The sequence below is a fragment of the Taudactylus pleione genome, unplaced genomic scaffold (assembly GCF_031769625.1).
Source record: "Taudactylus pleione unplaced genomic scaffold, aTauple2 ptg000290l, whole genome shotgun sequence".
Taxonomy (NCBI): Eukaryota; Metazoa; Chordata; class Amphibia; order Anura; family Myobatrachidae; genus Taudactylus; species Taudactylus pleione.
Window position 1 is genome coordinate 11,987,194 of NW_028284692.1, and position 123,510 is coordinate 12,110,703.

General features: G+C 42.8%; 1 protein-coding gene across 1 annotated transcript; it reads left to right on the forward strand.

Moving 5' to 3' along the window:
* Positions 1-59,769: 59,769 nt before the first annotated feature.
* LOC148511903 (myosin-4-like) lies at positions 59,770-120,385 on the forward strand. Its single transcript, XM_088482739.1, has 39 exons — positions 59,770-59,973; positions 61,295-61,438; positions 62,443-62,599; positions 63,217-63,244; positions 64,490-64,610; positions 64,831-64,923; positions 66,925-66,988; positions 67,715-67,813; positions 70,497-70,600; positions 71,828-71,966; positions 72,522-72,628; positions 72,710-72,859; positions 72,951-73,121; positions 74,544-74,853; positions 75,129-75,184; positions 75,269-75,356; positions 76,353-76,470; positions 76,630-76,753; positions 77,029-77,165; positions 79,241-79,496; positions 87,315-87,557; positions 90,709-90,885; positions 91,077-91,222; positions 92,167-92,257; positions 93,063-93,452; positions 93,857-93,983; positions 94,345-94,463; positions 95,781-95,977; positions 96,336-96,519; positions 100,117-100,282; positions 100,374-100,498; positions 101,414-101,722; positions 103,265-103,468; positions 103,848-103,973; positions 113,908-114,078; positions 114,407-114,511; positions 119,055-119,150; positions 119,261-119,395; positions 120,315-120,385. Exons 1-39 carry the CDS (start codon positions 59,770-59,772, stop codon positions 120,333-120,335), a joined length of 5,802 nt encoding a protein of 1,933 aa, XP_088338865.1. The 3' UTR covers positions 120,336-120,385.
* The last annotated feature ends 3,125 nt before the right edge of the window (positions 120,386-123,510 follow it).

The window sequence follows — 123,510 nt, forward strand, 5'->3', positions numbered from 1 at the left end:
TGTATCACCTTACGCAGCAACAGCAGCAGCGTCACCAGTAGCAGCATCTCAGAAACGCCAGCTCGTTACAAGGCAGGCTACGCTGTGTATCACCGGTTTCAGTAAGAGGCACACCGCCGACAACCTCTTAGAGAAACTGAGGGAAATCATCGCCCAGTGGCTTACTCCACTTAGACTCTCCTGGGGATTTGTGATATCTGACAACGCCACCAATATTGTGCGGGCATTACATCTGGGCAAATTCCAGCACGTCCCATGTTTTGCTCACACAATAAACTTGGTGGTGCAGAATTTTCTGAAAAGCGACAGGGGCGTGCAGGAGACGCTTTGGGTGGCCCGAAAAATTTCTGGCCACTTTCGCCATTCAGCGACTGCGTGCCGAAGACTGGAGCGCCAGCAAACACTCTTGAACCTGCCCCGCCATCACCTGAAGCAAGAGGTTGTGACGCGGTGGAACTCAACCCTCTATATGCTTCAGAGGATGGAGGAGCAGCAAAAGGCCATACAAGCCTATACATCCACCTATGACATAGGCAAAGGAGGGGGTATGCACCTGACTCAAGCGCAGTGGAGAATGATTTCCGTGTTGTGCAAGGTTCTCCAGCCCTTCGAACTTGCCACACGTGAAGTCAGTTCAGACACAGCCAGCTTGAGTCAGGTCATTCCCCTCATCAGGCTTTTGCAGAAGCAGCTGGAGAAAGTGAAGGAGGAGCTAAGACGGAGCGATTCCGCTCGGCATGTGGGACTTGTGGATGAAGCCCTTCATTCGCTTTGCCAGGATTCCAGGGTGGTCAATCTGTTGAAATCAGACCACTACATTTTGGCCACCGTGCTTGATCCTAGGTTTAAAGCCTATGTGGTGTCTCTCTTTCCGGCCGACACAAGCCTGCAGAGGTGCAAAGACCTGCTGGTGAACACACTGTCAGCTGAAGCGGAACGTGACACGTCAACGGCTCCTTCTTCATTTTCTCCCGCAACTGGGGCTGCCAGGAAAAAACTTAGGTATCCTAAGCAACCCGCTGGCGGTGATGCAGGGCAGGCAGGACCAAGTTTGGACATCTGGTCCGGACTGAAGGACCTGGCAACAATTTCTGACATGTCTACTGTCACTGCATATGATACTGTCACCATTGACAGAATGGTGGAGGATTACATCGGTGACAGCATCCAAGTAGGCATGTCAGACAGTCCATACCTGTACTGGCAGGAAAAAGAGGCAATTTGGAGGCCCCTGTACAAGCTGGCTCTATTTTACCTGAGTTGCCCCCCCTCCAGTGTGTACTCCGAAAGAGTGTTTAGTGCAGCCGGGAACCTTGTCAGCGAAAGGCGTAGGAGGTTGCTTCCACAGAATGTGGAGAAGATGATGTTCATCAAAATGAATTATCAGCTCTTCCAGGGAGACCAGCCTCCAGAAGGTACAGAGGGACCTGTGGTGGTGGATTCAAGTGGGGACGAGTTAATACTTTGTGAGGATGAGGATGTACACACTGAAGAGGGTGAGGAATCGGTGGATGAGGAGGATGAGGATGACATCTTGCCTCCGTAGAGCCAGTTTGTGCAGGGACACATTAATTGCCAGCTTGTTTTGTGGGGGCCCAAACGAACCAATCATTTCAGCCACAGTTGTGTGGCAGACCCTGGCGCTGAAATGATTGATTTGTTAAAGTGTGCATGTCCTGTTTATACAACATAAGGGTGGGTGGGAGGGCCCAAGGACAATTCCATCTTGCACTTCTTTTTTTTCTTTGCATTATGTACAGTTTGGGGCCTAGTTTTTCTAACTGCCATCCTGTCTGCCACTGCAGTGTCACTCCTAGATGGGTCACGTGTTTGTGCCGCCCACTCGTGTCGCTTAGCATAGTCATCCAGCTACCTCGGTGCAACCTTTTGGACATGAAAACACTATTGTGAGGTGTGAGGTGTTCAGAATAGACTGGAAATGAGTGGAAATTAAGGTTATTGAGGTTAATAATAGCATAGGAGCAGAGAAACCAACAAATTCTGTGATTTTAGCTGTTTTTATGCTTTTTAAAAAAAAAATACAGATCCAAAACACAAAACCCAGAACCCAAAACACGGAAGGGTGGTTTTGGCAAAACCAATCCAGATCCAAAACACGAAGAAAGATCCAGATCCAAAACCAAAACACAAAACACGAAAAGTGGCCGGTGCACACCCCTAATATATATATATATATATATATATATACAGAGAGATACACCCCCATTTTTAGTTGTTTATATATATATATATATATATATATATATGTGAGATACACTCCCATTTTTAGTTATGTGTATCTGTCTGTATTGTTACTCTTATGCAGTGCCCCCAGTAGTTTTGTCCCATATGCATGGCCCCCTAAAGTGGCCCCCTTAAGTAGTGTCCCTTATGCAGTGCCCCTAATGCTGTGCCCCCAGTAGTTTTGTCCCATATGCATGGCCCCCTAAAGTGGCCCCCTTAAGTAGTGTCCCTTATGCATGGCCCCCTAAACTAGTGCCCATTATACATGCCCCCCCCCTCCGCCCAGTACTTACCTCACCACCATGCTGTCTCCCGCTTCGCCACTGCTTTGGCTGGATCAGGCTCTTCTCGTCATGAAGTCACCCGCGCAGTGCATCACTGGGAACGCTGGCCTCTGAAGCTATCAGAGGCCTCTTTAGCCTCCGGTCTCTTCAGAGGCCAGTGTTCACAGTGCAGGGAGCCACAGAGGTCGGAGATGGAGCGCTGTCTCCGTCTCTGAAAAAAAGAATTTTGGATCATCAGGGGGGGTTTCTGGGTACTCAGAAACCCCCCCTGCGTGCGCGGGTGGGGGGGCCTTTTAGCTTACAAGAAAACAGATGAGAAGACGACATACTGTATATTGTTATCAGACATTTGAAAAGCAAGCCACAGATAGGTGAGGACAGAGGGGGCGATAAGTCAAACAGATATACAGCAACATTAAATTACTGGCCTGAAGCAATTTCCCTGCTCAGGAAGGCTCAGATTTTGTTATAAAGTGTATAATGGATGGGTCTTGCCAGGCCAATGTAATTAGGCTGGTTGTTTTTATGAAATAATTTAGCGAAACAGAATGGTGGGGAGTTGCACCTACTTCCTATTAAATGCAGCAGAGGGGGCTCACAGTTGCTTGGGGAAATGGCCTGACAAACTGGGACAGTGAAACAAGAGAGCACAAGGCAGTCGGGGGATGCGGCATTTATGGTAAGGGCTGTTAAAGGGAACCGAATCTGACCCATAGTTTTACTATGATATACAGCGATTCTCAATCATATGTGCACCGATTGTTGTTGCACAATGCAAACCTTAGTTTAACAATTCAAATTCTAATGCACAGCATTTATAAAACAATACATGCAGCGATTTATGTACCAAATGCAAAACCTAACCTAACAACTTAAACTATAATACTCACCCATTATATAACAGCACTTGATGTTACAACATGCAAATGATTCTGATAAGATAAGACTAAATGTAATATCTATTACTGAAGAGAGGGGCTAGGGGGCATAAAGTTGCTTGAGAAAATGGCCTAACCAACTGGGACTGTGTAACTAGGGAGAATCTGACCCTTAGTTAAAAATTTACTACAGTACACAGCCATTCTCAGACATACTTGCAGCCATTGCTGTTACACAATGCCAACCTCAGTTTAACAATTTAAATTACGATATACAGCGATTATATAACAAACATGCAGCAATTGATGTTACCAAATGCAAACTCTAACTTATAACAATTTAAAATACAATCCCCAGCAATTATGAAACAACAGCAATTGATGTTACAAGATGCAAATAACCCAGATAAGGTATGACAGTATGCGATAGGTATGAAGAAAGAGACTGGGCTTAAGGGATGAAAAGTAGAAGGAAAGACTAAATATTTTTAAAGGTTTTTTTTGTTTTTGTTTTTTGGAAAGGGGTGAGAGCTGGAAGGTACGGAAATGAAAGCTGAGAAATGTGGTAGGGCAGCTTAGAATGCAGATGCGCAGACGTAAGGATTAAACCCCTAGAGGAACAGTGTAAGCCCACAGGGGATATTTAAACAGTCAGCCCAAACTAGGCCCCAGCGATTGGTACTTATCCTGTCCCACGTGATCCTGTTTCCGGAAAGATTTCTTGCAAAAGAGGATGCTGGATCCGTGCATCAGCCTTTTGTCCTTCCAAGTCGCCTCCCCTTCCATGCCCCTTGGACCTCCCTTGTCTTGAAATTCCACCTTTAACCCTGCGTTTTCCTGCAGTCACTGTCCCCTGACACACTAATCGTTATTTCCTTTCATGTGTACTACAGATAGCCTAACAACTCTTACACACTATCCCCTCAATCCTACAGCGCTTATCTGCATCGGAATCATTTGCAGATCCCTGCTTACGTAATCTTTTAGAGGTCTAGTCGTCTGTCCTTTATAGCACTTGTTACATTTACACTCTATAGTGTATATGATATGACATTCTTAGCATTGCACGTCATTAATTCCCGAATACTATGTTTACTATAGTTAATAATAACCTCATTGATTGTTTGATCCAGGTTTTTTCCCATTTTTTTCCCATTTTTAAACCACATGATCCAAATCTGTAAAACCCAGTGAATTTGATTTGGCCTGAATTTGTAGTAGCATTCAAATGAGTACCATAGACCAACAAGTTTTTAGGATTCATGTCTTTCTATAAATATAGGTAGGTTTGTTTGGAATAAGTGACCCAATGATCAGATCCCTTAAAAGAAGTGACCAGTGCTTCTTTAAAATGTGTTCTACTTCCTTATGTTGCGAATTACAGTTAGTTACTAAAGTCCATTGAAGTGCTTTATTCTTTTCAGTAGATTTAACGTGGTAAAAGGAGATTTTTTCTTTCTATCTCTTTTGCTTCTATAAAAAATGTTTTCATCTAATGATAATACTGATGACATCTGCATGTATGATTAACACAGTTGAGACCAGTGGCCTCAATATCAAAATGTCACATGTCTAACACTTACTGTATTTATATAATTATCTATATGTGCCGAACTATGTAACCGCTTTGGGGATCATTTACCTTTGGACATAATTACATTTTATGTCGGAGCAGTACACATCCTCTTCATCACTGTGCATGCTACATTGAATGCGCATTTTGCATAAAGATACTTTAAATTTATCATGTGCTTTAAACATATAATTTATTTATTTTATTTATTTATTAACAATTTCTTATATAGCGCAGCATATTCCGTTGCACTTTACAATTTGAAACAACATTAATAGAACAAAACTGGGTTGTAAGAGACAGACATAAAGGTAAGAGGGCCCTGCTCGCAAGCTTACAATCGATAAGGAAATAGGTGTTGATACGCAAGGATAGGTGCTACATATTGCAAATTGGTCCAGCCCGATTGCAGATGTTCTTGGTGAGGTGTATGATCCAGTCACACAGGAATTTTGACCTAGGGTTAGGAGGATGTGAAATTGAAGAAAGAGAAATCTGATATGTGTATACTATAAGAAGGGAGTTAGATATGGAAGCTATGAAGGTTATATGGGTAGTTCATGCAGTAAATAATGCAGTTGCCATTATCATCAATTTGCTGGATTAAAACAAAAAGGACAGGTGGCTGCAAAATTTAGTGAGAAAAGGGCTCTTGAATCTGGTCCAAAAACTACTGCCCCAGACAAGAAGAAGTTATTCTAGGACCTGTCCCAGTGATTATGTAGTAGCCCCCGGCTTACACTAAAGAGAAGCCAAGGTCTGATATGCATCCTGTTTCTCTAATCTTTGCTCTCTTTCTCTCTCCAGGGAGTAAATTTACTAAAATTGGTGTCCTGCCTGTGTCTGTCCATTTTTAAACACAGGTGGGAACAATCATAATCGAGAGGTTTTTTTAAAATAAGTTTGGGAATTTACCAAGCTCCCGTGTTTGTCGGGATTGTATTTCCTGTGTGATCGTTCCCACCCGTGTTTCATCCCTCTCCCACAGCATAACCAGCCCCTGGCTCTAAAGCCAGTCCTGTGTCGAAGCTGGTTTAGTGGCTGAGACAGAATCAGTGTCAAATTAGCTTGGAGCGACGCCATCTTGCGAATGGAAACCAGACTCCATCTTAAAAATAAGAATCTGCACGATGCCATTTTAAGTTACAACTCACGGGCTAAGGACAGATGGCAATGTTTTTGGTAATCCCTTTAGAAGCCATGACAGGCCCATTCTGGGGACAACCTTGCATAGAAATATACCAAAACAAACACAGTATCAGTTAGCAACTAGAAAAACAGCTTCCTGAGAAAAGGAATTAGAAAAAAACAATACACCAGGAACTGTGGGAGTTTTTGCATGTAAAAGGGAGAGACCCCACATGTGGACAGGTGTAGCTGTGGCAATTGCAATATTGCCCAGACACTTGAATTTGACTGAATGAACAATGGTAAGAAATCTGCTCTTTTAAACTCACTGTCAGACAGGCTGGCACCAGCACGGTTGGGGTCTCCACCCTGTTTGAGAGTGAAGCTCACTGCCCATAACACATTTGCATTGCAGTTTAAAAAAATGTTAGTAAGTAATTATATATATATATATATTAAATCCATCATAAATAGAATTTCATGCATAAGCACCGCACATTATGCCCAGTTGCGCTGTTAACATGACGCACATTAGCGAATGCACAATATTCTGCATGCGAACGCTGTTTATAAGCTGCATGCGTGCACATTTGCCCCAAATCAGATAAACCTAACTAGCGTCTTTTCCCAAACCCCTAATACTTACATAATGCACACTCACATAAAAGGTTCCATAGCTTTAAAGTATAAGATCCAAGTTTTATTCATTTATTACAAATGCTGTGAAATAAAGTCTATTTTGGTATCTAAGGTTTAATACGTGATAAGTAAGCCGTGTTTGGTGTTATACTGATCTGCACTTTCTCAACAGCTTTCCGGTATCATCGGTGTGAAGATCGCAACATGCATTCTCAACTTATGGATCGTAGAGATATAAAGCACCAAAATGTATTTTGTGAAACCAACAGCCTAGATTTGCATGCAGGGGGAATAAAGAAGACAATAGGCTGTCGGAGGCTGACCTGTGTCCATTTGAATCAACCTGTTAAATGTCCTGGGGAACCAATGGGATCAGCAACAAACCTCTCTATTGTGTTGTCTGTTTCTGTAAGGGTATAAATGTGTGTGTTGTGACCCCAGTCTGGTGTCTTCTTGCTGATTGCTGATTGATGGAGGTTTCTTGCTGATGCCGGTATCTGGTCCAGAGCGCATGCATATGTATAACTGTATCTTGGGTCTGTATAATTCTTTGCGCTAAATTGTACTTAGATCACAGCATGTAACTGACTGTACTTTACTTGAATAATACTTTCTGCTTTGGAAACACATGTTCAAGGTCTAAAGTCTTTATTTTACAGTATGACTGCGTACGCAAATAGCGTAAATTTTAGAGGTTTATAGGCAGGTTTTAGAAGGTATAGGTAGGAGCGTATAGAGGTTAAAATTCACTGACTCCCAGAGTCAGTCCTGGTTTTAAAAATAGGGGAAAAAAATGGAGTGAGGTTCCCCCTATTTTTAAAATCCGCACTGGACTCAAACCTAGCCGGATCACCCCGACCATGTTCATGTTGACCTTTTGACCATGTCAACCATTAGTACCTGTCGACCTTATTACATGTTGACCTTTAGTGTGTCAACCTTTTGTTCCAGTCGACCTATTGACTGTCTAATATCTGGTGTCTATCTAGACACTGTCGACCTTTTTACTGTCTATCTGTTAATCCACACCCACTTAGGTTACCCCTGGAACCTCTGTGTTGCTAAGTTGGTGATAACCGATACTGGACTCCCAACTGCAGTCCTCTGGGAAGTAATGTCTTCATTTACCATCAGGAGCTGACTCATGTACACCAGTCAGACACAGTATATGTACTTAAGCAGTAAGGACACATGGTGCGTGACATTTAGGGACAATATTAGCAGAATGGCTTGTGAGAAAATATAACATTACTCATTATTTGAACTTAGAAGATGTATTACTATGGCAGACCAGCAGTACAATCTCTGAACGCACTTCAAAATATGACAACACTCAAAATCATTATGCAAGAAATTAGACTACAGAGTTTTCCAATGGTTAGTATCCCGACAGGGCTCGGGTAAGTATACTTAGCCTCCCTAATTCTTCCCTTAACCCTCCCTTCTTGTAGATTAACTCTAACCCTCACCACCCTGCACCCTAACCCTCCCTGTTAGGTTTAGGAACTAAGTCACTCCCCTTCATGCCTAACCCTCCCCCCTTAGTGCCTAAACCTAACCCCCCCAGTGGTGCCTGACCATAACCCTCCCCCCTAGTGGTGCCTAACCATAACCTCTCCCCCCTAGGGGTGCCTAACCCCAGGGGCGGATTGGGATGGAAAACCAGCCCGGGAAGTTTATGGAAGCAGCCCTAATGGGGGGTGGGGTCTATCAAGAGGGGTGGGATACTCCCTCCTCATAGGGCCTGATTCTTAGTTGGAGGCAGTCGCGGCCTTACTTGCTTCTTTTGATGCAGTTGCGTCTGCGACTTTATGCTAATGCAGCTACAGTGCTGAGACGCTCACTGACAGTGTCTACAGATACTGTAATCATGTTATGTGTGCCACCAGCAGTCGCACCATTGAAACTTTAACCAGCCCTATGATAGGTGCAGATCATCCGTCTGTGTATGGCCTCCAATGTGAGCAAATCAGTGTCTCTGTACGCAACCACTTTCAGCAACACGCCCATGTCCCTCCAATAACACGCACATACTAAGTTACATCTGTGTCTAATTAGCCAACCTCCTATGAATGCTCAACACATTTCTAATACAGTACACTACTTGGTGTGTGCATCTGAAGAAGTACTGCAACTCTGTACAAACACCATTGGGATGCATGCACGTGCAACTCAGTCGCATGCGCATACGAAACTAAAAACTTTAGCTCTCACAGAAAAAAACAAATACATTGGGCTCGATTCAATTTAACGCGATGCTGAACAGCCCCAGGAGGGAGCTCCTGAAGCTATTAAATCCACTGCGCTGTTTGGACCGAATAAAGGATTTCTTCTCGCACCCTCATGATGGTGCGAGGAGAAATACGACAAAAGTGCCATCCATGAGGCTGTTTTCCCGCTTAGTGTGGTGCTAACAGCCTCGCGGCCATAACTTTAGTCAGAGAATTCGGTTCTCGCGACTAAACACCCAAATTAAGTCACGGGAAACGGCATTCTCTGACAACTGGCAACTGTCGGACCAAACAACGTAGTGAATTTGATAGCTCCGGGAGCTCCCTGCTGGGCCTATTCAGCATTGCGCTGAATTGAATTGAGCCCACTGGCCCCTACAGGAAAACAAACACACACACATTGGCCTCAATAGGAAAACAAACACAATGGCCCCCACAGAAAAAAAAAACACACAACAGCCCCCACAGCGAAAATGCACACACTTTGGCTTACACATGAAAAAAATAAAACACATTAATTCAATGATTGCTCCCACAGGGAAAATAATAAATAACACAAACAGCACCTTATCACCGCCCTCAGCCCTTGTCACCTCATCACAATCTTCTGCTCCTCAGCCCCTCACCCCCACCCTTAGCCCCTCACCCCCATTCTTAGTCCCTTGCCATTCCCCAGCCCGTCTCTCACCATCAACATTCCCCAGATTCCCCAGCCCTGTATCTTCAGCTCCAAATTCCTTCTCCCCCTTGACACTACGCAGACAGATTTATTAGATCAAGTTCACTTACTGAATATTGACTGTCACACTACTGTGACACAGTCAGAACTGGCGGGACGGCGCTGGCTCTTTGTCCTCCTTCACTTCTATTACGGTGTGCACTGACTGAGCAGGGCTGCAGGCTGCTGTTGTGCAGTGAAGGCTGGAGGGTGACGGAGGCGGGCCATGGACGGGCTGGAGGAGGAGCCGTCAGTGGTGAATGACGGCTCTGCAAAGGCTTATGGGAGGAGCTGCTGCGGGTGGGCATGCGCAGCAGCTCCCCCGTCGGCCATTTTTATTTAACTACACCTAGTAAACACTGCCTGATCAGAGCCGATCGGGCAGCAGCCAGCACAGCAGAGCAGGAAACTGAAGAGTGACCACACACACAGGGACCGGCCCAGCGGGAAACGGCCCGGTGTCCAGGCGGCCCAATCCACCCCTGTCTAACCACAACCTCTCCCCCAAAACCTAATGCTAACCCCGCTAACTGACCTAAACCTAACCCTCCCCCCTGTGGCTAACACTACGGGTGCCTCGGCTTACCTGGTCTCTTCTTAACTACATCCCGTTTAGAATAGACTCAATAAAGACACCGGTATGCAAGTTCTAGAGTGAGGGAAGCTCCTCTATAAGGTTTATTATATACTCCCACATGTAGTATATACGAACACAGTCTATACTCAGCACAGTGGCGTAAGTTCATCCCAGACGTCCGGGAGCAAGTTGTAATTTTGTGCCCCCCCCGTCACAGTCGCTGACACTGTAATGTAGCATTTTGCATGCAGATACACCCACAGTTGCACACAGAATATAGGCAGGCCACAGATCATTTGAATCAGCAGAAGCTGCTTGTGCATTCTATTCACATTGCTGTGCAAATAAAATGCATTTGAAGGGAAAAATTAGCACAAAAAGATGCTCGGTGCTACAGAGTCACTCTGCGCTCACGCGTTATGTGTAGCACGGAGGATAGATGTATGTGGACACATCTGTATACATTAGTCACAGATAAGTTAGTGACTTGTATGGTGCAGTTAGCATGAGACTCAGAGTCCTCCTGATGGAAGCGAAAGCCACCTGATGTGGGATGGAGAGCCTTCCTGATACCCTGCTAGAGGGGAAAGCCACCTGATGTGGAATGGGGAGCCTTCCTGATACCCCTGATAGAGGGGAAAGCCACCTGATGTGGGATGGAGAGCCTTCCTGATACTCCTGATGGAGGGGAAAACCACCTGATATGGTGGCTTTGAGGACTAAGTTTAAGTCACACTTGCCGACATTCAGCTCCCCCCTTCTGGGAGGGAGCTGAATGCCTGTATGCAGCGGGGGACGTGGCCCGACAATGACACTGTATTGGAGGCGGGGGCATGCGATCACGTCATCATAGTCCCACCCCCTCTTCACAATGGCGAAATTAAAGGCAGGGGAATGGACGAGTCGGTGGTCGCTGGGAGGCTTGCCTGCCTTTCCGAAGGGGGCCGGAAGTCGCATCCGATATTCAGGAGGCTCCTGGCCAAACCGAGAGGGTAGGCATGCCTGGTTTAAGTAGAAATACTGTAAGACTGCCACTTTGGTGGGACTGCAAATCACAAAATGCCCAGTCTACTGCTGACTGCATCACATGCTGGGAAGTTGTTCTACCAAAGATCTGCCCCCAGGGAGGAGTGAGACAGAGAATTGTGGGTGAGGGGGGCGCCGGACATGTCACACTGACATAAGAAGCTGCGACACCAATGAGTAGTGGCAGGCTATAGATATATGGAGGTGGCAGCTGATGGTCTGACACGGAGCTCTCCACTAGTGTATGGTGGCTTCTCAGGTGCCGGGAAGAGGTGCCATGTATTGGGTGGCCATGACGGTACACTCTGGGCACATAGTTACAGCCACAAGTGGGGTGAATATATTGTGGGCACTGAAGGAGGTGCCCCTTCAGTGCTGGAGCCCAGCGGCAGGCACCTCCATTGTCTCCCATAGTTCTGCCCCTGCCACACACATAATTCATTCTAAAGCTTGCCATAGAGGCATTGTGGAACACTCAATGGGCGTTTCGACAACACGATTATTGGCAGGTCCAGATGGCCTCTATACACTGCATGATGTTTGGAGGCATTTAACACCATGGAATCAGCTGAATGATTGTCCGGATGATTGGATAGGTTTGAACAGTTGTTTCATTGGCTGATCTGAATGATTATGGTTCCGAGTATGGCCATCTTAAGACCATCTAAGCAAGCATGGGTAACTGTAATTTTACAGACTGTGTTTAAAAAATGGCTGTTAGGAGCTGATTGGTTGGTACTTTATCTCCGTCCACTTTATCTCTCTCCAAGGCTTAGTACATAGACCCCTGTATGCAATACCCTCACCACAAGATGGGAGAGTAAAGTAGATACTTGGGGCCTGATTCAGCAAGGATCACAACTGCTAAAGCATACACAGATGGCCGATTGTCACTCTGCATGCATCGCAGTGCACGTGTGTGAAGGCACCACTGCTATCGGGTCTGCGATTGCAGTGACTAGGCAGACCCATCGCAGAGTGTTTGACAGGAAGTACCGTTTGGGGGATGGTGATGCGGGGGGTGGTCGGAGAGACATTTGAACGCCGTTGCAGGGGCGTGCATAAATTTGCCACTGTGATGGCATACGCAACTTGAGCTCTTACTGCATGCAGGAAAGTTAGAAATTTAGTCGTAGGGTCAGACCCGCCTTAAATGTGCGAGTGGCTCCAATGTACTTCGATGTTAGCGATGTTTTGGCTAGATTGCAAGGTATTACGGATGTGCGAGAGGGGTAGTGGGCGTCTTCATGTCGTCCATGCGAGTGCTTTGTGATTTCAATTATTACCACACTTTTGCAGAAGAACTGCGTGCACGATTGCTACCGCGACAGCAGTATTGATCCTTGCTGAATCAGGCCCTTGGTTCCTGAGTTATACTAACCCTGGTAACAGTGGCGTAAGTTCATTTCAGACGCCCGGAGGCAAGTTATAATTTGTTGCCATCCCCCCCCCCCCCCTGTCTCAGCCGCTGACACTGTAATGTAGCAATTTGTATGCAGATAGGCCATACGGTAGATAGACGAAGGCAGCAGCTGATGGTCTGTCATGGAGCTCTCCACTAGTGTATGGTGGTTTCTAAGGTGCCAGGAAGGGGTGCCATGCATTGGGCGCACGAGAAGGTACACTCTGGGTATATAATTACAGCCCTAAGTGGGGTGAATATATTGTGGACAATGTAGAATGTGCCCCTTCAGAGCTTCAGAGCTGGAGCCCGGCAGCAGATGCCTCCATTGTCTCCCATAGTTCTGTCCCTGCCTGGTTAAAATATTTAAAAGATGTTACACAGTCTGTGTAGAGCAGGGGAGGGGAATAAGCAGCCATACAGCTCCTGTTGAACTACATTACTCAGCATGCCCTGCCAAAGTTTTAGCATGTCCTGATAGCAAAACTGTGGCAGGGCATGCTGGGATGTGTAGTTCAAGTTGAGACCAAAGACCAGGAAATCCAACAGAGCAAAACAGAACAGGAACAACTAGATTATGAGTAGACCTTAATAATCAGGCCATATTTGAGCCTCATTTCCTGCATATATCCCCACAGCCTGCAGGGGATTGGCTGAGACCAGGAAGTAGGTTGATGCTAAACTTACTCAAGATGGTCAGCCACAATATATCCAATCAGGAGCCTAGATTAATAAGAGACAATGGCCCTCATTCAGAGCCACTCGCTAGCGGCAGTACGCTCGTTCCGAGCGATGTTCGCACATCTGCGCATGCGTACGGATCGTTATACGCATGCGCGAACCAGTCAGTGCGGCCGAAATTCATGTGCTCGCAAAATAGCGAATGCCTGATAATTTGAGTGACAGGATGAGGCGTATGTGGGTGGTAACAGGGGAAGGTGCTTGAAAACGGGGAGTGGAAATCAGAACGCAGGCGTGCTTAAAGGTCAAAACGGGCGTTTTATGGGTGTGCATATTTAAAACAGCAGCGTCATTGACCACGTCACTGGGTTTTTTTTAAGCCAGAACTGTTCGCAAAATTGTGGTAGCAAAAACCAACCACAAGATTAGCGAGCAGTTCATACGCTGGTCGATGTACTCGATTAATCTAATAAATAGCGGACATGACGTATGGTGCGAGCGGCCAGGGGGCGTTTTTAACAAATAAACGAGCGTATGTTTTGCTCGCTCGTTCAGACTTAGAGGTGTGAACAGACTGCAATTTGCGAACGGATCATTTGAATAGCCACCCCTTGTTTTTGAACGAACGACCGCAAATAGCGAACGGCTCTGAATCAGGCCCAATGTCGTTCACCAGGCAAGAACAACGGTCACAACACAAAAGCTCACTAGTTTGAGCCCCGTGTTGTACATCAGTGCTTTTTCTTATAGGAATGTGACACTGCAGCTTTTTCGTCATAAAACATTTTACATGTGAAAAGCAAAAAGTAAAACTACATAAAAACTGTTTTCATGCTACAGTATGTAGTAGATGAGGGTAATCTGGATTGCTGTACATTTCCTTTCATGTCCAAACAGCTTTCCTTAATCGGAAAGTTAGCCAGAATAATAATAATATATAACTGGGATGTAGTTAGTATGCAGGTGGACGGGATGCTGGCTATTGAAATCCCGACGCCATTTTAAATCCCGACGCTGGAATCTCGACAGCTGCCATCCCCATTGAAGGTACCCTGGGGCATCTTAGCTGTTAGCCACGAAGGGGGTGGGAGGGGGGGGGGGTGAGGGTTAGGCTTAGGCACCATGGGGGAGTTAGGGTTAGGCACCACTGGGGGGTTAGGTACTAAGGGGGGAGGGTTAGGTTTGGGCACCAAGGGGGGGAGGGTTAGGTTTAGGCACTTAGGTTAGGGTATAGGGAGGAGAGGATTAGGGAGCAGGGAGGGATTGGTTTGGGTTAGGGGAAGAAGGGTAAGTATACTTATCAGACCCCTGTCGGGATACCGAGTATCAGGATGCCGCTGTCCGTATTTTGATAGCAGGCACCCAGTATTTCCTACCCAACCCATATAACTATGTGCAAAATTATCCTGTATACAGTCACTGTATTCTGTGTGCACATACACCCACTTTTACCAGTGAAAGCTTTGACTTGTGGGCCAAGATGGCAGAGGCACAAAGGGTTGCATTATCCAAAAGGAGTTGGGTTGATAGAGGATGGTCCTTTTTGAGTGCCGGTTAGGTGCACAAATGTGCCTTATTGTCCACAAAAGTGGCAAATGGCATATGCGTACCTATAGTGGTTGCAGAGTGTGCGATTCACACAGGCCCCTGATCACAGCTGGACCCTGCATTACAGACTCTGTTCCCAGGGCATACCTACAGTACCTGGTTTCGGCAAACAGGTACACCCCCCTTCATGTTATGTCCCGCCAGTACCATTTTTCAAGTAATATCTTTAGAAAGTGAATGCAAAGACTCTGGCACTGTGCCTGAGCCTATGCACTATCTTTCCGAATATCACTGGAAAGATGGTATTGGTCAGAAAGTAAGGTGGTGGATGCTGCACATTGGACCCCAGGAATTAATACACCCCTGTAAATGAAATTTTCATTTGTGATATTGTATTTAAATGTGCTGGTACACGGTATTCACTACTTTAAGAGCAAGTCACAGATTTTTCTCTCTGCAAAGGCTTTTGATTCCCCATGTTGTTATTTACTTGAAACTAGGGATGTGCGCCGGACCATTTTTGCCGGATTTGGATTTGGTTCTAATTCGTCGTCCGGCTTTGGATTTGGATTTGGATTTGCCAAACTGCGGTGACTGGTTTAGGATTTGGATTTGGATTTTTTTACAAAAATTGACAAAAAAGCGAAAATCACATAAATTGGTCTTTTTTTTCTTCCTAGAGTATTATTAACCTCAATAACATTAATTTCCAGTCAATTTAGACTACCTCACAGCTTATAATATTGTTTTCAGCAGTATTGGCCAAAGGTTGCAGTGAGCTGACTGGTTACTAAGCGACAAAGCAGCGGCACAACGACACAGACACCACAGTATAAAGCACATCTATGACACATTAGTGGCACACAGCAGTGGCAGAAATGAAAAGTAGTGCACCCATCCAGTGGGGTACGGCCAGCAGAGTCACAGTACTTGTTTACATAGTGGGCTACGGCCCAAGGAGTCACAGTGCACAATCTTATTCACATAGGGCCTGATTCACATTACACCATAAAGTAGTGTCTCTTATTTGTTACGACACACAGTAGTGCCCCTTTTACACAATGCCCACAGTAGTGACCCTTTTACACAATGCCCCCAGCAGTGGTGCCCCCTATGCAGTCCCCTTAGTAGTAGGGTCCCCTATGCAGTGCCCCCAGTAGTAGTATGCCCCACAGTAGTATGCCCCCCATTAGCAGGCCCCCGAGTAGTATGCCCTCCCAGTAGTATGCCCCCCAGTAGTATGCCACCCATTAGCAGCCCCCCCAGTAGTAGACCCCCCAGTAGTATGGCCCCCCCAGTAGTAGGCCCCCCCAGTATAGCAGGCCGCCCCAGTAGTAGGCTGCCCCAGTAGCAGGCCCCTCAAGTAGCAGGCCCCCCCAGTAGTATGGCCCCCCCAGTAGTAGGCTGCCCCAGTAGCAGGCCCCCCCAGTAGTATGGCCCCCCCAGTAGTATGGTCCCCAGTAGTAGGCTGCCCCACAGTAGTATGCCCCCCATTAGCAGGCCCCCGAGTAGTATGCCCTCCCAGTAGTATGCCCCCCAGTAGTATGCCACCCATTAGCAGCCCCCCCCCAGTAGTGCCCCCGGCCCTTACACATGTAAAAAAAAAAACTTACCTGAATCCTCACTCTCACGCCGTCCGCTCTGCTGCCACGCGCTGAGGAGGGAGCCGGAAGACGGAGCTCATGTGTGAGCTCCAGCCGGCTCCCTCCGTGCAGCAGCCAATGAGAGTCTGTGTGACTCTTATTGGCTGCTGTAACAAACACACAGCTGCCGCTGGCGGCTGTGTGTTTGTATCTGTGTAGGGCAGACTGCTATCACAGCGGTCTGCCCTACACAATAGGAGCCCTGATGTCGGATTCTCTAGTGAGAATCCGACATCAGGCGGCCACCGTTCGGCCCCAAACGGGGATCCGAGTCAGGCGGTGAACACCCGAACAGCGTTCGGGTGGACTCGGATCCCCTATGTTCGAAGCGGTTCGGATTCCACAGAATCCGAACCGCTCATCTCTACTTAAAACCCAACATTAATTTAGTACTTATATTGGGGTACAATGCAATTCTCTCTCTATTTTTCTCTCTCCCTAGCTCTCCTAATCCAATTTTAGGAATGTCAAAGATTCCTCTTTTCCTTTTGTCTATATATGGGTGACTATGGAGGCTGTATGGGACAACACAAAGGAAGCTTGTAAGGCAACAATGAAAACTCTATGTAACACTGGAATTCTAGAAAGCATTGGTTTTACATATGCTGGGATGCAATGGTGTTCTTATACATGCTGGGAAACAATTGTGTTCTTATACATGCTGGGAAACAATGGTGTTCTTATACATGTTGGTAAGCAATGGTGTTCTTATACATGCTGGGAAACAATTGTGTTCTTATACATGCTGGGAAGCAATTGTGTTCTTATATATGCTGGGAAACAATGGTTTTCTTATACATGCTGGGATGGGAAACAATGGTGTTCTTATACATGCTGGGAAACAATGGTGTTCTTATACATGCTGGGAAACAATGGTGTTCTTATACATACTGGGAAACAATGGTGTTCTTATTCATGCTGAGAAGCAATGGTGTTCTTACACATGCTGGGAAACAATGGTGTTCTTATACTGCAATGTGAATGCACAACTGGAATGCCATGCATGTGCAGAAGCCGCGAGGGGTTCTGTAGATAGAATTGAAGTGATTGCAGATGTGATAACTTTACTTCTTCCTGATTGCTGGCAATTAAAATTGATACATCTGAGCAGAACAAGAATCCAAAATGCTGCGATTTGCGGCAATGAGAATTCTTACATTTTAAGGGCAGTCCGCATTTTTTTTATAAATATGTCCCTAAGGACTGTGAAAGTGTCATTCAATCTTCCAGTAATAAGGGGTTAACCTACTCTATAAATAGCTAAGACATTAACAGCCTCAATCGCACCTGCCCTGTTGTTCACTGATTTTGGATGAACAGATGGTGACACCACTTAATGTTTTCTTTTCCTTAGGAATGGAACAAGAGCTCTTAATTTAGCACAAGCTAAGTGTTTATGGGTCAGATGTCTTCTGGATTAACCAAAACACTTGAATGTTGGATGGGTGCAAGAAAAGAGAAAAGTAAAAATTGCCGTTCATGCTAAAAATATTTTCACTTTAATCCACTTGATGCTGACAAACCTGGATGTCGATGCTGCTGCTAAGTCTGCTTCTGTATGAAAGTATCTGTGCACATTATCCCGCTCTCCTTGTATTACCAGTATACTAACACTGAGCAATCATGGCATCCCATATTACTGTCAGTATGGGATTAGGAGTAGCTTTTTCCAATCATATTTGGAATAACATAGGAGGATTTTGTATCATCTCTTCAGGCAAATATTGAAACTTAGGTAATATGTGATTAGATAATATGTAACGTAATGAACAAATGAGAATTTTATATAAATATTGACAGTTTTTATTTCAGTGCAGGTTTGTAGAATTGTCTGGCTTTACAACTATTTATCTGGGTATGAAGTGAATAATATGATAACTATGAAAACTATTTAGTATCTAATTTCTTGGCTAAGCAATGTACACGGCAAACATCTGTCAAAAAATATTAGACTCAAAGTAATAAGCATAGTATTGGAAGGGGAAGGTGAGTCCCACACAGGGTATACTGTACCACTCTGAAGTTAATTATGTAGTCCAGTGTTTCCAAAACTGTGCGCCGTGACCCCCTGTGTTGCTGCGGCAGCCGGTGGCCTAAAGAAGCCAGCCAGTCTATTTTTTTTCTGTAAAATATGTTTCTTTGCAGGGATTGGTGGCGTGGAGTACAGCGGATCTGCGGGCGAGGGTGGGGTGGATTTGCGATGAGCGGGGGAAGAACTTTCACTATAAAGCAACAGGCAGTGAATCCTGAGACTGACTGTTGCTAAATGGTGTCCTACAACGCAGTGCATGCTGGGGGATCAGACAGGAGAAGTGTTTGATCTGAGCTGAGGAGTGATGCTGCAGAACAGCACTGACAATCACAACTACAGGTAAGTAATGGAGAGACATTGAGATGGGCAAATGGAGAGACATAGAGGTGGTAAAGGAAAAGACATAGAGGGGGAAAATGGAAAGACATGGAGGTGGCAAATGGAGAGACATGGAGGTGGTAAAGGAAAAGACATAGAGGGGGAAAATGGAAAGACATGGAGGTGGCAAATGGAGAGACATGGAGGGGGGCAAATGGAGAGACATGGAGGGGGCAAATGGAGGGACATTGAGGAAACAAATGGAGAGACATGGAGGGGCAAATGTAAAGATATGGAGGGGCAAATGGAGAGACATGAAGGGTGCAAATGGAGGGACACTGAGGAGGCAAAGGGAGAGACATGGAGGGGGTAAAGAGAGAGTCATGGAGGGGGCAAATGGAGAGTCATGGAGGGGGCAACTGTAGAGTCATGGAGGGGGCAAATGGAAAGACATGGAGGTGGCAAATGGAGAGACATGGAGGGGCAAATGGAGAGACATGGAGGGGGCAATTGGTGAGACATGGAGGGGGCAAATGGAGAGATATGGAGGGGCAAATGAAAAGACATTATGGAGGCAAATGGAGAGACATGGAAGGTCACATGGAAAGATATGGAGGGAGCAAATGGAGAGACATGGAGGGGGCAAAGGGAAAGAGATGGAGGTGGCAAATGGAGAGACATGGAGGGGCAAATGGAGAGACATGGAGGGGGCAAATGGAGAGACATGGAGGGGGCAAATGGAGAGATAGGGAGGGGCAAATGAAAAGACATTATGGAGGCAAATGGAGAGACATGGAAGGTCACATGGAAAGATATGGAGGGAGCAAATGGAGAGACATGGAGGGGGCAAATGGAGAGACATGGAGGGGGCAAATGGAGAGATATGGAGGGGCAAATGAAAAGACATTATGGAGGCAAATGGAGAGACATGGAAGGTCACATGGAAAGATATGGAGGGGGCAAATGGAGAGACATGGAGGGGGCAAAGGGAAAGAGATGGAATGGGCAATGGGAGAAAGATGGAGGGGCAATGTGAGTAAGATGGAGGGGGCAGTAGGAGAGAGGCGGAGGGGGCAATGAGTAAGATTACCAGTTTCACTCTTTATATTTTCACTTTCTTTTTTAAATACTTAGGCCGTGATTCAGACCCACTCGCGAGCGGCTGTCTGCTCGCAAGTGGGTCGATGGTCTGCACTGCGCATGCACACGACGGAGGGAGCTCCGTCGTGCGCATGCGCGAGACGCGACGAGCGAAGGACTTTCCTTCGCTCGTAGTGTCTGATCAAAGGGGGCGTGCTGTCGATGTTGATTGACAGCACGCCCCCTTTGGTGGGCGTTCCGGGGGCGTGCCTGCCAGACGGAGGCGTTCCCAAGGGAACGCCTACCGTCAGAAGCCAGCCCCACTGACATCACTAGTGATGTCAGTGGGAGTGATTTTGGCTCTGATAGAGCCCAAATCACTCCTGGCCTTGCGGTTGAGAAACTCAACCGCAGGCTTCTGCTCGCAGTGGCGATGGTCGCGATGGTCAATACCATTGCCACCATCATCCTGCACGCTCGTATATGCTGTGGGTGGTGACCCACAGCTATACGAGCGTCCAGGAGGACGCTCCATATTTATGGAGGTGGGCCCTGATTCAGAGCGAGCGCTCTGGTCAGAGCGTCCGGCTCTGAATCAGGGCCTTATTACATTATTTTGACCAAACTACTTAAAAAACAGTACTGATTGGTAAGCATTTTGGATTAGGGGCATCTTGAAAAAAATGATGGATACCCTAAGTTGCTTTGAACTGTGAAAGTTTAGGAACCACTGATGTAGTCAGTGTATTTCTTAGCCAACAATAAGAAGGATTATTGTAAATGTGACCAGCCTCAGATAACTAGGCAAAATGTATGTAATTCCAACTGACTCCCTTCTGTCACATTTAGGGTTTTCAGATCCAAGTCAAGACCCTTATACTGGGCTGACGAGTTAGTGGAATTGTGGTGGTTGTATTAGGAGTCTACTCATGGGTATGAACCATATATAAATACCAGGTACCTTCAGAGAGGTCAGTAAAACTTGGAAGGCTCCCAGTCCGCCCCTGGAACCAATTGGAACTGAACCCCGCACCCTGAATAGAGAAGTAAGGGGATGGAGCCAGTGTTTGAGAACTCAGGGGACAGAACAGCGAGTAATACAGGTAATCAGTGCCCAGTCTGGAAACTGCTAACAGGTTCTGCAAACCGATTACCAAACCTGGGTAACTGGAGCCTACACTCTCAAAGAGCAATCTAGATCCAGCACCCAGTACTCAGTAACCAGAATGAACACTGAAGCAGAAACTCAGCATGAACCAAAACACTCAAAGATAGTGGTACCGATGGTATAGTGAGTAGAGAGTCCAAAACTAGGCTGTGAGCTGCAATGCTAAGAATGAGCTGAGCTGCAGTGGGAGACTGCTCGTGGCTACTGAGCAGTATCCACAGCAGTCTCCTATGTCTGTAGGGGGGGCGCGATCACACTGATCGCACCCACCCTGGCTTTGTGCTGGGCTTAGGGGCTCACAGCTCCAGTACTGCAAAAGTGTGTCATTTTTTTTTGCTCAAGGGGGCATGGCCACGCCTCCAGCGATTAGGCCACCCATCTTTACCTGGGCCCGGCAGAACTCTCTACGCCCCTGGACACAGCACAGGACTGCAGAGTGGATGAGGCAGCAGTGACTTGCTGAAATCCAGCAGACAGTAGCACAGGTTCAGGCAGCGGGTCAGAAGCAGCACATACACACTTGTGAGTGAGCACGCAGAAAAGTGTTGAACCACTTTGTTCTGACAATGTGCTAGTTGCAGGTGTAGCCTTAAATAGGGCGCTCTTGCAAGGGATACTAGGAGGCAGTCATGTAAGCACAGCAGACAGGTAGAGACTGGATACTAGTGCTCACCTGATCAGAAACTCAGCATGAACCAAAACACTCAAAGATAGTGGTACCAATGGTATAGTGAGTAGAGAGTCCAAAAACTAGATTGCAACCTGCGATGCTAAGAATGAGCAATACACCTGCTGAACAGCAAAGTAATCTACAGTGCACTCAGAGGATGATGCACCTAGGAGGTTTCAGACTACTGCACAGGCTGGAAACAAAATGTAACACATGCTTGGGCAGGACTGGAGCAGGAGATACTAGTACTAGAATCAGAGGCTTGAACCGGACAGGGACCAGAGATAACAGCAACAGAACCGGAGTGGAACCAAAGGCTTGAACCAGACTGGATCCGTAGATAGCGACAGAACCAGAGTGAAAATGGAGGCTTGAACTGGACTGGGGCTGGAGGCAATGGCAACAGACCCGGACTGGAACCAGAGGCTTGAACTCGGCTGGGAGCGGTGATAGCAACAGTAGAATCGGAATGGGACCAGATGAGAGCACCAGGTTGAACATAAGCTGGTACAGGTGCAGATTGGAGTCGGGAAACATCATAGGACTGCAGGATGAGGCAGCAGGTGCAGCCTTAAATAGGGCGCTCTTGCAAGGGATAGGAGGAGGCAGTCATAAGCACAGCAGACAAGTAGAGACTGGATACTAGGGCTCCCCTGATCAGAGTCAACATGGCTGCGTCCATGACCCTCAGGAGAATAATGACAGCGCTCTGGAACAGAATGGCCCACCAGAATGGGTAGGGAGAGGGGAAGGGTTAGGATAGTGACCGACAAGAGCTGGCATCCTGTACCCAACCCTACCTGAGGGTTAGCCCTGTTTTCTGTTAACAAGCCTTGTGATTTAATAATCAAGTGTTACATTGTAAAATATTGTTCTGCTTCGACAACACTTCATTTGAATGTGAATGTACTATTTTAAAATAGATTGACATCTCAATATATCTTTTAAATAAACAGTATGTAATACCGGCGGTTCAAATCCCAACACGAGAAGCCCGACAGCAGGAGATCCCGACGGCGGATGGTAAGTATCCTAACCCCCCCTGTCCTCCCACTAACCCTAAAACTCCTGGGGTGATTCCTAACCCTAAGTCCCCCCGGGGTGCCTAAGCCTAACCCCCCCTTCCTGCATCCTAAACCTAACCCTCCCGGGGGGTTTGCCTAACCCTAACCTACCCACAGGGGTGCCTAACCATAACCCTCCCCGCTAGGGGTGCCTAACCCTAACCTTCCCCCCCAAACCTAACCCTGCTACACTCCCTAAACCTAACCCTCCCCCCGCGACTAACGCTAAGGACGCCCCGGACTCACCTTGTTCGGGCTGTCGTCCTTCGGGGTTCCGGCATTGGGATTCAGATAGGCATCTGTATTTCGACGCCCATCTGAAGTCACCCGTCGGGCTTCTTGTGTCAGGATATAGACCCGGCGACATTTAGTCCGCCGGTCTATAAACTGCATCCCCTTTTGATCACTAATTAGAGCAGGGATGAGGAACCTCAGGCCCTGAAGATGCTCCGAGCATTGCTGTAATCACCGGCGATTGTGGCCCCACCCTGTGTGATGTCACACAGAGGAGGTGTGGCCTGCACCATTCCCGCAAATAATGTTATATATATCAAAATGGCCCTCGGCAGAAAAAAGATTCCCCACCCCTGAATTAGAAGAACACTAATTGATGCGTTTCACTCTATTCATGCATACTCATTGAGCTTTCTTGTAGCAATGATGGTAATAAGGTTGATATATGAACATTGACCTTATTGAATGTGAATGTATGCTAAATTGCTGCCCTTCGTGGTGATTGACATACCAGGGGAATGGGATTCAGTTAGGTGACCGGCAGCCGCAAGGCCGCTGGTCACAATCCCGACGGCAGAATGCCGGCTAGGGATGTATGATAGGCATTGAGAAACCGACGCCTATCAAACAAACAATGAAACAAACAAACTTCTTATTATATACTGTATATAGATGGTTGTGCACAGTCACATATGTTGAAGAGAGGAGTGAGGTCGGTGCACTTAGAGTGTAGGTAGTGGCAAGAGCCAGAGGGGAGTGAAAGAGCAAGGGATAGGGAACAGGTACATGACAAAGTCACATGAAACTGATAATCAGAATGGGATGAAGAGGGAGGAGTAAAGGTTAACGGCAGGAATGGAGTAGAGGAAAAGAGCAGGAACAGAACCAGCTGGATCATTTGGAAGAGGAATAGACTAGGAATAGACACCTGCCCTAACTGACATTGGACCTGATTCAGAGTTGTACACTTTGCACAGAGTCTTTGGACTCAACTGCTGTGCATAAATATGCTAATGCCTGGATGAGGTGACTAAAGCAAAAAGACATCCTGCCGGCATCTCAGATCCGATGCCTGTGTCTGAAGATGCAGGATCGGATCGGCCATCTGATGGAGGCGTCATTGTACACGTCACTTGGTTGTATTTTAGACAGCACTGATTGCTGATTGATACTGGTGTAGGGCCTACCTCAAGCGCTGTGTGCAGCTCCGATGGCTCTCGATGTCACCGATTAATCACACACTTCCTGGAGATGATATGTGCTAAGAGAGAAAGGTGGGCGTCTTTATACTGGCGTGTGTTCACTCTGCCATCGCTCTCTAAGGCATACCCGGTCCCTTTTGGCTGCATTTGTTCGCGGCTTAGCATCCGGGTCTGAATCAGGCCTCTTATACAATTTTTCAATGTGAATATAGCATCCTGTAAGTATAACTCCAGTGATTCTATGGACAATTTTATCTCCAAGGAGAAAAAATTTCAACCATCATCTCACACAAAGGTGCTGTTGCTATTAATGCACACACTTTACAAAACAAATTGGAGTTGGGATTTCCAGCATCCCACACACATCTCCAGAATGACCTCTAGCAAGATGCCATCGAATAGAACTAGTACGAGAAAATCTGGGCTTGACGCCCTATCAGGATTAGGGGAATTGTTGCTTCTCAGCATCTTTTCAGGAAAACTTTACTTCAATGTGACTTTCACACATACTGATATAACCTGTAATGTTTGAATCAGCAAGAATATAAGAACTAGAGAAGAGCGGTTCGGTTTTGCTGAAAATCGAACACACCAGAACTTTGGGGTTCCAAGTAGAACTGAGGGCCTGATTCAGAGCCGGACTCTCTGAACGAGCGCCCGCTCTGAATCAGGGCATTTCTTTTTTTGTCACTCGCCATCGACAGCACGCCCCCTTTGGTGCGAGACCCCGAGCGACGGCTTCCCCGTCGCTCGCCGGGTCTCGCGCATGCGCACGACGGAGCAGCCTCCATCGTGCGCATGCGCATTTGGGTACCATCGACCCGCTTGCGAGGGTCCTGCGCTCGCGAGCGGGTCTGAATGAGACCTTGAGTTCTGTCTCGGGTCTTCTCGCCAAGTTCGGTTGTCATATCTCAAAAATGGATCTTGTGTGTTTTGGATTGCATTTAAGACTCTCCCTTGTTATTTCAGGTGCCATTTCACACAGGAGAGTGTATTGAGGGGGTGTGGGCTGTGGGTCTGATTCAGGGCCGGACGCTCTTGAAGAGTGCTCACTCGGAATCAGGGCGTTTTTTGTTGTTGTTGTTGCGGCCTCCCGGCCGCTCGCTAAGTTGTGGGTGACCACCCACAGCTTTTGCGAGTGGCCAGGTGATGGTCGCGACCATTGGGGCTTGCGACAAGACCCTTGTGGTAGGGTCTCATCCGTCGCAAGCCCCAGAGAGCTTCCTGCTCTAACAGAGCAGGAAGCTCTCCACTGACATCACTGGTGATGTCAGTAGTGCCTCCCACAAACGGCAGGCGTTCCTTCGGGAACGCCTCCGTTTGTGTAAAGCCTACAAAACGGGGCGAGCTGTCGATTAACATTGACAGCCGCCCCTTTTGTAGTGAGCCCCGGAGCGAGAGAAATTCTCTCTCGCTCCGGGGCTTGCGCATGCGAGCGGCATGAGGCGCGTGCGTAGTACCCCCACCATCGACCCATTTGCGAGCGCTATGTGCTCGCGAGTGGGTCTGAATCAGGCCCTGTATTTCTTGCTGCAATACTTCATACTAGTCGCCATTAGGGAGACTTGTAGGTGGATGGAGTGCAGTGGCGTAACTATAAATTTAGCTCCCCCCTGTCACAAAAAGTTTCAGACCCCCCCCCACCACGGCCATAAAACAAACACACCCAAAGATGACGTTAAAGGTGTGTAGTTCCATGATACAGTAATGTCCCTTATGACACAATAAGTAATGCCCGTTATAACGCATTATGCCACACCGTAATGCACTAACACATTATGCTACAAAATAATGCCGCGTATGACACATAATGACACACAGTAATGCCCTTATAACAAATATGCAATGCCCCCTGTAATAGTACCCATTATGCAATGCCCCCTGTAGTAGTCCCCATTATGCAGGCCCCCCTGTAGCAGTGCACATTGTGCAGGCCTCCTGTAGCAGTGCCCCTTATGCAATGCCCCCTGTAGTAGTGCCCCTTATGCAAGACCCCCGTAGTTGTGCCCATATACCGTGTCCCCTGTAGTTGTGCCCATATGCTGTGCCCCCTGTAAATGAGCCCATGCCATGCCCACTGTAGTAGAGCCCGTATGCCATGCCCCCTGTAATTGAGCCCATATGCTGTGTCCCCTGTAGTTGAGCCCACACCCACACCCGTGTACCTCAGTCAGGTGATTCGGCCGCGGCGTCCGCCTGCTCCTGTGTAAGCATGCTGCTCCTCTTTGGCTGAGTGCTTCTTCTCCTCACAGGCAGCCAAGCACACAGATAGCGTGCATAATGGGTGGAGCATGGGTAATGGGTGGTCCGATGCGGCGGCGGAGCTGGCCTAACAGACACTAGAGGTCCAGTAGGACCTCTAGCATCTGTCTCCTCCTAGGCGGCGGAGATTTTTGGAGGGACGTTTTCAGCAGATTTCATGCGGACGGCAAGTCCGCATGAAATCTGCAGCCCCTAAGCCACCAAGCCCCACAAGCCTCCGCGCCCCCAAGCCACCGCGGGGTCTGTGGGGGCTGTAGTTATGCCACTGATGGAGTGAGTGGGAAGTATGTAAAGGACTACAGGTTCCTGTATATGTTTGTTAGAAGTGAACTTGAAGTGAGCATTCTGTCACGGATCGCAGTGGCTAAAATATGCTAATGCCTTCCGAAGTACAGCTGAGCATAGGGACGGCCCCTGCTGCCTTCTCAAATCAGTCCGGTAACGTGCAACAGTATAAACAGGCAGTCACGTAGCATGTAAGTCAGGTCTGATCTGCCTCAAACACTGCTGCTCTCTTGACATGCAGAGACCTCTTACTGTGCAGGAGAATGCAATGGTTAATTTATGCAAGCCAATTAAAATGCATTTAAATGGTCAGACACACCTTTGTTCAGTGGCGTAACTATAGAGGGTGCATGGGGTGCATTTGCTATTGGGCCAGGTGGCTCAGGGGGCCCACCGGCCCAGCAATCAACCCCCTGCACCCAGCCAAATACAGCACCGAACATGTCATTTTTAATCAGGCGCCGGCCGTGAGTCAATAGGAACTTGCGGACCAGCAACCAATCAGCAGTGGCTGCTGGTTCTCGAGTTCCGATTGGCTCGCGACCAGAGCCTGATTAAAAATGACATCGGCTCTTTTCTGATACGTCTCTGACTAGAATCTGGGAGGAGGCATGGCTATGATGACATCCCCGGACCACAGGACCAGTGAGAAGAGATGGAGCAGCGCACCAAACTCATGAGGAGGTAAGTAGACGGGGCTGGAGGGTGGTGGTGGTGGGGCGACGGGGGCATAGGTAGACCTATTGGGGCCACAAGGAAATTTTGCTATGGGGCCCCCATACCTCTGGTTATGCCCCTGCCTGTGCTCTTTTAACCACCTTCCATTGCCAGCCCCCAAATGCTGACTTCCTGTCACTCCACTTGCGAATGGTTCCTCTGTATGACCGTAATTACATTGCATTCCCTGCGCTTTTGCAGTGTGGCGTTCGCGCATGTGCAATAGCAAACAATCACTCGTTCTGCGAATATATTGGCATTGCATCCATCTCTGAATCAGACCCTAAGTTTGCGAGCAGTGCCCTCTTACCTCCTTATTTGTATGTTATTGCCCAGTCTTGTTTTATTGCTGTTCTATTACTGTTTTGGTTGGAATATGCTGGTGCTTTATAGTGTAAGCAAATGTTAATAAATAAATAATGAGAATGACTAAATTATTCTGCCTTAGCTCTATGTCATTGTAACACAGGATTGATTGTGGATGTGTTCAATGCATTCAGCATGATATACCGCCGCCGCACGGTTCAAATCCCGGCAGCGGCAGCCCGACAGAGGAGGAAATCCCGATCGTCTTAAAGGTAACTATAAACTAACCTAATTCTACACCCTAACTTTCCTTTCGGGTGCCTAACCCTAACATCCCCCCACCGTGCCTATCCCTAATCTCCTCTCTAAGTGCCTAAACCTAACCCTCCCTTTCCCGCCGCCTAAACCTAAGTCCCCCGGGTGGTGCCCTAACCTCCTCAACGGGGTTGCCTAACCCTAATCCCCCCTTCGCCTAGCCTGTCCTTAACCTCCCGGAGGGGTGCTTAACCCTAAGTCCCCCCCCCGGGAGCCCTAAACCTAACCCTCCCCCGCGGCTGTCTGCGCCCGGTGCCCGGCATCCCTTAGATCGGGATGCCAAGCGCCGGTCTCCCAGCGTGGGTAAAGTGACAGGCGTCTAGATTTAGACTAATGTCATTTAACCCTCGCCGGGATTAAGCAGTCGGGAAGCCGACGGTCTGCATTGTGTCCGCCGGCTTCCAGAATGTATACCGTGTTTAATGTATACAGTAGCTGTCAATGAAGATGAAGCACAATATTAGGATTGCCTCATAAAGGAAAGTCTTTTGTTTATAAACTGAAAACTTAGGCTAGGAACAAATTAGACAATGTATAAACAACACATTGTTAGTCCCGACTTCCCTACATCCACAGAACAAACGATATACATAGGGCCTGAATCAGAGATGTATACAATGGTGATTTTTACGCAGATCGAGCGATTGTTTGTCATAGTGCTTGTATATAAGCCACACTGCGCACGTGTAGTGATTGGTTTGCGATTACACAGAGAACCCATTTGCAAAGTGAGTGACAGGTAGGGGAGGTAACGGGGGGTGGTTAGAAAAACGCAGGTGTTGTCTGTTTAAATGCTCTGGTAAGCTTTGGAACTATTACCATATTTTCGCAGCTGCTGTCTGCTAAATCACAGCTGCGATCACATTGGCGTCCATCTCTAAATCAGGCCCATAGTGGGTACACACTGTGCAATCCTTCAAATGACTGAATAATATATCTTGCATTGTTTGGTCGTTCATCACCAACAATATATGGGCGTACACACTGTGTTGGTCGTACATACACACTACACGATTTGCACAAAATCGCTAAAGATATCTTCTGTTATGCTGTGCCTGTACAGTAGATCAGAAAATGCAATGAACAACTCACAGGAGCGCGCAATAGTGTGTACACATTAGACGATGTGGATGATTTGACGTTCCAATTCATCTAAAATCGTCAAATCATTCAATTTATCGTCTACTGTGTACCCAGCCTTATGTATAAGGAATAATATTTTGTGCTGTACTGAAAACAAATAAGGAAAGTTAAAGTCAGCTTGGAGTTCTGTAACCTGTATAAGAACGCTTGCTTCCCTTGTGGTCATGTAACTGTTAGGCACAAGTAAAAGCAACATTAACATATGAGAGCACGAAAGGTATCTACACACTTACCAATCTGCACACGATCCGACATCGTGTACGATTTCCCTTGAAACTCCTCCCTGGCAGCTCTACACACGATTTGGGGTTTAAAGTGTCCAATTTACAAACGATCTATCACACATCCATACTTTTTCCAGTGCAGTTGTGTCCTAGATTGGCAGATCTGACGATGTGATGTGCAACCAGCAGGGACGCGCATCGCATTGTGATCGTGAGTGGGGACTCACGATTTGGGCACCTTTCACACGATCTGTCGTTCCAATGCGTCGGAATCGGCCAGATCATGTAAAAAATCGGTAAGTGTGTGGGCACCTTTAGAGATTGTAGATTTTAACTTTGGAATGGACCCTCATATTGGAGAACTTAACAGAAATGACATTTAGCACTCTTATGAATATGAACTATTATTAGAGAATTGTTTATTGAACATTTATGCAAACCAAAAAATATGGCTTTTGTTGTGAACTTGTAGTGGTTATTGGCTGTCCCCTGTGATAAACAGTTGTTGGGACTTTCAATACAATGCAGTGTGACCAGTGTTCTTGTTCAGACTAAGCAGTGTCATTCCATACTACAGTATCTGCCCATTGTTGCCCAAATATAGAACGTGTCTTGTGTGTGAGAGGCTTTCTCTATAAATACAAGACAGCAGGGAGCTTTAGGGAGTCACACATCCTGCTGCATAAGGTAAGAGAATCTCACACTCCTATCTTCATTAAAATGTGACATTCTAGATGCAGTCATTTGTGATTTTTAATCTAATGCAACTTTCTCTCATTTCACACCGTCGTTTCACTGTTCCTTTGTTACCCAGAAATGGAGATGTGAGATGAATGTAGTAACCTGGAAGTTAGCAGTCTGGCTGTTATATCAGCTTTATGTGTAAAAAAAACAAGACAGAATGTTTACAACAACAGCCAAATTTAGGCACCAAAGTTAATATGATTAGTGTGTACTTGTTACAGATACAGCACCAGATGAATGCATACCAGTACAGTACTCATACTAGTTGCTAGTATTTAAAATATGTTCCAGGGACATTGGTACCTACAATAAGCACATCATGCACAATACTGTATTAAGGACTTTAAAGTTCCATAATGGAATATTTTCTAAATTTGATAATAAAATTCTCGGTCATTCTAATTTTCCTACTCAATAAAAATATTAGCTTTTAAAGCAAATGTGTGCTAAAAGCATGCAAAGAAAGGCAAACATTTTGGTCTTGTTGGTCATTATTGAAAGACAGGGACAATTTCAGAGAGGAGAAATTCCAGGGACAAATCTTTAAATGTTGGCCTGTCCCTGGAAATTATATACAGCTGGCAAACATATTGTGAAATCCTGCACTGTATCACTGCCTATCATTTATTCATAATTCACAAGTATCTGTTTTATTATGGTTTATAAATTAATTGACAAAAGAAACTTTTATTAGTCGTAATTAGGTTTTAATATTAGTGTATACTAAATGCCTACATGAAATTATCCATTGTGGGCTTGGTTTTATTTAAATTTTTTTAAATGTTTTGCTATGAAATTGTCAGTATTTTAATGTTATGTAGCATATGGTGTTAGTGCAACTAGTTTTGATTAGATCTAGTACTTTTAGTACTTTGTCATGTATTCTTCCTTAGGGCAAGATCCCAAGAACTTTTCTAAAGCCAGAATAATCGGCAACATTAGTGACATTAATTTTGAAAGATGCAAAATTTGTAAATTCTAGTTTAACACTGTTTGTAAATCAAGTAATAAATAATTACAGTAAATCTATTTGTCTTTTAAAGTGTAAAGTTCTTTTACACAAGTGTTTATAGAGATGTATGTAGTGGATGAGAAGGAGCCACATGACTAGCTGCCTCATGTAGCAGGCTGGTTAGGCACACATCTGGATGAGAATAATATGAGACATAAGTGATATATAGATAAAGTCATTGTGCATCAGAGATGGGTATTAATCTGCAGTAAAGGGTGGAACACAGCATTGCTGAGCCCCAATTTATTTATTGATGCTGATATACCCTCCCGAGTCCCTGACTCTAAACTTGACACCACACACAGGGGCATCATTGGACATGCGCAGACCACTGTTTAATTTCACAAGACGTGAATAGGGGCATCAGGAAGGTTGCCAGGAATTCAAACCCTATCAACTGCACAACATGCTTTGGTGCTAGTTCCTCCGACGCTTGCAGGTATCTGAAGCCACTACAATTCACAATATATTCTTCATCCTTCTGCTGTTGAAATTGGTGTAGCTGACTTCCACTAAGCAGTGCAATGCCTCATGGTACAAGGTAACCACTGAGATGACATGGTAAAGCCTCCTACCCATGCTATTAATTAGATGGGCAGGACATAAAGTACAGTATGTGTGGGCAGGGGTCCAATAAAGAACAAGTTCGAGCTGAGCAATGTTCTGCAGAACTCTAGAGAGGTCAATTAATTATCCACAAATGACATATACTGTAAACAGTAACAAGTGCACATTGAGAAATAGAATAAACTATTATTATGCTATATAAAATAAATATGTAAATATGTATCTAGTAATAAGGCAACATAGTAGTCCAGATAAATTAGTAATATTGACTATAATAATACTGTACTTCACATGAATACAAAACAAATGTTACTCAATAATTCCTCTATAATGTTAATTTGCTACCGACAGTACAATAGTTGTACATATTTGTGGAGGCATGAGGAGATGATGCATGGTATAAATGTGTACCCAATACTAATTCTAAGTGCACATTTGTACTTGTAATGAGGCCTTATCCGTTCTGTCTTTCTCTTACATTTTGACACAGGAAAGATAAAATAGAGAAAGAATCTTGCAGGTATAGTTGATCCTCATGAATAAATGGATTCACATTTTGAGTTTTTAACTAAATGGATCATGAACGTGGAAAGAGATATTAGAACTCTAACGCTACATAGTCCATCCATGGTAATGATCAGTTTTGGTTAAAAAAATACAATAAAAAAATGTTAATTCTTGCTTACAACACAAGTAGATAGAATGTATCACAGTCAGATCAAAACCACGCACATAACCTTCATAAGCTATCCTACCCAATTACATCTCCATTATACAGTCCACTCATAACTTTACATATTCTCTATTTGTTCACTTTCACATCCTCTGTTTGACTGGATCAAGAGCCATTGCACTCTGGCTGGACCAAAATGCCATAGGTAGCACATGTCCTTGTGCATCAATGCCTAACACCGGGGCCCCAACAGGACTGATCGTCCAGCACCGGAGGTAAGTAGCGATGTGGCTGGGGGGGTTAAGTTTAGGGACCCCCTTGGGGGAATTATGGTAAGGCCCCCCGGGAAGGGTTAGGCTAGGGGAAGGGGGGGTTAGGAACCCCCCCGGGAGGGTTAAGTTTAGGGTACGGGGAGGGGGGGTTAGGTTTTGGCACTAACGGGGGGAGGTTAGGGTTAGGCACTAGGGGGAGGAGGGTTAGGATATATCAACCAGCAAAAGCTAGTGGCACTTGTTGGTCTTGCAATAAATGTATTGCTCGGTGCAAACCACCAAGTTACAGGAACATATCCTTAGGTAGTCTACCTAAGGATATGTTCCTGTAACTTGGTGGTTTGCACCGAGTAATACACTTTTTGCCAGACCAATGAGTGGCAATAGCTTTTGCTGGTCGTTATTGATGTTTTATCTAGCGGTACCATGGCATGGTAGAACTACATGGAGGAGTGCCGGCCTTCTATACTGTTCATATATATTTATATATATATGTGTGTGTGTATATATATATGTATATATATATATACATATAATTACATTAGAAGAATAGGTAACAAGAATTTTGAAGACAAGTTGGGTGCAACAACTTGGTCTTGCAATTCTGATCATCAAGTGAATGTAGCAATCTGCATTATAAAGGCACCTCTCTGTCTGCCATACAGGCAGGTAGATCACTGTCCATATAGTACAGCTTTCACTGTAATAGAAGTTTCCCCAAAGGCTATTGCATCTATAGAATAGCGGGAAAACAAATGTGATGGTGAGGAAACATTAGACCCTTACCATTGCAGTAGGGATGGATATCAGTGATTAACATTGATGGTATGGAACCATCAATGGATAGCCATCCCTGCTGAACATGGTGAACCATAGATGAATCAGGTTTGGGGGTAGGTGGGGTAAAACTCTGTGCCCCTTACATTGTAAAAAAAACAAAAACAAAACCATTGCAACCAGACAGCCATCGGTGATGAAGAACCATTGCATCTCCGTTACATGTGGCAAAACCATCCATGGTTGTTACTCTTCAATGGCCATCCCTAAATTGCAGGGTAAAATGTATTATTGGTCCATCAGGGGGGAGGGGGGAGTTTGCATAATTAGAAAGCTCCCTTACTTGCACCACTTATATACACACACTTTGACAAAGTGAGTAACTTACTACATATGTCTAGCAGGTTGTGATGAGGCAGACAAAACAGCATACCTGTCCTATTCTGCTCTAGTGCAGGTGTTTGGTGTCAAAATGAAGGAGAGAAAGACATGGTTTAACGCCCGCCTATAAGGATAGAGCTGGGAAGGAGCTTGTGTTTACAATAGAGATTATTTTTAGAGATAGCAAAGGGGAAATTGCCAATTTTAGTTATGTTTTGACATCCTGACAATAAAACATAAGGCATCTATACCGGAACTACTTTCTGAGCATAATTTTAGAGTTCCCCGTATCACAACATAAACATACACACAAACATAACATAATCTTTGAAAAGTGCAAATTTAGTATCTATATAGACATATGTTAAGGTAGAAGAATCACAAAACAAGGGTTGTTTTGTTAAAAATATTATTACTTCATAGAATAATAATAAATGTAAAGATATTTACTGAGCTAGGGTATGAAAGCGGGTACTAATTAACCAGACCTGGGCTTGTTGAAGGGGCGCGGCCGTGCGGTGGGGGCTCGGGTTCGCCACCGCCTCCCTCTAACCTGTCAGCAGCGGCCTCTCTCCCCAGCCCAGCACACGCTATGTGCTGTGCTGCACTGGGCCTGGGAGGCTGCTGCCACTGAGCAGCAGTAGCAGTCTCCTCTGCCTGTGTGGAGGGGGAGTAGGGACGGCCATTAGCTTCTGATGTTTCACAAAATCTATGTTTTCCTTTTGATGGTAGTGTTTTGACCATTCGATAGTGATAGTGGTTCCAATGGTAGCTGCCATCAAATGATGTGGAAGCGATGGTCATCCCATGTTAAAACACAGCTGAATTCAGCTGTATAACATCTGGAACAGCCACAGGGTGCTATCGCACATGAGCAAACAGGGTTTTTGCGCATATGTAAATCAGATCAATATATATTTCCATTGAATTCTTATGATGTGATGGTTTGTTACCATCACATCAAAAGTTTCAATGTTACAAACCAAGCCATCATTTGATGGTGGGGTTCCGATGTCCATCCCTAGGGGAAAAATTATCACACTGAATGCCCCCTTCCCCCCACCTGGATTTGCTCCTTGCTGAGGGTAAAAAGTTAATGAAAGTAACTCTTACATGTCCAGGGTCTAAGGGTGAACCTTTCACTAGGTTTTAGGAGATTTAAGGAGGGTTTTCAATTGGGGGTCATCTACTCCAAGTGCTGTTTGATCGCTGTTGGGATCAGTGGCGTAACTTCATACCAGTCACCCGGAGGCAAGATACAGTAGATGTTGCCCCCCATGCCGACTCTTCGACTTCATAAAACAAATGACCTGTCCTGTGAAAATGGGTTTTACTGTGTGACTAAGTACTCCCCGCCCAGTTACAGATCATACGCAGAGTGTAATCCCAGACAATGATGCATGATGATGCGCAGTAGTGTAATCTCAGACAATGATTAATGCACAGTGTCATCTCAGACAATGATGCATGCACAGTACTGTAATCTCAGACAATGATGCATGATGATGCACAGTAGTGTAATCTCAGACAATGATTAATGCGCAGTGTCATCTCAGACAATGATGCATGCACAGTACTGTAATCTCAGACAATGATTAATGCGCAGTGTCATCTCAGACAATGATGCATGCACAGTACTGTAATCTCAGACAATGATGCATGCACAGTACTGTAATCTCAGACAATGATGCATGCACGATACTGTAATCTCAGACAATGATGCATGATGCATGCACAGTACTGTAATCTCAGACAATGATTAATGCGCAGTGTCATCTCAGACAATGATGCATGCACAGTACTGTAATCTCAGACAATGATGCATGAGGATGCACAGTAGTGTAATCTCAGACAATGATTAATGTGCAGTGTCATCTCAGACAATGATGCATGCACAGTAGTGTAATCTCAGACAATGATTAATGCGCAGTGTCATCTCAGACAATGATGCATGCACAGTACTGTAATCTCAGACAATGATTAATGCGCAGTGTCATCTCAGACAATGATGCATGCACAGAGGGCCTGATTCAGACCCGCTCGCTAAGATGTATACTCTCGCTGCTACCGATGGTATGCAGTGTGTATGCATTGTGCGCATGCGTATACCTTAGCGAAAGTTCACAATGCATTTGCTCGCTGCACATAGACAGCCCAGCAGAGTGAGTGACAGGGGAAGCCGTTTGTAGGTGGTAACAGGGGATGGCCATTAAAAACAGGGGAGAGGAGGTGCAAACGCAGGCGTGCCTGAACATCTCAACGGTGTTTTAGAGGTGTGCATAATTAAAAGACAGCATCATAGTAAACGTCACCAGGCTTGTGTTTACACTGAAGTGCTCGCAGCAGGGTATGGTCAACCTCAAGCGCTGCGATAGCATCCGATGTACCGATGGTTGCATACACTTCCTGACATGACGTGCAGAAGTGGGCGTCTTAAAACAGGCTGGTGGGTGTCTGCATCCACTATGTGATCGATGTCTAAGAAATACTGGGCGTGCTAATGCATTGCTTTGCGATAGCACTGCCCACACAATTTGCATACACATCGTGTGAGCGATCGCATCTAGCGTGCGGCTCTGAATCAGGCCCAGAGTGTAATTTCAGACAATGATGCATTCGCAGTAGTGTAAATGTAGCTTATTCCATCTGTGATCACGGCTGTGTCCAGCTCAGAATGACCTCACTAATGCAGAGGTTGTTTATTGCTTACTGAAATGTTCCATACATAATTAATGTAGGTTTTACTAATTAGTTGAAACTAGTTTTTAACATCATTGTACTGGTGTGTGCATTAACATTTTTAATTGTGTATAATAATAATTTTTTACATTTTATATTAGTTTTCTAAAGTAATTGTATGCTCTCCTTCGTGTTGAATCAAGTATAAACACTATTTTCATGTACCCCTATTTTCCTTAAATAATCATTTACAGTTTGTGCAGCACCTGGCATGAAAAGCCACACCACGGCAGCTCACCTGTCACTGGACATCTTATTCTGCAATCAGCAGCTGCGTGTTGTCTAAAATAAAAGACAGCAGCAGGGCCTGGACAGAGCTTCTCCTCACATGCTGAAAATGATCAGCATCATTGCACTTGGCAACTCTGTCTATTTTGCAGACTAACGTTACTTCACGTCCGTGACCAGAAGCACCAATACGGGACAAGGGAGCAGATGTATGAAGCTTTGCAAAGTGATAAAGTGCAGAGTGATAAACGACCAACCACTCAGCTCCTAACTGCCATGTTGCAGGCGGTGTTTGAAAAATGATCGGTTGGTCGTTTATCATTCTGTATTTGATCACTTCCCAGAGCTTCATACATCTGTCCCAAGGAACGTTGCTGATGCTGATCAGTTCTCGACTCCTCTGTCATCCTCCATGACAAGGCACAGTAAGTCCAGAACATGGAGCAGCGGCTTTGGGTGCTTATTGCTTGGCAGATGGTGGAAGCAGGGACAATGGAGGAGAGGTGTCCCCTCTAGGGCTGCTGCATAGAGGCAGGTCTGCCCCTGGTTGGGACAATTACACAGGAGAATTGGTGGACTCATAGTCATCATGTAGCCACTAAATAAGAATATAATGAATATGCTGCAATTGTGTATAGTTTATCAATAAACTATATTATTTACTGTAAATTTCTGCAACTTAACAATTAAATTTACTGTTCTCTCTACACAGCTCCAGTGTCTCATTACCTCATCACCTCAGGAATCAGCTTTATCTGGAGGCTGTGCCATTCTCTCCATCTAGCACTGGTTGGCAGGTATGATGGTCTCTGTTAGTTACTGTTAGTGGCGCTGACATTGAGGGGGATGGGGTGGTTTGAGTACCTAGAAACTTCCCCTGACGGACTGGTTTTTTTTTTTTCTGATAAGGAAAAAGGCTCCTTGTGTATGATGTTCTGATGTATTGGGAGGTGGGGGCAGGCATAATTGTATGATTGGCTGCCGTACCGACACCTTCAGTCAATTATCCCTGTATTTAAAACACTATACAGATCTGCTTAGGTCAGATGATTGACACTTAAAACTAGCTTATAATTAAAATTATAAGGCTTCCTATGCAGGAGCAAGTAGCTACATGTCTAAGTTGTCTCACTGCGGAGTATGAGGTTGTGGGCTTGATTCTGAGTCGCACACAAAAGCGCATGCAGCAGTATCTATAGGCAGTCTACTGTCTGCGACTTTATGCAATGGCCTACAAACAGTTTCCCTTATCTACATTCGTGTGGCCAAATATGCACGGACTGATATACCCACTTTTAGTGACCATGCACGCTGTAATACTGATTAGTAATTCCTTATACGCCACCATCAGTTGCACCATCAAAAAATGTCCCAGCTCCACGGCAGATGCAGTGTCTGATCATGGCCTTCTATGCTTGCGGCTGTGAACATAGCCGCTTCATTGACATGCCCGTGACATCCTGCTAATTTGTCCACTGAAAGGACCATTTGTGTGCGCAGTACTAGTCACCTCCCAGTCACCACCCAGGAACGCCCATCAGTTTTCTGACACCTTTCTATTACCATCTGTCCCAATCACAACAGCACCTTGAATGCCTCCTGAAGGCATTAGCATAGTAGCTGTACGGTATTGCACAACCGCAGTCCTGCGGCTGTACAATACCATACATTACTAAATCAGGTCCTTAGTTTGCACTTGTCAGTGGGAAGGACAGGCAGCCAAAAGCAGCGACTTTTTTGGGGGATTCTCAAATCAATTTGCAAGCGAGCTCTAAAGATTTCTAAAAAAAAATGCTCTAAAAATGTGCTAAAAGTCACACGCAATGTTCACGTAAATTGGTGATTTCTTGAAGCTGTGCGAGCATTTAAATCTCTAAAAATCACATGATGTAATTGGATAAATTATAGCTTTTATTTTTATTATTGATTTCTGAAATCCGAACCCCCCCGAGCCCCCCCGATCCGAGGCAGATCCGAGTCAGGCTCGACTTTTCCCGCCTGACTCGGATCTGAAATCGAGGCAAAACGTCATCATCCCGCCTTCCGAGTCTCGCAGGCTTTGGAACCTATATAAGGTACCCGCGTCGGCGCCATTTTCTCACTCGGCTGTGGACAGTGAAGAGGGAGGGTGGGAGTTAGGGCTGGCTGGGCTGTGTAGTGTAGTGTAGTGTAGTGCAGAGTAGTGTTGTGCTGTGCTGTGCTGCGCTGTGCTGCTGTTGTCCACTACTTCAAAGTCCATAGGGGCTGGCTGTGTTGTGCTGTGCTGCTGTTGTTAATAGGGGCTGTGTCCACTACTTCAAAGTCCATAGGGGCTGGCAGGACTGTGTTGTGCAGTCAGTTCTCCATAGGGGCTGTGTCCACTCCAAAGTCCTGTGCAGTGTCCCAGTCCTAAAGGGGTGCTGTAGTGTTGTCCAGGGGGTGCTCTGTCCATCAGGGGTGCTCCCCCCAAGTGCTAAAAAAATAATATTTTTTGTGTGTTTGTGAATTGTGTGCGCAGTAGCCGCACGTGCATCAACAAAGTAGTGCCAAGCGTGCGCCTGTGTCATAAGTAAAGGGCCGGCTGGCTTGACCGTTAAAGGGTGCTGTAACCCCCAAAGTACACTCCAGTCCAAACCAAAAAAATATTATTTTCTGTGTTTGTGAATTGTGTGCGCAGTAGCCGCACGTGCATCAATAAAGTAGTGCCAAGCGTGCGCCTGTGTCATAAGTAAAGGGCTGGCTGGCTTGACCGTCAAAGGGTGCTGTAACCCCCAAAGTACACTCCAGTCCAAACCAAAAAAAAAATTATTTTCTGTGTTTGTGAACTGTGTGCGCAGTAGCCGCACGTGCATCAACAAAGTAGTGCCAAGCGTGTGCCTGTGTCATAAGTAAAGGGCCGGCTGGCTTGACCGTTAAAGGGTGCTGTAACCCCCAAAGTACACTCTAGTCCAAACCAAAAAAATATATATTTTCTGTGTTTGTGAATTGTGTGCGCAGTAGCCGCATGTGCATCAACAAAGTAGTGTCAAGCGTGTGCCTGTGTCATAAGTAAAGGGCCGGCTGGCTTGACCGTTAAAGGGTGCTGTAACCCCCAAAGTACACTCCAGTCCAAACCAAAAAAATATATATTTTCTGTGTTTGTGAATTGTGTGCGCAGTAGCCGCATGTGCATCAACAAAGTAGTGTCAAGCGTGCGCCTGTGTTATAAGTAAAGGGCCGGCTGGCTTGACCATTAAAGGGTGCTGTAACCCCCAAAGTACACTCCAGTCCAAACCAAAAAAAAAATGATTTTCTGTGTTTGTGAATTGTGTGCGCAGTAACCGCACGTGCATCAACAAAGCAGTGCCAAGCGTGCGACTGTGTCATAAGTAAAGGGCCGGCTGGCTTGACCGTTAAAGGGTGCTGTAACCCCCAAAGTACACTCCAGTCCAAACCAAAAAAAAAATTATTTTCTGTGTTTGTGAATTGTGTGCGCAGTAGCCGCATGTGCATCAACAAAGTAGTGCCAAGCGTGCGCCTGTGTCATAAGTAAAGGGCCGGCTGGCTTGACCGTTAAAGGGTGCTGTAACCCCCAAAGTACACTCCAAACCAAAAAAAAAAATATTTTCTGTGTTTGTGACTTGTGTGCACTGTGGCTGCACGTGCATCAACAAAGGAGCAGCGCCAAGCGTGCGCCTGTGTCCCATAAGTAAAGAGCCGGCTGGCTCATTTCTTAAAGGGGGGTGTAACCCACAAAGTGCACTACTCTCCAGCAAAAATAAAAAAATATTTTCTGTGTTTGTGTGCGCTTTAGCCGCACGTATATATCAATATAACATAAATGGAGGACCAAACTTTGGGCCTGATTCAGACCAACTCGCGAGCGGCTGTCCGCTCGCAAGTGGGTCGATGTTATGGACTGAGCATGCGCACGACGGAGGGAGCTCCGTCGTGCGCATGCGCCAGACGCGACGAGCGAAGGAAAGTCCTTCGCTCGTTGTGTCCGATCAAAGGGGGCGTGCTGTCAATGTTGATTGACAGCACGCCCCCTTTGGTGGGCGTGCCGGGGGCGTGCCTCCCTGATGGGGGCGTTCCCACGGGAACGCCTCCCGTCAGAAGCCGGCCCACTGACATCACTAGTGATGTCAGTGGGAGTGATTTTGGCTCTGATAGAGCCAAAATCACTCCGGAGCTTGCGGTTGAAAACCTCAGCCGCAGGCTCCGGCTCGCAAATTCAATGGTCGCGATGGTCTCGACCATCGCGACCATCACAATGCACGCTCGTATAGCCTGTGGGTGGTGACCCACAGCTATACGAGCGTCCAGGAGGACGCTCCATGAAAATGGAGGCCGGCCCTCATTCAGAGCGTGCGCTCTGCTCAGAGCGTACGGCTCTGAATGAGGGCCTTTCTCCGATAAAAATAAAATAGGGAAAGATCAAGAACCACTTCCTCCTAGTGCTATTGCTGCTGCTGGGAGTTGTTCATCATCCCAGAGAGGAAGTTTGGAACATCACTACTTTTACTAAACAAATGACCCTCCAACAGTCCCTAGCGATGAGGATGAAGTACGACAGCAGTCATCCTGAAGCAAAACGTATAACTGAGGCCTTGACTGCTATGTTGGTGTTAGACGTGCGTCCAGTATCCGCCATTAGTGCAGTGGGATTTAGACAATTGATGGAGGTAGTGTGTCCCCGGTTCCAAATCCCGTCTAGATTCCACCTGCATCCTCAAAGCAGCAGCGACAAGCGTGCGTCTGTCTGTTAAAGGATGGTGTAACCCTCAAAGTGCGCTCCACAAACAATAAAAATATTCTTCTTCTTTTTTCTGTCTTTGTGAATTGTGTGGGCTGTAGCTGCACTTGCATCCTCAAAGCAGCAGCGACAAGCGTGCGTCTGTCTGTTAAAGGGTGGTGACACCCTCAAAGTGTGCTACACAAACAATAAAAATATTCTTCTTCTTTTTTCTGTCTTTGTGAATTGTGTGGGCTGTAGCCGCACTTGCATCCTCAAAGCAGCAGCGACAAGCGTGCGTCTGTCTGTTAAAGGGTGGTATAACCCTCAAAGTGCGCTCCACAAACAATAAAAATATTCTTCTTTTTTTTTCTGTCTTTGTGAATTGTGTGGGCTGTAGCCGCACTTGCATCCTCAAAGCAGCAGCGACAAGCGTGCGTCTGTCTGTTAAAGGATTACATCAGTGACAGCATCCAAGTAGGCATGTCAGACAGTCCGTACCTGTACTGGCAGGAAAAAGAAGCAATTTGGAGGTCCCTGTACAAACTGGCTCTATTTTACCTGAGTTGCCCCCCCTCCAGTGTGTACCCCGAAAGAGTGTTTAGTGCAGCCGGGAACCTTGTCAGCGAAAGGCGTAGGAGGTTGCTTCCACAAAATGTGGAGAAGATGATGTTCATAAAATGAATTATCAACTCTTCCAGGGAGACCAACCTCCAGAACGTACAGAGGGACCTGTGGTTGTGGATTCCAGCGGGGACGAATTAATACTCTGTGAGGATGAGGATGTACACAACACTGAAGAGGGTGAGGAATCGGTGGATGAGGAGGATGAGGACGACATCTTGCCTCCGTAGATTCAGTTTGTGCAGGGACAGATTAATTGCCAGCTTGTTTTGTGGGGGCCCAAACGAACCAATCATTTCAGCCACAGTCGTGTGGCAGACCCTGGCGCTGAAATGTTTGGTTTGTTAAAGTGTGCATGTCCTGTTTATACAACATAAGGGTGGGTGGGAGGGCCCAAGGACAATTCCATCTTGCACCTCTTTTTTTTCTTTGCATTATGTATAGTTTGGGGCCTAGTTTTTCAAACTGCCATCCTGTCTGCCACTGCAGTGCCACTCCTAGATGGACCACGTGTTTGTGCCGCCCACTCGTATCTCTTAGCATAGTCATCCAGCTACCTCGGTGCAACCTTTTGGACATAAAAACACTAACACTATTGTGAGGTGTGAGGTGTTCAGAATAGACTGGAAATGAGTGGAAATTAAGGTTATTGAGGTTAATAATAGCATAGGAGCAGAAAAACCCACAAATTCTGTGATTTTAGCTGTTTTTATGCTTTTTTTCAAAAAAATACAGATCCAAAACACAAAACCCAGAACCCAAAACACGGAAGGGTGGTTTTGGCAATACCAATCCAGATCCAAAACACGAAGAAAGATCCAGATCCAAAACCAAAACACAAAACACGAAAAGTGGCCGGTGCACACCCCTAATATTATGTATATTATATTATGTTTATATTATGTATATCTATTATGTTCTGCAATATTGGGGGGAAATGGTGGAAATTGACATAACATTTCGAAAAGAATGCAATGTGCTATACAAATGTTATGGGGAAAAACACACAACACAACCCTAAGCAAACACTCCTACAGCACTGTGCAACTTCTACGCTACCTGGGGAGCAGTCAGGAATTTTATGCCAGGGGTTTATGCTAGTACAGTTAATACAGTGCATTCATTGACAGTTTATACCACTTTTTTTACACTAATGATGTGATTCGCATCATCAATCATTTGGGAAGTGGGATATCATTCATATGGGAGATCGTCATGCTCTGAGTTGGTAAGGTAAGTAGGATTTGAATATTTTTGCAGGCAATAAGAATTTGCCTTATATATCAAGAGGTGTTACAGCCAGCAATAACATTACTATCAACAGCAGCAAAATTTGCCCAGCGATAACCTGGTACAGATAACTTTTCCACATTTGTTCCAATGGTACACCAAGGCATCTATCCCGACATAGACGAAATCAGCATCAAGCGCCTGAAGCCAGGAGATAAAGACTTGCTGAACTTCACCATCGGTTGTCAATCGCCTTCCACCCAAGTGCTTCTTCAGTGGTCCAAAGAGATGGAAAAAACTTGGCGCCAGATCAGGGCTGTAGGGAAGATGGTCCAGTAGTTCTCTATGGTAGTACCATAACAACTCACACATGTGGTTGGCTGAGTGTGGCCTGGGGTTATTGTGCAGCAATACGACGCCTGTTCGAAGCAGCCCAGGTCATTTTTTATTAAATGCTTTCCGCAACAGGTTCAATGTATCACAGTAGCGGACAGCATTCACAGTATCTCCCTTATAGAGAAAATCAACAAGCTCACCCTTGTGGTCCCAAAACACGGTCACCATGACCTTCTACTGATGGAGTTGCTTTGAATTTCTTTGAAGGTGGGAATGATGCGTGTTTCCGTGTCATGAATGCTTACTTCAACTCTGGTGTCACATGGTGCACCCATGTTTCATCGCCTGCAACAATACGCTACAGGAACTGCACTCCCTCCTCATGGTACTGTATCAAGTGCATGAGACACAATCCCATCCTATTGGTTTTTTGAACTTCTGTGAGCTGTTTCAGTACTCAGTGTGGACTTTTTTTTCCTGTACCCCAGTTGTTCATGAACAATGTGGTGTACAGTACCCACTGAGAGGTTCAGTGCATCAGAAATATCACTAAATCGAATCGTCTGTCCTTCTGAATCAGACCTTCAATGCGGCACATATTGTCATCTGTGGTGGACGTTCTTGGCTGGCCGGATTGCTGCTAATCTTGAATGTCTGTCCTGCTGTTATCAAAGGCAGTGCACCAAATCAAAAACTGTTTCTGTAACATGACGTTATCACCGTAACCCTTGGCAAGTTTGCGATGAATTTCAGTTGATGATGTGCCCTTTAGATGCAGAAATCTGGTCACACTATGCACCGCAATGTCTGACCATGTTACCGCCAGTCCGGCCATCTTACAGCTGATGTTGGGACAGTATGACTGACATAAGGCACAGTCTAATGACTGTGACGGGAAGCAGTGGTCTACCTGCTCTGGCCTGATGGGAAATTAGAATAAAATAGAGAACATTACACATGTGACAGGTCTTGTTACCTTACTTATTGAACTACCATTGTGTATGTATATATCTATATACATATATATATATATATATATATATATATATATATCCAGTGTCAGACTGGGGCATAGAGGGCCCACAAGGGAATGCAATAGTAGGGGCCCAAGCTTAAGGGGTGTGCCCAGCCACCAGAGGGAACAAAAAAAGGGGCTAAAAAAAGGGGACAGAGGTGTGTCAGCACCACCCACTTTAATTGGCAGGAGGGCTAATCTTAGTGTAGTATCCAAAGAAACAAATAAAGCACCCAAGTTCATCCATGAGCCTGCTCGACTCCTAGCGGTGAGGCCCTCAGACAGAGGGGCCCACCGGGGATTTCCCCTGTACCCCTGTGGGCCAGTCCAACCCCGTAAATATCTCTCTCTCTTTCTCTCTCTCTCTCTCTCTCTCTCTCTCTCTCTCTCTCTCTCTATATATATATATATATAGGAATCCAATCAGACCGGCACTCTGTCTCCAATTATAAATCAGCAGGCCAGGTGCCCTCCTCCGTAATTGTTATACACAGCCAAGAAATTATAGGCATGTCACATCGACCAACGTTTCAGAGCATGGCCCTCTTTTTTCAAGGTAACATGAGCTCTGGTACATTGGTCTCTGTAACATGCTTTAATACAGCTTAATTTATATACTAAATCCCGGAGTGCCGCCTACAATTTCTTGGGTGTATATGTATGTATATATATATATATATATATATATATATATATATAGTAGCGACCCTCCCCGCCTTCACACAGGAGCAATTTTCAATTCATGGCGATAGTTTTTTTTAACCAAGGTCTTATCAGATTGTTTTGTAGACAACGTATTAGTCATTTTTCCTCCTGACGTCAACACGGAATTATTTAGTTTTGACATGAAATTCAAAAGGGCTACGTAAGTTGTCCATGAGCAAAACAGTCTCCACCAAAGTCAACTCCAGCTACTTTGAGTGTCTGTCCCTGTGCTTTATTTATTGTCAGACTCTTACAGGAAATTGGACTCGTTTGAAATCAAAGACACATTTATCACACAAATTAAATAGGAATTAAATAGGAACGATAACAAAAGGGAACAAGTGAAATTTTTTTATCAGTAAACATTAAATTTTCTGGAGAAACATACGTATCAATCCCTACATGGTATAAAATAAAGTACATCGTTGTGATATATCTTTAACGGTTTAGGCAGCATAAGTCAAGAAAGCTCTTGGACATCCGTTTTTTCATTGACTTGATTCATTAAAATCGTCACTGCTCGGCTCCCTTTTGTCATACATTAATGTTTCATACACCTAAACCTTCCTCGACAAATGCTCTATAGAAAAGTGGAAACTGCATCAAAGTCCATCAAGTGTTTCTTGAGATTAGCCCGAACAGACAGAGAGAAGCCTACTAGGGACTTTATTTTATACTATGTATAGATATATATATTAGCCGGCTCGTGCATGCATATATCTCTAGAAGCCAAGCCACCAAAGTGCTAAATAAACACACAAGTGCCTCTGATGATTTAATTGATGATTTGCATTAATTAAAGATTTCTTATAGCAACAATAAGTGGTGATAAATAAAATGTTTTAAATATTAGGACCCTTGGTTGTAATCCCAATATGGAGATAAAGATACATAGTAGATCAACATAGAAATTTAAAAGTGATGATACAGGTAAAGGGGGGTATCCACTAGACGATTAAGTTGAACGATTGAACGATAACGATCATTTGATCGTTCAATCGTTTACAAATCATTTGCAAAAGTGTCTAAAACGACCAGCGATGTGCGTGCCCGCTGGTCGTTTAGACATCTATCATCTTTCCAACATGCTGGTCAACCTGACGATATCGTCAGGTTCAGCATGTTTCCAGATGATTGATGACCCTGCACTGAACGACTGCTCGTTCAGTGCAGGCTCATCACACGACTGACAAACGACTGAACGATTACAATGTCGTAATCGTGCAGTCGTTTTCAGATCTTGTAGTGGATACCCGCCTTTAGTATACAAAGTATTTAGGAAACCAATTATAAAACTTTATAAGATATTTAAATAATCTTCTGGTGCAGACTGTCCTGTGGCCTGAAGATCATGTCTAAAGGGGCGCATACACTAGCGACGGATCGCCGCGTTCCTATGATCCTACAACCCGGCGTCTCAGGATCAGTGAAATCCAACATGTTGATCGTGATTTGCAAATCGGTGAAATTTAACATGGAGAATTTCACAGATAATCCGACAGATCGCGGAACATCGATGGCTGCCGGTCGGCATTTCCGATCCCATCGCAGGATCCAGCAATCCACCAGATAGTGTATTGGGGTCTCCTAACACATATTTTTCTGATTACTCAGGGGAGCATAATGTCTTTCCTCTGACATAAGATGATATAAGAACATTACATAAGTAATTATTATCACTATACTGGAAATTTCTAACTGCAATCATGTATTGAAGCAGTAATAATAGAGTGAGGGTATTATGCTCTGCTACAGTACACTTTGCACATTGGTTCTTGATTTGTGGAGCCTTGATCTTATCCATGGTCCCACTGACCCACTTACTGCTTTGTAGTAGAATTAATATGTTTTATACCCATTTTAAATAGATGATTCATTTGCATTATTGTAAATATCCACTAGATGGCCCCCACATGTAAGCAATACAGTATTTAGCTGCCTGGATAGGGTGCAACTAAATTATTAACATAATGATATTATGTTTTAATCAACAATTGTTTTGCAGCATCAAAACACAAATTATATATACTTAGAAATTAAATCAGTTCAGATTATGAAATGATTGTGTACCTGACCTGTTGGTGGTACTTGCTGTAAATATATATCTACGACTACAACATATAACATGTCATATAGCATAATGCTAGTTAATTAAGCAATTTTACAAATAATTTACTATTGTACAAGTATATACTGTATATACAGTATATATATATATATATATATATATACATCCCTAATATATATATGTTTGTGTTCATATAACTTATTGGTATATGGGACAAATAAATAGTTTTTATATTAGGTATGTGCTTCGAGCCCCGTGTTTTGGTTTTGGGGTTTTGGATCTGGATTTGATTTTAGTTTTGCCAAAACCGACCCTTGCGTGTTTTGGATTTGGTTTTGCATCTGTATTTTTTTCTTAAAAAATAAAGAAAACAGCTAAAATCACATAATATGGGCCTGTTTTGTTCCTATAGTATTATTAAGCTCAATAACATTTATTTCCAGTCATTTCTGGTCAATTTTGACCACCTCACAGCTCACAATATGGATTTCATCTAGTTTAGGCCAAAAGGTTGCATCCAGCTAGCTGGATGACTAAGCTAAGCGACAGCAGTGGGTGGCACTAACATGTGGCAGTTCAGCTTCCAACATGGCACAGAGTGGCATTGCAGTGGTAGACAGGATGGTAGTCAGGGCCGTTTCTAGAGAGGAGGGGGCCCGTGTTCAGTCTCTGACACGGGCCCCCTCCTCTCTGTCCGGAGGCCGGCAGCGCACTGAGCTGTGCACGGCCAGCTACGGAGTTATAGTCTCTGAGCACTAGAGTGCGCCCAGAGTCTATAGAGTATGCGCAGGTCACCGGGAAAATGACCGCGGCAGCCATTTTCCCTGTACTACGCATGCGCAAACGATGGGAAAATGGCCGCAGTGGTATTTTTACAGCACCGGACCCCTCGCCGACGTGGGACTCCAGAGAGGTATGTGCGGTGCGGGGCCCCCCTGGACCCAGGGACCCGTGTACCTCGCACACCCTGCACCCATTATAGATACGCCCCTGATGACAGCTTAATAAACTATATGGCCCCTAAGAAGCTTAAAAACCAAAAAGGCTTTCCTTAACTAGGTCAGAGGCCCGACGGAGTTGGAATATGCTTATGGACTGAAGACAGGGAAAGGACGGAAGGATTGATTAGTTTTTAATTTCAATGTTTTGATTATTAAAAAAAATTATGAGGGAAGATCAATCTAGGATCAAGTTCTTCAGTACTGAACGAGGCAGCAGCCCCTTGATGAACAACACAGTACCCCTGCCAAGTGCGGACAGACCGCCTGCAGTGCAGAGTCACAAATACGTGGACGATAAACTGTGTTCTGGCCATCAGTGTCACCAAACAATAATAGCGCAGCTAAGTTGCTAACGCACACACACAAAAAAAAATTACACTGGGGAAGAGCACCACTGAATGAGGCAGCAGCCCCTTGATGAACAACACAGGCACCACCCCTTTTTGATGGACATCAAAGCACCCCTGCCGAGTGCGGACCTGCAGAGTCACATATACGTGGACGATAAACTGCAGCAGTGTCACCGTACAATAATAGCGCAACTAAGTTGCTAACAAACACACACAAAAAAACACTTTTTTTTTTAAACTGGGGAAGAGCACCCCTAATTGACAGATAACCCCCCCTGGACAACACAGCACCCCTTTATGGACTGCAGTCCTAGCCTGATGGTCAGGACAAAAACACAGCAGCAGCCACAGTTAATTGACAGGACAAGTGACACAGCAGCTGCAGCACTGAAGGAAGCCCCCCTTTATATACTGCAGCCTAAGCCCCTTTATGGACAACACAGCAGCAGCCTTCAGGCCAAGACCCCGACTGGACACACACACTGAGTGACCGACAGTGACTGACTATGTCTGCTAGATTTGCTCTCTACAGCCATAGTGAAAATGGTGCAGATCGCGGGGACCTTTATATAATCCAAAACCCACGAGAATCCGACAGTGGGTGGATGATGTTTTGCCTTGTTTTGAGATCCGAGTCACGCAGGAAAACCCGAGCCTAGCTCGGTTCTCGTCTCGGATCTGGAAGTTCGGGTGGGTCCGGTTCTCAGAGAACCGGACCCGCTCATCTCTAATATATATACATATATATATATATACAGTGGGTAAAATAAGAATTGAACACATCAACATTTTTCTCAGTAAATATATTTGTAATGGGGCTACTGTAATGAAATGTTCACCAAATGTCAGCAACAACCCATGTTCCAGTGAGCACTGTTGGGGCCATAATCCGGAAGTGGAAAGAACATAATTTCACCATAAACTGGCCACGACCAGGTGCTCCTCGCAATATTTCTGACAGAGGAGTGGAAAGAATCATCAGAAGAGTTGTCAAAGAGCCAAGGAACACTTGTGGAGAGCTTCAGAAAGACCTGGAATTAGAAAACAATAAGTAATGCACCCAACCGCCATGGCCTGTACTATGCACGCTCACCACACAAGACTCCATTGCTTGAAGCTCGTTTAAAGTTTGCTGCACAACAACAACAATAGCCCCATCCATTACAAATTATTTACTGAGAAAAATGTTGATGTAATCTCTAATGTATATATATATATATATATATATATATATATATATACACACAAACACACTTATTAGCATTAATAGAAAATATAACTTCTGAATTAAGTTAAATGTCATATATGATAATTTATCGGTAAACACATAGAATCTGGCAAAAGTTCCTGGACCTAGGTGTTAATAACCCACTGTTGTCCAATAACAGGCTAATTATTGCGCATATCGTTTCGGGCTGCTCAGACCTGAAAAAAAATATGCATTAAGTGCAGTGCTGTGAACTGACTTCGGGGCTAATGGGATAAGGTCCGCGGTTAATTACAGTGGCTAATTGAATTCCCCCCTCTTTAGATTTTAACATTTCAAATAAAAAAAAAAACTGATGTGAGACAAATGGCCCATGCACTGAACTTTCACTGTACACCCCACTTAGATCACCCCCATCACCATATAAGCCACTTCTGCTCCAGTACAGTTCTGTATTTGAGTAATATAAATACTTAGCTATGATTTACTGTATGTATTATGTGATTATCAGACATAGAGCCTCTCCACTGAAAAGGTTTAAGCATAATACCAGACAATCATCTACAAAATAGCTTACAAGTTGCTAAATGCCGAAATGCTATTAAATGGGATGCCGCAGACCCTGAATAACTGGGCTGCAGTTTTAGTTCCACTTTGGCAAGCACATCACTGACGTTTATCGGGGGAGCAATCCAGCCACCTGCTCCTGTCAGTCAGGCAGAACGTCCTATATTTAATTCAACTTCTAAATGAAATGCATCCTTTACGGCTGCTAGTTTTATATTATAAAGTTAGTGAATTTTACCATGATCTTAAATAAACTTTATTCTAGAATATAAATTGAAACTCTATCTGAAAAATTTAGGGTAGACACATTAAAAAGAATGTAGTTTTGCCTTAGTCCATGTAGATTATCTCCTTAAAGTAAAACTCATTTAATCCATATCCTCCATCGATAATATGATTGTAAACATTAAACATTTTTTCTGCTGCTTTATGAGAGTTAAATGTAAAAGGGATGTAGTTGGGATCCTGGTGCACAGAATGCCGGCGCTCCACATCCCGGCACCAGAATACCGACAGGGGTGAGAATGCCGGCACCAGCATCCCGGCGCTTGCTATCCTGGCAGATAAGTATGGGGGTTAGGGTTTGGCACTAGAGGGAGGGTTAGGGTTAGGCTGCAGGAGGGGAGGGTTAGGGACAGGCTGCGGGGAGGAAGGGTTAGGCTGCATGAGGGGAGGGTTAGGGTTAGGCTGCTGGGAGAGAGGGTTAGGGTTAGGCTGCTGTGGTGAGCTTTCACACTAATAGCCATTAAAGGGGACCAATTTAAAGACCCATGGAGTATAAACATAAGAGACGTTTTATTTTCTTTTTGTCTTAATGTTTTTTTATGCCATTTTATTGTGATTTTTTTATAGGAATATACACTGATATAATAGCAACCGGTTGCAACCTTTTTACTGTTACATTGTGCAATAAATAAGTTTATATAAGTATTCTAGAGTATTTAATTCACATGACAGACCTCTTTTGAATTAGCGCAAAAACTAATATATATTTAGAATTTGCTATGTGTATGCAAAATAGGTCGATTCACTTTAAATTTTAGCTTAAAAATTCAATAGATGTCATATTTCTATGATGTTTAATTTATGTGACAATTATATGTAATATCAGGGCCGTGGTAACAAGCAAATGACCAAATAATTTATTATTACTTTTAAATGTCGAGTGTACAGTATGTGTATTTTTTTTTCATTTAAACTTTCCGCTTATACATTCATGTGAAAACCCCCAAAATGAGCACATTACAACTAATTCCTAAACACACTGAAGCATTTTGCATAAGTTAAAATTTTTTACTTTGCTTTTCAAACTTAACCAACTGCAAATCAACATTGTCTTTTATTTTTTTGGTAGATGTAATACAGTTGTTCTGTAAATATGTTAATTCATATTTATCAAATGTAGGCATTTAAAATACAATAACATAGCTAAAGCCCAATAGGCTTTAGACCAGTGGCATTTATAAGTCTTTGCACCAAACGCTCCATGCCTCAGTTATAAATGTATTTATCATTGGTAGGAAGACAGGCTTAACAATGAATGACACAGTTGAAGATTTGAAAAACTAACTTTCACTCACACTGCTTATCATCTGAGCGAAGCTTTCTCCATTTGTACCTCTCTAACAGGCACTAAGTCAGGTTATCATGACTCACAGCAAGTCCAGCCACCCAGAATGAAGCATTCAGTATTACAGATTATGGGCCTCATTCAGACCCACTCGCAAGCGGCTGTCCACTCGCAAGTGGGTCGATGGTGTGCACTGCGCATACGCACGACGGAGGGAGCTCCGTCGTGCGCATGCGCCAGACGCGACGAGCGAAGGACTTTCCTTCACTCGTTGTGTCTGATCAAAGGGGGCCTGCTGTTGATGTTGATTGACAGCACGCCCCCTTTGGTGGGCGTGCCGGGGGCGTGCCTGCCAGACGGAGGCGTTCCCAAGGGAACGCCTACCGTCAGAAGCCGGCCCCACTGACATCACTAGTGATATCAGTGGGAGTGATTTTGGCTCTGATAGAGCCAAAATCACTCCAGGGCTTGTGGTCGAAAAACCCGACCACAGGCTTCTGGTCGCACTGGCGATGGTCGCGATGGTCAAGACCATCGCGACCATCATCCTGCACGCTCGTATGTGCTCTGGGTGGTGACCCACAGCTATACGAGCGTCCAGGAGGACGCTCCATTTTTATGGAGGACGGCCCTCATTCAGAGAGAGCGCTCTGCTCAGAGCGTCCGGCTCTGAATGAGGGCCTATATTTCAAATATCACCTATATCTCTGCCAGCCATAAAAGTACTCCTTTACACGATCCCATGGTTCTTCTAGTTAGGGAGAGAGGTGTATTACATAGTAATTCTTTAATTGTCCGCCTATGAATTATGTTGAAGGGAATGTTAAATTATGGTTTCTTTTATATTGACAAGCATTTATAGCACAAAAACATGTTTTAATTAAACTTAAATTATTCCCAAATGCCCTGTAGAACATATAAGTAGAAGGTATTAAAGTGGAAGCTGCCATTTTGCGTAAATAATCCTTTGCCCCAAATAGAACAATGACCCTTAGTGGCCAAGTTATCATAGACAAGCATCAAGGTGCCTATCCGCTAGATGATTAAAATGAGCGATTGAACGATATCGATCATTCTATAATCGTTTGAAAATCGTTTGCAGATTGTTTAAAAAATTGGTCTTTTAGACATCTATCATCGTGCAAACATGCTGGTTAACCTGACGATAACATCAGGTCCAGCATGTTTGTAGATGATTGATTGTGCCTACACTGAACGGCTGCTCGTTCAATGTAGGTACTGTACATCACAGACTGACAAACGACTGCACGATTACAATGTCGTAATTGTGCAGTCTTTTGCCTGTCTTCTAGTGGATAGACACCTCAGTCTTGTGTGTAGCCTTTATTTTATCCAACATTATGGTGTTCTAGCAAATACATTTCTTGTAAGCATTTGCTTATGGTAGCAAGGGGTTTCGCCGGGGTCATTTAAGGCAGTGTGATAATATTAAAAAAGTGCTCATCTAGTACACTGACATTTACAAATTTACAAAAAATTGATTTTGTAAGCCTTTTCTAAATCAAATTTGATGTGGTTCGATTTTAACTAGTGATTTCTTGTCCAAAGCAAACACAAAATTGAACTTAAAATTAATTTTAGCATGAGCAGGTGTCAGTTACACAGAAACATGCACAGATTTGTGAATACTTCTGTGTGAAAAAACCCAAATGTGTAAAATAAAAAAAACAACGTGGAGTGCCCCCCTAAATGTACTACTAGCACCGGGCGTTTTTTGAGCCGTTCCTGGTTTTGGAAATATTGGGGACAAATGAGTAGGGGTCCCCAATATTTTGTAAAACCGGCCCCAGACTCTTTCTAGGGGGGTGTAATGCCGCAGTTGGGGTACCCTTTCACCGGGTGCCCCAGCCAAAGCATTCACACCTGACTACTTGTCAACCCAGGCTGGGGATCCCTGGGAAAATGGGGACCCTCCCAATAAAGGGGTTCCCCCTCTCCCTAGGCCTGTGGCTGTTAGCCCGGGGCTATCCCAGGCACCCTTGGATGGTGGGTGCCGGGTTGATTGTGTCAAAAAGTAGATGAAGTAATATTGTCTTTTACAGTAGAACAAGAGGTCCCAGCAAGCCTCCCCTGCATGCTGGTATTTGGAGAACCACAAGTACCAGCATACTGGACATTAAGGGCCCACTGGCAGGGGCGCCAAGAGGGGGAGGAAGCGGGTACTAATTACTCGGGCCCTGGCTTGCTAGAGGGGTTCGGCATCACCCACCCTAGCTCTTATCTCACAGCAGTGTGCTGGGCTGCAGTGGGAAACTGCTCGCGGCTTCTGCTGAGCAGCAGCCGCAGCAGTCCCTTATGCCTGTGGGGGGGGGCAATCACACTGATCGCGCATCCCTGTCTTTGCAAAAATTAGTATTATTTTTTTCTCTATGGGGGCATGGCCATGCCTCCCGCAATTAGGCCACTCCCCTTTCCCCTGCCCAGCTCTCAGTGCCCCTGCCCACTGGTACCTATAGTTCACCTACAAAAGAAATATTAAAAAAATACATGACTCACACAACATGAAAGTACAACTTTATTACACTCAGATATACCTACATATAGCCATTCATGTCCTCTTCTCCATGTAGGCATCCAAGTTTTCACATAACAAAAAACCTGGAGCCAGGGACTTAAGTACTGTCCTCTAAGGATGGTACTTCCCGAATGATGGCTCAGCCTTGGCATTTCACATGTAATTTCACTGTGTGTGAGTCTTGTCTTTTTATTTAGAGACAATGGTACCCCGGCTGTGGCATTACACCCCCGCTAGAAAGAGTCCGGGGTTGGTTTCGGAAAATACGGGGGGACCCCTACTTATTTTGTTCCCAGTATTTCCAAAACCAGGATGGCTCACTGAGCTTGGTGCTGGTTGTTGAAAATACGAGGAAACCCTGTGTTTTATTCCCCCAGTATTTTCACAACCAGGACCGGCTCAGAAAAGCCCTGCGCTGGTTGTGCATTTAGGGAGGGACCCCACGTTGTCTTTTTTTTATTTTACATTTTTTACTTTTTTTTTCACGCAGAAGCATGCATGGATCTCACTGATCTGTGCATGTTTATGTGTAATTGGCACCTGCTCAAGCTAAAATCGCCAGCATGAAGCAAGTCTATTATTTTGGGGATTTTAAGTTTGATTTTGTGTTCGATTTCAAACTGAATATTAGTAAATCAGGGGATCCTACAATTTGTTGGTCTATGTAAAATACCTATGTTAAGACGATATTCGATTTTGAAGGGGATTTGGTTTTATATTCGATTTCACATTCGGTTTTGACTTTAGTAAATCTCTAATGCTCAAAATCAAACGCAAATCGAATGCTAAATTACCCAAAACACAAAATCAACCAAGATCGAACTTTCCTAAATATACCCCTAAGAGTCTATTGTTGCACACATGTGCAGTCATGTTGAAGAGCAGATTTGTGGATGGAGCCTCACTGTGCAGTGACAGGCAAAGCCACTATCCATATCGGTCAGCAAGCCATTTGGAAAAGATTGCCCTAATGGAATATCTATAGCAGTGACTGGTGCATGGTCGCAAAACTAAACATAACGATGTTTGTGATATTGAGTATATCAGTATATAGAGTAACAGTTGTGCAGCTCATACATACCAACTCTTCCAGAATGTCCTGGAGAGTCCCGGATTTCTGGGGGCTCTCCTGGAATCCCGGGAGAGTTAACCAACATTTTCCAGCATGTACCTCACCTTCCAGTTAAAGTGGGTGGCTCAGGGGTTTCAAAATGTGATTTGCATTAAATCAAGTAATCGTAGCTCCGCCCTACTGTAAAAATGCTGCTAAACATGGCTTTGAATGGCAGGGGGTGGGGCAAAATTACCCCTCCCTCTCATACATAGTTGCCCTTATCAGGACTCTCATGGAAGTGACTGTTTAAAAGTCGGCAAGTATGGTGCATTTTCTGCAAAAAGTAGCTAGTCATTGTCCTTTATTGAGATTAGAGACAGGAACTCTGCTGTGTGTAGGACTATATCTTCCACCACAATCACAAGTTTATGTTAGAGATCTTTAGTATTGATAAGTTCTTGTAACTTTTATGTACGTACGTGTGTTATTATTAGCTCTTTAACATATGTAGACTTGTATATAGCATAGCTGACAACTTTATGGCTGCCCCTTCAGGGGGGCTTGTGGGATGCATGGCGTGGCATAGGGGGGGCGCGATGGCGTGAACACATCATCATGGCCTCATCCCCAGCTTTATAATGAAGAGGTTAATAGCATTGTAAAGCAGGGGGCGTGGCTACAATGATGCAATTTAGCACGAATCAGGGCATCGGTCGTCTGGACTGCCCACTTTAGATGGAAAGAAGTAGCGGTACACACTATAGCCTCCCGGAAGACTTGAATGCTTTTCTGGGCAGCCGGGAGCAATACCCAAGATTCGGGAGCCTCCCATCCATTCCGGGAGAGTATGCAGGTATGGGATATAGGCTTAGTGGTGTCTCATAGACTATGTAATTATTCAGTCATTAGTATCTGATTTCACAAAGGAATTGTGGGCTGACACCATAGCACTTGTTCCATTAAAAACTAATTCATCTTAACAGGGCTCAAACAAAGATGGCAAATCTTTATTCTAAACCATTTTGAAAGTTCACACCATGAAATATGCTTTTCTTATATTGCTGACACGTCCCTGTCCCCAATCCTGTAACTAGAGATGCTTATTAGAATTTTTAGTGTAAGACTTTTAGGCTGTAGGCTGGCACTCTATGTGCCAGCCGTATAAACAAAGAGATTAGCACCATTCTGAGCATCTTATTGGCCACTGAGGCAGCATAGCAAGCCAGCTTAGTAATGTAGGAAATGTATTTATATATTTTCATGTGGGATTCTGTATGAGCAGTTCTGAAGAACATGCATTGTGTGTTATACTTTATATAAGAATAATTGAATATTGGTAAAAAAAAATCCAAAACAACTGAAAATGGTTAAAACAGCACTGATAAAATATATCACAAAGGATTCTAGGTCATAATAACCCGACTTGTGCACAACTCTGAATGGGTTCCTCTGGTAGCCCAATGTCACAATTGGCTTCACAGGTAATTGCTGATGCCATTGAGTATTTGTTATTTGAATGCTGAGCCTAACAGCTAGTCAGTAAAGAAGACAATGCTATTTCAATGGTGCTGGTTACCAGGACCTTGGATTATGACAGCAATATATCAAGTTGAGACATGGATGCTGATTATTATTTTTTTTTGCTAATCTATACAGTACAGTACTTTAAACTAGGGATGTGCAGGCTCGGATAGGTTCGAGTTTGCACGTGGAGTTCGGACTTTTCCCTCCAAAAAAACGGAACTCAGAAAGAGGCAAAACGTCATCTTACATGGACGAACATCATCATTCCTGGACTGTCCAGGAATGATGATGCTCGTCCATGTAAGATGACGTTTTGCCTCTTTCTGAGTTCCGTTTTTTTGGAGGGAAAAATCCGAACTCCACGTGCAAACTCGAACCTATCCGAGCCTGCACATCCCTACTTTAAACCTCTAAAAACAGGTTAACAACCATTTTAATACAGTATTATTATTTTTATTTTTTATTAAAACATCATGTACGACCTAGAGTGAAATTTAGTTCTTTGAAATCTGTAGCTCACGTTAGCGCAAATTAAAAACATATTAAATAAAAAAATCTGCAAATTACTGTATTCAGGGGAATTAAGTTAAGAGCAACGAGCACAAAATTACTTTGGAACGGTTGGGCCAAGGCACTTCAGTAGCTTCGCTAATTTTGCCTAGTACCCCATAGAGCAGGGGTGGCCAAAGCATAGATTGCTATTGATCAGTCGACACATGACTGGTGGATCGCGGTGGATGTCCAACAGCAGCCAACAAGGCTGATTCTTATTTGCTACCTGCACTGAAGCCGCTGCTGGTTGAAGCCACGGCTAGCTGAAGCTTCGATTGTCTCTGTCAGCTGTCACGTGTGACTGCAATAGTCACTAAGAATCAGTGTGATTCTTATTGGCTGAGGCTGTCACTTGTAACAGTCACCATTGCACCGGTGCCAGGTACACTCCCATGGGGCTAACCGGCCAGAACAAGGAACTTACTGTCACCTGCAGTCACAGATAATACGAGGCAGACATTTCCTGAGCAGCTATTCAGATAATTGTAATGGCCATTGTGAGGCACGCTAATGGACAGGAGGTGGTATTTGAGAGGAAAACTAGTGGGCAGAGGGGCATGTACAGTAAGTGACAGTTTAGTGGACAGGGGTGGCATGCGAGTGACAGGTTGGTGGGCAGAAGCAGCATGTTTGTTATAGGTTGGGAGACAGGGCTGCCATGTAAGTGACAGGTTGGTGGGCAGGGGGTGAAAGATTGTTGGACAGGGATGATATGTGAATGAAGAGCAGTTGTAGAGTATCTGGAGTTGTTTAGTACATTATCCAGCTACAAAACACCCTTTAATTATATACAAATTTGTTTGTTTTGTGAGCTTATGTTTCATTGGCTCAGAGCTCTAAATAGCATACTTTCCAACCGTCCCAATTTTGGCGGGATGGTCCCCACACCCTTTGCTGTGAGGCCGCGTCCCCTTTTCTGGACGGCGTAGACACATGCAAATGTCCTTACTTGGTAGGTTGAACAAGATTTATTTAGAGTAAATCGCCATGTCCAAAAGTCTGTCCATCCCTGCCATAGAGGTTCGCAGGAATATTAATGATGTTTGGCTACCATACAAAGGGCTAATGTAACCATCAAACGTTGTGAAGGCACATTGTGCTGAACTGAACTCCCCTCAAAAATATTGTTTATAGGCAAAATAAGTGGTATAAAAGGTCTGTGATCCTGGTCACTAAGAGACCTCTCTTTGGGCCTTGCAACATATTAAACCTGTGCTACTGAAGTTTTCAGTCTACTTTTCAAATTTCTAAAAAAAGGCTTTCTCTACTTATATTAAACATTTAAATAGCTGTATTGAAAGCATGTATTTTACCTGTGTATTACCGGGTGACATAGCTGTAAAGAATGTTTCAGTCATATTTTTTTATTATTATTGTTAAAGAAAATAAAAAAATGGAAACCACAGTTACTTCTCTTCCGAGTATGGTATTTTCATTCAACTTGATTAGAGGGAATTGGTTACACCAATACTAAAGTGAAAGATGTATGTACAGTACAGTATATCTTTAGAACTGTGTAATGCTAATAAATTTAATGTAGAATCTGTAGCACAAGCCAGGATAACACTTCAGAATAAATTTGTTGCCATTGTCTGAGGCTAAAACTTGACAAAATGTGAATAGAATTCTCTTGGATGTGACATATTGTCATAATGGTGTATCAGAATGCTCTCAGAAATATGAGTTTATTCTCCTACCTTTTCAGCAATTCCATACTGTTTTGTAGAAAATTGTTTAATTTTCCAGGAAACCATGAGTGGAGACCATGAAATGTTAGCCTTTGGGGAGGCCGCACAGTATCTGCGCAAGTCGGAGAAAGAGCGTATAGAGGACCAAAATCAGCCTTTTGATGCCAAAACCTTTGTGTACGTTACGGATAGTAAACAGCTGTATGTGAAGGGAGTTATTCAGAGCAGAGACGGGAAAAATGTGACGGTGAAACCCGACAGTGGAAGTGTAAGTTTTATTTGTCTTCCATTCTTCTTAGACCTAGGACAGATGGTCATCTTGTAGATAGTTTGGAGCACAGAGCATAAAATGTATTCTACTTTCATGATTATTAGGGCTCACATAAATTTTAACAGGACTAATGTGACCCAAGGCTTGCAGAAGCTCTACAATGCCACTATAAGATTCCAAATAGGGTACAGCATTTATCCCATTATCTTGTAGCATCAGGAGTCTGAATTATTAGAAAATTTACATTATGAGTGGAAAAAAGGGACTTGTCCTGGGAAAACTGAGATCTACTGTATGGCAGAATAAGTAATTATCTGAAATGTTTTGTGTATGTACTCCCTGCTTGTATGTGCATCTCCTTTCCTGATACCATACTTATACCTTTACATTATCAACACATTCTATTGTATTTTGTTTTGTCTACATCCACCAAAGCTTTGTCCTTGGACACTTCTCCTCTCCCACACTGGATCTCTTCCCTCTTATCAGCTCCTTCAGTCTCCAATATCACTTGCACGCCGATGAAACACAAGTTTGCTACTATTTTCCCAACCTCTTCTTTTTTGCCCTCTCCTGTGTCACTTGCTGCCTGCTGGCTATTTCCACTTGGAAACAACCTCAACCTCTAAAAACCAGAATTAGTGTCTTTCCCCCTGCCACGGCACCCTTCAACCCTTTTCAAACACCCATCCCTCGACAATGCCTCCCTCTCTTCTGTTTGCTGAGTGTTATTTATTATTGTTATTTTTCTCCTATATTGAGTCCCTCTACCAATCCTGCCATTTCCACCTCCTTAATATTTCTATGGTCAGGCCATTCCTCAACCTGAAAGTTACTAAAACACTCTTTCATTCTCTTATCAATTATCTCCTGTACAACCTTAATATGTGGGTCACTGGCCTACCAATCTCCTGTTTCACTCCCATTCAATCTACCCTCAACTCTGCTGCCTGCTCCATTTTTCTCTTTCACCACACCAGCTCTTTGCAAGGAAGATCAGTCTTGCTGTAGCACTAGGAAGGACTGAAACAGATGGGTGAGAGGAACGCTAGTTGAAGTGATAGATGATGAGAGAATGGATGAGTCTTTGCCGTATCTATAGTAAGAAAGGACATAATCTAGCAATACTTCGAAGATGGAGGTGACATGACAGGAAAAGATACTGGATGTGGGAAGTAAAGCACAGGGAAGCACCTGAATGGATGAATATTACTTGATGTTTTCCTAAACATAAATGAAAGTATTTTACAGTACAGAAAAAATCAAGTATTTTCCACTCCATCTTTATAACCTAAATATTTCTCAATATTTTTTCCAGGTCGTAACTGTGAAAGAAGATGATATTTTTCCAAGAAACCCACCCAAGTTTGATAAGATTGAAGACATGGTTTTACTTACTCACCTTAATGAGCCATCTGTTCTCTTCAACCTCAAAGAGCGTTATGCAGCTTGGATGATCTATGTAAGGCGTCAATCTGATACACTCTGATCAAAATATTTATTAGAATTGGTAAAAGAAATAGAAACATTGATTAGATTAGAAATATGTATCCATCCTTCTGCATATTTCTGTGTCTCTAAGTGGTCTACATGTCCTCAGCTCCACCCCTTCCTTAAGGCTCATACACACTACTAGAGGATGTGCTGAGCAATATTGGTGGAAGATATTGGTGAAAGATATTGGGTGTACACACTGAACGATATCGTTAATGATATCGTTCAGTGACGTCATCCTGCCACATCCCTGAACAGGCACTTTCTGACGATATTGTAAGATTGGCCTACATGTTTGCACGACAGCAAACATCGTTAACGACCCACGAGAGTGTGCATCTTTGGTTGTTTGGTGCATACACACTGAACGATATGAACGATATATCGTTGAACGATATCATTATCGTTCACTTTTATCGTCTAGTGTGTATGCCCCATTACTGTCTGTAACAGCCAAGTACAGTAAAGGAGGGGGTTGGCACTGACTACAGCATCATGGAGATTGTGTTAAGGGACATTTTATCTAAAGCTAACAAAAGCTACAGCTGGAGTGACATGCCTTCAATTTAAACTTTTAACTAATTAAAATATATTTGACTTTTTCTGTTACTTTTCTTAATTCCACTTTCTCATTCAGTTCCACCAACAATACTGTTTGCTGTTCTCTGTAATGTCAAAGATGACTCTTTTTACAGACTTTCACTTATACGGCTGTTTTCATGCACCTTCCCTGCTTACCACAAAAACAAACACTGTCCCTGATATACAGTAGCGATCAATTTTTCTTTATCTGCCCCATGATATTGGAAGATTAGTGAATCAGGTAAAAGTATTTGTATTTAGGCAAAGGTCAAAACCCGAGCAATAAGGACAACTAGGTGAATTCATAATGACACAGAAACCTCAGACTATGTTTAACATGGAGAGACAGCTTAAATCCTGACTTTATATCTGACATATGTTTTCTTGTAGACATACTCAGGTTTATTCTGTGTTACTGTGAATCCGTACAAGTGGCTGCCTGTGTACAACCCCGAGGTGGTCAATGCCTACAGAGGCAAGAAGCGTATGGAGGCCCCACCACACATCTTCTCAATCTCTGACAATGCCTATCAGTTCATGCTGACTGGTAAGATTACAATGCTGTCAATATGGTTTATTACAACAGTATGGTTAGTTTACAGTAGGGGTGGGCAATAAGTGGTCCCCCAGATGTTGTAGAACTACACATCCCAGCATGCCCTGCAACAGTTTTGCTATTTGGCCATGCTAAAACTTTTGCAAGGCATGCTGGGATTTGTAGTTCAAAACAGCTGGAGGGTCGCTTATTACCCACCCCTGGTTTACAGCTTTCTAAGATCAAGCTAAAATTGAACGTTAAAAGAAATAAATAGTGGTATTAGAAAGTTGATCAAGTTATCCTTTCTTTCCCAGCTCCCTAATAATGACATTACTGTAAGCTACAAGTATAAGGCACTACATGAATACAGAATGTATGGGATAGACCACAGGTTCTCAAACTTGGTCCTCTGGACCCCAAACAGTGCATGTTTTCCAGGTCTCCTCACAGAAACACAAGTGAAATAATTAGCTCCACCTGTGGATCTTTTAAATTGTGACAGTGAGTAATGAATACACCTGTGCACCTGCTTAGTGATCTGGAAAACATGAACTGTGTGGGGTCCTGAAGGCCGAGTTTGAGAACCTCTGGGATAGACTATGTAAAACATGTTGTTTTTTTTTCAGATCGAGAGAACCAATCTATACTCATTACGTAAGTAAAATATTATCGTCTTAACATATGTAGCTGAATATTCTTTTCTTCCTGTAAAAGATTTTCTCCTGGGCCTCCATCAAGCAAGTAAATATTAATAAACCTTTATATTATAAAGCATGAATAGCCTAAATCACCATACAAATCATACAGCATATGAGTTGAGCATATGACCTGGTTCTGTGTCTCGGCATCCGGTCATTAGGTCTACAGTGAAATGGTAGTCAATGTTTCGGTAGATAATGGAAGTTAGACAGGCAATAGGTCGACAGGGTCTGAAGGTCGACAGGGTCTGAAGGTCGACACACTAAATATCTACTAGTAAGAAGGTTGACAGGGTCATTAGGTTGACACACAAATGGTCGACAAAGACATGGTCGACACATGTTTTTTAGGGTTAGGGTTAAGCACTTACCGGAGGGCTAGGGTTAGGCACTTACCCCGACGGTTAGGGTTAGGCACCTACCGTAGAGTTAGGCACTACAAGGGACGGTTATGGTCAGGCACCTACCACGACAGTTAGGGTTAGACACCAGGAGGGAGAGTTAGGGTTAAGCACCAAGGGGAGGGTTAGGGTGAAGATTTGGGCTAGAAAACAAAGCAAAAAAATGTAAACCATGTCAGTGTCGACCATTTGTGCGTCGACCTAATGACCCTGTTGACCTTCTTACCAGTCGACCTTTAATGTGTCGACCTTCAGACCCTGTCGGCCTATTGCCTGTCTAACTTCCATTGTCTACCCAAACATGGTCTACCTTTTTATTGTAGACCCCTGTATCACAGATTTGGTAAAAAATAGAGGGGAAACCTTGATTTATAGCCACCACAAATATCTTAAAACAATTGCAGGCCAGGAGGTGACTGTAGACCTCAATTAAAAGGCCAAGTGGAGCTTTATGTTTGAAGAGATCAGTTCACTAACCCAGAATCCCAATAATGAAAAGCAAAGACAGATAGTAGCAATACTCTGCCATGAAAGCCTAAGGAGGTCATTTCTGAATCATAACATACTGTAGGCACAATGTTATACTCCCTTTGGCAATGCTTTATGCCTCAATTTGTGTGTATGCACCTTGATTTCCCCCCAGCAATTGGGTTTGTGGAATAAAAGGGCATCGTTTGCAGTGGAGAATTATGTTTATTGGAGTGATGTTTTTTATTTAAATTTTTGGTATTGATTATCGGTTTAATAAGGCTCACTATAATAAGATTTTTCAAATAATTAAGTTTGATCTTTCATTTTAGTGGGGAATCTGGTGCTGGAAAAACTGTGAACACGAAACGTGTAATTCAGTATTTTGCAACAATTGCAGCTACTGGAGAATCTGGAAAGAAAAAAGAAACTGTGTCAGTGAGCAAGATGCAGGTGAGATGGAGGTATAGAGGGCAACGATCAGGCTCAAGTAGATTAACATATTACAGTAATAGGATATTTCTAATGGTTTGCAATAGCTTAGGAGGGAGAAGAAAGGGAGCATGAGAGGTGTTTCGATAATATAAGGAACATTCTGTTAAAAATGTATTACACCTACTTTTCTAAGAAAGTTTAGCAAGGATATAGCAATAAATGTGTTGCTTTATTTCAGGGAAATCTGGAAGATCAGATTATCCAGGCTAATCCTCTTCTGGAGGCCTTCGGTAATGCCAAAACTGTGAGGAATGACAACTCTTCCCGTTTTGTAAGTTTATATTTTGAATAATTTAAAACTGATCACATCTGCCTAGGCAATGATTTTAACAATAGGAACTCAGCGTGCTAAAAGGTGGTCCTGAATAGAAGAAGCTGTAACATTTGCAGATCTAAGTTCCTTCATTAAATGAGATCTACACACAAAATGTTATACTCCAGGATGTGTGCACAAAACAATGTGTTCTCTGATAAAGAAAACGTTACAGGGAGGGGACCACACAGGAAAGGAAGATTCCAATGGCTGGGTACTGTGCAGTAAGACAAAGATGTAGACAGGAAAGAAAGCGATTAAAGGTGGTAGTCAGCCAAGCCAAAATCGTAACATGAGTGGTAGAACAGACACAAATATCTGTATTATAGGCAATTGGAGTTCCATAATCTGGCAAGAAAACATTCTACTGGACCCCCTTCTACAGAAGTAGAGATGAGCCATGCAATGAAATCTGACATGCCAATTCAGACTTGAGAGACATTGCTGGTTTGCTAGCATTCCATTGCTTTAAGCAGGCACATGACTGTTTGTGTTCCACAAATGGATGCATGCGCCTCTGCTGTTTGTGGTCTTGCCTGGAATGGAGGCAAATTGCTATGTGACACCTGATTACCTACTGTAAATCTCAAGTTGCCAAAATTTTGAATCTTAATGACCTTGCAACATTGTATACCTTAAGGCGTGTAAGCCATATGAAGGGGAGGTCTAATGTGGAGGTAACCTGTTGCCCAGGACTGTCACGCCTCCTGTATTTTAAAATAGGAAGAAAGATAAGTATGTGTTCATCTAGCAGTGAAAGTAAACACTGGTGCAAGAACAATGGGATAATTAAAATCAGTAATGGACAGGTATATTTTCTCTCTACTTCTGGTAAGCTGTATTTCAAAATTAAAACAAATTTTAACTGGCTGTTAATCTTCAAGATCTTTGTTTGAAATTATATAAGAAGTGGTACTGGAGAGACAACACCTCACAAATGGAAAGAGAACATTCATATATGTATGCATGTTACAATTTTGTACTTACTGTCATCTGTTTTAAAAATGACAGTTGGGAGCTGATTGGCTGGAGCACCATTATCGCACACAACTAGTTTTATCACTCGTTGTGAATGATAAAACTCGTTGATAAATGAGGCCCATATGGTTGTTATCAGAGGGCAAAAAGCCCTATTGCCAGCAAAAATGGGAGTTCTCACCTGCAGAAGGGCTTTTTTTTCCCTCTCACCCTAGGGGGCCTATTTATCAAGTAATATTTGCAAGATATTCTCTGAAAACAGATATTTTCGGGGGATACCCACAAATATTAAGAATCCCCTGAATTTATGAAGGAGATATTTGTAGTGGACCCTCCATTTCCGACAGCGAACATCCCAGAGCTTGACCTCAAGTTTCAAACAACACAACGAACGGTAATTAACAAATACTGCTCGTTGATAAATAAAGGCAGCCTACTGATTTGAATGTATGAACGAAAAAAAAAATGCTGCATTACAGAAGCAAAATAAAAACTTTAATAAATAACAGCAGCACTAGTTTTAATTCACGACAAGTTTAAAACACCTTAAACTCGTTAGTAAATGGAGCCCTTAATTATTACCTCAGTCAATTTGATTTAATCACCTGTGCTCAACCATGGATATCGCTAAAATGTGAACTGTTGGGGTGCCTTGAGGACCACGTTTGGGAACATCTGGTCTTAGATGTTTCAATATACAGTATTTTAACTTTTAAAAAAAAAAATCTTTATCTAACTGAATGACCAGATATACAGTAGGCCAGCTCATATACTGTACATACTTTCAAAGTAATGACTTTGAAGAATTTTGTTGGCGATAAGGGATTTTATTGCCACAATAAGTGTTATAAAATAAATAAATATAAAAATAAATCAGCCTTATTGCCGGATAAAGGTGCCTGATCATAAAATATACAATTTTTCTTCAATGATTTGTAAATATTGGAATAATTGTACTAATTTATAATTTACTCGACGCAGGGTAAATTCATCCGTATCCACTTTGGAGCTACAGGAAAACTGTCATCAGCAGATATTGAAACATGTAAGTGATATAGAATATTCTGTTTATATTATAGATTATTATATTACCTGTATATTATGTGCTAAAACCTAAAACATCAACAAACAATATTTGATTTTTCTGGTATGTAAATATATATATATATATATATATGTATATATATATATATATATATATATATATATATATATATATATATATATACTGTATATGTATATATTTTTGTATTTCTTAAGATACTATTACATTTATATCTGTCCAAATCAAATTTTAGAGTTGGAAGCTAAGCTCGTTTCGTATATTATTTCAAAGATGATAATGATAGCTTTACTGTTCTTTGGGCTCGATTTAATTCAACGTAAATTGAATAGCACTAGAAATGAGCTCCCGGAGTTATTCAATTCAGCACGCTGTCAAGCCTGACTAAGGATTTCTTCTCGCACCCTTCCTGTGAGCAGAAATCTGACAAAACTCCTGGCGTGATGCTGTTTTCTGCCCTTAGCGCAGCGGAAACAGCATCGCACCAGGCAGTTAAGTCGGAGAATGCTCGTTCTCACGACTAAACACCATGTTTAAGGCACGAGAATGAGTATTCTCCGACATAACAGCGCGCTCAATTGAATAGCTCAGTGAGCTCCTTCCTGGCGCTATTCAATTTGAGTTGAATTGAATCAAGCCCTTTGAGGAGTTAATTGTTATGATTTTGTACTTTAAAATTAACCAAACTATATATGCATATTTTTACAGATTTGCTGGAAAAGTCCAGAGTGACCTTTCAACTTCCAAATGAGCGGAGTTACCATATATTTTATCAGATTCAGTCCAATAAAAAGCCAGATATTGTTGGTAAGTTCAGACCGTCATTATCTGAGGCTTTGATGAACTGACCTATCTATCTATCTATCTATCTATCTATCTATCTATCTATCTATCTATCTATCTATCTATCTATCCCAGTCACATAATGTGATCTTCCTGATGTATTGAGTGCCTTACATTTGGCATGTCCCCTGAATTGTGTTTCAGAGGTGTGTGTGTATCTAAATTTATTTAAAGGCTTGAGCTGTGGGCCAAAGCTTCTTTGTTCCAGACTTTCTTCATTTTCTAGGATTAAAATTTGACCTTTTCAAAGTATAGATTGTTGGCCACTTTTGTGTTTTTGGGCTTCTAAGTTTATGACTTCTAATATAGCTACTGTTGTTTTCAGTGTCTGACAGGGTGCGTTGGATAGCCTTTAGAGGTATGCGCTGATATTCTTTTATAGCAAAATTGTTGGAGTTTACTACAGTAGGTGTTTTGGTATTCCCCAGGTATTGGTTATCCATTTGGGTGGCAATGATCTGGGGAAGACAATGGTCATGGATTTGTGGTGCTCTATTATTGGTGACCTTGCATGGGTGTCAGTGGCCTGGCCTTCATGTAAAATCATATGGGCCTTCATGTACCCATGTTCGTTTTGGAAGGTGTTTGCAATTTTGCTGCCATAGATGAAGCCAGAAAAAAGGTTAATGCAGCAGTGGGGTAAATTTATTCTGGAAAATGATGGTGGTTTCCTGCATTTACTGTAGGTATTAAATTTCAGTTTCATTATTTGTATCATACTGATGGGGTCTATTTGACTGATGAGGGGTTTTGTTATTTATTGAGGATCTGTTTTGGGTCTTTGCTTTGGCTGTTTAGCTCAGTATAGTGGCGGTGCAGTGATTCTTTGGTCAGAGCTTTGCTGTGGTGGGAAAGAACGACAGATCACCAGTCTGGATGCAGTTATTTAAGTTTGGGTGCACCCTGATGATGGCAGCATCATCACCCTACCACAGTGGTTCTCAAACTGGGGTACTAGTAACCCACAGGGGTATACGCTGAGCCATTCAGGGGTACTGTAATGGTGTAGCGGGATATCGAGGTGATAAATAGACACATAGTATAAGCAGTGTTCTAGAGATTTGTAGCTCTATGCATACAGTAGGACCTTGATAACAAAATTAACTGTAAAAGAAATGCATGTGTGGACTATAGTTTTATTGTCAGTTTAACATTTTTCATAGATTGAAATATGTGAGAAATATATATATGTAGAATTAATTCTAGACTCATGTAATTTTTTTTTATTGCTTTTATATATATTGGGCTCTATTTACTACAATCCGCATATTGAATGCGGATTGTAGTGTGATATTACCGAGTGAATTCGCATTGCGAATTCAGACAATATCACAGGGATTTACTATAAATCCCTTGCAGGAACAGAGCTTGCGATAAAGCTCTGTCCCTGCGGATCCCATCCGCACTCTAGTCGTGGTATTTTCGGAAAAAATACCGCGACTAAGAGCCCACGCATGCGCCGACCGACCACCGCTACTACCCCCCCACCGACGCTAAGCCCCGCCCCTGGCGCTAAGCCCCGCCCCCCGCAATTGCGGACCCCCGCAACCCCCCCTCCCTTCATTACACTTACCTGCATCCTCCTGTCCTCCGGTGGTCTTCTCCGGGCTTCCCGATCAGGTGATCTCCCATACTGCACTGGGGCCCGATCACCTGATGACCGGGCCGCAGTGCACTATGGGAGACCAGCTGACCGGAGAGGAGCCATCACCGGAGGCCCGATCACCGGTCCCTGGATTCAGGTAAGTAAAAAAAAAAATGTTTAATTTTTTTTTTCTTTTTTTTACAGCAATCAGCTTGCGGTCTGCTTAGACCACATAGCTGATTACTGGTACCGGCTCCCGCCTCTGCTCTCCCTGTTAGAGCAGAGTGGGAGCCCGGTAACCGGGGGAGACCCTGGATAACGCCACCTCCAGGTGGCGTTATTATCACAGGGCTTCCCCCGGTATTTTTTTACAATTTATTTTTAGTAACTATGGTCGGATCACATTTCCCATTACAATTATGGGAAATGCGATCTGCTTTACTAAAAATAAGTGATACTGGGGGTTGGAGTAGAATTTTACTAATTCTACCCCAATTGCCCTGTAATAACTACAGGTGAAACTAAAATAATGTGAAAAGGGTGTGAAAACACCCTTTTTCACTTTATTTTAGTAAAAATAATGTTAATAAATAGAGCCCATAGTGGTGCCTAAAATTTTTTATCTAATAGCAATTATATTAATTAGAAATGTATAACATTGCAAATGTTGGAGGTGTAAATAATGCAAATGGACTGCCAGGGAGTACTCTGGTGGATACTGATTGAGAACCACTGCCCTATCAGGTGAGTAGTCAACTTAGAAGGTTGAATGGATACCCCTGTTGTGTTATAATGGTATTGGTGCACATTGGGCGGTATCTGCCTACAATGCATGTTGTTGTTTGTTATTGTGCATTGTGTACTGTGCTGATTCTGGACGTCTTTTCTTTGCCACCATACTTTCCCTTAAATATATATTCAAATAAATAAATAGCTAACAATTTTTTTTAGCCAAATTTATGATCCTATGTCTTTATTATTATATTGCGTTGTTAGGTGATTTGCATGCAGGACACCCCTCATCCAATAGATGTTTAATTGCTGATCTATTTTTTTTTTCAGAAATGCTGCTGATAACAACCAATCCTTACGATTATCTTTACACCAGCCGGGGAGAAATATCTGTCCAAAGTATAGATGATGCGGCGGAGCTCATAGCTACTGATGTAAGTAACATGGAACATGCTCTGCTTGCAACTACTAGCTATAATTTAAATTTTAGATAAGACTGTGGACTATTTTAGAGATTTAGGGGCCTATTCATCATCACTTATTGAACATTGCACATGCGGAAACACTGATTTCTGCTTGTAATAGGTAATTTTTTTTTATTAGGGCCTGTTGTGGCTGTCCCTTATATAGCAACTCTGAAAGTGTTTGGAATTTGCCTGCGGAAACTGACAACATCTTCAGGTGCCATTACTCCCCTGCATCCCGTTCCTTCCTATTGGAAAGAGTTCTGGAGCGTGAAGAGAGATAATCTCTGTGTGCATGAGTGTACTCAGTTCACACATGTGCACTTACAGTCTGGCAGTGTAAATTCCCACCTCTAGTAATTAGCCAGGAAAGTGTCAGTGATAGGGATCGCAGGACAGCTGCTTTCAGAGCGGGTGCACCGAAACTGGAGCAATTCTTATTTGCTCCAGTACTTTAGTATCTACGGCCTCAATTTGAGGCAAGTTGGATACCCCATTATAAGAGGCCCTCGATAATGAATAAGCCCTTAATTGACCAATAGCAACAGGCAATTTATTATAAGGATTCTCTAGTCAATATTGGTAAAAACAACTGTAACTTACTCTTCTACATACCTCTAAGAGCAAGTTATATCAAAGTGATTTTGTGGTAAAATCTCTCAAAACTGCCATTTTCAGAGGTTCCCTGGTTCACTTTAGGAGATATTTGTTACAGACCCTCGGCAAACCAGTTGTATTACATAAGAACAGAGTCATCATATAATGCTGGTAGTGTTTCTCCCAAGAATTAGATGCAGTATTTTTTAATGCCGGTAAGTCCTTGATAATGTGTGCCAATGAACACATATTAGATGCAATCATTAATATATCTTGTCCTAAGACACATATTCCAGCAAGACCTAATATTTTTAGACAGCAATATCAGGTAGATAAAACAAAGACAGTTCGAATTCAAATTAAGGAATTTTCTAATACACTTCAAAGAACATATGGGAGTAATAACACAGGTTATCATTGGCGTTACCTTGTTGTCACTTTGTAAATTTTTCTTTAACGACAAGACAAAGAAAGGTTGAGCTAACTAAAGGTTGGAACATTTGTGGTTTCCTATTTAGAAGTAAACACCACTTCCCCCTTTCTCTTGGCTTTTGCATGGTTTAGTGTTGTGGCTAAATCCAATTTACTTTATCATCTCAGGAGGCTATAGATATCCTAGGCTTTAATCAAGAAGAGAAGATGGGCATCTATAAACTGACAGGTGCTGTAATGCACTATGGTAATATGAAGTTCAAGCAGAAGCCACGTGAGGATCAGGCTGAGCCCGATGGCACAGAAGGTGAGAAAGATGTTTGGTGAAGTACTGTCATAGATTAGAGATGGGAACACTTCTTGAATGGTAGGTGGAGCTGCATTTCCTAGATGTGTGCTGAGATTTGGGGACTTTGGAGAAGTAAAAAGTAAGGAAGAGTTCCTAATTAAAAATCAGGAATCCCCCAGATAGTTTTCTTAGTCACAATTTGATGAATAGCATGGTGCTTTCATAAAACAAGCAGAAAATCTATGACTGAATGGTGTTGATGGAACATATATATAACCAGTCCGTAATGGGACAACCTTCAAAGCAGAGGTGACACAGTCAGAAATTATACAGCAGCTGCAAATACAGTTTTCGGAGTATACATAAGATGAAAGCCTTACTATTTAATGCTGTTAATGTATAGTTCTGCTCCTTTGAAGCACAAAAGAAAACACATGAGGCCCCTTGAATGAGATCATATAGTCAACTACTGGTAGGAGGTATCACTCAATTTGTGTAGAGCTGAAGTAATTATCTTAGTGTTATCTGTCGTCTTGGAATAAGATTAGACTTTTTCTCCTAGATGCAGACAAGTGGCGTACTTGATGGGCCTCAATTCGTCTGATCTGGTTAAAGCTCTCTGTAATCCAAGGGTTAAAGTTGGGAATGAGTTTGTTACAAAAAGCCAGAATGTACAACAGGTGAGCCTTGTGGTAATTGTTATTCTTTCTATTGACTTCTTCAAAGCAACTGAACACATTTTTGATATATTTATATTCTAGGTATACAACTCAACTGGTGCTCTGGCCAGGTCTGTTTATGAAAAACTGTTTTTATGGATGGTGACTCGTATCAACCAGCAGCTCGACACAAAGCAGTCTCGGCAGTATTTCATTGGTGTTTTGGACATTGCTGGATTTGAGATTTTTGATGTAAGTTGGACTTTATGGTCTGGATATATGTTTATTTATGTTCTTGACCCATGTGTTTATCTTTTGCTATTTGTTCCTTTGAATATTCAAGTTCAACACTTTTGAACAACTTTGCATCAACTTCACCAATGAGAAATTACAACAGTTCTTCAACCATCACATGTTTGTGCTTGAACAAGAGGAGTATAAGAAGGAAGGAATCGAGTGGGAGTTCATTGACTTCGGCATGGACTTGGCTGCCTGCATTCAGCTTATTGAGAAGGTATTTATGGTTACAATATTACTATAGTGACTAACAATGTGACATGGTGATGACAAAAAGGAAAGGGTGAGATGATTGTGCACATCAGTGTATTCAACAAATGGGGTTACTGGAATGTAAATACTTAAAATGTCACCAAAAATTCTATGAGTTTAACATAACTAATATTGCATAAATAATAGCTTTGATAAAGATGTCCTACATACACAGCCAGAATAAAAATGAGGGAGTTTTTTTTTAATAATATTTATACTTTTTTTTAGGAAAACTCTGACATATATTTAACTTTGGGTAACATTTAGAACAGAAAAAATTAAAGATAGAAATATAAAGTTTAAAGCTGGCTGTGTTGAAATAAGAAAAATAAAATAATTTACTTTGATGGTCAACACAACACCTCTGAAGCTGTGACCTGCTAATAACAATTACTTCATTACTGTGTCAATCAGGAACAGTTAGATAACTGAAATCTCCATTGGATTTCATCCTAACCCCCACCCCATCACCTAGCCACACCCCTTTTACACAGCTCATTCCCATCGATTAAATCAGGGGTCCTCAACTCCAGTCCTCAAGTACCATGTTTTGTGGATTTCTTTAATCATGCCTAGACCAATAATTTTATTTTCTGGTACTTGTGTACTTTACGGACTCATTGCAGAGAGAACCCACTTTACGGACTCATTGCAGAGAGAACCCAAGTATCCTACACTCATTATTATTATTATCAATCATGGTAATGTCTAAATCCCCTTCATGGAGAGGACCCTGTTGTCATCAGCCAGTGTCCAGCGTCATTCTCTACCATCCAAGTGGGCACAGTGGGGGAATATAACCTTATGGCGAGAGTAGCGAGCCACCGAGCCCGAAGCATGGCGAGCGTAGCGAGCCCGCGAGGGGACAACTTTCTTCTTTAGGTGTGGACAACTTTCGGTACTTGTGTACGTAAAGTACACAAGTACCATTTAAAGCATTCATTGGGTTCTCTCTGCAATGAGTCTGTAAAGTACACAAGTACCCATTTTCTGATATCAGTTATTATCCTACCTGCTTCCACAGCCAGACATCCTTAAAACATGACTTGTTAGGAAAACTTGAGAGTTCAGATTGATAACCACTGGTTTAAATGGTCCTGTTTCACAACAGAATATAGCATGTGTTCTCCATCATTTAATCTTCTCCCCTTTCCTCAAGTTAATTTCAGGACCTCGGCAGCTGTAACATTCAATTGAATGTACACCACTTGATTCATTTCTGCTGATTCAAATATTTTCTAATGAAAAACAAAAAAGCAGAAACAATAAGGCCCTCTCTAGGCAAAGATCTGTTATGCTTTATGTTAAAGACAACTGAGTGTTCAGTAATACTGTAGGTTCTGATGCTTTCTGCTCTGTACTATCACATGTGTCTTTATTCTGCCAGCCAATGGGAATATTTTCAATCCTTGAAGAAGAGTGCATGTTTCCAAAGGCCTCTGATACCACCTTTAAGAACAAGCTCTATGACCAACATATAGGCAAATCGCCTAATTTCCAGAAGCCCAAACCAGGCAAAAACAAAAGCGAAGCTCACTTTTCACTAGTACATTATGCGGGTACTGTGGATTATAATGTCACCGGTTGGCTGGAGAAGAACAAGGACCCACTGAATGAGACTGTGGTTGGATTGTACCAGAAATCATCTGTCAAACTTCTTGCCACAATCTCTTCTACTTTCTCTATTACAGAAACAGGTACATATTCCTTTATTCCATCCTATGGTTAACTCACGAACATCATAAGATCCTTGAAACTGTGGCCTGATTCAGAGTTGTACGCTATTGGCACAGCAGCTGTGTCTTTGAAAGATTTGAGACAGTATTTGGCTAAATCAGCTTCAGTAGAATTTAGTGAGTCTCATGCATTTTTACTCCTAATATAAATGACTATTCAGAACTTTTTGAACGACAGACAGTACAGTATCCTCCAAAATAGATCACTATATCACTCGTGTTTTTCTGACATTCAGCTGGTGGAAGCAAGAAGAAAGGATCTTCTTTCCAGACTGTGTCGGCATTGTTCAGGGTACAGTATGCTCATCATTCTTTTTGAAAAATCAAGTCTGCTCATATAACAGTTTCCTCTGACTTATCAAATGTCCTTCTACAGGAAAACTTGACCAAACTTATGACCAACTTGAAGACAACTCATCCTCACTTTGTTCGTTGCCTCATTCCAAATGAAACTAAGACTCCAGGTAAAATGTATATGTGGTATTAAATCTGCTCAAGTTAGGAACTTCTGGTCTGGAGTATGGTGCAATGTACTGTTTCTTCTGAGCAATTAGGAAATAGTGTTAAAAAATGAAAAAGTTCTAAAAGTGTATTTTGTAAGACCTCACAGAACAGGAAACATGGGTTGCTTAAGTTTATTGGTCTGCACATGGATTCAATTACTGTAAGTCAATCATTAAGCGCCTTAGGGCCTGATTCAGACCCACTCGCGAGCGGCTGTCCGCTCGCAAGTGGGTCGATGTTCTGGACTGAGCTCCGTCGTGCGCATGCGCCAGACGCGACGAGCGAAGGAAAGTCCTTCGCTCGTTGTGTCTGATCAAAGGGGGCGTGCTGTCGATGTTGATTGACAGCACGCCCCCTTTGGTAGGCGTGCCGGGGGCGTGCCTCCCTGACGGGGGCGTTCCCACGGGAACGCCTCCCGTCAGAAGCCGGCCCACTGACATCACTAGTGATGTCAGTGGGAGTGATTTTGGCTCTGATAGAGCCAAAATCACTCCGGAGCTTGCGGTTGCAAACCACAACCGCAGACTCCGGCTCGCAGTTTCAATGGCCGCGATGGTCAAGACCATCGCGGCCATCAAACTGCACGCTCATATAGCCTGTGGGTGGTGACCCACAGCAATACGAGCGTCCAGGAGGACGCTCCATTTTCATGGAGGCCGGCCCTCATTCAGAGCGTGCGCTCTGCTCAGAGCGTACGGCTCTGAATGAGGGCCTTAGTCTCCAAATTTTTTTGGGACTTGGTGACAGTGTGTGACATAGTTTAGAGCAAGAAGACTTTACTTTCATGATTATCACTATAACATTTTACACAAATTGTTCCCCCAGTAGAAAAGATGAGTACACAGTCATGAGATTAGCACAAAGTAGGGTAGAAATTCAGGAGGCATTAGGGACTGTAACACAGAAAAAGATACCTAATAACTACCTAATAATGACAATAATATTTAAATTTATAGGAGAGATGGATAATCAACTTGTCATCCACCAGCTACGGTGTAACGGTGTGCTGGAAGGTATCCGCATTTGCAGAAAGGGGTTTCCAAGTAGGGTCCACTATGGGGACTTTAAGCAACGGTAAAATCAATATGTCATTATATGCCTTTGTTTTTTGGAGATTTACCCTTCAAATATCAACTCCTGCTAGTAAGCAATAGATAAAGAAAATTAGTCATTAGAGTTATTGATAACTTTTTTAATAAAGACGTTTTATATACATTCTCGTTCCCATGCTAGGTATAAGGTCCTGAATGCCAGTGCCATACCTGATGGCCATTTCATTGACAGTAAGAAGGCCTGTGAGAAGCTGCTTGGCTCTTTAGACATTGATCACACCCAGTACAAGTTTGGCCACACAAAGGTTTGTATTATTGTCTTGGACATATTTCTTGCACATATATCTTGTGCAACACACAATCTTTTGGGCTCCCCATCCCTTATCAGACACCTTCCTAAATCACAGGCTATTATGACATTGTGTATTACTGCCCTATGTATCTAAAATACATGGTGATCATCTCCGTATCTTTAACGTCCTATTCTATGCCATAAAATATACATCAAACTCACATAGACTTATACCAGCTAGTACTGTCCTCTATATATAAACATGTGGAAAATGTTATTCTACTGTAGGTCTTCTTCAAAGCAGGACTTCTTGGTCTTCTGGAAGAGATGAGAGACGAGCGTCTGGCATCGCTGATCACGCGTACCCAAGCTATATGTAGAGGATATCTCATGAGAGAAGAGTTCAAGAAGATGATACAAAGAAGGTAAAATGTTTAGACATCAGCAGCGGCTTCTGCCCTCTTACCTGAGGGGGGCTGCCGCTGCTGCTAGTCTGGCCATGGCCGGCTGGGTCACGGCTCCTGCGCAGTGAATCTGGCAGGCGCTGGGACCAGTGCTTGCGCATGAGCCACAGTGGCGCCACGCATGCACATAACACTGGGAGCTGCATTTGTAGCAGTCCTGAGAAGCTGTGAAGGGCTGCCCAAAAGGCAGAGCAGCGGCTTCAAGTGCTAATCACAGCCTGGACTGGCAGTCCCTGTCCTTTGCGTGTCTGGCAGGTGGCGCTTCCAATGGGAAGCCACCTCCATGTCATAGTGAAACCAATGTAGTCACAGACTGCAACTGGCTCACTAAAGTAGCGGATTTTACTTGGGGGGCAGCAGCCCACTGCCCTAGGTAAAATCCGCCACATTATTAGTATTTTATCATAGAGAGCAGTGGTTCTCAAACTCGGTCCTCAGGACCCCACACAGGTCACATTTTCATGGTAACCCAGCAAGTGCACAGGTGTATTCATTACTCACTGACACATTTTAAAAGTTCCACAGGTGGAGCTAATTATTTCACTTGCGATTCTGTGAGGAGATCTGGAAAACATGCACTGTTTGGGGTCCTGAGGACCATGTTTGAGAACCTGTGATATAGAGCATAACATTTTACCATTTAATTTATTGTGTGCCTTGAACACATGCAGACAAAATGATATGTACACTGCCACAAGAAGACAAAATAAATAGGGGGGTATTTATCAAAGCTTGGAGAGAGATACAATTGTGAGAGATAAAATACTAACCAATCAGGTGCTAACTTACATTTTACAGGCTGTGTTTGAAAAATTACAGTTAGGAGCTGAATTGTTGGTACTGTGGGGGTCATTCAGACCTGGTTGCAAGCACCGATGTGCTCGCAACCGGGTCGATGGGTAGCCTTGCGCATGCGCAGCGGCCGCACTGCGCGTGCGCAATCCCCGGAGCGAGAGAGAAACTCTCTCGCTCCGGAGCTCGCTACAAAAGGGGCGGGTGTCGATGTTGATCGACAGCTCGCCCCTTTTTGTAGGCAGGCCGGGGGGTGGTTTCCAAAACGGAGGCATTCCTTAAGGAACACCTACCGTTTTGTGAGCGGCCGCACTGACATCATCAGTGATGTCAGTGGGGAGCTTCCTGCTCCATCAGAGCAGAAAACTCCCTGGGGCTTGCGAGTGCCCAGACCCAACCTTAGGGTCTGGTCGCAAGCCCCGATGGTCGCGATGGTGATCACCATCGCGACCATCACCCTGGTCGCTAGCTAAGCTGTAGGTGGTAACCCACAGCTTAGCTTGCGACCAGGAGGCCGCACCAAAAAAAAGAAGCGCCCGCCCTCATTCAGAGAGAGCGATCGCTTCTTGCGACCGCCTCTGAATGAGGTCCTGTGTCTGTCACAATTATATCTCTCTCCAAGCTCTGATAAGTACAGTATTTGGACAGGGAAAGTAGAAGTTCCTTGTGGTTACATTTATCCTATACTTGATTTCTTTCTTTTTTGGAAATGTGTGACATGTGGAGAAAGTACTGCTAAGTCACAAAGAACTTGATAGCCAAATCTACAGTGACTATAATTACAAACATCTGTATTCTCCAAATATAAATATTATTACAATTTGAAGTGTAGCCTCAGACATGTTGTCTTGGTTTTCACTATAGAAACTAACAAGGTAGGTAAGATTTAGATTTTTAATTAATATATTTTGCTCTAGTTATTCTAATAATGCTGTTATGATAGATTAAAATACCCAGGTTCTCAGTACTCTTGAGTGTATGGAGAATCCTTCCTATGCACTTATTGTTACGATTTACAGGAAAATTTGTCAGGGCTGTATAACTATATCACACACATGTTGATCATGGTCAACAATTATAATTTTAGTGCAGTTGCTTGAGGGTTAGTCTACTCTGTAAATGTGTGTCTCCCCTTTAGTATGTAAGGACTAATTGTAACGCAAACTCTTAGAGGTCGGAAACCTCCAGTGGTGCAGAAGGGCTTACAGTACATCTGTTTTGTTTGCTTTGCAATGTTTTGACAGAGACGCTATAACAACTATTCAGTACAATATTCGAGCATTTATGAATGTTAAGCACTGGCCATGGATGAAATTGTATTTCAAGATTAAGCCACTGCTGAAGAGTGCAGAGACAGAAAAAGAAATGCAGAATCTTAAAGAAGAACTTGAAAAGACCAAAGAGGAATTGGCAAAATCAGAAACACGAAGAAAAGAAATTGAAGAAAAACTGGTGTCCCTAACGCAGGAAAAAAATGACCTCCTACTGCAAGTGCATTCGGTAGGTACAAATATAGCCAGCTTTGGTTAGGTAAATCATGCTCTTCAACCTAAATGTAGTACTGAATTCTGTATTTGCACAGTTCTTGAACATAGTACACATACAACCCTATCTAAATCTGAAAATTAAAAAAGTTTTCAGACCTATGAACGTAAGATCCATTGTACAATGTTAACTCATTATCCCACTGCTGCTCTATTAAAAGAATAAGATCACTTTGCAACACTACTACAAGCCGCCCAAGCCCCTCCCACATCCTTAGGATGGTGACCTCATGGTATCTGCTGCAGGACAAAACCTGACACTTACTGTATTTATCCAAAGCATCTCCCAAAAAGGGAACCGCTATCCCTCTCTAAGATAAACCACAACTTAGGGCCTTATTCAGCAGGCCCCTGACCCGTTCTGCTCATGTGCAGAATGGGTCTGCGATCCCGCATGCAGACTGGCAGCAGACTGTCAGTGATTGACAGTCTGCTGCCATTTGTGGGCGGGGAGGGGGCGGCGATGGCCACGGAGGCATGTCACTGCCGTTGCAGTATGGGGAGTAGGAAAGAGACCAGGATCTCCGTCGACTGAGGGAGATTTCCTGGCTTCTTCCTCTCATCTGTGGCGGGCGGCTTGCGTGATCCCATGGGTCACCTTAGCCGGCCGATGTTCCCTTATTTATGTTACATTTTTACACATTTATTTTTTATTTTACTAACACTTCTAACACTAAGCAGCCACTTTCACTTACCTAACACTTCACTGCTATTTTTTATTTGTGTGGTACCCTGGGGTGGTTTGGCTTGGTTGGTTTGGGGGTGCCCCACGACCCCAGACCTGAACCACTATAATGTTAGAGACTTACCCGATGAGGTTACCTTGACGTTGGTGGGTAAGCTCATAACTTTGGCCAAATTTATGCCAAAAACCTTGTATACTGTATGATGTATAATTATTAATGGTTGTATGGTGCATCGGCTCTCCTCCTGTGTTCTATGTTGTAGTACTAAGTCTCAGCTAGGTAGCACATCCCAATAGAAAGAGCTAGGGTGTGCAGTCCAGACCCCTTTTTCCCTAAAATATTTAATAAATACCATAAAATACTCACTAATGTGCATTTTTTATTATTATTATTATTATTATTATTATTGTTATTATTATTATTATCCTTAATTTATATGGCACCACAAGGGGTCTGCAACGCCTTACAAAGTACATAAACACATGCAGTATGAACAAAATAAGAACAAAATTGATTTACAGTACAAAACATTGCAGAATATAGACTACAAGGTTTATAAACATCATCAGTCATAATACCCAAATAAGCAGCGTCGGCAGAACCCATAGGTTTGGTGGCATTGTTGGCAGCGTGGAGGAGATGATGGTATAAGTGCAGGAAGGAAAAGTACATGGGAAGAGGGCCCTGCAGATGAGAGCTTACAGTCTGTGTATGTAGCAAGTATAATGACTAATCCCTACTCCCTAAACTCTAGTCAGGGTTAATTAGGAACCAGCATCCCATATACAGTAAATCGCTAAAGCGAGTAAATGAGTTGAATCAAAACAGGGTCATACTATATATGGATTCAGATTCATTCACTATACACTATCTCCTGGAAATTACATATATTTGCAGATTATGGGCCATTAAAAATGGCACTCATAGTATAGGATGGTTGTGGCAATTGCAAGGGGCACAAGACTGACTACAAACAGAACTAGGCTAGGACAGGCTGGGCTGGTCACACTTTAAAAAGGGGAACCTTGGGGTCCTCCTATGTGACACATAATCAAGTTGTCCAACACAGGATTGAATTCCCCATAGAAAATAGGCCTGCAAAAAAGCACCGGCTAGGATCTATAGTGGCAAAAAAATAAATAAATATATATATATATATATATATATATATATATTGTTTAAAAAATACACACAAACACTGTGGAAAAGTCATAAATACACTTAAATAAATATTCCCTAACACCCTCGTGCCAATTTATTATACACTTAAATGCATTTTTCAGTCTTCCAGCTTTTAATTCTTATTACTTAACAAAAAGAAAGACAACAAGTACACAATACATACTGCTCTTTGCGGAGCCCCATCCATTAACCAATACAGAACAGATTAGTTTATAGTTTAGTACATACCCTCCAACATTTCACAGTTGAAAACCGATACAGGGGCGTGGCCACATATAAAGGGGTGTGGTTACAGATAAAGGGGCATATCCACGGGTACTGTACACTGGACTGGAGGCAGCTGGCGCTGGCTGGTTACTGTTACTGTTCACTTTGAAGTTTATCTATTTATATCACTGGGGCTTTGTTTTTTTGAGTTCCTACGAACAAGCTGTGCTTTTTTCTCTTACATGCGGATAGTGCAGCTGGCAAGTAGTTGGACTTTCTTCCTTAAGATTCTTCACTACACACTGGCGCTGGCTGGTTCATACCTTGTGTATAAACACAGACTCCCTCTACACTGGCTGACGCTGGCTAGTTTAAAACTTAGTCTAACACTACCTTGCCCTTCTGTACACCGGCGTTGGCGTGATGTTGTCATTACGTCAGCATCAGTGCAGACTGCAGAGAACCACAGAGGACGGAGCCGCCTGTCACTCAGCAGCGCTGTGGGAGTCCAGTGTCCCAGCAGTGCTGCTAAAGAAATTGGGATATTGTACAGCCCATTTGCCGGTACAGACCATTAAAAAAACGGTACTGTACTGGCTAAAACGGTATAGTTGGAGGGTATGTTAGTATATATTGCTTTTCGCCTCCAAGGTGACTAATAATTCTAAAGTACTTCACTAAGAGTAATTTTAGCCTACGTAAATAGCAATGGGCAGAGAACCACTCACTGGGTATTTCACACCTCCTAATTCTCTCAGGTTTAAATACTACTCTTATCCTGTTTCATTAAAGATTAGAAGCGTGTCGTCTGTAGCAAAACAGTTGCTATTTTGTAGTACACTTTATGGGTGACTGACATATTATTATAGTGACAGGTCTAGTTCTACCTTCAATATTAATTGTATGGAACTGCCTTTCATTCTAAAGCTGCATACACACGTTACGATCTGCAGAACCAACAATATCGCTGAACGATTTCCCTTAAACTTTCTGTAGTGCAGTACAAATGATATTGGGTGTACACACTGATAGATATCTATGATAGATATCTTTCAGTGAAGCCATCCTGCCACATCTCTGAACATGCAAATCGTGATGAAATGCATGTACAGAAGACCATAGATATCGTTATCAATCATGTGGGAACGCGCATCGTTGGTCATTCGTTGATCGTTCACTGCATAAAAATGAACGATATGAACGATTTATCGTTGAACAATATCGTTATCATTCATATCGTTCATAGATATCGGACCGTGTGAACGCACCATAAGAGTGGTACCTGCAATCATTTTATCCAGTAGTCTAATGCACAAATTGATGAATGATTCTATAGATTTGTTTGTGTATAGACTTATGGGAATCTTCACCATCTATACAGCATAATAGCTCTGTAACTTGTTCACAGGAAATTGTGTTTTACCATTCACAAGAGAATGGTGAAGCTAGTGATAGATTAAATCACCACTAATTCACAATTAGTGATCAGATGTGGAGGCAAATGTCGCCGCCGCCGCCGTATACGAAGATGCAGCGACAGCAACATTTGTGTCCACCTCTGAATATATACAAAAGTCACGGTAGGTGTCTTGTGTATGAGTATGCTCACTGCCCGATTCTCTGATCCCGTGCCTGCATCCCAGTGGCAAACGCAGGATTTCTAGAGGGGGGTTTCCAAATGCTTGATTTTATAGTGAGTGTGGCCAGTCCATGAAGAGGGCAGAATTAGTATGTAACCAACTTTAATATGCGTCATACAAAGTATATTGTGTGTCATAATTCCAGCATATAGAGGAGCAGCGATCACAGTAACCCATTAAATGCGGCAGTAAGACCATCCTGTCTGAGCTGTATGGTTTTATTTTACATTCCAGAGTATTAGAGCAAGTCCGGGAGCCTGGGGGCACAGCAGAGGAACCTAGCACTGCCCTGGACTTATATGTACAGATTGGGCTCTATAGCAGTGCATCCCTAACAGTGCATGTTATCCAGATCACCTAGTTGGTGCACAGGTTCTTTATCACTGGCTGATACATGTTAAAAGATCCACAGGTAGTGCTAATTATTAAATTTGTGATACTGAGAAGAACATGCAGCACTAGTAACAATCTATTATATTACTATTTCTATTGTGGTCATGGTGTGGGCTGGGGAGGGGGGTTTCCAGGTAGACGGAAACCACCCCTGCGTTTGCCTATGCATCTGTAGCATCGGATCAACATCGCAACCATTGGTCGCAGTTTTGGACATCTGAGTAACCCTCAGGTTACTCCGGATGCTCAGCAATACTATACTGCCAGGGATAGTCCACACATGCCACATGGGGTGATATTCAATTAGTTTTGCATCCGCGATAAAGTTTTGCCTGCCGGACTTTTCGCTTACATGGCATATTTTAGCTGCGGAAACTTATCGTGCGCGCCCCTGCTATTCGCCGTATTCAATTCCAAAAGACGCAAAAACGGAGACACGCAAAGTCAAAACAGGCAAAAAGTGGTGTCAGATTCAGGGAAATCAGCCTGAACTCCCCCAATAAGATGCAGAAACATTGGGGCTCAATGTAGTAGTGCCTGATTAGCCCTAATAAAACTGTTTGGGGTACATAAGTTGGTACAATTACCACTAATTAGCGTCTTTGCACAAGTGGTGTAGAATGGCATAAAGCGGTATTTTTAGGTGGAAATAAGTAGTTCTGTCAAATTTGGGGTACCTGAAAATGGGTGCTAGCATATTTTAATGTCTCTAAAGTGAACTTTTAAATAAAGTGAAATTCCACCCCCAAAAATGCACCTGCAATCCCCCAAACACTTGACCCCTTCTTAGCGCACCCCCAGAACCTTATTTTGTGAACTTGTCCCCCCTCTTTGCCCTTTTTCACCCCCAAATTTAAAGTGCTTTTTTGGGGTGTTCTTAATTTTTTTTAGGAATTTTTTGACGCAGTTGTCCATTTGGGGCTGTCCCAAGGGTTCTGAGAGGCTTCCCCACCTTTGCACCCCCAAACAAAAATGTTGCACTTCTTTTCTCCACCTATTCAGAGGCCAATATTTTTTGTCTATTACATTGCATTTCCGCGTACGCGAAAAACTGATTGAATTGAATACGGCAATACTTTTTCAACAGGCGAAAAGTTGCAATCGCCGATACTTTTTCTCGGATTTCGGCTTTTCGCTTCTACTTGAATACGGGCCATGGTCGTTCATGGCATCGTCCCATCTCCTGCTCTGCACAGCTGGTGGGATAATGCAATGAGCTAAGCGCTGCAGTAACATACAGCATGTAACGACACAATTGTGCAGTGTGTAATATTTTTAAACAGATAAAATAATAAATTTTATTATTTACAAATAATATCAGTCTTGCTTTAAATATATACCAGATATCTATAAATAGGAAACCGTCTTAGAGGCAAAAATAGACTACTATCATCCGGTAAAAGTAGTGTTTTCCAATGAATATATTTCTTAAGAAGGTATAAAAATTCAGGAGAAATGTAAAGGTTTGCCAAACAGGTGGGTCATCATTATAGCGCCCAAATTCTACTAAAGATGAGCAGTTCAGTTTTACTCGGTTATGTTCTTATCTCAAAAACGGCATCATATTGGCTATCCGGCTCTCACATATTTTGGATAGCCAATTGGATCATTTTGAAATTGCGCTAATTTGGTGAAAAGACCCTAGTCAAAACCAAATTGTTCACACACAAACATACTAGGGTTAATTTTTGCCAGAAGCCAATCAACCTACCAGTATAATTTTGGATTGTGGGAGGAAACCGGAGAATATACAAACTCCACACAGTTAGGGCCGTGGTGGGAATCAAACTCAGGAGCTCGATGCTGTGAGACAGTAATGCTAACCATTACGAAATTCGTGCTGCACATTAAGACACACAGTGACCCCAGTCTACATTATGCCACATTGAGGTGCCTCTAATTTGCATTATAGGCCTCATTCAGAGATGTATGCAAACCCGATGGTTTGAGTACATCTAGATATGTTAGAAGATCAGCGCGTGCGCAGGATCTGTACTGCACATGTGCTGGTCTTCTACGGCAAGATTTCTCACAGTTCCCCAATCCTTATGGGGACAGGGAGTGAGTGGAGCCGGCCTGCATTCCCGGAAACGGGGGGAATGTGTTGACCCATTTTCTGGGATCTCCAGGGCCAGCTTACTCAGATGGGTGATTACTGCAGCCATCATCACTAATGGGCGTGATAGTGATCCAATGCTGTGTCTTCAGACAGGAGGCACCTTTTTTCTACAGACACCACCTGTTGAATTACCATATGTTAGCATATAATGTAGCAGGGTCTCTGGTGGAACATGTACATGTCCCACTGTTGTGCTTATACACAGTAACAAGATGGCACCACACATGTGCATTAGACCAAACGGTGGCCATCTTGGTTAGGTAGAATGATTCAACTAAGGAGCATTCATGAAGGCAGTGCAGTAGCGCACTCCATATTTCAACATCTCAATCCTCACTGAATGTGGCAGACATGATCCAAGGAACATTGGGTTGCGCATGATAGTCTCAAGAGAGATTCTCAGATCTTAGGTCTTTAAAGGAGAGAAGTTTAAAGGTCCCTCTCAAAGGGATTGTCCACATATGAACAACTCATCTTAATATACCTTGTCCCTCAGCATAGTAAATAGGGGGTTACCCTGGGATTTCCATCACTTCAAACCAGACACTGGACTCCACTGTCACTCAGTTTGCATGACTGAATCTGTATTCATGCTTCCACAATACTTCCCAACTGAGCTAGATTGTGAATTGAACTTCAAAAATCAGTCATTGAACTGATGATATATCAGTATATTATACTAATGGTTTATGTGATGAGCATGTATGCTCACATAAGTATGCTTGTATGCTTACCAAGTAATGATTTAAAATTAGATGTTCCATACAATGGGCACATGATAAACATCTGTTTACATGCTATAAAGCTTGTTACACACTATATGATGTATTGTATGATATATTGTTCCAATGTGGATCAGAGCGATACATTTTGTACACATTGTATAGTGTGTATACCCGATCTGTCATTCCCCGCATCATCCCATTTGCACTTCAGATGAGCCGATCCAATAAAGGACGCGGTATAGTTACATGTAGCTGTAGCATGTAACGATACCTTGCACAGTTGTACGCTGGATCCTGCAATGTGTACGGCATGCAAAATGTATCGTTACATCGGTTGCCGCATCGCTGGGTTGCACCATCGTCATGGTGACATTGTATTGAAAGTCAGCCAAACACAAATCAAATACAACTGGCTTACAACATCAGGTAACAGAAGAGTTCCTACTTTAGGCGAGGTAAATCAATGTGCTACATGGTGAGGGTATAGCTGCTATATATTAAAGTGCAGTTGTCCTGTAAGTCCCAATAATTTACATTTTGAAAACATAATTCCCCTATGTACAAATCATTTGTTTAATGCAGTGGTTCTCAAACTCTGTCCTCAGGACCCCACACAGGTCACGTTTTCCAAGTCACCCAGCAGGTGCACAGGTGTATTCATTACTCACTGACACAGTTTAAAAGATCCACAGGTGGAGCTAATTATTTCACTTGTGATTTTGCGAGGAGATCTGGAAAACACGAACCGTTTGGGGTCCTGAGGACCGAGTTTGAGAACCTGTGGTTTAATGTATATATTTGCTTCTTTCTTTAATAAAACAGGAAAATCAGAATTTGTCCGATGCAGAAGAGAGGTGTGATGAGCTCATAAAGAGTAAGATTCAGATGGAGGCAAAGGTGAAGGATCTTATGGACAGGCTGGAAGATGAAGAAGAAATGAGTTCAGATCTCACAGCCAAGAAAAGGAAATTGGAAGATGAGACCAGTGAGCTGAAGAAGGACATTGATGACCTTGAATTAACTTTGGCCAAAGTAGAGAAGGACAAACATATCATAGAGAACAAGGTATGTGTTATTACTACTATTATTATTATAATTATTGCCATGATCATAATTTCATTAATAGTATTATTGATCTGAAGCAGCATAACTAATATTAAGTTAACTTGTCTTAAAATGTCACAGATCTTTATGTGACACAGCAATTAAAATATTCTGTAACACCCCAATCTGTAGTATACATTGTAAGGGTGTATATATGTTAAATGATGTTCACCTCTGTACTTGAACTCATGGCATTCTCTTCTGGGGAGTGTTCTGGAAATGCACCAGGGGGAGATTCAGGAAACCCCCTGCCCAGTGCTAACATACTGTGTGCTGCAGAAGCCAACCTGGCACATTTATTTAACTGAACAACTGAATGCAGCTTGTGTGGTATTATAGAAATATATAATCTGGCATACTATAGTATGAAATAACAAGGCAGTGTGGATGAAAGTAGAGTGGCAGCTCCTTGACTTACTGTTTAATATGAACAATAGGTTAAAACATACAGAGGTCTAGTTACTAAGCAGTGTTAGGAGACAGAGTGAAAAGTGATAAGAAAGTGATAAGGTGCCAGCCAATCAGCTCCCAACTGTCATTTTTCAAACACAGCCTGTGAGATAACAGTTGGGAGCTGATTGGCTGGCACTTATCACAGACTTATCACTTTTCACTCTGTCTCATAACACTGCTTAGTAAATAGACCCCTAACTCTCAATAAATCAATAATATCAGCAGCTTATAAATTGGATCAATCTATCGGATGCTAACCTTACTAGCTCCTGATACTGAGAATAATCTGAAGGGGTGTATGTATATACAGTATTTACTTATATTTCTACAATACACCACCAGCTATACACATAGGCAACAGGGGATGCGGTTAAGATCCCGATAACTGGGATGCCGTCTGCTGGAAACCCTGGCACTGGAATCCCGATCACCAAGACAACACCGACGTCGAAATCCCGACATGACTCGGGATACCGACGCCAGGATCAGACGGCATCCCGATTGTAAGGACATTGAGGAAAGGTAAGTACAGTATGAGCCGCGGGGGAATGGCAGAGAGTTAGGTTTAGACAGCCCAGGGGGACTTAGGGTTAGGTTGCAGGAGGGGTGAGGTTAGGGTAGGCTCTGGGCAGGGGGGGTTAGGGTTAGGCACAAAGGGGGGAGGGTTAGGCAAATACCGGGAAGATTAGGGTGCGGGGTAGGGAGGGTTAGTATAAGGGTGCAGGAAAGGAGGGTTAGGGGGTAAATAGGACAGGGGAACATTACTTACCATTCCCCTGTCGGGATTTGAACCATCGGGATGCCGATGTCAGTGTACTGATAGCCGGCATCCCGTCCATCTGTATTTTATACCGATTCCGGCAGCAGCACTTAGACACACCACATAGATGAAGCAGTGCACTGCAAGTTGGGATCCTTATGTATGGATGCCAGCGTGGCATAGAAGCACCATGTGTCAATCACTTTGCAGTAAGGTAAAATAGTCACAGTATGCAACTTTTCCTGTAGCAACAAATTGTAAAATCCTTAGCTCATGTCCTTGCTTAATTGTATCTTGGGACTTTATTTTCCCACCAGAGGGAGCACTACGTGGTATAGGCTCAAATACTGATTAAACAATGGGTCTATTCATGAAGCAGAGAAGAGCCAGTTTAGCTGAAATCAGGGCTCTTATCTGCTTCATGCAATTCATGGAGCAACTTACCGTGGAGAAGTGTATTACTTCTCCAGCGGTGTACCCGCTCCATGCCTACATCACATAACCATACTTTTGTATGGTGAGTGTGATTAATAGCAGAATCACACGCCTGCATACTTCCCTGCTGTCTGCCTGGCACCCGGCACTGGCTCGCCCCCTTTTCCCAGCATCCTTTGCAGCAGGTCTGACCTGACTGCTGCTCTCAGACACCGGCGGATGCGCAGTGAGTATACAGACCTATTGGGTACCCGATATGTCTGTCTTCTCACTGCGTCCAAGGATCGCGGAGGGGCCGGGCAGCACATGAAGACATCGGAGAGGTAAGTATACATAAATGGCTAGTAAACATCACTATATATCGCATCGATTTGATGCAATATAGAGTGATATTCATCGTGAGCCATTTCGTGTTCTACATGAATAGACCCCTTAGTGTATATTTAGTATTTACAGTACCTGTCCATCTATCTATCCCTTATTCTTCAGCCTTTATAATCCACACTTAGGCCCAGATTTATCATCGAGTGATATTTTTGCTATCACTCATTACTAATCTTAAATGGTTAACTAATCAGCTCCTAACTGTCATTTTTCAAACACGTCAGTAAGGAGCTGAGTGGTTGGAGCACCATTTAAGATTAGTAATGTGTTATAACAAGAATATCGCTCGATGATAAATATGTTCCCTAATTTCAATATGAAAGATAGGTAATTACTTATCTGCACTAGTGCGTGTCCCAGGAACTGAACTTGAATCCTCCTCCAATATGACTTACTGTACTTGCAAAATAGAGGTGCATGCAAACCTCCTCCTCAGCTCCAAACTGCGACTTCCCAACAGGTTCTGTTCACAGCTCTTCCTGGTCTGAAATCCCACAAGACTGTCAGCTGTCTCTGCCTAGACCACCAATCCAGTGCCCTTCTTCTTAGGGTCACCTTGTCTGGGCTTCTTATAAAGCAAGTATCTTCCATGATGCTCTCAGGTCTGCTCCACTATCTCCTCATGGGATTCCCAGTATCCAACACACAGACCCATTAGGCTCTGCCCCTTTTTACAGTAGCTTTCTGGGAGATGTAGTTTTTCTCACTGGACTGGTGGAAGACAGTGCCCATCTCTCTTCTTAATGAGGCAAAGTTCAGCTGTAGCATTCCCAGGGGTTAATATTCAATTGTATTTCAAAACCTTAATTGTAAAATGAGCTTATGATGAGGTTTTTGTTGTATACTTCAATTAAGTATACTTCAATTAAGGGTATTGTTTTACAAAATACTGTTGCCAAGTATATGAATATTCTTAACATGAGGAGCTTGTTGTGTATTATAGTGAAAATCTAAACTCCAATAAACATATAACAACTGTAATAAGATAAAAAAGAAGAATAAGTGGGAGTGAGCCATTTGCACTGTATTTGGTCTCCACATTTTGTATAAATTGAAAATAATAAACATGTTCTCTCTTAGGTGAAGAACTTGACTGAAGAGATAGTTGCCCTAGAGGATTCAATTGTCCAGCTCAGCAAGGAAAAGAAAGCCATCCAAGAGGCTCATCAGCAAACCCTGGATGACCTCCAGGCAGAAGAAGACAAAGTCAATAGTCTCACGAAAATGAAGATGAAACTGGAACAGCAAGTAGATGATGTATGTCATCTTCATTTCATGAGAAAGATAACAAATTTCTGACCCTATTAAGCATTTATACTACTAAAACTTGTCAGAATATTAATAGCTTGCTAAAAGACTCAGGTAATTCAGAATATGACACCCAAGTTGAAATGATCAGCATGTTAACATGTAATAAAATTAGCTTTTTATATCTGTGTGTTTTTAAGCTTGAAGGGGCTCTTGAGCAGGAGAAGAAATTGTGTACTGACCTGGAGAGAACCAAGAGGAAACTAGAGGGTGATTTAAAGATGATCCAAGAAACCATGATGGATTTTGAGAACGACAAAGTGAATTCAGAAGACAGGCTGAAAAAGTAGGAACATGTTTTATCTTATCTACAGTTTGCATACAGTATGTTGCTATTTTGCACAATATTTATAAAAAGTACACGGGTACTACAATAATTGCATGGATAGCTTGTATATATGCAGACGTTGTGTCTCAGGCAACACATTAGCAATATGGTATGATATAACTAAAAAAAAAATAACAGGTCTCATAAATCTGGTTACTTAACTCAGAAATGTTCCCAATTAAACCCAATTAAACCCAATTCCTCAATTTAATGGAATAACTATGGATACTTAAAATATTAATTTCTTAAATTGCCTGTCAAATGTATTATGTATTTAATATAGCTGTTTTTGGGGAATCCCCACAAGAGGTAAGAATCCCCTAGATGTACTGTAATAAGGAGGGCCGCTGTCCCTCTGTTTATGACTACAAAAGCAGCCCCCATAGGTTTCTGTGCCGGAACTCTCTGGAAGTAACATCACTGATACAGATTGGAGGGGCCAGAGTTCGTACATTACTTGTTCACATAATTTGTATGACTTTGTAGCTTTATTTAATTATATATAAAGAGTCACAGTGTTCCATTTTTTTTGGAACAGAGCAGTGTCATACGTAAAATGATTTAATATGGTGGTGGTGGAATTTGGGGTATATAGGAAGAGAGAGTGGCAGCACAGCACCCTAGTTGTATCCCAATTCCTCCTCTAGGCACTCTCCCAGTGGAAGGCCACGCTCAGCAATGGATAGGAGGCAAATGTGGATGAAAGAGTGAAAATACAATACTTTTTCCTTTATGTTTGCTTCAGCACATAGATGCTGGAAACTTTAAACTTAAATATAAAAGCATACTCCAATTTGATAACAGTAAAAGCTTGTTCTTGACTGCATACCTCATTGTATCGTGTTTTGGTGTAAGCCTTGGAATTATTTTTATTTGATGGATTTATTTCTGGGGATCCCTAGGAAGGACTTTGAAGTAGCTGAACTGCAAAGAAGAATTGAAGATGAACAAATGATCAATGTTCAACTACAGAAAAAAATTAAAGAGCTACAGGTATAACCATTTACTATGGTCATATATGATTTTCTGGCTTCTAATTTGGATAATTAATCACACACTCTCTTTATTTTCCTATGGCACATCATTGCGTTAGAATGAAATAGAAACTATAGGTTCTCTAAACTTATGAAACTCTTACATAGTCACTTACAATGCTTTCATAACTGGGTGAGTGGAATGAAGGTTGTGTTTCCAATTCAGTCATGAGTTACTACAGTAGTATTTAATGCCTACAGAATACTATACTTTTTGGTTTTAAAACAGTATTGTCCTAAATTGTTTGTGTCCCAGCAGATTGTGAAAACAAATATTCATAGATTAACAAAATCATATTCCCAGATAACATCCCTCTACTTGACTGTTGAGCTACTAATATGTAGGGATCATTCTTTTTTGCATATTATTTGGTGAGCCATAGGAAGTGAAATTCTCAATCCGTGTAAGTTACTATTTGTGGTCTCTTGGGCACCAAGCACAATAAAATAGTTCTGAACAATGCAATTATATTACTGTGATAAATGAGTTAAAAGTCTGGTTTCCAAACTGTCTTCATGCTGTAAATTTCAAGTGGACAGGGTGTCCAAGTTTGTTACTTCATTTACCAATAGACAATCTAATTGAATCAACCATTTACTGTACATGTTAGCCATAATTTTATTCATTCTATACAAATTATAATATCGTCAATACTTCGAGATATTCCTTCCCACTTTGAGAAATTAGTCTAACATGCAAATTCATCCTTGCTCATTGAACAGTCTTGCCTTTGTTTAAACTTGTATGTTTTATGTTCTTTAAGGCTAATAATGAAGAACTGCATGAAGAAATTGAGTCAGAACGGACATCTCGTGCTAAAATTGAGAAGCAACGGGCAGAACTATCAAGAGAGTTAGAAGACATCAGTGAGAAATTAGAAGAAGCTGGAGGAGCAGGTGCCGTTCAGTTGGAGATGAATAAGAAAAGGGAGACAGAATTCCACAAACTGCGTCGAGATCTAGAAGAAATCACATTGCAGCATGAATCAGTTGTCTCCACCCTGCGGAAAAAACAAGCTGATAACATGGCTGAGCTAGGGGAGCAAATTGATAACCTCCAGCGTGTCAAGCAAAAACTTGAGAAAGAGAAGACTGAATTGAAGATGGAGATTGATGATCTGGCTGGAAACATGGAGTCTGTTTCCAAGTCCAAGGTATGAGCATTGGATAGGCAACCAACAATAACTTATCACAGAGGTTTCTAATTTACATGTTTGGCATTTTTAACATGATCAATTATCAATTATCTAATATAATTCGCATCAGACCCAATTTATTAGTTTCGGTCTCATCAGAAAATGTTACCAAACTTAGTCCAGTAATTTACATAAACTGAGAAATACATTTCCACAAATTTGCTCTTCACCACTGGGTTAAAAAACCCAAAACATGACTATTGCCTGAACCTTCACTTCAACACTAGAATTTAAGTAAACTGGTTTATTATTACTGTAATTATATTAGAATGGTTAAATTCTAATTACATGTTCAGGTCTTCTAATGGTTAAACACACACTATACCCAGGATGTAAAACTTTCCATCTATATTCTTACCTAGGCTAATTTAGAAAAGATGTGCCGACTCTTAGAGGATCAACTCTCTGAGGTGAAGTCTCAGCATGATGATGATATTCGGCTCATAAACGATCTTACTGCTCATAAGTCCCGTCTACAGAATGAGCATGGTTAGTATACAGTATTATAAACATCATGTACAATATTTTCCATTTATGAGAGCAGTTCAAATTTGCCTACAAATGCTAAAATTATTTGTAGGTTGTAGGTTTTAGAAACATTGTTTTTTAATTATTGTACCAACAACATTATTATTTTCTGCTGTGCTAAATGCAGTTGTGTAGTATTACAGTGTCCAATGATGTGACACACCTGCCACTATATTATAATTTGAATATTATGAGTTGAGTGAATAAGTTCTATGGAAACATAATTGTTAGCCCTGTAGCTCAGATTAGTTTGGGAAATGTAAAAAAAATTAAAAATAGTGGCATTCTTTTCCTGCTTTCTAATTTCCTGATCTTATTTTAGGGTCATTATCTCATTTGGTGGAAGAGAAAGAAGCCTTGATTTCTCACCTGAGTAGAGGCAAAATGGCCTTTACTCAACAAGTGGAGGACTTTAGAAGACTATTGGAAGAAGAAACAAAGGTAAAATGGCACAAAACTATTTATGCCCTCATAGTAATGGATATTGATCATTAGAATTGTAAACTGTATATTTGTTGCAGAGGCCTTTAATAGAAGCATGGAATAATATCAGTTTTCTTTGTGCATAAATACTGATAAAATAATAAAAATCAATGATACTGATTAATATTACAAGTAAAGAGGATGCTCAACTCTCTTAAGTATATTTAAAGTCACAGTTTGCCTATAACTACCTGCAGTGGTGGGATAACTGGAAGATAGTAATCACTTGGTAATTACACATAGATTGTGACTGACTGCTGAGAATAATGTTAACTACTGTATGAAATACAGAACTAGAGCACTAATTGATGTACTACTAATAAATTGGATGATTAAAAAATTGTATATACTAATAACAAATTTAAATATAAATAAAATAAGTAAAGTAAAATAAATAAATGAGAATTAAATAAAGGTAAATGGATATGTTTATGGAGATATGTAAAGTGAAATAATGGAAACACTGGAAAAATAATAAATTATGAATGAAATAAAAACACTGGAAAAAGAAAACAAAATTGACATGGTGGTATGTCATAGTAAGGAAGCCGTGTTAAGGGGTTGCCCAGACTGTTGTTAAGACTGCACTGTGTGGTCATATTCTTCAATGCATTTTGTACAGGACATACACAGACTGCACTGTGTGGTCAGGTTCTTCAGTGCATTTTGTACAGGACATACAGTATGTGCCATTATGAAGCAAATTTATGTACAGTATATCCACATCTAATGACATGGATTCATGCCAATAAAGTATGTATGTGGAAAATGTAGAAAGGCAGAAAGAGGATGAAGTAGGGAGATAAAAGGATACAAGAGTAGATATGTGGAGCAAATACTGAAAAAATTATGGTAATAATGAAGGAAAGATAATGTTCAATACAAACAAAAGTAAATATAAAAATAAACAAAAACATAAAAACACAAAGATCCCTAATTAATTAGTAAGTAGAGTGCGATTTATAATACGTTAATTGCTGAGTTACTGCAAAAAAAGCAGTGATTACATAGTCAATGTGGAGACCTTGATGTTCCAAAGTTTTGAGATCATAAATCATTTTACTTGTGTTCTGTTTTATTGTGGTTATCAGATCTCCTCCTCTCCAGCCTTGACTAAATTTTTTGGATAACCCAACATTTTAATCCCATTGAATCTTCTAGATGGATCACCTTAACTACTTTGCATTATAAGAACTGATTTAGATGAATTGTATACAAGTTGAACACTGGCATTAAATGAAATAATATGCAATATAATATTATGATTTTGTGCAGGCTAAAAATGCCCTTGCTCACGCTCTGCAATCGGCTCGTCATGACTGTGATCTTCTACGTGAACAATATGATGAAGAACAAGAAACCAAGGCAGAAATGCAGAGAACTTTATCGAAAGCAAACAATGAGATGGCCATGTGGAGAACTAAATATGAAACAGATGCCATTCAACGTACGGAGGAACTGGAAGAAGCTAAGTAAGTAATAAAAATGGCCATCAAATGTTTAATCGACCCTAACATATAAGCCTTCAACACTATTAGAACAACATTTTTTACAGTTTTCAAGAAACTGTATATATTATTTATATACTCTCTATATATGTACCCTGGGTCATTTTGGAGGAAAAAGTTGTGACTCAAACAGGAAATTATTTTAGAATAACTTACAATTTTAAACATTTATCACTTTAACATTTGTTAAATTGATAATGAAGGTTTTATGCCATTGTTTGTCATTTATGCCTAGATTGTATAAGGACTGCAATAATAAGGGGTATTTGTCCTTGCATTGCTTGTACATTGTGACAATCACAGGTGTTGTACTAACTCATAGGAAGAAACTAGCTCAACGCCTTCAGGAAGCTGAGGAGCATGCTGAAGCTCTGAACTCCAAGTGTTCTTCACTGGAGAAGACTAAGCAGAGATTGCAGATGGAAGTGGATGATTTAATGATGGATGTAGAAAGATCGAATGCTGCAGCTGCTGCACTAGACAAGAAGCAAAGGAACTTTGATAAGGTGACTTTTGGTGGTTGCCTTTGGTGAAATTAACATTTGGAGAAAATAGTGAATTGATTATATGAAAAATGGTTCAAGGACAATTACTTAGTTCAAATCATATATGTGCTAGAAATAGCTTGAGGAACACTGTTCAAATAGTAGTAAATGAAAAGTAGCATACTCTCATCCCTAAATCATTCCTTTTCCAAGAAGCCTATCATAGGCATAAGGGACTCCAAGAACCTATACTCAAGAGTTGTTTCTTAAAATAAAAACATTGCCAAGTCCTAGACTCCACACAATCTTAAATCTAAGTTTCCTTATTGTGCTTAGTGACAGTAGTTCAAGATATTGTCTGTAGGCCCTGTTCTCCATGGGTACATGCCCCTGATAATACTTATCTTGCAGTATCTATTGAGGAATTGTTTGAGGTACCTAAGTGGACTGTACTGTATGACACACTGACTTGGACACTAACAGACCATGAAAAGTCACATACTTTAAGTATAAAGCAATGTAAAATGTATTTTCTTTTACATCCTATGCTGACCACTGATGATGGGGTATAGAGAATCCAGGCAGGAGTTTGGCACTTTAATTTTTTTTTTACCAAATTTTAAACTCCTCCGTCCATATACAGTATCCTCCCTGTAGGGAATTCAATATGTTATGAGGGTTCACAGATTTTTTTATGTTAATTACGTAATTTAAACTTTTTGCTATAAAAGCCTCATAGCCAGAGGGTGCCAAAAGTGGGCTGAGGAGGTGTCTCTTTGGTGCCTACTCCTACTTCCAACAAAGCACAGCCATTAGGTGCTGCAGTGCTGGACTGTGCACAGTAGGCATGTTTCATGCTGGCTCCAGAGGGGAATGTGCTAAAACCCAGACAGCCTCACACATTCTCTTTGGCAGTCTTTAAATACAGAGAGAAGCTCACCAATCCTTCTGCAGCTCTTTCTTTTCATATATGTTGGAAATGATATATGTGCAGGTGTTGTTATTGCAGAGTTTTATAGGCACATACCAGCAGATTACTCAAACTATGAACAACCCAGCTACTTAACCAGTGGTGTCTATTTATTGAAGTATAGCCATACTTACTGTTACATGTACACTGGTAATGGAGTGGACTGGGGTTCTATACAACTCACCAACCAGGGAGTGTATGCTGCAAACAGGTAGCGGTGCAGGATGCTGGAACAGCTTTATGCAGGTATACACTGGGCTGGGGTCTCTCACATGGAGCTAAGCAGGAGACTTCTGTCTCCCACATGTCATCCCATATCAGGTTGTAGGACGGACCTTCCTGCAGACTCTGGGTCCAAGTATTTCCCCAGTGCAATATATAAGAGGGAGGGAGTTTTTCTCTTTCTGTTTTGTCTGCATCCTCTTGCTGGGATTGTGTTTCTCTTTGCAGCAATCACTTTTCTGTCTGTTTGTGTACTACAGTTACCATTTTAATGTATCTTAATCGGTAATGTCTGACATATTTTGAAAGACAAGGAAAGATACCCAACGTTAGACCAGAGTAAATTAACGCTATTATCTCCTATATTAGGATTATACTGCATCATTCTTAGCATCTTTCACAAACCTAGTTGTATAGAATCTCACAGTTTGCTTTTTCCACCTGCACTGTCTGTTTGAATGGAATCGGTATGAAATATCGGTTCGATTCCCGGCAGCGCCTGGCCGACAAAAGCAAAGTTCCCGGCAGAGGAAGCCCGACAGTGCTGGAAATCCCGATCGTCGCTAAGGTAAGTATAAACTAACCAAACCTAACCCCCTAACCCTAACCCTCCTTAGGGGTGCCTAACCCTAACCTCCTCCCCAAGTACCTAACCCTAACTACCCCTCTAAGTGCCTAACCCTAACCCCCCCCTTCCCCGCTGCCTATTCCTAAATCCCCCGGGGGGTGCCTAACCCTAAGTCCCCCCCGGTTGCCCTAAACCAAACCCCCCCCCTGCGGCTGTCCGCTCGCGGCGCCCGGCATCCCTTTGATCGGGATGCCGGGCGCCTGTCTCCCGGCGTCGGGGAAATGACAGGCATCTAGATATAGATGCCTGGCATTTCACCCTTGCCGGGATATGACAGTCGTGAAGCCGGCTGTCGGTATTAAGGCAGCCGGTTTCCCGATTGTATACCGTTTGAATTAGGGGTGAGCGGGTTCGGTTTTACTCGGTTTTACTCGGATCTTTTTATTGGCTATCACCGAACACGTGTTTTGGATAGCGAATAAAATTGAGCCGAATTTGCGGTAAAGTGGCGATAAGAACCGAGTAAAACCGAGTAAAACCGAACCCGCTCACCCCTAGTTTGAATATATGGTAATATTTGTGTGTTTTAATGTTATTTTCTCCGTATGGTGCTAAGGACACTAGTGCTATATAAATAAATTAATAGTAATAATGATAATAATATTGATAATAATAATAATTATGATAATAAAGTTCAGTAATCAATGTCTTCTCAGGTTCAAACCTCAGTCTCACCGTTTTCAAATTTTGGGATTGCTCCTTGCCTGATTACAGCTCCATGGGAGTTCACAAAATATATGGCTGCTCTTATGTGATCCACAGGGGTAATAATCATTCTTTATCTGGCCAGTCTCTTGGGTCAAAGAACCAAATAATTAGCCTGAGCTAATTAAAAGCAAGAGATTCCTTTGTGGGGCACACTAAAAGCTCAGGCTAATTATTTGGTTCTTTGAGTACTTGTTATTTGATTCCTGGGAGCACCTCCAGCTACTATTTATACTGTTTATAAATTTTGACCATTATCTTAATTGATTACATTTAACTGCTGGTTTGTAAATGCACTTTGCAATTTAGTTTTGATATACGGTGCAGTATAATACATTTCTCTTCAAGCAGTCTCTTGGGCCCCAAGCCTAACTTCAACAATTCTGTATGTACGACAAACATCACAAGTATGAGTATCCCTTGGGTTGATCATGAACTAGAAGAAATACAACCTAGTTTATATACCAGAGACCTATCATTCTGTCAGATTTCCAATAAATGTGCTAGAATTTAGCGTGGCTTGTGGGCCTGATAAGTTAGTTTATATAGGAGCGAGGAAACCTGTTCCTCATTACAAGTCACAAGTATGGAGCCTCAGCTGAGCATCTATGACCGGCAGACTCCTGGTATACGGTTCATACTTCACTGAGTTCTAGAAGTGCAATATACAATATATCTCTGGATCTGTTGGGAGACATTGTGTTCCCCTCCTTTAACCTCTTGTTCTCCTGAAAATGTTTCCTATTTTGGGGGCATGTTTCTCTCTTTTCCTTTTCTCCATTCACTCCTGTGGGGTTTGGTTACCTGCATAGAATGTATATAGAAGGGGGGGGGTTTCAGACTTAATGAAGAATATTGAAATTGCTGAACACATGCCTGGACCCTCTATACCCCATCATCATTTTCCCCTAAACGATTTAGAGAACAGGATTGAACTTACAGTACGTAAAATCCCATTTTATAGCAGTGACCTTTGTATAAATTATATAAGGAGAATCAGTGTAATTTTTAAGTGTACAATATTTTGTCCTTGTTCATAATACTCATCATATCTCGCATTAATATAATATTTGTGTCTATTTTTCTACTGAAGGTTATCGGTGAATGGAAACAGAAGTGTGAGGAGTGCCAGGCTGACCTGGAACTATCCTTGAAAGAGTCAAGAAGTTTGAGCACAGAACTTTTCAAGCTACGTAATGCGTATGAGGTGGCCCTGGATCAACTGGAAACATTTAAACGGGAGAACAAAAATCTTCAACGTAAGTTTATGTTTTGCTGCACAATGCTTATCAAAGATATGATACGCATGAATAAATCACAGTTTGGGATTTTTTTTCTTCTCTACCAAAGAGGAAATCTCAGATCTCACAGACCAAATTGGCATGACAGCAAAGAGTGTAAGTGAACTAGAAAAAATCAAAAAGCAGATGGACCAGGAGAAAGCTGACCTACTATCAGCATTGGAGGAAGCTGAGGTATGCTCAAGATGTCAAATTGACTGAAGAAATTAACTAAATTGACTGAAGATATAAGGATTTGGCTTATTGAATTGTTTTTCATGGGGGGGAGGGAGGGTTTGGGGTTTTATACTTACAGATGTGTCCTTTCTTACTGTTGTTTCAGTCATGCCAAATCGCCCCTTTCAGAGCTCCAGGTCCCGTGTGACTTGACCACCTCGAGCATATTTTTCACTCAAAATGTGCATCTAATTTGCATATTTAAAACCAATAGAAGTGACAAGATTACATTGCTGTCTTAGCCTGATCAATTGGGTGTGCAACATTTGTAAATCTGTGTGCGACTGAATCTGTCAGCAGCCAAGTTCGGTTCAACTGCTACTTTGTACATATGTAAAACCAATCCTGTGCCATTAAAGTCACAGCCTTGCATCTCTGCTAAACTGTGAGCAGCATTTTGCTGTGTCTGCGATGAGACTAAGTTGCAAAATGTAAAGAAAATACGAGTCACACTAGGCGTCTTGGGCCATATGGTGTACGGGCAACCAGTAAGTGAGGACACATCTGTAAGTTTAAACCATGCTGAAGAGTCAACAAATCTTGGAGGGAATTACATATTCCACTATAGAGACCTTATATAATTTTTTAGATTTTTCATCTTAGATTCTTAATTCCAGAAACCTTTTTTAATTTAACCTTGTTAAAATATTTCTGACTAATTTTTCCTGGTGAAACATAATAACTTCAAAACTTCCAAAATATCTAAATCTAATAAGCCATAAAGCTTCAAGGTGCATGGAGCTTGCTCTAGGGATGACATCTATTGCAGTCTTTCAGCATTAGAGTAACATACAAAACTTTCTAGATTATTAATATTGCAGAAAATGATTTATTCGTGATTGCACAGCGCTAACCGAATGATTTTATATTTAGGGAAGTCTTGAACATGAAGGTGCAAAAATACTTCATATCCAGCTTGAGCTAAATCAGGTGAAGTCAGAGGTGGACAGGAAACTAGCTGAGAAAGATGAAGAAATTGCTCAATTGAAACACAACAGCCAGAGGACAATTGACATGTTGAATAGCACTCTTGAGTCTGAAATACGGAGCAGGAATGATGCCCTTCGAGCCAAGAAGAAGATGGAAGGGGACATTAATGAGATGGAGATGCAGCTGAGCCATGCCAACCGACAGGTGGCGGAAAGCCAGAAACAGTTGAATATCACTCAGGTCCAACTAAAGGTCTGTGGTATTATACTGATGCAATATTTGTTTTCCTTATACAATGTCTCTTTTATAGAAAATGGCAAAAAGTGAAGCATAAATCCTGGGGAATACTTAGTTTGAAAAGGTATTGTTAATCTCCAGGGAAATGGCTGCTAACCCTGAATGCAAAGAGAGAACTTGTGTTATAAAATATTGATAAGAAGCTAATATTAGTAAATAGAAAACACTGATCAATATAAAAATATTCTCATGCATTCCTATGTACAGTATCTCAAATATTGCAATGTAGAAATACCTCCAATTATGCCCTACAGAATAAACTGTGCCAGTAAAACATTATCCTCACACACTTCTGTAGTAACACATTTCCCTCCCTCCCATGTTTTAACACATTCGACATTCCCCTCCCTAACCTGAGTAGAAATACAATCACTCCCCCACACCTGTAGTAACACATTACCTTCATTCACTCCTGTAGTAACTTATTCCCATCACTAACTTCTGGAATAATACATGCCCCTCCCTCACCTTTGTATTAATACATTACCCCTGCACACACCTGTAGTAACACATTTGACATTCCCCTCCCTCACCTGTGTAGTAACACATTCCCCTCCCTTACAACAATGTAGTAACACATGCCCTTCTCTCACCTCTATAATAACACATTCCCATCCCCCGGCTATATAGTAACTCATTCCCCTCCCTCACAGGTGTAGTAACACATTCCCCTCCCTCATGTGTGTAGTAACACATACCCCTTCCTCACCTCTATAGTAAAACATTCCCCTCTCACTGCTATTGTAACACATTTTCCTCTCTCACCTCTGTAGTAACACATTCCTTCCCTCACACCTGTACTAACACATTACCCTCTCTCACCTGTGGCCTAAGAGCTATTGAGGAGTCCGTGAAGCACATTTTACCCCTTGGCAGTGCTGTTTGTCTCATAAGCCATGTCAGGATCATACATCTAGTTGCGGCTTCAGAGGTGGGGATGCAGCATAGTCCAATATTCAAATGTTGAAACTACACCAACTGCCAGTGATTTTTGGCAGCAGTTGGAGTGACAGTTGGTGTGGCTCCCCAATTTGAATATAGAACTGTGCTGCAGCCATGATGAGTCAGTGTCAGGCAGGACATTGCACAGGGGGAGGAAACATTTTAGCCCATTTCATCCCGTTAGGAGTCGAATTTAGAAAACTTCCTGCTTAGTGGGTGCCTACGGCATGGAAACAATATACTCCCTGAATTACATGTTTCTAGGTCCATGGGTTTGGGAAGGGCGATGATGAGTCAGTCAGTCAGGACATTTGTTTATATATATATATATATATATATATATATATATGTAAGATACATGCATAAAAAAAGAGAAAAAAAATACCACCTATCGTCAGACAGTAGAGACGGTGGTTTCATTCTGGTCTAAAACAACGAAAGCATTGCTTATAAGAACTCAAATTTGTTTGAGTGTCAAGTCAATGTTAATGTTATTCTGCCATTACCATCTTGGTTTTAATAAGCAAAAATTACAAGTATGTTTTTTAAACGCAGGAAGGACAGAAACGGCTTGATGAACTAGCTTGTGCCAATGAAGACCTGAAAGAACGTATAGGTTTGGCGGATCGCAGGAATCTCTTGCAGCAGACAGAAATTGAAGAACTACAGTCTGCCCTGGAACAGACAGAAAAAGTAAAAAAATTGGCTGAGCAAGAGCTCCTTGACGTTACAGAGCGGGTGCAGCTTTTACATAGCCAGGTAATATGTCATTATATTGTCTAAATACTGATGTTGAAAATTCAGGGGTATTAAACTTTGTGCGTTAGCATCTTTGTTGGGTGGGTACATTAACTAAAAGCTGGCTTTTCAAACTGGCTTTACCATTACTATATTAGAAGTGATGTTAACAATGTGTGTTTAAAACCAGCTTTAATTAGAATTGTCATTGATTTCAAATAGCTACGAATTTCCCATTAGTCCAACTAAGATGTCATCTGTGTAATATGCTGTGTTGAGGTTCTGCAAAACCAAAGCTAGAGCTGAAATATTTGGCTGCTTTTGTTTACATGAACATACTTGTGTGCAGTTTGGTTACTTATTCTAATTTCTCAATAAATGTTTTTGTTAAAATGCCTAGAACACAAGTCTGATTAATGGCAAAAAGAAGTTAGAAAGTGATACAGCTCAGCTCCAGTCTGAGGTGGAGGACGCTATCCAGGAGTTACGAAATGCAGAAGATAAAGCAAAGAAGGCAATTACAGATGTAAGATACTTTCCAAAATGTATTATATTTTAATTTAAATGCTAAATAGCAATAAAGTCCTGCAATCCTTCAGAAAGGTGAGAGATGTGCATTTGGCACATCATTGATCAACAGATTTCTCCACCAAGCTGACCATGATCAATATCCGGCACTCCATTGATCACTGTGGACCTTTACCTTGCTCCAGGTGCCCTCCTCCGGGAGTATGCATCCCCAATGTATAAATACCAATAATGGTGGCACTCCGGAAACTTCTCAGAATCAGTGAAGCAACATTGTGTTTATTATGATCAATGTTTCGGGGTACGGCGACCCTCCTGAAGAAGGGGTTGCTGTGCCCCGAAATGTTGATCATGATAAGCACAATGTTGCTTCACTGATTCTGAGAAGTCTCCGGAGTGCCGCCATTATTGGTATTTAAATATATATATATATATATATATATATATATATATATTAGGGGTGTGCACCGGCCACTTTTCGTGTTTTGTGTTTTGGTTTTGGATCTGGATCTTTCTTCGTGTTTTGGATCTGGATTGGTTTTGCCAAAACCACCCTTCCGTGTTTTGGGTTCTGGGTTTTGTGTTTTGGATCTGTATTTTTTTGAAAAAAAGCATAAAAACTGCTAAAATCACAGAATTTGTAGGTTTTTCTGCTCCTATGCTATTATTAACCTCAATAACCTTAATTTCCACTCATTTCCAGTCTATTCTGAACACCTCACACCTCACAATAGTGTTTTTATGTCCAAAAGGTTGCACCGAGGTAGCTGGATGACTATGCTAAGCGACACGAGTGGGCGGCACAAACACGTGACCCATCTAGGAGTGACACTGCAGTGGCAGACAGGATGGCAGTTAGAAAAACTAGGCCCCAAACTGTACATAATGCAAAGAAAAAAAAGAAGTGCAAGATGGAATTGTCCTTGGGCCCTCCCACCCACCCTTTTGTTGTATAAACAGGACATGCACACTTTAACAAATCAATCATTTCAGTGCCAGGGTCTGCCACACAACTGTGGCTGAAATGATTGGTTCGTTTGGGCCCCCACAAAACAAGCTGGCAATTAATCTGTCCCTGCACAAACTGGCTCTACGGAGGCAAGATGTCATCCTCATCCTCCTCATCCACCGATTCCTCACCCTGTTCAGTGTGTACATCCTCATCCTCACAAAGTATTAACTCGTCCCCACTTGAATCCACCACCACAGGTCCCTCTGTACCTTCTGGAGGCTGGTCTCCCTGGAAGAGCTGATAATTCATTTTGATGAACATCATCTTCTCCACATTCTGTGGAAGCAACCTCCTACGCCTTTCGCTGACAAGGTTCCCGGCTGCACTAAACACTCTTTCGGAGTACACACTGGAGGGGGGGCAACTCAGGTAAAATAAAGCCAGTTTGTACAGGGGCCTCCAAATTGCCTCTTTTTCCTGCCAGTACAGGTATGGACTGTCTGACATGCCTACTTGGATGCTGTCACCGATGTAATCCTCCACCATTCTGTCAATGGTGACAGTATCATATGCAGTGACAGTAGACATGTCAGAAATTGTTGCCAGGTCCTTCAGTCCGGACCAGATGTCCAAACTTGGTCCTGCCTGCCCTGCATCACCGCCAGCGGGTTGCTTAGGATACCTAAGTTTTTTCCTGGCAGCCCCAGTTGCGGGAGAAAATGAAGAAGGAGCCGTTGACGTGTCACGTTCCGCTTCAGCTGACAGTGTGTTCACCAGCAGGTCTTTGCACCTCTGCAGGCTTGTGTCGGCCGGAAAGAGAGACACCACATAGGCTTTAAACCTAGGATCGAGCACGGTGGCCAAAATGTAGTGGTCTGATTTCAACAGATTGACCACCCTGGAATCCTGGCAAAGCGAATGAAGGGCTTCATCCACAAGTCCCACATGCCGAGCGGAATCGCTCCGTCTTAGCTCCTCCTTCACTTTCTCCAGCTGCTTCTGCAAAAGCCTGATGAGGGGAATGACCTGACTCAAGCTGGCAGTGTCTGAACTGACTTCACGTGTGGCAAGTTCGAAGGGCTGGAGAACCTTGCACAACACGGAAATCATTCTCCACTGCGCTTGAGTCAGGTGCATACCCCCTCCTTTGCCTATGTCATAGGTGGATGTAGAGGCTTGTATGGCCTTTTGCTGCTCCTCCATCCTCTGAAGCATATAGAGGGTTGAGTTCCACCGCGTCACAACCTCTTGCTTCAGGTGATGGCGGGGCAGGTTCAAGAGTGTTTGCTGGTGCTCCAGTCTTCAGCACGCAGTCGCTGAATGGTGAAAGTGGCCAGAAATTTTTCGGGCCACCCAAAGCGTCTCCTGCACGCCCCTGTCGCTTTTCAGAAAATTCTGCACCACCAAGTTTATTGTGTGAGCAAAACATGGGACGTGCTGGAATTTGCCCAGATGTAATGCCCGCACAATATTGGTGGCGTTGTCAGATATCACAAATCCCCAGGAGAGTCTAAGTGGGGTAAGCCACTGGGCGATGATTTCCCTCAGTTTCTCTAAGAGGTTGTCGGTGGTGTGCCTCTTACTGAAACCGGTGATACACAGCGTAGCCTGCCTTGTAACGAGCTGGCATTTCTGAAATGCTGCTACTGGTGACGCTGCTGCTGTTGCTGCGTAAGGTGATACATCTACCCAGTGGGCTGTCACAGTCATATAGTCCTTAGTCTGCCCTGTTCCACTTGTCCACATGTCCGTGGTTAAGTGGACATTGTGTACAACGGCATTTTTCAGGACACTGAGGACACTTTTTCTGACGTTTCTGTACAGTCTCGGTATCGCCTGCCTAGTGAAGTGGAATCTAGTTGGGATTTGGAACCGGGGACACACTACCTCCATCAATTGTCTAAATCCCACTGCACTAATGGCGGATACCGGATGCACGTCTAACACCAACATAGCAGTCAAGGCCTCAGTTATACGTTTTGCTTCAGGATGACTGCTGTCGTACTTCAACCTCCTCGCTAAGGAATGTTGGAGGGTCAATTGTTTAGTAAAAGTAGTGGTGTTCCTACTTCCTCTCTGGGATGATGAACGACTCCCAGCAGCAGCGGCAGCAGTAGGCATAGCAATGCAGGATCCTCCGGAGGAATCCCGGATAGGAGAGTCAGTCATGCCAGTGACATGGCCTGCAGGACTACTTCCGATCCTGATTAAGGAGGAAATTGACGAGGAGGGAGTTGACGGTGTGGTTTGCAGGCGCTTGGATACAACAGGACAACGGGATTTAGGTGTCCCTGGACTGCTTACGGTCTTAGCCAAAGTTTCTGAACTTGACAGTAACTTTTTATGAACGCGCTGCAGGTGCCGTAAAAGGGAGGATGTTCCTAGGTGGTTGACGTCCCTACCCCTACTTATTTCACCTTTACATATGGTACATATGGCAAGACAGTTGTTGTCCGGATTTGGATAGAAATATTGCCAGACCAAAGAGGTGGAATGTTTGGTCTTCTGCCCAGGCATGACCGTGATGGGCTTTTTCATCCCACGGACAACAACTGTCTCCCCCGGAGCCTGATTTAAACAAACCACATCACCATCAGAATCCTCCTCGCCAACTTCCTCCTCAGCGCCAGCTACACCAGTATCCTCATCCTGTTGTACTTCAACAGTGACATCTTCAATTTGCATATCAGCAAGTGGACTGTGGGTGCTCCTTTCAGCACTTGCAGGGGGCGTGCAAATGGTGGAAAGAGCCACCTCTTCCCGTCCAGTGCTGGGAAGGTCAGGCATCGCAACCACCACCACACTTGGACTCTCCTTGGGGATTTGTGATATCTTCTTAGAAAGTACAGTTCTTCGCTGTGCTTTTGCCAGCTTAACTCTTTTGATTTTTTTAGTGGGAGGAGGGCTTCCATCGTCATATGAAGCTGAACCACTAGTCATGAACATACTAGGGATCGACCTTAGCCGTTCCTTGCCACTCCGTGTCGTAAATGGCATATTGGCAAGTTTACGTTTCTCTTCAGCTGATTTAAATGTCTTTTTCAAGGTCATTTTCCTGAACTTTGCCATTTGGGATTGTATGTGCCCTCTACTATGACATTGGGCATCGGCCTTGGCAGACGACGTTGATGGCATGTTATCGTCTATGTCATGACTAGTGGCAGCAGCTTCAGCACTAGGAGGAAGTGGTTCTTGATCTTTCTCTATTTTATTTTTATCGGAGAAAGTTTGGTCCTCCATTTATGTTACATCGATTTGATATATACGTGCGGCTAAACACAGAAAATTATTATTTTTTTTGTTTGGACTGGAGTGTAATTTGGGGGTTACAGCACCCTTTAACGGTCAAGCCAGCCGGCCCTTTACTTATGACACAGGCGCACGCTTGGCACTACTTTGTTGATGCACGTGCGGCTACTGCGCACACAATTCACAAACACAGAAAATAATTTTTTTTTTGGTTTGGCCTGGAGTGTACTTTTGGGGATTACAGCACCCTTAACGGTCAAGCCAGCCGGCCCTTTACTTATGACACAGGCGCACGCTTGGCACTACTTTGTTGATACGTGCGGCTACTGCGCACACATTTCACAAACACAGAAAATAATTTTTTTTTTGGTTTGGACTGGAGTGTACTTTCGGGGGTTACAGCACCCTTAACGGTCAAGCCAGCCAGCCCTTTACTTATGACACAGGCGCACGCTTGGCACTACTTTGTTGATGCACGTGCGGCTACTGCGCACACAATTCACAAACACAGAAAATCATTTTTTTTTTGGTTTGGACTGGAGTGTACTTTGGGGGTTACAGCACCCTTAACGGTCAAGCCAGCCGGCCCTTTACTTGTGACACAGGCGCACGCTTGGCACTACTTTGTTGATGCACGTGCGGCTACTGCGCACACAATTCACAAACACAGAAAATAATTTTTTTTTTGGTTTGGACTGGAGTGTACTTTGGGGGTTACAGCACCCTTTAACGGTCAAGCCAGCCGGCCCTTTACTTATGACACAGGCGCACGCTTGGCACTACTTTGTTGATGCACGTGCGGCTACTGCGCACACAATTCACAAACACAGAAAATAATTTTTTTTTTGGTTTGGACTGGAGTGTACTTTCGGGGGTTACAGCACCCTTAACGGTCAAGCCAGCCGGCCCTTTACTTATGACACAGGCGCACGCTTGGCACTACTTTGTTGATGCACGTGCGGCTACTGCGCACACAATTCACAAACACAGAAAATTATTTTTTTTTTGGTTTGGACTGGAGTGTACTTTCGGGGGTTACAGCACCCTTAACGGTCAAGCCAGCCGGCCCTTTACTTATGACACAGGCGCACGCTTGGCACTACTTTGTTGATGCACGTGCGGCTACTGCGCACACAATTCACAAACACAGAAAATAATTATTTTTTTGGTTTGGACTGGAGTGTACTTTGGGGGTTACAGCACCCTTTAACGGTCAAGCCAGCCGGCCCTTTACTTATGACACAGGCGCACGCTTGGCACTACTTTGTTGATGCACGTGCGGCTACTGCGCACACAATTCACAAACACAGAAAATAATTTTTTTTTTGGTTTGGACTGGAGTGTACTTTGGGGGGTTACAGCACCCTTAACGGTCAAGCCAGCCGGCCCTTTACTTATGACACAGGCGCACGCTTGGCACTACTTTGTTGATGCACGTGCGGCTACTGCGCACACAATTCACAAACACAGAAAATAATTTTTTTTTTGGTTTGGACTGGAGTGTACTTTCGGGGGTTACAGCACCCTTAACGGTCAAGCCAGCCGGCCCTTTACTTATGACACAGGCGCACGCTTGGCACTACTTTGTTGATGCACATGCGGCTACTGCGCACACAATTCACAAACACAGAAAATAATTTTTTTTTTGGTTTGGACTGGAGTGTACTTTCGGGGGTTACAGCACCCTTAACAGTCAAGCCAGCCGGCCCTTTACTTATGACACAGGCGCACGCTTGGCACTACTTTGTTGATGCACGTGCGGCTACTGCGCACACAATTCACAAACACAGAAAATATTTTTTTTTTTGGTTTGGACTGGAGTGTACTTTGGGGGTTACAGCACCCTTTAACGGTCAAGCCAGCCGGCCCTTTACTTATGACACAGGCGCACGCTTGGCACTACTTTGTTGATGCACATGCGGCTACTGCGCACACAATTCACAAACACAGAAAATAATTTTTTTTTTGGTTTGGACTGGAGTGTACTTTGGGGGGTTACAGCACCCTTAACTGTCAAGCCAGCCGGCCCTTTACTTATGACACAGGCGCACGCTTGGCACTACTTTGTTGATGCACGTGCGGCTACTGCGCACACAATTCACAAACACAGAAAATAATTTTTTTTTTGGTTTGGACTGGAGTGTACTTTCGGGGGTTACAGCACCCTTTAACGGTCAAGCCAGCCGGCCCTTTACTTATGACACAGGCGCACGCTTGGTACTACTTTGTTGATGCACGTGCGGCTACTGCGCACACAATTCACAAACACAGAAAATAATTATTTTTTTGGTTTGGACTGGAGTGTACTTTGGGGGTTACAGCACCCTTTAACGGTCAAGCCAGCCGGCCCTTTACTTATGACACAGGCGCACGCTTGGCACTACTTTGTTGATGCACGTGCGGCTACTGCGCACACAATTCACAAACACAGAAAATAATTATTTTTTTGGTTTGGACTGGAGTGTACTTTGGGGGTTACAGCACCCTTTAACGGTCAAGCCAGCCGGCCCTTTACTTATGACACAGGCGCACGCTTGGCACTACTTTGTGGATGCACGTGCGGCTACTGCGCACACAATTCACAAACACAGAAAATATATTATTTTTTTAGCACTTGGGGGGAGCACCCCTGATGGACAGAGCACCCCCTGGACAACACTACAGCACCCCTTTAGGACTGGGACACTGCACAGGACTTTGGAGTGGACACAGCCCCTATGGAGAACTGACTGCACAACACAGTCCAGCCAGCCCCTATGGACTTTGAAGTAGTGGACACAGCCCCTATTAACAACAGCAGCACAGCACAACACAGCCAGCCCCTATGGACTTTGAAGTAGTGGACAACAGCAGCACTACACTACACTACACTACACAGCCCTAACTCCCACCCTCCCTCTTCACTGTCCACAGCCGAGTGAGAAAATGGCGCCGACGCGGGTACCTTATATAGGATCCAAAACCCGCGAGACTCGGAAGGCGGGATGATGACGTTTTGCCTCGATTTCAGATCCGAGTCAGGCGGGAAAAGTCGAGCCTGACTCGGATCGGACTCGGATCGGGGGGCTCGGGGGGGTTCGGATTTCAGAAATCCGAACCCGCTCACCCCTAATATATATACATACACAATACACAGCATAGGCTCGGCATTCTTCCTTCAGGCATATAGAAATGTGGGTGCCATCTGCAGTAATGGAGATAGCGATACAGGATGGAAGCGGCACTCCAGAATAATCAGATACGTTATAAGTTGGGTATTAAAAACCTCTAGTTTAGTTCAACGTTTCAATCACAGGATTTTCTTCAGGAAGTATAAAACAAAGGATAACAACACATACCTAAATTTTACCTCACCACGAGTGAAATACACCTCGTCTGCCGGAGGCACTGCCTGATGTCATTGCGACGCACAAATCCAGCGGGCGCGACATCTGACGTAATCCTCACTATGGCAACAGGATACACAATGAAAAAAGTGAACAATGCCATCACCAAAATACAGTAACATATTACAAAAATCAATGCAACATTAGGGCACATAAAGAAATTGAATATACAATAGAATCAATTACAGCAAAGGAGGAAAGTATAAAAAGTAATAACAAGATAGAGTAATGTACGAAAAATAACTCATACTATAAGAGGTATATACACATGTCAGTAAGTGTTACCAGGAGATTAAATAAAGTAAGAAAGTGGTAAGGTCTCATTAAGACCATTGGGTTGAACTCTGTTAAGGCGGTGTATCCACCTCGTCTCCGTCTGTAAAAGCGCTCTAGCCCTGTTACCTCCTCTCAGCCTCTCGGATACATGATCTATCATTTTGTAACGTAAAGTTGACAAATTGTGCCTGTGTTCCCTGAAATGATGGGCCACAGGTTGCTCATTTTACTTTCCCCCTATAGCTAATCTGATGGCCGACCTAGGGAGTGCCATTCTTTCACGAAATTGGCGAGTAGTCTTGCCAATATAGAGCAGTGCACAGGGACATCTAATATAATAAACACGAACTGGCTAGTGCATGTCAGGATATGTTCTGACATGCACTTCTTGAGTAGGGGTTATTTGGGCATCAATCAAGGATCTCAGGTAATAACCCCTACTCAAGAAGTTATCAGTAATGTGCTCCATTTGTTTAAGCTCGTCGGCTGGATCACTGCAGATTCTGTGTACTCTCAGATACTGGGAATAAGGCAAGCCCTTCACTAAGCTTCTTGAGTAAGGGTTATTCCCTGAGATCCTTGATTGATGCCCAAAAAAGAGCTTTAGCTACCCCTAAGAGTATTGACACCTCACGTAATAAAAAGGATAAAAAACTTAATGATAAGATGGTTTGGGTCAATCATTATAGCGCAGGGAGTAGTTCCATTGTTAACATGGCCTAAAAATACTGGCCCCTAATCAGGGCCGACACAAATTTGTTAACTTTAAGAGATACCACTCTGTTACCATGTTATAAACGCGGAAGAAACATTCGTGACTGGCTGGTCCATAATGACATCACAGGTTTTGGTAAATTTACCAAAACCCATTTTCTGTAAAATAAAACCAGGCAACTACAAATACATGGGCTGTACTACATGCAGCTTTATGGAAACTGGTGATAGCTTTGTACATCCCCATACGGGACGCAGGTATAATATAGAACATATCCTGACATGCACTAGCCAGTTCGTTGATTATTATATTAGATGTCCTTGTGGACTGCTCTATATTGGCAAGACTACTCGCCAATTTCGTGAAAGAGTGGCACTCCATAAGTCGGCCATTAGATTAGCTTTAGGGGGAAAGGAAAATGAGCAACCTGTGGCCCGTCATTTCAGGGAACACAGGCACAATTTGTCAACTTTACGTTACAAAATGACAGATCATGTACCCGAGAGGCTGAGAGGAGGTAACAGGGCTAGAACGCTTTTACAGATGGAGACGAGGTGGATACACTGCCTTAACACAGTTCAACCCAATGGTCTTAATGAGACCTTACCACTTTCTTGCTTTATTTAATCTCCTGGTAATGCTTACTGACATGTGTATATATCTCTTATAGTATGAGTTATTTTTTGTACATTACTCTATCTTGTAGTTACTTTTTATACTTTCCTGATTTTGCCGTAATTGATTCTATTGTATATTCAATTTGTTTATGTGCCCTAATGTTGCATTGATTTTTGTAATATGTTATTGTATTTTGGTGACGGCATTGTTCACATTTTTTCATTGTGTATCCAGTTGCCATAGTGAGGATTACGTCAGACGTCGCGCCCGCTGGATTTGTACATCACGATGACGTCAGACGGTGCCTCCGGCAGACGAGGTGTATTTCACTCGTAGTGAGGTATTTAGGTAAGTGTTGTTATCCTTTGTTTTATACTTCCTGTAGAAAATCGTGTGATTGAAACGTTGAAGTAAACTAGAGGTTTTTCATACCCAACTTATAACGTACACATATATATATATATATATATATATATATATATTTATATATTCGCAAAATATTTTGAGGTTCAACCATTTCAGGATTATTTCCTTAGAGGAAAAAGTGGCCATTGCATACTATGCTATGTAATCGGTCCTGCATGTTTTATCCATGTTAAACTAGTAAGCAATGGAGACGTAAAAGAGTACGCTGGCCTGAAATAAATATTGTTGGTTTCACAAATATGAGCTTCTCCAGATTTTTTTTAACACACCTATATAAATAACATTAATTTTATTGTTCTATTCTATTAAGGCTGCCATGATGGCTGAGGAACTGAAAAAGGAACAGGATACCAGTGCCCACCTAGAGAGAATGAAGAAGAACCTGGAGCAGACAATGAAAGATCTTCAGCATCGGCTTGATGAAGCTGAACAGTTGGCCTTGAAAGGAGGCAAGAAACAGATTCAGAAACTGGAGGCTAGAGTACGTACAATACAACATGCTCCAGACAAATGAAAGTGTCTTGAAGTTAAGCCTTGATATTGTGTACAGTAAATCAAGTTATGTTATAAATAGTTCCCCCTACATGAAAAATGATTAGGTTATTGCTTTACATTCAAGTTTATTAACTAGAAATCAGATATTTTGGCATTATTAAAATGTTTGAGTGGTTATGAAAGTGTAGAATTCTCACAGTTTTCCTAGATGGTAGTGCAACTTTAATTCTAAATCTCTTCAATAAAACTCTTGGTGAAATCCAGGAATGCTTTCTGAATAAAAAGTGACATTTAATTACTACAAACAATTGCAGGTGCGTGATCTAGAAAATGAATTGGAGTCTGAACAGAAGCAAAGTAATGAAAACACAAAAGCCTACAGAAAAGTTGAGCGAAATCTCAAAGAGTTGACCTATCAGGTATGTAAACAGTGTATGTGCAACACAAATATATAATAAGTTATAATATTTATGTAAATAATCCTTTCATCTATATTATGCCAGACACAAATGAAACAATGTAATCAGGTGCGGAACTGTTGCGGTAGCAGGAATGTGCAGCTGCTACAGGGTCTATTACAAATACCTATGCAACATCAGTGTTTATTTATGCCATCACATGTAATTATTAGGCCAACTCTGTTTTTGGAGGTTTGACTATTATCCAGAGTATAGTGATAAATATCTGGCCTCCCCCAGACACATTCCTCTGTATTGATACCTCTTGAGTATGATGAATTTAAACTGAGTTTTATATACTGTAGTACCCTCTCATTTGCTTTTTGTCAGTACTTCAGTCACCATCATCATACATATCTAGCTATTGTTCCTGGCATTGCAGGGTTGTTATTTCCTCTTTCTTTAACCACCTTCCTATCTCTCTCTCTCCCATCTTCCTCCTATTTCTCTTTCTTTTCCTTCTTCCCATCTGTGCCCCCTCTCTTCCCCCATTCCTCCTATCTGTCTTTTCTTCCCCAATCTCTCCATCCCCTCTTCCTCCCATCTCTCTTTCTCCAATCTCTCCTACTTCCTGCCATCTCTTTCTCCCTCCTCCTTCCAACTGTCTCTCCCTCTTCCTCCCATTTCTCTCACTCATATCTCTCTCCCTCCTTATACCATATCTCTATCTCCCTCATCTCTCTCTTTCCTCTTCTCTATGTCTCCCTCTTTCTATTATATGTCACCACTCATTCTTTCATCTCATTACCCCTTCATTAACATCTTTCCATTGCTTCTTGCAATCCCTCATTTGTCCTACCATCTCACCTTCTCCCTCCTAATTCTATCTCTCAAGCTCTTCCTCCCATCTCTAATTTTTACTGCCATCTCTCTCCTTCACCATATTATTCTCCTCTCTCCCTCTATTCCTCCCATTTCACTCTTTTTCCAGTTCAGGACCTTTTATGCTACATGGGGGGAGCTGGTAGGGACCTTCTCCCATGGGGTGGGGAGGGGAGAGTAACAGGGGGCCAGGAGGCCCAGTCCATTACCTTTTCATTGGGGGTATGAGTTTGTGGGGTGCACCCATTTTTGGGATCTTCTCTAATGGGTGTGTTGGAGCACATTTTGGGACCTTCTCCTGCATTGGGGAATGGGGAAGTGCCTGGCTTGATACCTTCTTCTACAGTGGATTGAGGAGGGGAAAATGGGTCTTAGGGTTTAGTAGGCTGGGGGAGTAGAGTTGGTTTGCTGGGTGAGTAGAGAGGCTGTGTTCATCAGCTGCCCAATGAGAGCTGTGAGGAGAAGGATGGACAGGGACTTCCTCCAGCTCTAACTGTGCAGTTTCTAAAAACATTAGCTAATTATATATTGGATAAAACTTTTTTATTTTATGTGGTACCCTGGGTGTTGTAATGTTAGCAGATAAGTTAGGTGTAGATGGTACCTTACAGCTGAGACAACAGATCTTCCTTCTCTTTTGGCAATTACTCTAAAAGCTTTATCCACCACAGGCTGTAGCAGAGAGGCTAGCATCTTACACTAAGTAAAATTACATTAGGTGACAGCTTTGGTAAATAGAATAATCAAATAGATTTATTAAAGGGGGGTAGGAGGACATAGGTCTAGGGATGGTCACTATATGAAAATAATGATCACCATACATATGACAGGAGTTTACAGTACAAAAGGGAATATAGTGATTTCAAGTGGTTAGCAATAGAGTAGTGAATAGGCAATTGACAATAACTCTTTCCAACAGTTAAACAGGCTTTTTTTTTAATCTTTGCTGCTGCAGCACCTCTTTGGTTATAAATAGGAAAATGTCTAATTTGTCTCAATATTCTATGCTTTAAACACACATTAACATTTGCAAAACACAGATATACAGTAGTAGCAACACTGATTATTACTCAGCAGATTTAGCAAAAACATCAAAACTGTTTAGTATTTAACTCTAAGGTGCACACAAAGTTCTGTCATTGGGGTATTCCATAGATGGACAATCAATGATCTATGAATTGTAATCCACAATTGGTAATAGCAATAAGCTTAACATCTAATGCTATTATTTCAGAGAGAAAAGGTATTGGCAGTCCAATGATAAGGCACAATAAACACAGTTCCACTTGCAATATATCCAAATTATCTTCATCGCGCACAGTAGCAATAAATCATTCCCAAAATGATCTTTAACTCAACTCAATATTCACACAATATGGCTGTCGCTAGTTACACTGATAAAATCAGGCACTGTTTCTCTAGTAGCTCAAACAAGAAGAATATCACCCTGTTTACTCAAACTCTGTCTTTTGCACAAGTCAGGATTACACAGTACTTGAAATAAAGCACAGCTTAGTATCTGCACATAATTCTTAGTATCTCTCATACTCTCTCACAATAGCGCTGTAAGATTTCTCTGTAGCTCTCAAACAGTTCTCAAAAGCTTCTAAACAATTATCTGTAGAACTGCAGCTCAGTAGGGATGCATTCCTTTTACAACTCTTACTCACTAACAATCTCTATGGATCTTAACTGCAACTCCTAGTACTGGCACACTGTCTCTGGCTCACAGTCTCAGCTGGTGCGTCTGCTGCAGTCACTCAGCACACCATCAGTAGTTATTCAGTGGCTTCTGTTATCTCACCACTTCAGCAATAATGCCTTGCCCAGACTCTTGTCCCTGACAGCAGTCCTGCGGCAGCTCACCCCACTCCTCTGCATCTTCCAGTCTCAACTTTGCATGTTCATCCACAGACACACTATCCTGTTGCTGACTTGTCTCACTTTGGCGTATAACTGCCTCACCTGGTGGCAGCCTCCTGTCAGAGCCAGGGGTATCACACTTACAGTCAAGTTGTCAGTTTTAGCATTAATTAATGGGTCAAAATACATCAGATGATGTTGAAACGGGTTTGGTACGGGATGCCGGGGCTCAGGATCCCGGCGGTCAAAATCCTGATATCGGCATCTCAACAGGGTTAGGATAATAACACCTTATGGTAGATAACCTAACCCTCCCCCTCTCCCTACCCTAACCCTAACCTTCTCTTTACGGTGCCTGAACCTAAACTCCGCCCCTTGTGCATAAACCTAACCTCTGCCTCCCCGCACCCTAAACCTTACCCTCCCCCTTAGTGCCTAACCCTACCCCTAGTGCCTAATCCTAACCCCTAACCCTCCCCTAACCCCGCTATTTACCTTCGGGATGCCTACACCGGGATTCTGACAGGTGATGGGATTCCGGGGTCAGTATTCTAAGTGCCAGCATTCCATGTGTCGGGAAACGAACCATATCCCATTGAAACAAGTGGTTTATTGCAATTAAAGCATTGTATATATTTAACCAATATAATGGTATGCGCACATGGTTTGGATCTCAATGATTGGAGGGCAGCAATAATAGGTTCTAGGCAATCCAGAATAAACATTAATCTTTATATTACAGACTCAAAGCAGTCCATTTTATGCAGTGCTGTGCTGTTGCTAGAAGGACAGTTGTAATAACTGGTTATAATTTTGGTAACAGAAAACTGTGCAATAATAACAGGTTGAAAACATCCCAGGTCATATAAGGATATTGCTAGCAGAGAAGCAGTAATAATGGGTTGCTAGCATTCCAGACTATACAATGATATTGCTAGCAGAATATGGAGCAATAGTAACAGGTTCAGAAGCGGTTCAGGGTATAGAAGGATACCGCAATATGATAATTGAGCAGTGTTAACAGTCCAGAATGCATAATGATGTTGTTAGCAGACAATTATGCAGAAATGACAGTTTCATAAATCTTGCCAGGTACAAGGAGTCCACAGATCCAGGACATTCAGAGAAGGTCAAGTAGCAACTGGTTCCAGGAATCACATATGAAACAGGAGCAAACAGTCAAGTTTTATTGAAGGGATGACACTAAGTACACAGGATCCAAATAATAGGAAATAATTTGGCAGAACCTATATTGCTATAGGTGTCAGCTGTGTGTCTCAGTCCACGCAATGAGTAACTTCACCAGGGATTGGTTTATTAACGAAATAGAGCACAAAACAGGGTTAATGCAGCACTATGCAATAACATGCATCAGAAGACAGATCCAGCTAGGACTGGCTTAATGCAGGTGGCGTGCGGTTTCTGGAGCACACACCTGTAGATACATGCAGTGACGGCAGTGGAACATATAGTATATCCAGTGGTGGTAACACAGTGGCTTATATGTATACGGCAGTGTGTCTTTGGCACAGTCTCCCCTCAGGAGACACTTAGGGGCACATCCTTAAAAAACGAGGATGTAGTAATGGCATGCATGCACAGTACCGCATTTGGGTCATAGGTTGTGCATGCCCAGTAGCGCACATCTGTTACTATGGGGACCCTGCAGCAACAAGGAGGCAGAACACAGCTCTATTTTCATAATTAATAATCCAACATGGTAGCTTTACAGCAGAAATGTAGAATTAGGTTCAGTGCAGAAACAGATTATCAATGGTTGATCCTGACACAAATAAAGGATCTGTTTTGTTTTCGACAGTCAGAAGAAGACAGAAAGAATGTCCTTAGATTGCAAGACCTGGTTGATAAGTTACAAGCTAAGATCAAGGCCTCCAAGAGACAGGCTGAGGAGTCGGTATGTATTCTATTGCAAAATAATATTACCAGAGAAATGTAAGCTTTATTGGTGTAGAGTACAATCCAGCCTGGCATAGGATTCATCTTAATAGGTCTATTTTTTAACAGGAGGAGCATACTAATATCCACCTCTTGAAATTGAGGAAACTCCAACATGAGTTAGATGAAGCTGAAGAACGGGCTGATATAGCTGAAGCTCAGCTAAATAAGCTCCGAGCAAGGAGCCGGGACTTTGGTGGGAAGGTATCAATTCATTTTTTGGAAATTATGAATCTATTAGGTGTGAATGATGTGCATTGATCACATGATGCCTGGACCATAGTTTAGTGTGTGTTACAATATTCCATGCCATACACCCGGAGGCGTCTGCATGGCCGAGACAGCTCTATATCGGAAGGGCTGTCCTGGAGCATAAGTATTCCTGCATACCTGTATGCAGGCAAATAGGGGGGAGGTGTATCATAATTTATTTGCAATACTTGATACAGCTCCCCAGTGTCTCAAGAACACACACAGAAAAAAATCTACAGTATGTTAAATGTTAAATTCTTAATAAAATAAAAGAATATGTTTAAGCAGAAAAGGTCACTTACAGGTGAAGCAAGGATTTATTTTAAGGATAGTTGCAGTCGAGTGGGGGCGGTGTTGACCAGAGGGGGATGGCCAGAGGAGTAAGGGCTGGCCCCCCTGTATTAAGTGCCTTGGGACCCCCAGAGGCTTAATCCAGTCCTGATCTACAATATGGCTTCACAACAATATTTTGATTGCAAATTCTACCAAATATATTTGTGCATGGTATATCTAATGTATCTCTCATATGTACAATGTATCTCTTAGTTCAGCACTATACAGTATTACGTAATTTGTTGGCACAATATAAATTATATAAAAAACATAATAATATTAGTAAAGGCTCCAAAATATTCAAGGATATCTGCTTGCCTGTAATTATTCAATGTTACAAGATTGAAGACAACTGACTGACCCTTTCATTACTCTTCATTACCAGTCGCTTGTGGTCCTGTCTCTCTCAAACGTCCTCCAACAGCCACTGAATAATGAGCAATTGTTTATTTATGTTCTTAGGAGATTGTGCAGTACCTGCGAATAATTGTCTCCTTATGGGACCTTTACTGATAATGTTTCTTATATTCTTCTGCAGGTGAAAAAAGGAGAAGTGTGAACTCAGACCTGATACTGGTGTTTGTAGAAATCTGTGTCTTGTTGTAGGTGTTTTTCGTAATGTAGACAATAAAATAGTTTTGACAAAAATGTTGTAACTTTTACTTCTTTAATTCTGACTGATCATGTTAATGATGATCATAGTAGCTAAAAAATTGCATTCGTACTGTTTCAGTGAATTCAAAATTGTGGGGATAAAAGTTTTTTTTTATCTTCAAATGTATTGCCTGGCATAAGCCATCCTTTAACTGTGACCAAATAAATGACATTACCTTCCTAGCCTTGCTTTTATATCAGCAGGCAGAATTCAACATTGATTTTGCCCTGGGAGAAGACTTTGGATACAGTACTATCTAGAATTCAGATTTTTGTCATATCCAAGGACAGTAAAAATCAACAACTCTGGCTGGTGCTATAAAAGCGATTATAAAAACCACAGATTAAAGCTAGAAGGAAAAAACATTCTTTTATTAAAGCAAGAAGGGTTACTTTACAAGTCAATAGAGTAATGACATGAAGTTGAAATCCCCCAACAACAAGTAATAGTGACTAGAATTTGTTTTCATATGGTGACTATTGTTATGGAAAAGTGTCTCACCAGATAAGGCAGGAAAACTTGGTTTGTAGAGTAGCCTGCAAGGAGGGCAGGATAACTTGGTTAGATGAGTTGCCTGCCAGGAGGGCAGGATTTCTTGGCTAGATGAGTTGCCTGCCAGGAGGGCAGGATTTCTCGGCTAGATGAGTTGCCTGCCAGGAGGGCAGGATTTCTTGGCTAGATGAGTTGCCTGCCGGGAGGGCAGGATTACTTGGTTAGATGAGTTGCCTGCCGGGAGGGCAGGATTATTTGGCTAGATGAGTTGCCTGCCAGGAGGGCAGGATTACTTGGTTAGATGAGTTGCCTGCCGGGAGGGCAGGATTTCTTGGCTAGATGAGTTGCCTGCCAGGAGGGCAGGATTTCTTGGCTAGATGAGTTGCCTGCCAGAAGGGCAGGATTTCTTGGCTAGATGAGTTGCCTGCCAGGAGGGCAGGATTTCTTAGCTAGATGAGTTGCCTGCCAGGAGAGCAGGATAACTTGGCTAGATGAGTTGCCTGCCAGGAGGGCAGGATTTCTTGGCTAGATGAGTTGCCTGCCAGGAGGGCAGGATTTCTGAGCTAGATAAGTTGCCTGCCAGGAGGGCAGGATAACACAGGCTGAAAATAGTTCAGGTGTAAATGTACAGTTTGATTACACACAGTAGGGCTGAGAAAGCTGTAGCTGCTGATTATACAGAGGAAGCATGGACCCAAAGGCTTGGGCCTGCATACACTGAGCACAGCATGTGGATGGTGAAAACAGACAGCAAGCTAACAGCTTTCAGAGCAGAGTGGAACAACAGTCTTGAATAATTGAGCTACCTGCTGAAGCCTGGAAGGCAGCATGGAGGGAGATGGAAAGTGGTAAATAGAAGCAGCGGCTGAAGTGTAGACAATCACGGAGGATAGCTGGAACAACCAGACTGAGCTGTAGGAGGAAACTCTATAACCGGTGAGGGGGAATGAATCTGGAAGCTACAAATAGGAGGAGCAGCCAATCAGCAGCATATGGAATATGAGTCACTATCTGCAGCATCCCCGGTGCTTGGTAATCAGCGGAACCGGATTCTGAGTCAGTGTAGGTCCCGAGCCGGTGGGAAACAAGCCGCTGCCACGGCTTGTGACAGTACCCCCCCCTTGACGCGGGGTTGAAGAACCCCCAGAGCATGGTTTAAAGGGAAATTCCTGAAAAAACATCCTCTTCAACCTGGGAGCATGTAAGGCATCTTCTGGAATCCAGGAACGTTCTTCCGAACCATAGCCCTTCCAATGGACCAGAAACTGCTACAGACCTCTAAATACTCTAAAATCCAGCACTTTCTCAACCACAAACTCCTGTTGACTGTGGACCACCACCAGAGCAGGCCTGAAAGAACTCCAGTTCCCAAATCTATCTGACTTATGGACTGGCTTTAATAAAGAGGCATGAAAAATGTTGTTAATCTTTAACGAATTTGGTAGTTGGAGTTTGAAAGCAACTGGGTTAACTTGAGAAATGATCCGGAAAGGACCAATAAACCGAGGACCCAATTTGTGAGAGGGTTGCCGGAGTTTGATATTTCTAGTGGACAGCCACACTAAGTCCCCCCTTTTGAACGTGCAAGGCCTCCGATGTCTATCTGCCAATTTCTTAGAATGGAGAGATGCCTTGAGGAGATTATGATGCACCTTGGCCCAAATACCACAGAGTCTGGAAACAGTCCATGCATCAGAGGATCTGGAGAATGATAAATCAAATGAATTGGCCCGAGGATGTTGGCCCATTACACAATAGAAGGGTGAAAATGGAGATGCAGAGTGACAGGAATTGTTAAAAGCAAACTCAGCCATGGGAAGATGAGACACCCAATCATTCTGGAATTTTGAAACGTAACACCGTAAATATTGCACCAGGGTTTGATTAGCATGTTCTGTCTGCCCATTAGACTGTGGGTGATATCCTGAAGACAAGCTGAGACTGATACCCAGTGCAGTGCAGAAACATCTCCAAAACGGTGCAACAAATTGTGTCCCACAGTCGGAAACAATGTCACAGGGAAGACCATGCAAATTAAAAATATGTTCCAAGAAGAGGACAGAAAGTTCTTTGGCAGATGGCAATTTGGGCAGAGGAATAAAGTGCGTCATTTTGCTAAAGCGGTCCACGATAGTCCAAATAACTGAACAGCCAGCAGATCGAGGAAGGTCCACAATGAAGTCCATCACAATGTGTGTCCAGGGTCTTTTTGGTGTGGAAAGAGGAAGCAGTAATCCTGATGGTGGGGTACGAGGAGTCTTGTTACGAGCACAAACCTCACATGCCAAAACAAACTCCCGAACGTCCAAAGCCAAAGACGGCCACCAAACCATACGAGACATTAATTCAATGGTCTTATTGATGCCTGAATGTCCGAAAGCCCGTCTCACATGGAAGTCCTGTAGAACAGCTTTTCTCAAATTTACAGGAACTAACAGGCGATTGGACGGTCTACCAGATGGCGAATCCTATTGAAGCACAGACAGATCCTCAGCCAAATTTCGAGATAAAGCCACCTGGATACAAGATCTGGGAATGATGGATTCTTTGATCACAGTATCATGTTGGACTGGAGTGAAACTCCTGG

Excerpts from the sequence above, each read along its gene's own strand:
- LOC148511903 (XM_088482739.1), top strand. The coding sequence starts at position 59,770 with ATGAGTGGAGACCATGAAATGTTAGCCTTTGGGGAGGCCGCACAGTAT. Across the intron at positions 73,122-74,543 it reads GCATTCAGCTTATTGAGAAG|CCAATGGGAATATTTTCAAT; the intron begins GTATTTATGGTT and ends TTATTCTGCCAG. Across the intron at positions 103,469-103,847 it reads TGCAGCTTTTACATAGCCAG|AACACAAGTCTGATTAATGG; the intron begins GTAATATGTCAT and ends TAAAATGCCTAG.